General features: G+C 46.6%; 2 protein-coding genes and 1 long non-coding RNA gene across 7 annotated transcripts; 1 reads left to right on the forward strand and 2 right to left on the reverse strand.

Moving 5' to 3' along the window:
• Positions 1 to 19,777: 19,777 nt before the first annotated feature.
• Positions 19,778 to 20,309, reverse strand: LOC129653668 (6-pyruvoyl tetrahydrobiopterin synthase-like). Its single transcript, XM_055583403.1, has one exon. The coding sequence runs from the start codon at positions 20,305 to 20,307 to the stop codon at positions 19,870 to 19,872; it is 438 nt and encodes a 145-aa protein (XP_055439378.1). The 5' UTR covers positions 20,308 to 20,309; the 3' UTR covers positions 19,778 to 19,869.
• Positions 20,310 to 27,720: 7,411 nt separating this feature from the next.
• LOC129653669 (uncharacterized) lies at positions 27,721 to 34,699 on the reverse strand. Of its 2 annotated transcripts, XR_008715188.1 has the most exons (4): positions 34,558 to 34,699; positions 33,859 to 33,972; positions 29,070 to 29,177; positions 27,721 to 28,275 (listed from the first exon to the last, which is right to left on the reverse strand). It is a non-coding gene; the product is annotated as an uncharacterized LOC129653669 (long non-coding RNA). The 2 variants fall into 2 exon arrangements; XR_008715187.1 differs by lacking the exons at positions 27,721 to 28,275; positions 29,070 to 29,177 and adding an exon at positions 30,963 to 33,167.
• Positions 34,700 to 40,399: 5,700 nt separating this feature from the next.
• Positions 40,400 to 76,676, forward strand: SNX19 (sorting nexin 19). Of its 4 annotated transcripts, XM_055581156.1 has the most exons (11): positions 40,400 to 42,559; positions 44,594 to 44,732; positions 46,007 to 46,107; positions 46,210 to 46,329; positions 48,233 to 48,363; positions 49,524 to 49,620; positions 50,106 to 50,286; positions 53,036 to 53,165; positions 70,311 to 70,495; positions 71,222 to 71,309; positions 72,020 to 76,676. In XM_055581156.1, exons 1-11 carry the CDS (start codon positions 40,886 to 40,888, stop codon positions 72,174 to 72,176), a joined length of 3,003 nt encoding a protein of 1,000 aa, XP_055437131.1. In that variant the 5' UTR covers positions 40,400 to 40,885; the 3' UTR covers positions 72,177 to 76,676. The 4 variants fall into 4 exon arrangements, with proteins under 4 accessions (XP_055437131.1, XP_055437134.1, XP_055437132.1 ...); XM_055581159.1 differs by lacking the exon at positions 70,311 to 70,495; XM_055581157.1 differs by lacking the exons at positions 70,311 to 70,495; positions 71,222 to 71,309; positions 72,020 to 76,676 and adding an exon at positions 56,228 to 57,740.
• Positions 76,677 to 143,502: the final 66,826 nt, after the last annotated feature.

The following is a 143,502-nucleotide window of genomic DNA, read 5'->3' on the forward strand; positions in this document are numbered from 1 at the left end:
TTTAATCCTCTATTTGGTATATATATAAATGTGTATATGTTACTTCCAATCTCTTAGTTTATTCTGCTGTATCTGGAGGTGGGGTCTCTCCAGAGGGAAACAGGAACTCCAGGTTCATTTTGGGGACACACCACCTGCTACGTGCTCCCAGCTCGCTCTGCCCCAGGACCCTCCAGCCTTGGCACCCGAACCAGTCGGGCTCCAGGGATGTGACACCGCAAGTCACTATGCCCTGAGGGGAATAGAGTCGGAATATCCTTTCTGTTTTATCTGTTTTCATCCCATCATTTGAACTGGAGCATACAGGTGAATTACAATCTCGTGAGTGTTTTGTTTTTTTCTTTTCCTTCTATGACACATTGTTTCACTTCTGCATAGTTGTATATATGATTTGTCGGGGTTTTTTCTTTATAGGTTAATACAGAGTGTGGAGTATGTTTCCTTCTGTTACCTGGTGGGTCCTGGTCACTTGTTTTATCAATAGTAGTGTGCATATATTAGTCTGAAGCAGCTCATTTCTCCATGCCCCACATCTTTATATCTTAGTGACCAGAAGTTTATTTTCTAAATCTGTGAGCCTGTGTCTCCAAGCAGTAAGTTCACTTGCATCCATCCTTAGATTACACCTAGAAGTGATATAATATGGTATTAGTTTCTCCCTGTCTCTCTTACTTCATTTGGAATGATCATCTCTACTTTCTTTCCTGACGCTGGACTTGGCACTTTTTCCTACTTCTTTATGGTTGAGATGTATTGCATTGTATACACGTACCCTACCCCATTGTGTATCCCTTCACCTGTGCTTCTACAGTTAACTTGCTTTTTTGTCTTGGCTGTTGTACATAGTGGAGCCAAAATTGCAGGGTTGTCCATCTCAATTTTGGTTGTCTCAACCTGGCTGCCTTGGCCCCATATGAGTCCAGACATGAGACCCAAGCCTGCTCAGGCTCCTGGAATGGGAGAGCAGCCTCAGTCAGGGAGGTGGGAGGGGATAAGCTAGGCATTGCTTTTTATTCCTTTTCTCTAGTCTCATGCCTGTGCTACGTTGGAGTATAGTCGATTTGCAGGTTTTTGCTTATATTCAGGGTACAACCGTGTGATTCACTAATGATATATAAATAAAGCTTATCTGGTTTTTTTGGGAGGTTTTTTTTCCCATAGAGGTTATTGCAGAAGGTTGAGCAAAGTACCCTGTGCTGAATATCAGGTTCTTCCTGAGAATCTATTAGAGATACAGATTTCTGTGTATATGTGGTGGGAAGGAAGGAAATAATGATTTTGGATTATCTATTACAGATAGAGATTTTTCTGTATATGTTAGAGGTACAAATTTCTGTGTCTATTTGGAGGAAGAAAGGACAGATAGAATCCTTCTCAATTTGCTATTACAGATATGGATTTCTTGGTGTGTGTTAACCCTGACCTACTAATTCATCCTTGTTCTTTCACATTTTCTTGGAACCTTCTGTTTCTGTTTGAATTCTGAGAGTCACTTTTGTGGTGTAAATTTGTTCCTTTGTTACTCTTTTCTTATTTTGCCTAGAAGGGCTATCATATGCTTTTTTCTTTCTCTGTCTGGCTGAGTTTACCTAGGCTGTATTCCTTCAAGGTCCATCCTTGTGATCGTTACTGGCATAACTTCATAATTTCAGTGGCTGTTTTTCATGGCTGAGTAATACTCCATTGTATATATGCACCACATCTTCTTTAACTTTTAATCTGTCCAGAGATACCTTGCTGGTCCTGTGTCTCGGCTATAATAAGTGGTGCTGCAGTGGATGTGGGGCGCACATGTCTTTCTGAATGGTGGTTTTCTTGGGATATAGGCCCAGGTGTGGGTATGTCAGATCACGGGCTGCCCTCTCTTGAAATCTTATTTTTCTGGCATGCGGACAAACAAGCTTTCTAGCGCTGTTGCTAATGTCCACGCCAATGACCATGTTGGGGGGTTCGCTCTTCTAGCTGTTTCCCGCATTTATTGTTTGTAGAATTGTGAGTTGGCCATTCTGAGGTGAGATTGATCTCTTGCCGTCACTTTGATTAGCACTTACCCTGTCATATTTAGGGATATGGAACATCTTGTTCTCTGGCCATTTGGGGATTTTTATTCTTTTTCTTTACCTTAAAGGATATATGGAAAATTTACCTTGTAATTGGCCTCTTCAAAGCCAGTTGTGACTGCAGTCGATTTCCGCAGTACTCACCCAGGTCCTTTCCTGAGGGCAGCTGTCATTAACAGCCCCCCAGGCCGTGTGACTTGGAGGTGTCAGTAAGTGCCGGTGCTAAAGTTGTAGTTACAGGTAATGTCCACAAGGCGGCGGCACTTCTTCATACCCATCTCTGCTTCCACCTGGAACCAGAGCCTTAGGGAAAGTCAGCTTCCTGGGCTGTGAATTAGTGTGGAATGTGCTGAACAAACACCCAAGGGCTTGTGTCTCACTCTTTCTTCCCCTGAAGCTTCACCTCTCCCCTCCAGAATCTTGCGCACCTGGGACACCCCTCCCTGCTGAGGTGCCTAGGAGGCTGCACTCTCAGGAAGGAAGCTTCAGCTGGGGACCCCAGCCCCGTGGATCTGGGTACTCGGTGACTTTACCCTGGTCCTCGTGGCCAGACGGTCGTGTCACGTCATTAGGGTGCACAGGGCAAACCAGAAGGTCAGGTGTGAGAGGGTCTCGGTGCCGGGCAGAGCGTCGGGCTTTGCAGACACTGCGAGTCCAGCCGTGGGACTCGGATCTACTCTGGATCCAGGGATCGGATAGCATCTCAAGTCAGGGAGGCTGGAGGGAGTAAACTGGGCATTACTTCCTTTTACTTTCCTCTTATCTCATGCCGATGCTTTGCTGACGCATAGACCAGTGTGTTTTGTGCTTGTCCTCAGCATACAACGGACTGATTCAGTTATGAAATATACGTCCACGGATCTGTATTCTTTTGCCACAGAGGTTATGGAACAGATGGAGTAAGTTCTCTGTGGTGAACATCAAGTCCCTGGGAAGCAACGTTTAGAGAAGCAAATCTTTTGTACAGGTGCAAAGAAGGAAGGAAGGAGATAGTCCTGTGGGTCATCTGTAACAGCGATAGATTTCCTTGTATAAGTTAGAGATAAATAATCCTGTGTAAATGTGCATGAACGAAAGGAAGGAAGGAGAAAATCCTTGTGGATGATCTAACAGAGATATAGACTTAAGTGCATATGTCGAGGAAAGAAGGAAATAACTGCTGTGGCTTCTCTGTTACTCACAGACTTCTGTGCACAGATTCGTTCTGACTTAAATTCATGCCTGGTTGTTCCTTTTTATCTTAAGTTTGATCTGTGTTTGAATCTAGAGTCTCTAGAGATTCCCAGGTGGCTCAGTGGTAATGGTTCCGCCTACCAATGCAGGAGACGTGGGTTTGATTCCTGGGTCAGGACAATCCCCTGAAGGAGGAAATGGCAACCCACTCCAGTATCCGTGCCTGGAGAACCCATGGACAGAGGAGCCTGGCAGGCTATGTAGTCCATGAGGTCACAAAGAGTCGGACATGACCGAGCGGTTAAAAAAAAAAGAAGAAAAAAAAACCCTCAGAGTCTCTCTTTGTGTTTTAAATTACTGCCACTGTGTCTCTTTGTTTCTTAATGTTGCCTAAAAGGGACATCGATGAAGGGAAGGTTTCAGTGAAGGGCACCTTGCCAGGCTGTGTTGAACCCATCCCTGCCCAGCCCTGGGAATCGAGCCTACTCCCGTTCCAGTGATCGGGTGGCATCGCAAGTCAGGGAGGGTGGAGAGACTACACAGGCATTACTTTTCGTCCCACTCTGTTCTTTTATCTCACGCTGATGCCCCACTGAAGTATAGTACATTTGCAGATTTTTCATGTCCTCAGTACAACAGACTGATTCGGTTATTATATATAAAGCATATTTGTACCTTTGGGTTTTTTGCCATAGAAGTGACTGAACAAGGTGGAGTAAAGTTCTCTGTGCCGAGCATCAGGTTCCTGTGGAGTAACTGTTAGAGATCCAGTGTTTTTGAATCGTGGAAGGAACAAAGGATGGTCTTTGTGGATTACGGATTACAGAGACAGAGTTCTATGTGTTTGTTAGTGATAAATATCTGTGTCTATGTGCATGGAAGGAGGAAAGAAGGAAGGAGATAATTCTTGTGGATTCAGTTCAGTCGCTCAGTCGTGTCCGATTCTTTGCGACCCCATGGACTGCAGCACACAAGGCCTCCCTGTCCTTAACCAACAGCTGGAGCTTGTTCAAACTCATGTCCATCGAGCTGGACACAGATACAGAGTTCTTTGTATACATTAGGGCCAACTCCTAATCCATCTGTGGCTATTCCCCACCCTATTTTTTTTTTAATTCTTGTTTTGTGTGACAGGGAGTTGGTGATGGACAGGGAAGCCCGGCGTGCTGCAGTCCATGGGGTTGCAAAGAGTCAGACACGGCCCGAGTGACTGAACTGAACTGAACTTTGTGTTTTAACCTAAGAGCCTCATTTTGTGGTTTTAATTACTTCCCATGCATCTCTTTAAAATAATGCCTAAAAGAGACATCATCCGCTTTTTCTTCCTCTGTTGCTGAGTTCACATTTTGAATAATCCTCCAAGGTCCAGTCTTTTGGGAACCAGTGTCATAATTTCATAAATTCAGTGGTGGTTTTCCACGTCTGAGTAATAGCCCATTGTATATATGTACCACATTTCTTGAACACTTAGACCTCTTGGTGAACCTTTTCTTGGGTCTGTGTTCTGGTTTTTGGAAGTAGCGGTGCAGTGAGCGTTGGGGTGCATGTGTCCTTTACAATGATGGTTTTTTTTTTTGTAGCAGTAGCCCAGGTGTCAGTATTAAAAACCTAGGCTTGGATCTCTTGAAATTTTTCCTGTCCAGTGGAGGCTGTTCTTTCAGGGGCTTTTGCTAATGTACGTTCCCCCAGCATTTTCAGGGGTGTTGGATCATCTCCCAGTTCTCTCTCACTCATTACAGTTTGCAGAAGTCTGGATGGCCTTTCTGTCAGACGGCATGTGATTTCTTGTCGATTTGATGGGTATTCCTCCTGTAACAATTAGTGATGCTGAGCATCTTGTCCTGTGACTATTTGGGGTTGTTTGTTTACTTTTTTTTCCCTTAAAGGGTGTGGGGAAAATTTATCTTTACAATTGGCTTCCTGAAAGTCTGTTGTGTTTGGAATCAATTTCTGCAGCACTCACCCAGGTCCTTTTCTGAGGGCAGCTGTCATTAACAGCCCCCCAGGCCTTGTGACTTGGAGGCGCAAGTAAGTTCAGGTGCTAAAGTTGTAGTTACAGGAAATGTCCACAAGGCGGCGGCATGTCTTCATGCCCGTCTCTGCTTCCACCTGGAACCAGAGCCTTAGGGAAAGTCAGCTTCCTGGGCTGTGAATTAGTGTGGAATGTGCTGAGCAAACTCCCAAGGCCTTGTGTCTCACTACTTCTTCCCTCCGCAGCTTCACCTCTCCCCTCCAGAATCATGCGCACCTGGGACACCCCTCCTTACTGAGGTGCCTATGAGGCTGCACCCTCAGGAAGGAAGCTTCAGCTGGGGACCCCAGCCCTATGGATCTGGATACTTGGTGACTTTACCCTGGTCCTCATGGCCAGATAGTCGTGTCATCATTGATCGGGCTCCCAGGGAAAATTGGTGCAAGTTTAAAAGGGGTCTCAATACAGGGCACCTTGCCAGGCTGTTTCTACCCCTCCCCAGTCCAGCCTTGGGACTCAAACCTACTCTGGTTCCAGGGATCAGACAGCATCCCAGGTCAGAGAGGTCAGAGGTAATAAACTAGGCATAAGGTTTCTTTCCTTTTGTTTTTCTTTAATCTCATGCCGATGCTATGTTGATGTATGGTCTGGTGTGTTTTGTGCTTGTCCTCAATATACAACGGTCTGATTCAGTTATGAAGTATGTACCCGCAGATTTCTATTCCTTTTTATTCTTTTAACACAGAGGTTATTGAACAAGGCAGAGTGATGTTCTCTATGGTGAACATCAAGTCCACAGGAAGGAGAAAATCCTTGTGAATGATCTAATACAGATACAGATTTCAGTGCATATTTAGAAGGAAGGAAATAATCTATGTGGTTTATTTATTATACATACACATTTCTATGTATAGATTAGTACCAACTTTTAATTTATAGCCTGTTTTTTGTGCTTTTATTTGAGTTGTGTTTGAATCTCAGAGTCTCTAGTGATTCCTGGGTGGCTCAGTAGTAAAGAAACTGCCTAACAATGCAGGAGACATGGGTTCAATCCCTGGGTCAGAAAGACGCTCTGGAGGAGCAAATGGCAACCCTCTCCAGTACATGCCTGGAAAATCCCATGGACAGAGGGCCCTGGCCGACTAAGTCCATGGGGTCACAAAGGGTCGGACATGACTGAGCACACGTGCAGTAAAAAAACACCTCCGAGTCTTTGTTTTTTAAATTACTGCCCATGTATCTCTTAGTTTTTTAAATTTTTCCTAAAGGGACAATGATGAAGGTCTCAATGAAGGGCACCTTGCCAGGCTGTGTCGAACCCACCCCAGTTCAGCCCTGGGAATCAAGCCTTTTCAGAGTTCAGTGATCAGATGGCATCGCAGGTTAAGGTGGTTGGAGAGCATAAACTAGGCATTATTTTTTCCCCTTTCTTCTCTTTAAGCTCATGCCAATGCTATGCTGAAGTATAGTCAATTTTCAGATTTTGCTCATCCTCAGAATACAGTGGACTGATTCAGTTAATATTTATACATGAAGCATATTTGTACCCTTTAATTCTTTTGCTTTATAAGTGACTGCACAGGTGGAGTAAAGTTCTTGGTGCTGAACTTCAGGTTCCTGTGGAGTAACTATTAGAGATACTGAATTTTTGTGTACATCGAAGGGATAAAGGCAGGAGATAGTCCCTGTGGATTACAGATTACAGCAACAGATTTCAATGTATTTGTTAGATACAAATATTTATGTGTCTGTTTACATGGAAGGAAGGAAGGAGATAATCCTTGTGGATTACATAACACAGATACAGGGTTCTGTGTATGTATTAGGATAGATTTCTAATCCACCCCTGGCCCTTTGCCGCCTCTTTGTAGTTAGAGGAAATGTCCACAAGGGGGCAGCACTTCTTCATGCCATCTCTCATTCCAACAGAACCAGAGTCTTAGAGAAAGGCATCTTCCTGGGCTGTGAATTAGTGTGGAATGTGCCTGATCAAACGACCAAGTGCTTGTTTCTCATTCTTTCTTTCCCCTGAAACTCAATGAAATATGTTTGCACGGACAGAAGAAAGAAAGGAAGGAAGGAAGGCAGGCGGGCGGAAGATAAACCTTTCGGGTTACGTAAAACAGAGTTCTGTCTATACATTACAACTATTCCTAAAGATCCTTGGTCATTTCTCCTTTTTAATAAAAAAATTCTTTGTGTTTGACTCTCAGAGTCCCTGTTTTTACTTTGATTACTTCCAGTGCATCTCTTCTTTACATATTGACTAGAAAGGACAGCATCTGCTTTTTCCTCCTCTGTTGCTGATTTCACTAAGGGTGTAATCCTCCAAGGTCCAATCTTGTGGGGTTGAGTCTTATGATTGTTTAATTTCCGTGTCAATGTTTCATGTCTCAGTATGCATTTGTGTATTTTTTAATGAATTAATCTGTTAATGAATGCTCTCTTGAGTCTGTCTCTTGGCAACTGGAAGTAGCACTGAAGTGAGCGTTGGGTACATGTGTCAATTTCAGAAATAGTTTTTCACAGAATTGGCCCAGGTGTGGATCTGAAAATCCCAGGTTTACCCCTCTTGAAATTTTCTTTCAGGCATATGAAGACTGCCCTTTCTAGGGGTTATGGCCAGTGTCCATTCCTGCAGAACACGTAGGGGGCTTGCATAGTCTCCCGGCTGTCTCCCCCAATTACTGATTGCAGGCAGTCAGGATGGCCGTTCTGTCAGATTGGATTTGATTTTTTCTGTTTGTTTTCATTGCCATTCCTCTTATAATAATTAGGGATGCTGAGCATCTTGTCCTATGGCCGTTTGGGTGTTTCCAATGTTGTATTTCCTTTTTTTCCCCTTAAAGTGTGTGAATAAGTTGACCTGTTGCAGTTGGCTTCTTGAAAGACAGTTGAGTTTGAAATTTATTTTGACAAACCCTGCCATTTGACCTTTCCTGATGACAGCATTCATTAACAACACCTAGGGCCTTGTGAATTGGAGGTGCTAGTAAGCGCCAGTGGGCTTCCCTGAAGCTGAGTCGGTAAAGAATCCACCTGCAATGCAGGAGACCAAGGTTCAATTTCTGTGTCCAGAAGATCCTCTAGAGAAGGGATAGGCTACACACACCAGGATTCTTGGGCTTCCCTTGTGGCTCAGCTGGTAAATAATCTGCTTGCAATGTGGGAGACCTAGGTTTGATCCCTGGGTTGGGAAGATCTCGTGGAGAAGGAAAAGGCTATACCCACTCCAGTATTCTGGAGAATTCCATAGACTACACTGCATGGGGCCACAAAGAGTTGCATAGGACTGAGTGACTTACACTTTTTCTTTCCACTTTCAGTAAGCACCAATAGTCAGGTTGTAGTTACAGGAAATGTCCACAGGGCGGCAGCACTTCATGCCCGACTCCGGTGCGAATTGCAATCAGAGCCTTAGAGAAAGTCAGCTTCCTGGGCTGTGAACTCCAGTGGAATGTGCCTGAACCAACACTCAAGGGTTGGATTCTCACCACTTCCTCCCCCTAAAGCATCAGCCCTCCCCTCCAGACTCGGGGTAACCTGGGGCCTGCTCTGTGCTGAGGTTCCTTGGAGGCTGCCTTCTGAGGAAGGAGGCTTCAGCTGGGGACCCCGGTAGCATGGGACCTGGATTCTTGGTGTCTTGCCCCAGGCATTTGATGCCAGAGGGTCAGACCACCATGGTTTGTGGACACTAGGGATTCCAAGGATGGCCAGGGCACAGCAGTCAGCCCAGGTTTCAGAGGGGTCTCAGTGAAGGGTACCCTGCTGGCCTGTGTCGACCCCAGCCCATTCCAGCCATGGGCCACAAGCCTACTTTGATCCCAGGGGTGGGATAGCATCCCCAGGGTCAAAGGGAGTAAACTAGGCATTACTTTCGTTCCTTTTCATGTCTTTGATCTCTTGCTGATGCTATGTTGAAGGGTATTTGATTTGCACTTCCAGGCTTGTCCTCAGTGTGCAACAGACCGATTCAGTTATGACTATACACAGAGCGTATCTGTACTCTTCTTTTCACGTAGAAGTTATTGAACAAGGTGGAGTCAGTTCTCTGTGGTGAACCTCACATTCCTGTGGATTAACTATTAAAAACGCAGAATGTATACATGCAAGGAGCAAAGGAGAGGAGATATTCCTCGTGGATTACCTATTACAGGGACAGACTTCTGTGTATCTGTTAGAGATCAATAGTTCTGTGTATATTTGCTTGTGAGGAAAGAAGAAGGGAAGGCAGGCAGGAGATGAGCCTTGTGGATTCCATAGCAAACACACAGCTCTTGTATATGTTAGGACCGACCCTAATCCATCCCTGGCTGCTTCGCCCCGTCTCGCCCCAGTTTGTTTGTTTTTCCTAATTCTTGATTTCTGTCTGAATCTCAGTCTCTGTTTCGTGGTTTTAATTACTTCCCGTGTATCTGTTTTTTAAATATGGCCTAGGAGGAACATCATCTGGGCTTTCTTCCTCTGTGTCTCACCTCACTTTGTGCACAGTCCTTCAAGGTCCATTCTCGGGGGGACAGTGTCATAATTTCATCATTTCAGTGGTGGTTGTTCATGTCTGAGGAACAGCCCGTTGTATGTATGTACCACATTTCTTTAAGATTCAGTCTGTTGAGGGATATTTTTTTGGTTCTGTGTCATGACTGGCAGAAGTGGCACTGCCCTGAATGTTGGCATGCATGTGTCATTTTGAATGGTAGTTTTTCATGATATAACCCAGGTACAAGTGTGAAAGTCCTAGGCTTAGCTCTCTCGAAATTTTCTTTCTGGCCGGGGAAGGCGCCCCTTTCTAGGGGTTATGGCCAGTGTCCATTCCTGCGGAACACGTAGGGGGCTTACATAGTGTCCCGGCTCTCTCCCCCATTTACTGATTGCAGGCAGTCAGGATGGCCATTCTGCCAGATTGGATTTGATTTTCTCTGTTTGTTTTCATTGCCATTCCTCTTGTCATAATTAGGGATGCTGAGCATCTCATCCTATGGCCATTTGGGTGTTTCTTAAATAGTTTTTCCTCCCCCCGCCCCCCCCCCCCAAAGTGTGTGAATAAAGTTGACCTGCTGCATTTGGCTTCTTGAAAGTCTGTTGTGTTTGAAATTTATTTTGGCAAACCCTGCCGCTTGACCTTTCCTGATGTCATTTGTCCTTAACAGCACCTCAGGCTTTGTGAATTGGAGGTGCTGGCTTCCCTAGTGGCTCATATGGTAAAGCGTCTGTCTGCAATGCAGGAGACCCAGGTTTGATCCCTGGGTTGGGACAATACCCTGGAGAAGGAAATGGCAGCCCACTCCAGTATTCTTGTCTGGAAAATCCCATATACCGCGGAGCCTGGTAGGCTACCCTCCATGGGGTTGCAAAGAGTCGGACAGGACTGAGCAACTTCACTTTCACTAAGCACCAGTGGTCAAGTTGTAGTTACAGATAATGCCCACAAGGAGGAAGCACTTCTTCACGCCCAGCTCGGAGGAAGCACTTCTTCACGCCCAGCTCTGTTCCCAACTGCAACCAGAGCCTTAGGGAAAGTCATCTTCCTGGGCTGTGAATTCCAGTGGAATGAGCAAACCCCCAAGGGCTTCTGTTGCACTACCTCTTCCTTCTAAGGCTTCACCCTTTCCTCTGGACTTCAGGGACCTGCGGCCTTGCTCCATGCTGTGGTTCCTAAGAGGCTGCACTCTCAGGAAGGAGGCTTTAGCTGGGTACCCCAGCAACGGGGACCTAGATACTTGGTGACTTTAACTTGGTCCCGGAAGCCAGAAGGTCGGGCCACCATCATTGGGCTGCTCTAGGGATTCTGGCCCCAGCTAGAGCCAACCAGACGGTACAGACTGAAGAGACAGCTCAGTGAAGAGCACCCTCCAGGCTGTGTCCACCCCAGCCCAGCCCTGTCTCTCAAGCCCACTTAGTTTCCAGGGATGGGACATCAGCCCAAGTTAAGGCAGTGGTGGAGCATAAACTAGTAATTCCTTTCTTTCCTTTTCTTCAATCTCCTGGGATGCTGTGCTGGCATATTGACGAATTTCAGTTTTGTGCTTGGTGTCAGCGTACAGCCACTTGATTGGTAAAATCAGATCCTAGGGTTATCTGTCTCAAGGCACCCTCTCCACCCCACCCTAGTCCTTCTTGACTTATTTACTGTTTATCTTTCTTTCCCCGGTATGCATATCAATCCTTACCAAATTTCAGTGGAGCTGTTTGGTATAATTTGAGTGCAGATCAGTTATCTGATGTGTGTTTTGAAAATAGTCTCTTTCAGTTTCTGGTTCATTTTTTAATTTTTCTTAAAAGATGTTTCATAGAGTAGAAGATTTTAATATTAAAAGTAATTTTATAATTTTAATTTTCTGAGAAAGGTTTTCATTTTCTGAGGAAGGTTTTAGTTGTATGAAAGTAAGTGAATGTTATTGATTGTATAAAAGTTATTAATTTTATGAGTTATTCAATTTATGGAAGTTATTAACTTTATGGAAGTTTTAATTTTAGAGAAATTTTCCATTTTATGGAAGTTACTAATTTTATGGAATTTATGAATTTTATTGACAAAATATCTATGTAGAAATAATTATGTAGGATGTTTTTAATTCTTTGTTGTTGTTGTTCAGAGGCTAACTCATGTCCGATTCTTTGTGACCCCATGGAATGCAGCATGCCAGGCCTCCCAGTCCTTCACTATCTCCTGGAATTTGCTCAAACTCATGTGCACTGAATCACTGATGCCATCCAACCATCTCATCCTCTGTTGCCCCTTCTAGTCCTGCTCTCAATCTTTCCCAGCATCAGAGTCTTTTCCAGTGAGTTGGCTCTGTGCATCTGGTGGCCAAAGTGTTGGAGCTTCACCTTAGCATCAGTCCTTCCAGTGAATATTCAGGGTTGATTTCCTTTAGAATTGACTGGTTTGATCTCCTTGCTGTCCAAGGGACTCTCAACAGTCTTCTCCAGCACCACAACTCAAAAGCATCAATTCTTTGGTTCTCAGTTTTCTTTAATCCAACTCTCACATCCGTACATGACTATTAGAAAAACCATAGCTTTGACTCTATGGACCTTTGCTGGCAAAGTGATGTCTCTGCTTTTTAATACACTGTGTAGCTTCGTCATAGCTTTTCTCCCAAGGAGGAAGCATTGCATGTCCAGCTCTAACTGTTGCTTCTTCACCTGTATACAGGTTTCTCAGGAGTCAGGTAAGGTGGTCTGGTAGTCACATCTCTTTAAGAATTTCCCACCTTGTTGTGATCTACACAATCAAAGGCTTTAATTCTTTGAAAGTTTTAAATTTTATGTAAGTTTTAAATTACATGATATAAAAATATGTACCTGTATTTTCATTTGTAAGGTATGTACCACTACTTTCATATATGTGATATGTACATTTATTGTCATATAAGAGATAAATACTGATATTTTCATATGACATATATAACTATATTGCCATATATGAAACATATCTCTATTTTCATATATGAAATATAAATGGAATACTACTCAAAATAGCAAACTAAAAATGGGAAATTTTTTAAAGTTCCACCAAGAAGCTAATTTTAATGAAGTTTTTAAAAGTCACATTAAAGTATTTTGCTCTTTTAATTTGCTTTACAAAGAATGTATCAGTCGAGTCAAGCCAATCAATCTAGCTACAGGATAAATACGTTTTCTTTTTTAACTTAAGTTGCTTCTGTCAGTGTTCTCTGACAGAACATTTTATTTTTCATTATCTTTGGTGTCTACATATTGATTTCAGTTCACAATGCCTTATAAATAGTAGGCACTTAGCAATATTCTAGTTTCAAATTAAGATTTTTGTATAAAGATGCAAGACAGTGTTCCTAAATTAGAAGAGTCATCTTAAGTCTCTAAAAGCATTACTCAAAAGGCACAGGGATCTTCATCATGGTCCATGGACTGATATTTGTAAATCTACTAATTCAGGAGCTCTGGAACTACAGCTTGACAATTGGAGTTAATAAGCCCTTCAGGTGATTCTGAAACACTAAAATTTGAGAACTATTGCCCTTTAAGTCCTGGCGAAACACACATTTTACCAAGCCCAAGTTGTAAGAATTAGTATCATTAAAGTTATAATAGAATTTTTATTCTTTTGGTTGAAGGACAATAGCAAAGGAGTCCACTCTGCAAATACATAGACCTATATTTTCATATGTGAAATATATACCTATATGTAATATATGGGATCTATACCTATGTATTCATATGTGAACTGTATGCCTAGGCTTTCATATGTGAAATATATACCTAGGCTTTCATATATGAACTATATGCTGAATACTACTCAGCTATAAAATAGATTAAAATAATGGCACTTTCAGCAATATAATCCTAGAGATTATCTGAATAAGTGATGTGAGTCAGAAAGACGAGAAACACCATATGTAATCACCTATATATAGAATATAAACCATGACACCAATGCACTTACCAATGAAACAGAGACTCACAGATATAGAGAACTAGTGGTTACCACTGGGGACAGGGAGGTGGGAGCGGCAAGATAGGTGTAGGGCATTCAGTCAGTTCAGTTCATTTGCTCAGTCGTGTCCAGCTCTTTGAGATCCCATGGACTGCTGCACTCCAGGCTTCCCTGTCCATCACCAACTCCCGGAGTTTACTCAAACTCATATCCATTGAGTCGGTGATGTCATCCAACCATCTCATCTTCTGTCATCCCCCTCTCCTCCCGCCTTCAATCTTTCCCAGCATCAGGGTCTTTTCCAATGAGTCAGTTCTTCGCATCAGGTGGCCAAAGTATTGGAGTTTCAGCTTCAGCATCAGTCCTTCCAATGAATATTCAGGACTGATTTCCTTAAGGATGGACTGGTTGGATCTCTTTGGTGTCCAGGGGACTTTCAAGAGTCTTCTCCAACACCACAGTTCAGAAGCATCAATTCTTTGGTGCTCAGCTTTCTTCACAGTCCAACTCTCACATCCATACATGACTACTGGAAAAACCATAGCTTTGACTACGCAGACCTTTGTTGGCAAAGTAATGTCTCTGCTTTTTAATATGCTGTCTATGTTAGTCATAACTTTCCTTCTAAGGAGTAAGTGTCTTTTAATTTCATGGCTACAGTCACCATCTGCAGAGATTTTGGAGCCCCCAAAATAAAATCTGTCACTGTTTCCATTGTTTCCCCATCTATTTGCCATGAAGTGATAGGACTGGATGCCGTGATCTTCATTTATTGAATGTTGAGTTTTAAGCCAACTTTTTAACTCTCCTCTTTCACTTTCATGAAGAGGCTCTTTAGTTCCTCTTCACTTTCTGCCATAAGGGTGGTGTCATCTGTATATCTGAGGTTATTGATATTTCTCCCAGCAATCTTGATTCCAGCTTATGCTTCATCCAGCCCAGCATTTTGCATGATATACACTGCATATAAGTTAAATAAGAAGGATGACAATATACTGCCTTGACATATTCCTTTCCCAATTTGGAACCAGTCTGTTGTTCCATGTCCAGTTCTAATGGTTGCTTCTTGACCTTCTCAGGAGGCAGTAAAATGGTCTGGTACTCCCATCTCTTGAAGAATTTTCTACAGTTTGTTTTGATCCACACAGTCAAAGGCTGTGTAGTTCTAAGTGCCCAAAATGTGCTCTTCAGTTTTAAAGACACATATATCTATTCACATTTGGACTTTCCCCATATTATTTGCGATATTGTCAGTAGAAATCTTTTGGTATACCTAAGTCCTTAATGATTTTTGTCCTTATATGGAATGAATATATTTGTTGCATCTAAGGCTCTGAATTTATTCTTGCACTACTCTATCTCCTTTACTAAGAGGAAGTTTGCTTTTTAAGTCTCTGAATCGATTCTCTGTTAGTTCATTGGTGTGTATATTTAGATTCTAACTATAAGTGATATGAGATTTTTCTTTCTCTGACTGACTTCTTCACTTAGTTAGATTACCCCTAGTTTTGTCTGTGTTCTTCAAATTTCATTATTTCATTCTTTCTTGGCTGAGTCATATTGCATTGTGTACCTGTGTCACATATTCATCATCTATTCGCTTCTCCCAAAATCCAACTGCATACTCCATTTGTTGGATACTGTAAATCTAGTCCAGTGCAACTTGGCGGCATGGATTTTTTGAACATTTTGCTTTCCCCTCAAGCACTCTGTTGTGGTTCTGCGGGATTTTCTGGTGGGCCTGTTTTATCTCCTGCAGCCAGTCCTATGCTTCTCTCTCTAGTGACCTTTATCATTTATATGCGACGAGGACTTTTGTGTTAGTTGCTCTGTTGTGTCTGATTCTTTGCAACTTCATGGACAGTAGCCTGCCAGGCTCCTCTGTCCATGGGATTCTCCAGGCAAGAACACTGGGGTGGGTAGCTATTACTGATCCGATTGAGCCTGGTCTCCAGCATTGCTTTATAGGATACCATTTCTCCATGCCTTTTCCACCACTGATTCTTTGTAGATTTTTCATGACGGCCTTTCAGGTTGACAGGGAGTGATCCCTCCTTGTAGTTAGGATTTGCGTGTCTGTCATAAGTCACCAGGTTCATCAGCTTTTCATGGACTATTTTTTTAAACAGCGTATGAGTTGAAGTTACTTTAGAAATTTTCTTCTTGATTGCTTGCCCAGTTTTTATTATTTTCGATTGGTTTCCCTTAAAAATGTTTCAAGTGAAAGTATGAGTTAATGCCCGTAGTCCTTGTGAATATGAAGTAACAATGAACATTAGTTAATGTTGATTTTGCGGAAAGGACCGCTGGTGGCAGAATTTCTTCTTGCCCTACGCTTGTCACTATGGTAACCGGAGACTTAGGCTTAGTCCTGGTTCCTGGTTGAAAATCCATTTGGAATGTGACAGCTTGTGTGTCATTACTTCATCTTTTTTTTTTAGTAGAGGTAATGTGTATTTTTATTACAGTAAATTTGACTTACATTGTTGTTTTCCCTCTAAAGTTTTGAAATTTTGTTCTTTTATCCGCATGCATGTGTCTATTCATGTACGTTTGTTGTTGCACATACAGGTTATTTCACCGTGCTTAACACACGTCCCTGGGTAAGGTAGGTCCATGTAGGTTATGTATTTTACATGTTTCTTTGGTGTAAGTTGATCCCAGCCTCCTAATTTAACCCTTCCACCACCATTTTTTTTGGAGGATGTTAATTATGATTTCCTAAGATGTGTGGTTATTTGAAATATAAATGAGCTTATTGTGAACGATTTCTCAATCCTACCTGCGAGTGATATCATATGATATTTTTATTTTCCTAGTGAATGACTTCTCTTAACTAAGATTATCTCTCAGCTAGCCTATGTTTCTGCAAATGACATTATTTCTGTTTTTTCACGCTTGAGTCATGCTCCGTGGTGGAGATGTAGCTTCTCCTGTGTCCGTTCGTCTGTGCCCGTGCGGTTCTTTCATTTCCGGTCTCTCTGATTGTGTGTCCTGTTGCGCTCCTTGGTGCACGTGTTTTTCAGATTCAGGCTCTCTCGGTGTCTGTTCGCAGGAGTGGGGCTGTGGTGTGTTAATGCACTTTCATTTTTACCTTAAAGTGCCCTTCCATGTTGGTTTTCCTAAGGCTGTTACCAATGACATCCCACCAGCATGAAAAAGGGGCCCCTCTTATCTTAACCCCACTGCAGCATTTCTTGAATGCAGACTTTTTCATAGTGGCCTTTTTGCCTTCAATAAGGTGGTACGTCATTGTCATTTAGATTTTCAGTGTCTCATGATTTGCCTTATTGTGTAACTTTTCACGTGCTATATTTTAAACATTGTAAACTTATTTACCTTTTTATATTTTCTTGTGATAGTTTTCCCTGTTACATTTTTTATATTATATTCCTTTTCTTTTTCTGAGTGTAGGTAGAATTTAAGTTCCCTAAAGGAGAGGAAAGCCTGGCGTGCTGCAGTCCGTGGGATCACAAGAGTCAGACACGACTTAGTGACTGAACAACAAAGCAATTATTTATAGGTTGCTCTGTGGCGGCAGGATTCCCACATGTCCAACTGATATTACTGATGCTATGAGAGCCTGAGTGAAATTTTTGGTTTGGGATTGTAAATCAGAATGGAGTATACCAGAACAGACACCCAAAGGCTTGTGTCTCCTTCCCATATTTTTTCATTAAATACAATTTTATTTATCATTGTAAGTAAGTTAAGTGTTAGCTGCTCAGTCATGTCCGATCCTTTGTGATCCCATGGACTGTAGCCTGCCAGGCTCCTCTATTCATGGAATTTTCCAGGCAAGAATACTGGAGTGGTTTGCCATTTCCTTTTCCCAGGATCTTCCCGACTCAGGGATTGAACCTGGATTTCCTGCATTGCAGGCAGATTCTTTACCATCTGAGCCACCAACATATATATATATATATATATATATATATATATATATATATGTTCATGTAGGTTGCAGGTATACAAAATCTGCTTTTTAATTTTAAATATATATGTATATATTCACATTGGATTTCTTTCCTGTCTAATTCATTACACAATGTTGATAGAACGCCCTTAGTATACCTAGGCCTTTGTGTATTATCTGTCTCATATGGAATGGTTATATTAGTTACATCTAACCTTTTGAATATCTATCTCTTGCCCCTTCATTTTCCTTCTGTAAGCATAAGTGTGTCTTAGTTAATTCATTGCTGTGTCATTTTACATTCCACCTATAAGTGATACCATTTATCCTATGATTATTGTATTTTTTTCATTCTGATCTCTACATAGTTTGATTATCCCGTTTGTATATAGCCCTGAAGATTGCATTGTTTCCTTTTCCTTTCCTGGCTGAATCACATAGCATGGTGTCCATGTGTCCTTTCTTCTTTACGCATTCATCTCCATAAATGTTTCGAATGCTTCCATTTGTTACATACTGCAAGTTGTAGGCCAGGGCACACTGGCTGAATGAGCCTTTTCAAAATCTTGATTTTCCTTAAATACTCTATGACATGGTTCTGCAGGATTTAGGTCTATTTTCTTCTCATAAAGCAGTTCCGTACGCTTCCCTGCCGTGACTCTTACCATTCACATGCCACTAGGCCATAACACAGTTCCCTTTTCTCCGTCTTTTCTGCCATTACCCTTTCTGAATTTTCCTGATGCCTCTTCACACAGGTCCAGAGTGACCTCCTGTTGTTGTTTTGATTTTGTTCTGTCATAATTCACCACATTCAGCAGGTTTACCTAGGCTCTTTATTAAATGCTGTGACTACAATTTGCTGTAGATATTTTCTTCTTGATAGTCTGTCCTGTTTTTTACTAGTTTTGATTCGTTTCCCATGAAAATGTTTTAAGTGCAGGTATCTTTTAGAGTCCAGCTATTTGTGGGCTCTGTATGACTATGAGGTGCCCATGAACAATAGATTTAAGATTGTTGTTTAGGAAATAGCACAGGGCAGTGGAATTACTTTACGACCTTGTCTGGGTGCTACGGTAACCAGAGTTTTAGGGGTAGTCCTGCTTCCTGATCACAAATTAGAATGGAATGTGAGATTATTAGCCACCAAAGCTCGGGTCTGATTATTTCTTCTTTTCCTAAATCATGTGTTTTTGATTGGAGTAAAGTTGACTTGCAATGCTGTATTTGCTCTAGTGGTACAGAATCTTGTTTCCTTGTAGCCAGGCGTGTATCTTCTCATGTTTTTTTTTTACAACTAGGTTATTACAGAGTGTTTAGTACAACTCTCGTAGTAATGTCAGCCTATGTTGATAATATGTTTTACATTAATCATGGGTATAATTTTATTACAGTCTTCTAATTTTATCCTTCAACCTGCCTTTTCTTTTTGGTAATTATAACTTTGTTTACTCAGACAATATGGTCATTTCATATGTAAGTGAGTTCATTGAGAACAGTCGCTCATTTCCACACACAATGGATATGATAGGATATCACTTTTCTTGTTCCGATTTACTTAGTTACTGTGATTATCTCTAGATGGATCCATATCACTGCAAATGACACTAGTTCATTTCTGTCCTGGCAGAGTCATATTCTGTAGTGCACGTTATGACTTGATCTTTATCCATTCATGATTTTGTCTCCTTCCTTGTCTTGGCTAACAGACATCCTGTTCCAGTGTACTTTTGGGTGCTTTAGTTATTTAAATTCTGATGCCTCTGCATTTATTCTTAGGAATGGACTGCCAGATCATGTGGCAGCTCTATTTTTGACTTTAAAAAAGTCACTTCCCTATTAGTTTGTGTAATGACAGTGACCACTTACATCCCATGAGTAAAAAAAAAAAAAAAAAGTTCCCCTTTTTAAACCTGACACCAGCATTTCTTGAATGTAGATTTCTTGATAGTGATCTTTTTGACTTCTCTGAAGTGATACTTTGTTGTCATTTTAATTTTCATATCTCTCTGATTTACCACATTAAGTAATTTTAGTGTACTCTTTCTTTAAGCATTGTAAATTTATTTACTTTTTTTTTATTTTGCTTCCAAATGATTCTACACCAGAACGTTTTGCTGAAGTGATTGTAATCTACAGATGAAAGACTCTTTAAAGGACACTTAGAATACATTACAAACTTGGTTTTAAATTAGATTTGAGTCTAGAACAGGACTCACTCACAATAATTCAACACAATGTGGAAGTGCAGCAGTAAGGTGATGTCTTCTTAATTGCTCAAGGGGATAAAGATCTTCTTCAAATATGGATGGAAAGTAATCTCTAAGAGTTATTCTCCTTTATAGACTACAATATTATTGTCGGTTTCATATACTTTTACTTTATAAAGAACTCCCACAGGAAGAAATTTCTGGAGGTTTTCCCAGATATAAACGGCTACATTTTCTGTTGTGCTTACAATGTCTGCAAAATACGGCACATCTAGATCCAGATTCTTATGATCAAGGGGCTTCATAATCGCCTCCTCCATATACTCTTTGAGGTCAGTCAAATTCATGACCATCCCTGTAACAGGATCAACCTCTCCAGGTACTGTCACCGCAACTTTGTAATTGTGCCCATGGCCATTCGGGTTGTTGCACTTCCCAAATAATTTCAAGTTCTCTTCATTACTAAGAGATTTGCTGTGGAGGCGGTGGCTCGCGCTGAAGGAGACGAGGCGGGACACTCGCGCCCACCGGCGAGGGCCCAACCCTGCCCCGTTCATGGCTCTACCTGTTTACCTTTTGATATTTTGTTCTTTGCCCTGTTTTATGTTTTTTATTAGTTTCCCCTGATTTTTTTTTTTTGATGGCCGTTAACATTTAGAGCCCATCAAATTTTGCAAATCTTAACTGCCCATAAGGAAGAGTTTTTAGGTGGCTGTTGGAGAGAATGGTCAAAGGCAATAGGGGTTCCTCTTGTCCAACTGTGGTTCCTGAGGCAATGAGAGCCTTATCAAGGTACTGAATTGGGGTTTTACATTAGAGGGGAGTCCATCATAATAAACACAAAGTTGTGTGTTTCTGTCTTTTAATAAATATACCTGAAGTCCTTATTGTAATTATCATGAAATATACTTTCTCATTCTCCAATACAAGGTTCTTTGAATTATAGTTGTTCAAAATGTGGCCTTTAATTTTGAATATACATATATCTATTCACATTCATACTTTCCCCCATATTGGGTATTAGAGATTGTTGATGGAACTCCCTGGATAACCTCAAAAGTCAAAGTCAAAGTGGAGTCGCTCAGTCGTGTCTGACTCTCTGCAAACCCATGGACTGTAGCCCACCAGGCTCCTCCATCCATGGGATTCTCCAGGCAAGAGTACTGGAGTGGGTTGCCACTTGCTTCTTCCAGGGGATCCTCCTGACCCAGTGATCGAACCGGGTCTCCTGCATTGCAGGCAAATGCTTTACCATCTGAGCCACCAAGGAAGCCCTTGGTATACCTGCTGCTGCTGCTGCTAAGTCGCTTCAGTCGTGTCCGACTCTGTGCGACCCCATAGACGGCAGCCCATGAGGCTCCCCTGTCCCTGGGATTCTCCAGGCAAGAACACTGGAGTGGGTTGCCATTTCCTTCTCTAGGAGATCTTCCCGACCCAGGGATTGAACCTGCATCTCCTGTGTCTCCTGCGTTGCAGGAGGATTCTTTACCAGCTGAGCCATCAAGGAAGCCCTTGGTTGTCCTTTTTTATTATTTTCCATTTATTTCCCTTAATTTTTTTTTAAGTGCAGGCATCATTAAGAGCCCAGCAGTTCTTATGACTATGAGCTGACCATGAGCAATAGATTAAATGGTGCTTTTTTTGAAATGTCCACAGGGTGGCAGAATTTCTTCTTTCCCTTCTCTTGTTAACTGTGTTAATGGGAGTCTTAGACTTAGTCCTGGTTCCTGCAACAGATGAGTTTGGAATGTGAGAGTAGAAGCACAGAAAGCTTGTGTCCCCTTCTCCTCCTGCCTTCTGTGTTTCCCAGCATTGGGGTCTTTTCTAATGAGTCAGTTCTTCACATAAGGTGGCCAAAGCATTGGAGTTTCAGCTTCAGCATCAGTCCTTCCAATGAATATTCAGGACTGATTTCCTTTAGGATGGACTGGTTGGATCTCCTTCCAGTCAAGGGACTCTCAAGAGTCTTCTCCAACACCACAGTTCAAAAGCATCAGTTCTTTGGCACTCAGCTTTCATTATACTCCAGCTCTCACATCCATACATGACCACTGGAAAAACCGTAGCCTTGACTGGATGGACCTCTGTTGGCAAAGTAACGTCTCTGCTTTTTAATATGCATTGCTTTAATAAGCAATGTAGAAAAAAAGTTTGTCCTTTGCTCCTCCTTGAGAGCCCCAGACCCCTTTCTCCTCAAGGGCCCCGGATTCCTTATCAGCCTTTCAATATGAGTCTCATTACTTCATCTTTTTTTTTTAAAGAGTTAATCTCTGTCTTTTTTATTAGAGTAAATTTGATTACAATGTTGTTTTTTCCTCTAAATATCCCAAACTTTGTTCACATCTTACCATGTGTGTATGTATTCATTGTTGGTATTTTTTTCACAAATAGATTATTTCAGAGTGTTTAATATTCCTCCCTTGGTAATGAAGGTCCGTGTTATATATTTTATATCCTTTGTTGTATACATGAATCCCAATCTAATATAAATTTAAATGCACCATTTCTTTTTGTAATTACAAATTCATTTCCTACGATGTCTGGTTATTTCAAAAGTAAATGTGCTTCCTGGGAGTGATTTCTCAGTCCCACCTGCGAGTGACAGAGTCGGCATTCCTATCTTCTCTCTGCCTGACTCTCTCACTGTGTCATCTCTGGGTCTGTGCTCCTTACTTTTCGCAGAGTCCTAGTCCATCGTGTAGGTGCCTGCCTTGCTCCTCGTCTCTCCACCTCTGCATGTGTGTTTTCTTTCATGTCTGATGTACGTGTACATCCTCGTCTCTTCACCTCTGCACGTGTATTTTCATGTCTGATGTACGTGCACAACCTGCAGCAGCACCCTTTTGGGTGCATTTATTTATCAAAACCTGTTTCCCTCTGCACCTGTCTGAGTGAGACCGTCAGATCACAGTGCCCCGTGTTTTCAGTTACTACACGCTTCCACACTGGCCTGTATAATGGATTTGCCAGTTATAGCCCACAAGCATCCTAAAGGGACCACTTTAACTATCCCCACTGTATCATTTCCTCGGTGTAGATTTATAGATACTGGCCTTCTGATTTCTCTGTCTTGATCTTGTTGTTTTTTTGATTTTAGTGTCTCTGATGAATCGCATTATGGTGAACTTTTCTATGTGTTATTTTTTTAAACACTGCAGTTGTATTTACTTTTTGATATTTTCTCTGATAGTTTCCCTATTTTACATTTTTTATTCATTATCTCTTGTATATATTTTTAAGGGTGGGGTCATTAGGGCATGAAAAATCTTGTGAATATTAATTGCTCATTACCCATAATTGTCAGGTTGCGACAACGGGAAGTGCCACTAGATGGCAGAAGTTCCTTGTGTTAACTGTGGCCACACAGTATGAGAGCCTAAGGGAAAGTCCTGATTTGGGCTTATAATTCAGAGTGGAGCATACCAGAGCAATTGCTGAAAACTTGGGTCTTACTTTTTTTTTTTTTTTTTTATTAAATATGCCTTTAGTTACAATTGAGGGCTCCCTTCATAGCTCAGTTGGTAAAGAATCCACCTGCAATGCAGGAGACCCCAGTTCAACTCCTGGGTTGGGAAGATCCGCTAGAGAAGGGATAGGGTACCCACTCCAGTATTCTTGGACTTCCCTGGTAGCTCAGCTGGTGAAGAATCCACCTGCAGTGCGGGAGACCTGGGTTCAATCCCTGGGTTGGGAAGATCCCCTGGAGAAGGGAAAGGCTATCCACTCCAGTGTTCTGGCCTGGAGAATTCCATGGACTGTATAGTCCATGGGGTCTAAGGGAAAGTCCTGATTTGGGGTTATAATTTAGCATGGAGCATACCAGAACAATTGCTGAAAACATGTATCTCCGTTTTTTTTTAATTAAATATGCCTTTAGTTATAATTGAAGTAACATTGACAGACAAGGTGATATGGAGTATATTGTATAAGTGTTTATTTAATTTTAAATATACATATATAGATTCACATTCAGGTATTTTGAATAATTTGTTACTACAGAATATAGATAGATCAGACATAGTACACCTAGGTGTTAACTGATAATCAATTTAATAGGACACTGGATGCAAAGGAGCTGAGAGAGACTTCATAACATACGCAACTGGAGAGTCACCAAGAGGCTCACAGACCACAGGAGCTGAGTGTCTGCACAGGGCCTCATGGCTACGCACAAGGTCTGCCTAGGGGCTTCCTTGGAACATACCAGCCTAGTGAAAGCCTAGAGGCCCCACAGGCACACAAAAGATGTCTTACTAGAAGCTGTATAGCTATAAACGAGCTCAGCTTCTGCCTAAAGCCCTCCTAGTAAGACACGAGCTGAGCATCTGCCTAGAGCCCTCATGGTCCCACAGGAGCTGAGCATCTGCCTTGAGGCCTCTAGACAGACATGAGGTGCACACCTGTCTAGAGGCCTCATAGGAACACAGAAGATGAGCATCTCCTGAGAGGCCTCAAAGTTATACACCAGCTGAGAGTCTGCCCTAGGGCCTCATAGTTATACAGGAGCTGAGCATCTTCCTTGAAGCTCCAGACAGGCACATGAGAGCGTCTGCCTAGAGGCCTCTTTTTATTTACAAGTGAGAGTCTGTCTGAGGCCTTTAGACAGACATGAGCTGAGCATCAGCCTAGAGCCCTCATAGAAACACAGGAGCTGAGTGTCTGACCTGAGTCCTCATAGTTACACACAAGCTGAGCATCTACTAGAGGCCTGCTGGTTATACACATGCTGAACGTCTGCCTAGAAGCCTCATTGGCTCACAGGATCTGAGAGTCTGCCTAGAGGCCTCACAGGAACACAGGAGAGGAGCTTCTGTGTAGAGGCCTCATAATTACACAGGAGATGAGCGACTCCCTTGAGGCCTCTAGACAGAAACAAGCTGAGCGTCTACCTAGAGGCTTCTTAGACCCATCAGTGGCTGAGTGTTGGCTCTAGGCTTCATGGATCCTCAATAGCTGAGCGTCTGCCTAGAGGCCTCATAATTGTACACGAGCAGAGTGTCTGCATTGAGGCCTCATATTTATACATGATTATGTGTCTTGAAGCCTCTAGACAGATACGAGTGAGTATCTGCACAGAGGCCTCATAGACCTAGGCTTCATGGATCCTCAATAGCTGAGTGTCTGCCTAGAGGCCTCATAATTGTACACGAGCAGAGTGTCTGCATTGAGGCCTCATATTTATACATGATTATGTGTCTTGAAGCCTCTAGACAGATACGAGTGAGTATCTGCACAGAGGCCTCATAGACCCAAAAGAGCCAAGTGTCTGCCTAGAGGCCTCATAGTTACACACCAGCTGAGGCTCTTCCTTAGGGCTCATAGTTATACACCAGCCAAGCGTTTCATAGAGGCCTCATAGTTATACAGGAGCTGAGCACCAGCCTGAGTCCTCATAGTTGCACACAAGCTGAGCATCTGCCGAGAGGTCTCCTAGTTATACACCATCTTAGCATCTTCTCTGTGGCCTCGTATTTATACACGAGCTGAGGATATGCTTAGTGGCCTCATGGTAATACATGAGCTGAAATTCTGCTAGAAGCCTCATTGGACAGATGATCTGAGGGTGTGCCTAGAAGCCTCAAACTTATACATGAGCTTACAGTCTGAATAAAGCATCATTGTTATCCATGAGCTGCGAGTCTACCTACAGACCTCATAGTTATAAACAAGCTGAACCTCTAACTAGAGGCCTCATATTTGTTCACAAAGTGAGCATATGCCTGGAAGCTTCAAGGTACAACATGAGCAAAGTTCTAAATCCCAAGAAAACCACCATTCACAGAGAGACATGCACCCCACTGTTCACTGTAGCACAGCTTCCAATAGGCAAGGCAGGAACCACAAAATTTCCACCCACAGCTAAAGCTTAAACAAGATGTGGTACATATATACAGTGGACTATTAGCCATAAAAAGCATTACTGAAAGTATGGTACTTTCCACTCTTCTCTACAAGGTTGGACCTTGAAGGATCATATGTCAAGTGAAATGTGCTAGACAAAAAAAGAAACTAGCAAATAAAGAACATTCCTGGAAAAATTTAAACGAGATAAAAGGAGCTGAGAAATCAAAGAATCATATATAAAAAAAAAAAAGTAAAGGGCCAGTATGATATGCAGGAGGTTGGGACTAACATATACAAATCCATTACTCCAACATAAACACCAAGATCTATATATGTATGGATAATCCACAAGAATAATCTCATTTCCTCCTTCCTTCCACATTCACATAAAATCTGTATCTCTGATAGATACTGCAGAAGATTCTGATGTTCAGCACACAGAACTTTTCTTGACCTTCTGCAATAAGCTCTATGGAAAAAGATTCCAAAAAGGAAAGATATCCTGAGATATCCTGTGTGTATATGTCATAACTGATTCAAGCAGCTGTATACTGACGAAAAGTACAAAACTGCAAATCAACTACATCTAGCATAGCATCTAAATGAGAGAAAATAAAAAGAAATACAAGAAATATCTATTTCATTCCCTGTGACCTCCCTGACTTGGGCTGCTAACCCGCCCCTGGAGTCTAAGGAGGCTTTGTTCCCATGGCTGGACTGTGTTTGGTCATGATGCTAGAAATCTGAAAGTAAAAGTGTTTGTTAGACTCTTTGCAACTCTGAGGACTGCAGTCCGCCAGGCTCCTCTCTCCATGTTCTCTAGGCATGAATGATGGATTAAGTAGCCGTCCCCTTCTCCAGGGGTTCTTCCCAACGAACATATTGAACCCTGGTATCCTACATTACAGACAGGTTCATTAACATCTGAGCTACCAGGGAAGCCCCCACCAGGGGTGTGGTCGTGATACTGGGAAGGGGGCCCTTAGGTTAGAGCCCTAGCACACCTGCACTGTCCGGCTGGCTCGGTCTGTGACCACACTCCCTCGTGCGACCAAAGGATGGGGGCACGATGGGGGCACACCCTTTGACTTCGAGGACTTCAGAAAACCCCTAGTTGCCAGGGGTCCTGCTGATGGGGTCCCCAATTCAAGTCTCCACCCTGAGAGGGCGGCCTCCTAGGCAACTCAGTGGGGTTGCATCCCAGGACATGAGTTTCAGATGTTCATGGTGAACATGGTTCAGCCTTCTGCAATAACCTCTATGGCAAAGGATCCCCCCAAAGAAGAGAGATGCTGTACGGACATGTCATAATGGAATTAGGTGACTGGATGCTGACAAGCACAAAATTAGAGATTCAAGAAAAGTAAAAGAAAAGGAATGCCTATTTTGTTCCTGCCAGTCTCCCTGACTTGGACTGCTAACCCGTCCCTGGAGCCCGAGCAGGCTCGGGTCCCATGGCTGCATGGGATGGGGCAGACAAAGTGGAACAGGCGCCCGTAAGCGAGCCTCCTCTTCAACCTGTCCTGTCTGGCTTGCTTGGCTGGGAACAGTGTACCCACTGTACCCAGCCCTCTGACCTCCAGCCCTTGGTGAAATTCACCTAGCCTCTAGGTCACCTGCTGCTAGGGTTCCCATGTCAAGCCTCCTTCCTGAGAGTGCAGCCTCCTAGGCCCGCTCAGCACGGCTTGTGGTTCAGGTTGGGAGCAGCCCGGAGCGGGTGGTGGTGAAGCTTCAGGGGGAAGAAGCAGTGAGACACAAACCCTTGAGTGTTTCCTCAGGCACATTCCCCTCAAATTCACAGCTTTGGCAATCCAATCTCCCCCAAGGATCTCACGGCCCCAGGAATGAGAGTTGGGCCTGAAGAAGGATTGTCACCCTGTGCACATTTCCTGGAACTATAACTTGACTACCAGTGCTGACTCACACCTCCAACTCACAAGTCCTGGGGGGCTCTTAATGATAACTGCCCTCAGGAAACACCCCGGGGCTGGTATTTCAAACACAAATGCCAAACACAGCCAACTTTCAAGAAGCCATCTGCAACAGGTAAATTGTCCTCGTACCCTTTAATGAAAAAGAAAAAAACAATAAAATAACACCGAATGGCCATGGGACAAGATGCTCAGCATCCTTAAATAGTACAGGAAAATAGAAAAATGACAACCAAGGTCAAACCATACCACTCAGAATGGCCATTACCAAACGTCTACTAGCAATAAATGTAGGAGAGAGCTGGGAGGGGTGGGAACCCCCCTATGCAGTCAGTGGAAATGGACATTGGCAAGAGTCACTCGAAAGGAGACTCTGAATGCTAGGGGAAAAAAAAAAAACACAACTCTCAAGAGACCAGAGCTAGGATCTGACATTCCCACACCTGGGCCTTTAGCCCAAGGAAACCAGTCTTCAAAAAGACAAAGGCACCCCGGCATTCACAGTAGCTACTACAGTAGCCAAGACACAGAACCATAGAATTGCCCCCGACAGCTGAGAGCTTACACAAGATGTGCTGTATGTGTACGTGTGTGTGTGTGTGCGCGCACACACAACAGGGACTATTACTCAGCCACAAAAAAGCACCACTGAAATGATGAAATTATGCCACTGGTCTCCAGAAGGGTGGACCTTGGAGATTCATACTCTAAGTGAAATCAGCCAGATGCACAAAACTGCAGATGATGAACCTTTGAGGCAGAATAAAAAAAAAGAGAGAGAAAAAGAGAACTAATTTACAACACAAAAGGATCCTCTGAGGAGAATTAACCCAGTTCAGTTTAGTTGCTCAATTGTGTCCAACTCTTTGCGACCCCATGGACTGCAGCAAGCCAGGCCTCCCGTTCATCACCAATTCAATTAACCCAAGCAGGCAATTAAAGAAAACAAAAAACAGTACTGGGTCAAGATGAATTAGGAGATTGGAACCAACAAATACATGGAAAGCCCTTACACAGAAGTCTGTCTATAAGAATCCACAAGGATTTCCTCTTTCCTTCCTTTGACATTCTCACAAAATTGACATCTCTGATAGATACTGCACAAGGATCTGATGTGCAGCACAGGGAATTTTTCTCTACCTCTACAATCACCTCTGTGGAATAAGAACCCAAAAAAGAATAGCTGTGCTGCATGTATATGTCACAACTGAATCAAGCATCTGTGCACTGAAGACAAGCTCAAACTCCAAATCAACTCTACTCAAACATAGCACGGGCATGAGATTTAAGAAAACGAAAAGAAATAACAGCAATATCTATTTCATTCCTTCCAGCCTCCCTGGCTTGGGCTGCTACCCCTTCCCTGGAACCTGAGCAGGCTTGGTTCCCATGACTGGGATGGGGCATGGCATCAGAGAGGGGGCCCTTAATTTAGAGCCCAAGTACACTTGCACTGTCTGGTTGGCTCAGTCTGGACCACATGCCCTCGTGCACCCAAAGGATGGGGGCACACCCTCTGCCTTCAAGGACCTTGGAAAGCTCACCTAGTCACCAGGGGTCCTGGTGATGGGGTCCCCAATTCCAAGTCTCCATCCTGAGAGTGCAGCCTCCTAGGCACCTCAACAGGAGTTGTGGCCCAGGCTGGAATGAGTCTGAAGAGGAGGGAAGAAACTTTAGGGAGAAGTAGTGACACAGAAGCCCTGGAGTGTTGCTCAGGCCCATTCCATTAGAATTGCCAGCCCAGGAAGCTGACTCTCCTTAAGGCTCTATTTGGCAGGAGGCCCAGAGTTGAGAATGAAGAAGTGCTGCTGCCGTGTGGACATTTCCTGTAACTACAGCTTGATCACCTGGGCTGAGGGACACTTTTCAATTCACAAAGGCCCGTGGGCCTGCTCCTTTCCAGTAGTCATGTATGGATGTGAGAGTTGGACTATAAAGCAAGCTGAGCTCTGAAGAATTGATGCTCTTGAACTGTGGTGTTGGAGAAGACTCTTGAGAGTCCCTTGGACAGCAAGTAGATCCAACCAGTCCATCCTAAAGGAAATCAGCCCTGACTATTCATTGGAAGGACTGATGTTGAAGTTGAAACTCCAATACTTTGCCCACCTGATGCAAAGAACTGACTCATTTGAAAAGACCCTAATGCTGGGAAAGATTGAAGGCGGGAGGAGAAGGGGACAACAGAGGATGAGATGGTTGGATGGCATCATCGACTCAATGGACATGAGTTTGAGCAAGCTCTGGGAGATGGTGAAGGACGGGAGCCTGGCATGCTGCAGTCCATGGGTTCACAAAGAGTCGGACATGACTGAGCGACTGAACGACTACAAACAGTAAGTGCTGGAGAGGGTGTGCAGACAAGGGAACCATCCTCCATGGATGTTTGGGATGAACGTTGGTAACAGCCACTATGGAGGACACTGGGAGGGTTCCTTCAACCATGAAAATGAAACTAGAAAGCTTCCTAATACCATGCACAAAATAAACTTCAAATTATAAATATCGAAATGTAATGATGGGTATTATGAAAATCTTGAGAAAAATATAAACAGGATACAATTTGACATAAAATGTAGCAAGTTTGTTGAGGATCTACCTCCTAGGATAATGAAAAATAAACCACAAATCAGAAAATGGGACCTCTTTAACCACCAAACCATTTCCATTCCAAAGGAAACCCTAAACGAGAGAGACAATCTTCAGAATAGGAAGAAAGATTTGCAAAGGAAGATACCCACAAGGGATTCATCTCTAAAACATACAGACAGCTCGTGCAACTCAATAGAAAAAATAAATACAACCCAAGAACAAAATGGACCAAAGATTGAAGTGGATATTTCTCTGAGGAAGGCCTGCAGATTGCACTTAGGCACATGAAAAGATGCTCAGCATCACTAAGTGTTAGAAATATGCAAATCAAATGAGTCCAATGAGGCAATCACTCACATTGGTCGGAATGGCCATCTCAAAACATCTTGAAGAATAAATGCTAGGACTTCCCTGGTGGTCAGTGGTTAAGAAGCTGTCTGCAAATGCAAGAGTCACAATTTCAGTCCCTGGTCTGGGAAGATTCCACATCTATGGGACAACCAAGCCTTTGAACCACAACCACTGAGTCCTTGTGCCAGAACTACTGAAGCCTGGCACTCAAGAGCCTGTGTTCTGCAACCGGAAGCCACCACAGTGAGAAACCTGCACGGTGAAACTAGAGAGCAGCCTCTGCTCGCCGCAGATAGAGAAAGTCTGCACTCAGCAACCAAGCCCCAGTGCAACCAAAGACAAAGGAATAAATAAAATTGTTTAAGAAAGAATAAATGCTGGAGAGGGTATGGAGACAAGGGAACCCTCCTAAACTGTTGGTCACAATCCACATATGAACATCCAGCAGGGAGAACAGTATGGAGGTTCATTTAAAAAATACCATAGAAATACTTTAGGACTCAGCAATCCCACACCTGGGCACAAACCTGGAGAAAATAAAAAATTTAAAAGACACAGGAACCCCAGAAATCTTGGCCCCACAAGGTTCAATAGACAAGGCTGGGAAGCAAGCTAACTAGAAATCACAGTTGAATGGATATATGATAGGATACACGTACATAATGCAATATTTCTCAACCACAAAGAAGCAGGAAATACTGCTAAGTCCAGCTTCAGGAAAGAAGCTTGAGATGATCATTCCAAGTGAAGTAAGGAAGACAAGGACAGACATGTGTCATATGATATCACTTCTAGGTGTAATAGAAAAATGCATACAAATGAACTTCATTACAAAGGAGAAACAGCTTCACAGACTTAGAAAAAGAAACTTGCAGTTACCAAAAAAGAAATGTGGAGGGTGTGCAGGGAGTAAAGAGCTGGTTCAGAACAATAATACACCTTATAAACACCTTATACACCTTATAAACACCTTATACACCTTAGAACAGTAGCTGTTGCTTAGTCACTCAGTCCTGTCTGACTCTCTGCAATCCCATGAACTATAGCCGGTCAGGCTCCTCTGTCCATGGGATTTCCCAGGCAAGCCTATTGGAGTGGGTTACCATTTCCTACTCCAGGGGATCCTCCTGACCCAGGGGTTGAACCCGTATCTCCTGCTAGTCTCCTGCATTGCAGGCAGATTCTTTACCATTGAGCCAGCAGGGAATCCATTAAACAGATGCTGAAGGGCTCCTAATGGTCACAAGTCCAACGGGGTTTTAAATGACACCTGCCCTCAAGAAATGTCCTGGGATAAATCATCAGAAAAGAATTCCAAACAGGGCCAAGTTTCAGGAAGCCAGTTTCAAGAGGCAAATTGAACTCACAAGGCATAAAACATTAAAAGCACATGGAAAGATACCCCACATCAATAATTATTAAATCAATGCCAATCAAAACTACCATTGGTATCACCTCACACTGGTCACAATGGCCATCATCAAAAAGATCTACAAAGAATAAATACCGCAGAGGATGTACAGAAGAGGGAATCCTCCTACAATCTTGGTGGGAATGCAAATGGTGAAGCCACTATGGAAAACAGCACGGAGGTTCCTCAAAACGCTAAACACAGAGGTATCATATGATCCTGCAATCCCATTCCTCTTCTTAGGTCCAGAGGAAAATCACCTTTCAAAGTGACACATGCATCTTGATTTTCAGGACAGCACTATTTACAATAGTCAAGACACAGAGTCCACTGACAGAAAATGAAGACTAGGTGGTACATCTATACCCTGGAATACTACTCAGCCATAGAACAGATAATCATACTGGCAGCAGCGTGGATGAACCAAGAAATTATTCTATGCGAGTTAAGTCAGAGAGAAACAGACAATACCCTAAGATATCATGTAGAGGTGGAATCTATAAATTCATACTAATGAACTAATGTACAAAACAGAAACAGACTCACAGCCTGAGAAAACCAGATTATGATTATATCATCAAAAGAGAGTTTGAAGGGAGGGATGAATTAAGAGTATGGGATGAAAATATACATACTCAGTTCAGTTCAGTTCAGTTCAGTCCAGTTGCTCAGTCGTGTCCGACTCTGCGACCCCATGAATCGCAGCACGCCAGGCCTCCCTGTCCATCACCAACTCCCAGAGTTCACTCAGACTCATGTCCATCAAGTTCGTGATGCCATCCAGCCATCTCATCCTCTGTTGTCCCCTTCTCCTCCTGCCCCCAATCCCTCCCAGCATCAGAGTCTTTTCCAATGAGTCAGCTCTTCGCATGAGGTGGCCAAAGTACTGGAGTTTCAGCTTTAGCATCATTTCTTCCAAAGAAATCCCAGGGCTGATCTCCTTCAGAATGGACTGGTTGGATCTCCTTGCAGTCCAAGGGACTCTCAAGAGTCTTCTCCAACACCACAATTCAAAAGCATCAAATCTTCGGCGCTCAGCCTTATTCACAGTCCAACTCTCACATCCATACATGACCACAGGAAAAACCATAGCCTTGACTAGATGGACCTTTGTTGGCAAAGTAATGTCTCTGCTTTTGAATATGCTATCTAGATTGGTCATAACTTTCCTTCCAAGGAGTAAGCGTCTTTTAATTTCATGGCTGTAGTCACCATCTGCATGTATCAAGTCGATAATGAAAAAGGACCTACTGGATAGAACAGGGAACTCTCCTGAACAAACTGTAATAACCTACATGAAAAAACAGAAGAACAGATATATGTCTATGTATAACTGAATCAAATTCATGTACACCTAAAACTAAACATCAGAAATCAAACTTTACTCCAATATAAAATAACAATTCCATTACAAATTAAATTAACTGGGCTCGGTCTAGGGGAAGCCAGACTGTGATTACCCCTGTGAATTGGATCTGTGATGTGCTGTGATATTAATATGACTCATGCGAAGCTGCCTGACCTCATGTGCATGCAACAAGATGAAGAGAAAAAAAAGTATCACAGGTAAATCAGGGCAACACCCTTAATTCAGAGGATGGGAATCTCAGAGGGGACGAGACACACTGCAGGTAAAGAGCAGACGGGGGTCTCCAGGTACAGGATCCTGACCGTGTAGGTGGGGTGAACTCACACAATCTCCAGGACTGAACCGGGGACACATGTCCTCAGTCTCCAAGGCGACACCTCCTCCCCAGTCCCCGCACCTGGGGCCCCTCGACCCTTTGTTAAAACACCAGGTCTCTGCTGGTTGGACCCCTAAGGCAGAAACGAGGGGGTTCCCGTAACCTCCTGGGACGGTAGGAAGAAGGGTAGGGTCGGTCTCCTCTCCCCACATTGTCCCACAGAAGTCCTCCCCTTTCCCTTTGGTTCTGTGATATTAACTGTTTCTACAGCTGTCATGATCATGTTGAAGGCACTACCTTGGTTCTGGCAGGCTCGGTCCTTTCTTGTCCTGCTGAGGAGCTGAGAAAACACCAGACGCAGGGCTGGAAGACGAGGGGCAGGTCTGGTCTCTGCTGAGTAGGACGGTCGACCTGAAGGAGGTCACGGCAGCAACCTCACCTGATCCCACTGGCTTTTTGCCTGATCCGCGTGCCCTGCAGTCAATCCACCAGATGCCTGCCCCCCTTCTCCCCATGCTCATGCTGGAATAATTACCAGGTAGCCCACCTGAGGAGTCCCCAGGAGCCCCAGGGAGGGTGAACCTCGCAGGGGTAAAGAAGCAAACAGGTACAAGCCTGTGTAAAGTGAATACACTAAAGTATTCATTCCTAAACACAAGTGAAGCTCTCACGTGTTCTTCCCTCTTTCTTAGCTTTGTGTGTGGGGTCTCCCAGCACACGATCCTGACCATGCAGAGGGGGTGAGACTCACACAGTCCCCAGACCCCCCACCTGGGGTCACACGTCCCCTCGGTCAGGACACCATGGCTGTGGTCAGCGGGCCCCCAGTGTGTAAACCAGCCAGGTCCCTGGGGCCTCCTGGGACCCTAGAAAGAAGGGAAGGGTCCTCTCCTCTCCCCACAGTGGTCCCTGAGAAGTCAGGCCCCTCCTGTCTTCACTTGGTTCTGTGTGATCTTTTGCTGGTTTGAAAGCTCGTGCTAGAGTTGAACACACTACCTTGGTTCTGGCGGGCTCTGTCTTTCCTGTCCTGCTGAGATGATGAGGAAACAGGAGAGCTGGGCTGAAGGATAGGGGGCAGCCCTGTTCTCTTCTGAGGAGAGTCGACCGGAAGGAGATCACAGCGGCAACCTCACCTGCTGCCCATTGACTTCTTGCCTGATCCCTGGAATCAGTTCAGCACGTGAACCTGCCTCCCTACTCAACCTGAATGTGCTGGAAAATTGGAATGATTACAAGGTAGCCCACCTGAGGCGCCTCCATGACCCAGGGAGGGGGAACCTGGCAGGGGGAGAGACTAAGAGCCCACCGCAGCCCTGACCCCGGGAGGGCCACGGAGCCCCCCCAGAGAAGAGCACATTGCCCAGAGCAGCCACCTCAGCTCCAGACCCCAGACATCTGAGCGCTGACATTCAGACACAGGTGCGCAGTTTTCCAGGACAGAGGCAAGCCAGGTCCTACCCAGGTCCCCAGTCCTAGTGTAGACAGAATAGGGTCAGGTCTGAATGTTCTCACTGTAGAAGCACACGGTCACGTGTAAACATCGTCAGTGTAGACAGGACTTGGAGAGGTCTAAGTCTCTCATGTAGACAGACCTTGGTCAGGCTTAGACTATCTTAAAGCTGCTCTCCCCAGAGGCACAGGGTGTCTCACTGTTGGAGGAGGCTCACCCTCGTGTGGACTAGGATGTGGGTTTCTTGAATAAGAAATCATCGCTGGGCTCCACACTTCACCCACATCAGGAAACTGAAGGAATCTGTGTCATTAAGCATTTCAACTGGCAAAACAAAAATGTTACCATTTCTGTAGCCACGTGATGGTCAGGATCCAGGGGAGAGCCAGGAATTTCTTAGAGTATAGCCCAGTGTCCTGTAAAGACAGACAGGAAGTGGCCCGATTCCAGCATCCAAGGCTTAACAGCAGGAGACTGCCACACTGGAAGACTTCTGGAAAAATATATTCTTTATCAGAGAAAAATGTATTGTTGAGATTACAAGCATATTATTATTTGTGAACCTAAACTATTCTTAAAACCTTTGCACCCTGATCTTTGTGGTTCCCGTTGGTTCCTTTGTATTCAGATTTTCTAGGTAGAAACAAGCCATCATTTCTAATCAGTTTCTTCTAATTCTGTATTTCTTATTATATGTATGAAAGGTCAGACTTGAGAAAAAATTCCTGCAAACAATTAGTGACTCATGGAGCCCATTAACTGCACACACTTTGTCTTCTAAGTTTCATTTTTCTCCCTGAAGAAACCTGAAAAAATAGTCCCCCTGATGTTTTTGCCTCTCTGTTTAAACTGAGCTAAAATAAAAATGATATTCATAGCAACAGATAAGAGTTTTTGAGGTTTGATATGTTATACCAGGGTAACAGGGGCTGGAGAAGATGGAACCTGTCTATGCTGTTGGTAGGCAGACAGCACCCTTAAAGTTTTGGGGTGTTGGTTCAAGTATGTGCCAGAATATTGTACAGACCCAAATTAAAACTGTTATAAAGTTTTCATTGGCAGGGTCGCCACCTTTGGGCATGACAGTGTCCTGCAGTCCTGTGGCAGTTTCCCACAACAGCAACTTTTAAGGTTTTCCTTCTAGTACTTAATATTCACAAAAATTGCTGGGCTCCTCATGACACTCGCTCTCATGAAATCTCCAGAGATAAAGAATGAAAATGCAAAGTAGGTCAAACTATCAGAAGAAAATCAGATCAGATCACATCAGATCAGTCGCTCAGTCATGTCCGACTCTTTGTGACCCCATGAATCGCAGCACGCCAGGCCTCCCTGTCCATCACCAACTCCCGGAGTTCACTCAGACTCACGTCCATCGAGTCTGTGATGCCATCCAGCCATCTCATCCTCTGTCGTCCCCTTCTCCTCCTGCCCCCAATCCCTCCCAGCATCAGAGTCTTTTCCAATGAGTCAACTCTTCACATGAGGTGGCCAAAGTACTGGAGTTTCAGCTTTAGCATCATTCCTTCCAAAGAAATCCCAGGGCTGATCTCCTTCAGAATGGACTGGTTGGATCTCCTTGCAGTCCAAGGGACTCTCAAGAGTCTTCTCCAACACCACAGTTCAAAAGCATCAATTCTTCAGCGCTCAGCCTTCTTCACAGTCCAACTCTCACATCCATACATGACCACAGGAAAAACCATAGCCTTGACTAGACGAACCTTTGTTGGCAAAGTAATGTCTCTGCTTTTGAATATGCTATCTAGGTTGGTCATGACTTTTCTTCCAAGGAGTAAGCGTCTTTTAATTTCATGGCTGCAGTCACCATCTGTAGTGATTCTGGAGCCCAGAAAAATAAAGTCTGACACTGTTTCCACTGTTTCCCCATCTATTTCCCATGAAGTGGTGGGACCAGATGCCATGATCTTCATTTTCTGAATGTTGAACTTTAAGCCAACTTTTTCACCCTCCACTTTCACTTTCATCAAGAGGCTTTTGAGTTCCTCTTCACTGTCTGCCATAAGGGTGGTGTCATCTGCATATCTGAGGTTATTGATATTTCTCCCGGCTATCTTGATTCCAGCTTGTGTTTCTTCCAGTCCAGCATTTCTCATGATGTACTCTGCATATAAGTTAAATAAGCAGGGTGACAACATACAGCCTTGACGAACTCCTTTTCCTATTTGGAACCAGTCTGTTGTTCCATGTCCAGTTCTAACTGTTGCTTCCTGACCTGCATACAAATTTCTCAAGAGGCAGATCAGGTGGTCTGGTATTCCCATCTCTTGAAGAATGAGGTAAATACAATCTATAATTTTTTTTTAAGAAAGTGTAAGAAAAGGTTCTTTTAAGAACCTCTTCTCTTTCAATTGAGAAAAGGTTCTCAATTAGGTGAATAATTAGACACAAGACAATCAGAATGACAATCTATCACCATAGAGAAGTCCAAAAGACCACTCTCAAAAAAGTCTAGAGACAAAAAATGCTACAGTGGGGTGAAGAAAAAAGACTCTTATATAGTGCTGGTGAAATTTTATTGGTAATTGTTGCTAGTGAGGACATATCTAGCTGTGCATTTTAATGGTTGAAACAGATGAACCATATGATCTGGCAGTCCAACTTCTGGGAGCGCATGTGGAGAAAATCAGATTTTGGAAAACTCATGCACACAATTATGCACCACAGCAATTCACAAAATAGCCCAGATATGGAAATAAGCAAATGTACATGGACAGGTGAATGGATAAAGAAAAAGTAATACATTGATACAACGAAATATGACTCTGACTTTAAACAAATAATGCCAACTGCAGGGACACAGATAAATCAAGAGGTAAAGTTAGACGGAGAGAGAAAATTATTACATGATTTTTTTTCATATGTATTTTCAGGTATATGTATTTTTCAGGTACAGGTGGGAAAGAGTACTCATTATGTGTGTGCGTCCTAAGAGGCTTCAGTACTATGGACTGGAGCATGCCAGGCTTCTCTGTTCACGGGATTCTCCAGGCAAGGGTTGCCACGCCCTTCTCCAGGGGATCTTCCTGACCCAGGGGATTGAGCCTGCGTCTCCTGCATCTCTTCCATTGGCAGGCGGGTTCTTTACCACCAGCACCACCTGGGAAGCCCTACGCAGAGTACATCATGTGAAATGCCAGGCTAGATGAATCACAAACTGGAATCAAGATTGCCAGGAGAAATATCAATAACCTCAGATATGCAGATGACACCACCCTTATGGAAGAAAGTGAAGAGGAACTAAGCCTCTTGATGAAGGTGAAAGAGGAGAGAGGAAAAGCTGGCTTAAAACTCAACATTCAAAAAACTAAGATCATGGCATCTGGTCCCATCAATTCACAGCAAACAGATGGGGAAACAATGACAGATTTTATTTTCTTGGGTTCCAAAATCACTGCAGATGGTGACTGCTGCCATTAAATCAAAAGACGCTTGCTCTTTAGAAGAAAAGCCATGACAAACCTAGACATATTAAAACACAGAGACATTACTTTGCTGACAAAGGTCCATCTAGTCAAAGATGGTTTCTCCAGTACTCATGTATGAATGTGAGAGCTGGACCATAAAGAAGGCTGAGTGCTGAAGAATTGATGCTTTTGAACTGTGGTATTGAAGAAGACTCTTGAGAGTCCCTTGGACTGAAAGGAGATCAAACTGCTGCTGCTACTGATGCTAAGTCACTTCAGTCGTGTCCGACTCTGTGTGACCCCATGGACAGCAGCCTACCAGGCTCCCTGGTCCCTGGGATTCTCCAGGCAAGAACACTGGAGTGGGTTGCCATTTCCTTCTCCAATGAAGGAAAGTGAAAAGTGAAAGTGAAGTCGCTCAGTCATGTCCGACCCTCAGCGACCCCATGGACTGGCTCCTCCATGACCCCATGGACAGCAGCCTACCAGGCTCCTCCATCCATGGGATTTTCCAGGCAAGAGTACTGGAGTGGGGTGCCATTGCCTTCTCCGGGAGATCAAACTAGTCAATCCTAAAGGAAATCAGTCCTGAATATTCATTGGAAGAACTAATGCTGAAACTGAATCTTCAATACTTTGGTCACCTGATACGAAGAGCTGACTCATTAGAAAAGACCTTGATGCTGGACAAGATTGAAGGCAGGAGGAGAAGGGGATGACAGAGGACGAGATGGTTGGATAGCATCACCGACTCAATGGACAGGAGTTTGAGCAAGCTCTGGGAGATGGTGAAGGACAGGGAAGCCTGGGGTGCTGCAGTCTATGGGGTCGCAGAGAATTGGACAGGACTGTTGTTCAGTTGCTGAACAACAATTCAGGACTGAACAACACCCTTGAAGAGGCAGCAGAAAGATCCCTTCTCTGTGAGGTTCCCCTTCACTGCTACAAACCACTGTATAATAATTTGCAACCCTCATGCATATAATAATTTGCATTTCACCATATCCCATACTGAATTGTGTTATTAAATATTCACTTGGGACCCAAGAACTCATCTCCCCAGTTATCTGCAAGGTTTTTGAGGACCCTTCACCACTTCTATTCCTCCACACCACCTATCACAGGGACTGAACAAAGATAATCAGACGATTTGATTGCTCGGGGTAAAGCTACTGACGAATAACCCAAAGCACAAAAATGATTTTGTTATATAGTATTATGGCACCCCACTCCAGTACTCTTTCCTGGAAAATCCCATGGACAGAGGAGCCTGGTAGGCTGCAGTCCATGGGGTCGCTGAGTCGGACACGACTGAGTGACTTCACTTTCACTTTTCACTTTCATGCACTGGAAGAGGAAAGGGCAACCCACTCCAGTTTTCTTACCTGGAGAATCCCAGGGACAGGGAAGCCTGGTGGGCTGCCGTCTACGGGGTCGCGCAGAGTCGGACACGACTGAAGCGACTTAGAAGAAGAAGAAATTATGAAATTTTAGGAATACATCTATCTCTGTATTAATGTTTTATGCCTTGTATTCTGCAATTCCTGAGCTCAAGTTTGGTTAGCTGAGCACCGGGAATGAGAGAGGGGCGTTTTGGAATGTGGGGTGAATGTTAAAGTGTATCAGGCCATCGAAAAAATGCCCATTTGAAATTAAAACAAACTGGATTACTGAGTTTGCCTAAACGGTAGAAGGTGTTTGCAGAGTTCATTTAAACACTGCAGCTCGCACCGAGTCTCGGAGGGGCATTACCTGCAGGACTGCTCCCAAATCCGCACCGCTAGGCACCTGTTTGGCGAGCTAGTGCTCTGCAAGATCTCAGGGACCATACCTGTTCGCGCTGTGCAGTCACCGCTCCTCCTCACCACCAGGCGGCGCCATGCAGCGCCGAGCAGAGCCGGGGAACGGATCGCACGACGCTCTCCCCGCACGCCCCGCTCCGACTGACGTCGACCCGGAAGTAGTCGCCGGCGCCCGGCCGGCCAGCAGCCTTAACAGCAGCAGGGCTCGGGAGGTTAGGTGCCCAGCTTCCCCAGCAAGGCGAGGGCCCTTCCGAGGCGGCGAAGGAGACGCCACCGCTTTCACTGGCGCCGAGGCTCAGGCGGGCGGTGCGCGAGCCGGTTGCGGGCACCTCGATGGTGGACTCACTAAATATTCGGTGGGCCCACGGCCCTGCCCGGTCTCTGAAGCCGCAGGTCACCGACCCCGCACCATGAAGGACGCAGAGTCTTCCTCGAGGGCAGCGTCCCGGCTGGACGGGGCTGCGGCGAGGCCGAGCCTCCGAGCTGGCCCTGTCGCCCGGCCTTGCCTGTAGGACGTTAGGGCCCGCGACCCGGCCCAGGCCTGACCGGCACCCGGCTCTTGTGTCCGCGCCACATTCGGCGCCCCCATCCCTGGCTTTGACGTGAGGGAGGGAGGCTCTGGTCCGGGGAGCCCCCGCCCGCCCGCCATGAAGACAGAGACGGAGATCCTGGCGCCGGAGCGCCCGGCCGGGCCCGGCGTCAGTCACCTGCTGAGTAGCCGGAAGCTGGTGGCCCTGGGGGCCGTACTCGGCTGGCTCCTGGTCATCCACCTCCTGGTCAACGTGTGGCTTCTGTGCCTTCTGTCTGCGTTGCTGCTGGTGCTGGGAGGATGGCTGGGCTCTGACGCCATCGTGGGGGCTTCAGGGCGGCTGCACCTGGAGCGCTTCATCCCAATGGCCGTCTGCCCCCCAAACCCCGAGGCTGAGAGGCAGCTGGAGCAGGAGATCGACCGCACCATCCGGATGATCATGCGGGACTTCGTGTCGTCCTGGTACCGCACGGTGAGCCAGGAGCCAGCCTTCGAGGAGGAGATGGAGGCAGCCATGCGAGGGCTGGTCCAGGAGCTCCGGAGGAGGATGGCCAGGGTGGACAGCCATGCTCTTGCCCAGAGGGTTCTGACTCTCTGCGGTTGTCACCTGCAGAGCTATATTCAGGCGAAGGAGGCCGCAGGGAAACAGAGTGGCCCAGGGGAGCCCTCCCAGCTCTGGGAGGCTTACTGCCGGGCCAGCGCTCCACACCCTGCAGTGCAGAGCCCCAGCGCTGAGGTCACCTACACACGTGGCATCGTGAATGTGTTGCTTCAAGGACTAGTACCGAAGCCGCACTTGGAGACCCGGACTGGCAGGCACATAGTGGTGGAACTCATTACTTGCAACGTCATCTTACCACTGATCAGCAAGCTCTCGGATCCGGACTGGATCCACCTTGTACTCGTGGGCATCTTCTCCAAGGCCAGAACTAACCCAGCAGGAGTGGCTAATCCACTCTGCCCAGCCAGTGCCCTGGAACAGCCCTCAGTGCCCACATCTCTGCCGCTGATTGTTGAGGTCCAGGGTCTCGCAGAAGCCCCTTCTCCAGCAGCAGCCCCAGTGCTCCTAAGCTGTAGTGAGCCAGACGGGCCTTCACACCCCTCCCCAGACGTTGAAGAAGGCCATGAAGCGCTGGAGGGAGATCTAGGGGGAGTGTTGGAGGAGAGAAAAGTCGAAAACAGCTCTTCTCATTTCCTGCAGCCTCTGTTCTTGTCAGAAGATGCAGAGCTGGAGTCCCCGGTGTCTGAACTGAGCAAAGAAACCATCATGCTCATGACCTCAAGCCCCTTCCTCTCTGCCAGTATTCAGGATGCCCTGTGTGCCCTCGGGGGCTCCCAGCCTCTGGAGCCTAAGGATGGCAAGGGACCCGAAGGAATAGAAGGAACAGAAGCTGAGGAGGGTCCAGGAACAGAAACAGAGCCGGGCCTGCTTGCCTCCATGCTGAATTCCTGCCCAGAGATCCAGATTGACACAGCGGACAAGGAGGGAGAGCAGGGAAATGATGCCTGTCTCTCAACTTTGCTGCCCAGTCCAGAGAGGATATGCCCCCCACGCCCCTCGTGTTTAGAGAAGGATCTCACCAATGGTGGGAGCTCCCTGGACTCCAGTCTGCCACAGGTCCTGCTCTCCTCCTCTCCACCTGGACCCCTCAGCTCAGCCACCTTCAACTTCGAGTCCCTGGGCAGTCCAGACGGCCCCGTGGTCATCCAGAACCTTCGCATCACCGGCACCATTACTGCTCGAGAGCACAGTGGCACCGGTTTCCACCCATACACGCTCTACACGGTGAAGGTAACACTTAGTGCATGGTCACCACTCTGGTCTGGGAATGGGTTTGGAAAGCAGTCGGTGAGGCCAGTGTTTGGAAGGAGGAAGTCTGCTCTTACTTAGTTTGCTCTGGTTAATTCAACCAGTATCGATATGGAGGGTCTGAAGCTCATGAGTGAAGCAGAGTAGGCTTCCACGACACTCTCACAGACCGTCCTAGAATCTCAGGGCTGTCACTGTGCTGGGAATCATATTTTTCCAGTGGATACAGCCCAGAAATCCTTTCCAGACTACTTCTTGCTAATTTCTTTTTTAAGTACTAATATCCTTTATACTTTGTTTTAGAAAGGAAGGTTGTTTACCTGTATATACCTCAAAAGGTGGCAAGTCCCTCTCCCTGGAGGTGTTTAAGTGTGGTAGTAGGAACTGCTTGGCAGAAGCGATAAGAAGGGGGTTCTTGAAGCAGCAGCTCCCTAAAGCTGATTTTGATAGAGTGAAAGTCGCTCAGTTGTATCTGACTCTTTGTGACCCCATGCACTATACAGTCCATGGAATTCTCCAGGCCGGAATACCAGAGTGGGTAGCCTTTCCCTTCTCCAGGGGATCTTCCCAACCCAGGGATCGAACCCAGGTCTCCCACATTGCAGGCAGATTCTTTACCAGCTGAGCCACAAAGGAAGCCCAAGAATACTGGAATGGGTAGCCTGTCCCTTTCCAGCGGATCTTTCTGACCCAGGATCGAACTGGGGTTTCTTGCATTGCAGGCGGATATTTTACCAGCTGAGCTATCAGGTTTTGATATAGGCTACCTCCAAGTTTCCCAGAAAGTTGTATTCTTAAAAAATAAGTAATCCTGGGACCCATTCTTGGGAAATTCTCATTCAGAATCCATTAGCACCTGTCAGAATCCATATTCTGACAGCAGGTTCTGCAGCCCAAGAGATTCTGAGGCCTAGCCAAGTTTGGAGACGTATCATATAGTGTCCCTCATGGAGCAGAATAGCCACAGAGAGCATCCTAGCTCCCAGGGGCTACGGATGTGAGAGCCCTCACCTGAATTCCACATGCATCTCTTATCTAGGCCTTTCCTTCTCAGTACTGGCCTGAGGGACTGCTTTGCTCATTCCAACTCACAAGGAACACCTCTGTCTGGCTCTAGACAAGCTTTCGACACCAGCCTCAGTCTCACCACTCTTCCATTGCTTGCCCACAGAATACCTTAACCAGACAGAAACACTAACTTACTCCTGATGAGAACAAGCACGTGTATCGTTCTCCCACAGCATTCGTTGTATCTTACACAGTCTCCCCCTGTAGGTATGAAGTTGCAGCTTTCATGCCATTCGGGGCGTTCTCTCTGGGGGGACATTCAGCACTGCTGTCTTTTCCCACATGCCAGCCCTCCTCACATATGAAGACAGCCGACTGTGACCCCATAAAATATCTCCAGTCTTCACATGTCTTCTCGTCATACAGACAGATGATCTGTCCTTGGAAAGAAAGATTCAGTGTTGCTCCAAGAATAATAATTAATCAGCCCCAAGCAAAACAAAAACACATGTTCCTTTAGTGTAGTCCAGGCAAACAAATGATTGTTGTTCCTCAGCTGTTTTCGATTATTTGTTCTTCCCTCAAGTAATATAGATAATCACTGGTTTGAGAATAATGACAAGATGGTTGTCTCCCTATAACATCCAGCCTCATAATTTAGGGGTAAGAGAGCCGGTATCACTATCAGTGTCATACCTTCTGTTTTATCCTCTGTCTTTGGGATTTGAAAGTGGTTATGAGTAAACAGGGTTTGCAGGGAGAACTTTGAAATGGAAGGAGTGAAAGGCAGTGGAACTTCGTTTCCCACCGCCTCGGCCACCTCTGTTGGGAAAGGCATCGCATTGCATACAGCACCCCCCCTGGGATTTGAGCTGTTTGTTAGAGCTTAGAGCGGCAGTGGGGCCTGAGAGGCTAGGGACAGAACAGGAGCAGCGTGCTCGCTTGACCCTGCTCTGCGCTTACTGTGTGCCAGTGAGCTGGTGCAGCCAACAGACGTTCTCTCGACAGTATGAGACGGCCCTCGATGGCGAGAGCAGCGGCGGCCTGCAGCAGGTGGCCTACCACACCGTGAACCGCCGCTACCGCGAGTTCCTGAACCTGCAGACCCGTCTGGAGGAGAAATCGGATCTCCGAAAGTTCATCAAAAGTCAGGAGTTCCCCAGCCCCGGAATGCCTGCTTGCCTTTCGCACCGAGCCACCCTGATCTGAAAGGCTGGAGGCCTGTTGTCTGTGAAGAGGGTGGAAAGGGAGAATGCGGCCTTGAGGGTCCCGTGCTCCCTCTGTTTGCTTTTAGGTGTTCGGGGTTTTGGTGCGGGGCAGCACTCATGACATGCTTTCCGGGGTACTGCTTTGCCTCTGAATGCTTTGTTCTGGGGCCCCATCTAGTTTAAGCTTAAAAAAGAAACTTCCGTATTTCCACCTGTGCCTGTGAGAAGTTAAACAGGTTCATAGACTGGTTGCTGTTAAATATTAAACTGTTATCCAGAAATCCTTGCTGCCTTTCCTTTAACAAAAGGCTTCTTGGTGTGCCGTTTGGTTCTCATAAGGTACAGGAACAATAAGAAGACATAAAATTTAATTCATACCATAAAAGCTGTTGAGCAGCTACTCTGTTTTTTAAGAAAATGCCAAGTGAAAGTGAAAGTTGCTCAGTCATGTCTGACCCTGACTATACAGTCCATGGAATTCTCCAGGCCAGAATACTCGAGTGGGTAACCATGTCCTCCTCCAGGGGCTCTTCCCAACCCAGGGATCAAACCCAGGTCTCCCACATTGCAGGCGGATTATTTACCGGCTGAGCAACAGGGAAGCCCATGATCACTCAGATAAACATTTTTAATAAGTTGTGGCATAAATCATGGATTTCAGTTATAGGTTTTCTTTCTTAATAGCAATAGTTAATACTGAAAATATATGCTCAGTTCTCTACTAAGCTCATTTAGTTCTCATAAAAGTCTACAAGATAGATACTATCATTATCCTCATTCTACAGAAAAAAGCTAGGATTAAGCAGGTTGCCTAAGGCCATTATTACAGCAGAGATTGGAGCCAAATTTAAACTTGGGTAGTTAGACTTCAGGGCTGTTATGCATCCTACTCTAGTGACCTCTTATACCTTAATATTATCATGAATAATGGAAGTAGGCTCTCTGTATTATGTCCTTGGGTTATATCTCTAACTCCTGAAATAAAAAAACTCGCATGGAGGGAAGGCCCCAGGGGAGGGACTCTGAAGGGATGAGGCCCAGGCCTTGGTACCCAGCTCCCACCCCAACCTCAGGTCACTTCTCAGCTCAGTTCGCAGGTGAGGAGAAAAATCCCCAGGAAATACATTTGGCATTTCTGTGTCTTATATATGTGATGGATAATAAATGGAATAGTTCTTAGTAAATGTTAATCAATTAACTTTTTTTTTTAAAGATGTGAAGGGCCCTAAAAAGCTCTTTCCAGATCTTCCGTTTGGAAACATGGACAGTGACAGGGTGGAAGCCCGCAAGAGCCTCTTGGAATCGTTTCTAAAGGTCAGCATCCTCTGCTGTCATTGTAGCCACCAGACACCCAGGCCAAGGTGGGAGACCTGGGGACTGGAGTTTCTCTCTGAAGTCCTTCTTGTGTCTTTTCAGCAACTCTGTGCCATTCCTGAGATCGCGAACAGTGAGGAGATGCAGGAGTTCCTTGCTCTCAACACAGATGCTCGTATTGCCTTTGTCAAGAAGCCGTTTGTGGTCTCCAGAATAGACAAGGTATGAGCAGGACTGGGTGTTCAGCCTTAGTTTCTTGCAGGGAAGGGGGAGGCATGTTTGAAAGGCAAGGGAGCCGGGGGAAGGGAGAGCAGCACAGAGGAGTAAGTGGAACATGGACTGGGGTTTTCAAGACCTGTTACCAGTACTGCTGAGGGCATCATTGCTGAATGACCGTGAGCGTCAGTACTCCTGACGCTGTAAGCGTGCACAGGTCTCCTGGTGGTATCATGACGCTGTGATTTTAGGGGAAGGGTACAAGGGTCGGTTCACATCTCCACGGACAGGCGGGAGCAGGAAGGCCTCTTCTGGCGATGAAGGTCATTCCCAGCGTTAGTCACTCAGTATGGAGCCCTTAGGCAGGACACCGAGCTGGATTTAGATCTGTGTAGTGATTCTCTGCTGGAGAACAAGGTTCCAAATGGTATCTTGGAACCTTTGGAGACAGTAGCAGAGCATTTGAGCACCACACTGGAGCCTGTGAGCAGTGGTTTCTCACTGATTCTCACGTCTCCAGGACAGAAGTCTGAGGTTTGTGCTGATCAAAAATGCATGTGTTGTAAGAGGTTAGAAAGCGCTGACTCTTTGGCCGAAGAGGGGGTCTCCCTCTTCCAATCTAGACTTTAGGGGATAAAATGATAAAGTGGGACTTCAAGTGAGGGGTGTTCGGAGACATTCACTGCTATGAGGAGAAGACTGCAAACTAGGAAGGGATAAACACGGTGAAACCGCGGAGTTCCTTGCACGTTTGCTCACCCATGCTGATGTGTTCTTTCACTGATTTTTTTTTTTTTTTTAACCTTCACTGATTTTTTTCAACACCTGCCCCCTGGGTGCCCACTCAAAGCCACACGCTGTACTCATTGCTCATGACACAAGAGTGAGCAGGTACGGGCTCTCCCGGCAGACTACCATTCTGTGAATCTGGAGAGCGAACTGTATTTTCTCAGCTACATTCTCCACATCCATGCAGTTCACTATGTTCTTTCCCTGAGTTGCTGTCCCCTGGTCTCTACTGTGGTCCTCCTTGACCATGTCAATCTTGCCTTGGCTGTGCCAGCTGTGCTCCCCAAGGAGGACTAACACAGGATGAGACAAAGCCAGCGGCAGTGTTGATTAATAGCGAGAGTCACTAAAGGAAAAGTCAATGTTTCCTTCCATCTCGCTGATATTTTAGGGTTTCATTTGTTCGTTCTCTTTAGCAAAAATCTGTATGTTATTTTCTCATTCTGAGAAATAGAGATAGCTCTTACTCTTCAGCAAAGATTGTTTTATTTCATCCGTATGAATAGAGAACTTTGTATGAATTCCAGATCCTTAACTTTAACCTGAGTGTTTTTTGCCATTCTTTCTGTAGTTAGAGAAGAGGAATTGTTTGAACTAACTGGAAAACCAGTTTTTGTTGTTGTTGTTTTTTACAGTGAATTGCGCTGCACATTTTTATATCATAAATGTTTTTAGACTATTCCTTATTTTGATCATCTTTTTCACTCTTCCTTTTCTTTGTATATTCTTATGTGTATCACTTCCCCTTTGTCACATCTTGGTGAAAGTACTATCAATTTGAAAACTAAAAATCATTCTGTATGAAAAAAAAAGAAATTGAAAGTGAAAAGCATTTCACCAGCCTGCAGAACTCCCATATTTTTATTTGTCATGTTGTTTTGCCTTCTTTTCCCATGGAATCCATCGTCTGTCTTAACTCTGTGAGGAAGAAGATTTTCATGGCTGTGGAGGAAAGGGGAGAGAGTTGCCATTGAGTCATTAGCTGGTATCTGACCATGTGGATGGATAGGGCCCTGCTAGACAGGTCAGCTGGCTGCTCGTCCAGGATGCAGAAAGCACCTTGAGACAGCTGCTGCTGCTCGGTGGTGCCTGTCTAACCCCCCATCTGTGACCCCTGCAGATGGTGGTGAGTGCTATCGTGGACACGTTGAAGACCGCGTTCCCTCGCTCTGAGCCCCAGAGCCCTACAGAGGAGCTGAGTGAGGCTGAGACAGAAAATAAGCCCCAGACAGAAGGCAAGAAGGTTTCCAAGTAAGACACCCTTCCCAATTCTCAGGGGATCTCCGGTTTTCAGTCAAGGCCCATCCCTGCTCTGAGGTCCTAGAATAGAGGGGAGGGGTCATCTGTGCCTGTTTTTATGCAAAGTCAGACTGCGTAGCAAGCCCAAGGTCCTGCAGAGGTAGCCTGGCTTCATGTTGGTCTTGCCCTGGGAATCCAGGGCCCAAACTGACCAGGGAATTTTGACTAGAAGGAAAACTCTAGAATATGTATGTTCTCCCCCACCCCGCTTGGGAAATTGAAACATTTCTTTTAAGAATTAAGGCTTATCATTGATCTCTGTTTGTCATGGTTTCTGGCTCAGGAGTCGGGTACACTAGCGTAAACAGGAATGGGCTAGAAGGGACCCCTTCAGGGGGTCAGTGGTTATTGCTGCTGCTCCAGCCTGCACTGGCAGCTCTCACAGCCAGCAGGTGGGGAGGAAGGGCACCGCACTTACCTTCTCGGGCACTTGCTGTATGTATCTGGGCCATTACAGAGAGAGAGAGAGTGCTGGTGGGAGGGAGGGGGTTGGAGAATGTTTATGTGTGCGTCTCACTGTCTTTTTCTCTGTGTTCATGTCTTAATGGGCTGGCAAGAACCCTCGCAATTCTTAGCCTTTTGTTTTCCCCCCTCACTGGGCCCATATTTTGAAGGGTAACCATGTTGCCTGTGCTTATAAGAACCCTATTTCTTAAAACATTGAGGTTAGGCCTTGTGATTCCCTCTCTGGTTTTATCTGGAACACAAGGGGAATAGTGGATGTGCAAAAAGGTGTGAAGAGCAAGGGCAACCTTGGTCTGTGGCACTTGTCTATTTAACTTTCAACAAATTTTTAACGAGCGCACAGTATGTGCTAACCACTCTTCTAGCCTGTGGGATACAACTGTGACGGACAAGTCCTTATTTTACGTTGACAAAAGCCCTTCCACAGGCGCGTTGTAAGCATAGCTCAGTGCAAGAGCTGCAGTGTGTGTAAGAATATTGTTTGGGGGATTTCAGAGTGAGGCATCTCTTGGCAACTCTGACCACTGTAAGCTTCCAAGAATAAGTGTGGACATGCCTGTTTTGAGGTATTAATACTTGGTCAGCCCTTCGTATGGGGATCAAGACCATGAATTACACACTATTTCTGCTCTTCGTTTCTGTACCAGATCCAGATTGAGGTTCTCATCCAGTAAAATTGCTCCAGCACTGAATATAACTGAGGCACACGAGAAGGTTCTCTACTGTCTCCAGGACAGCGGTGTGGTGAGAATCCCTACAGAATTCTTGGGATCATCAGTTAGGAGGTCGATCCTGCCATTATAGGCAGTTGGGATGTTCTCCAGAATCAGAAAGGTCTTTGGTGCCTTCCTAAAGGACTCAACCGACATCTGGGTCTCTGGTTTTTATTCTAGGAGCATTTTCTCAGACTGGTTTGGAATTCCTATGAGTTCTGGGCTGGCCAGTTGGCTTCTCAAGGGTGGTGGGCTTCTCAAGGGTAGTAGCCTTGGGATAATAGGTGATAGAATGAGAAAGCCAGCTCCTGGAAGGAAACATGATTTTTGTAGCAAACGAGACTACAGAGGCATTGTTCTCCTTGCAGTTTAGGTTAAAACAAGCACCTTTTCCTTAAGTGGTCACAGGGTCAGTGGGGTCCTCTACTCGAGACACGTGCAGGGAAGCAACGGGAGCCATAGGTGCCCCCCACTCCCTGCACCCTGCCTGTGACACAGCCCCTTCTCTCTTCTCAGGAGTCAGAGACCCTCTCCGTGTCTGGGATGGAATCCTTTATTGAAAAACAGGCAAAGTTACTAGAAGCTCAGCCAGCAGATGCTCCTGGAAGAGATTCTGAACAGACTGCTGAGGGGTGTGTGGACGGTCGCGTGTCAGATGCTGCTGCTCCAGCCCAAGGCCTCAGCAGCAGTGATCCAGGTGAGTGACAGCGGAGAGCCCGGTGTGTCCACTGGATTGTGACCGTTGGGTGGCTCTGTCAGGTGCCAGGGTACAGAATGGCACAATCCCAGGGCTGAGTGGATCAGAAGTACTCGGGACATAAGCAGGGCGTCCAGTCCAGCAAGATAAGATCCATGTTTCTATTAATAGTAGTGTGATTATTTCAGTTGTTCCTAATGTACATTGGCATTATCTTTGGATTGCTCCCTTCGTTTAGAAACTGTCTTCTCTGGTGTCTGTGGTGCCACTTTCTGGTCTTCCTGTCTCTCTTGTGTTCCCTCCTCTGTCCCTTCTGTTGGCTCCTCAGCCGTCCAGAGCTTCATTCTGTCCCTACTCTGTGCACTTGTCCTGTGAGCTTCTCTGTTGATTGGTGTCAACCCTAACGTGTGCTGGCGATGCCTCAGTCCTGGAGGTGGGTTTCCACTTGCCTACCGAAAATCTCCACCTTGGTGTACCGTATGCTCAGTCTCTCAGTCGTGTCCGACTCTTTGCAACGCCATAGACTGTAGCCTGCCAGGCTCCTCTGTCCATGGGATTTCCCAGGCAGGAATACTGGAATTGGCTTGCCATTTCCTACTCCAGGGGAATCTTCCTGACCCAGGGATTGAACCCACATCTCGTGTGTCTCCTGCATTGGCAGTTGGATTCTTTACCACTAGTGCCTCCTGGGAAGCCCAGATGTACTGCAGGGCAGCTGAAATACAGCATGCACAAAATGGAATTTCTCTTTTCCTCTGGATCTGTTCCTTCTGTTGTGTTTACTGCCGTGGCCAACAATGCCGCCTGGTTACCAGGGTGGAGCAGAGGAAGATGAGGTAAGGCCACCACTCTGTCTTCAGGAGCTTGAGGCAGGGCGGTCATGCTTCCTGGAGGTGCAGTGTTCTCTGCAGAGGGAGAATTAGGAGGCCTGGATACTGGTAGATTTGCTGTGCCAGAACTTACAAGAACAAAGTCTTTCAAATCCTACAAAACAAAGGCATCCCTTGCAAATAAAAGATCACAAAATCCTGGGCCCAAAAGAGGAAAAAAGGCTGACTTCACTATTGTTTCTCAGACACCCACAGTCAGTCCGCACTGTGGACCTCAGTTCAACTCTATGAAAAATGGAGTTTACAACCCCAGCTGTTCACACACTTCTCTCTGGTTAAGTAAATGTGTTATGAGAGCAAAAGCATCAAGAGAACTATGAGAAATTATAGATGAGATGGGATGGGTAAGATAATATAATTCTAGCTAAAATCAAATCTTTAAATGTTGTGCATTATCACCCTAAAGACATCATTTATTCCTGTGCCATTCTTTGAGCCCTGAGAGACTCCACGTGCTCGCATGATAGATAATTTACCACTTTCACCAAGAGGACCTGGGCCCTTGTTGCTTTCACTCATTGTTACTGCTGTGCTCCTTGTCGCCACATGGTGGCAGGTCTGCGTGTGTGCATGCTCAGTCTCTTCAGTGGTGTCCGACTGCAGCCGCATGGACTGCAGCCCGCCAGGCTCCTCTGGCCATGGGATTCTCCAAGCAAGAATACTGGAGTGGGTCGCTCTAGCATGGACTGCAACTCTAGGTAAATGCTAAACCTGCGAAGAAAAGAGAATTGAAGAGGGAGATTGAGGAATGCTATTTTTCCAAGAAACTGAATATCACATTTTGAACAAATAACCAGAAAGCAGACACATCAGCTCCTATGCCCCCTTGAATGACAGAAAAAAAAGGAGAATATATACAAGAATTAAGATTAAGAAGGATTAAGAAGAAAGTAAGCTTCAGTTCCAGCACATTTATCCAAGTTTGACATCGTTCACATTCTATAAGAACCCTTAAGTGAGCTGTGCTTGGGCACGCTTGCACAGAGAAAACCCACTGATCCTAGACTAATACAGTTACTGTTGATGATTAATTATAACTTTAATCACAGCTGTAGTACCAGATAGAAGAGGATTTTTTCAGGAATATTCTATAGTTCTGGGGCAGTCTCCTGGAAGGCAAGTCAGAGGCGATGGGGGACTCCATGAACAGAGTTAGAGAACAGACGCTTCCATCCATAAAATACATCTGTTTTAAAAAGTTCTGCTTAGCGTGAGTATGAGCGTGTCTGTGACCCTTTCCGTCTTTGAAACAGGAAAGAAGTGAGTAATCATCATGGCCTTTTACCAAAAGTGCAGTGTTCTTCCCAGAACCACATGTTATCTCAAAATCAAACTGGGACCTCCTGGATCCTAACCCTCAGCTCTGTGTAATGGAGTTGCTTTCAGAGCCACTTGCTTACGAAAAACAAGTCCCACATCTGCTGCCCCGCACATTTCCCTGCTGCCCCGCAGAGGCGAGTGGATGGAAGGGAAAGGGACCGGGCCTTGCCAGTTCCAGTTAGTCACCAGTTGTGAGCACTTACTTGGAACAAAATGTGTTCAGCTGCCTAGGGGAAATACAGAAGAACCAGAAAGGAAACCAGAAGAACCAGAAGGAAAGTAGGCAAAATAGTTACCTATAAAATCAAAGATTTTATAGATAAAAAATTACTCAGTGACTTAGGAACATAAATTGTAAAGAAAGACAGAACCTGCCACTGAACTTTGTAGAGATGCAGTAAATGTCTCTTGACTTGAATACAGATAGATGACACAAATGTGAGATGCTTGACATAAAGGTGGAGCAGACCCAGGGCCCTGAAACATGTCCTCGAGTGCAGGTCTCTTCCGGGTTACTCCAGATGCCCTTTCATCCCCAGGAACAGAGACCGAGTTGGCTGACACAGCCCTGGACCTGCTTGTCTTGCTGCTCATGGAACAGTGGCGATGGCTGTGTACAGAGAGTGTGCAGAAGGTTCTTCATCTTGTCTTCGGGACCCTAATCCAGAGGTAGGCCTGCTGGGTGCCCCTTCAGGTTAGAGTCTCAGGTTAGACGGAGGTTGGAGGTAGTTCCTGATTTCTGCCCTAGAGAGGGAAAGCGTAGAGTCCAGGAGACCTGCAGCCAAAAGAGAAGAGAGAACCTGTGTCCAGGGCTGTGGGGTGATGAGCTGCAGAGCATCATGTGGTTGTCTGAGGTGTGGACAGGCCTACTCTTGCAGGACCCCCGGCATCATCCCCTGAATTCAGGCCCTGAGCTGAGCTCCTCCTCCGCTAGGGTCCGTTCTCCCCCAGTTTACCCTCAGGCCCTGTACCTCTCACTTTAGTGGACGTACGTGTCTCTTCACCAACAGTGTACAGTCACCGTGACTACCAACAACAAGGAAGAAAAGAGAAAACCATCGTGTGCTCTCCTAGTAAAGACTAGTTTCTCCAGAAGGGGTGGACATGGTCACAGCTGAAGAAGCACTGACGCATGGTGGTGGGGAAAAGGATACTGAGATTTGAAACTTGGGTTGTATAATTCCAGCACCAGTTGAATTTCCTGAAAAACTGGTACGCAGATGGAGTTTCTAGTGCTGGCTTTCTAACCATGAAACTGATGCAAGCTTTGCTCAGCTGCAGGAGTCCAGGAACCCTGTCTCTGAACCAGGCAGACACACACAGCGCTTGAGCTGTGGCCGCTCATGCTTTGACCTCTCCCGTGTGAGACATCCTGGCAGATCCCAAAGTCGGGAGCCAAATCCTGAACCCTTCTGTTAGCGTGTGACTCATGCTAATAGGTCACTCTGAAATTAACAGTTTTATTAAAAAGAATTATGTATCTATTCTACAATAAGTAGGAGATCTATTATTAACTTTCCTACTGGGCAACTGTCTTGGTCATTTTCCTTTATTCATTGAGAAAATATTAAGGTCTGGTCAGTAGTGAACAAAACAGACACGGTCCCTCCTTTCACATATTTTATGGTTTAATGAGGGTGAGAACGGAGGGCTTTATCCATGTTCACCAAGAGAGTGCTTGGTGGAGGCGCAGGCCCCCCGGGTGTTCCACAGCCGCATGCTTATCCACCGCAGCATACCGCTGCTCCGCTGTGTGTTGTCGCTCTGAGCTCTGGAATCATTGTGGTGTCTGTCTGCAGGTGTCTGGGTGCATAGAAAGTGTTCCAGTAAATGTTGGGTCTTCGTACTTGCGGTTCAGAAAAAGGGAAGGATAAGAAGTGGATTCTGTGTTTGATTCCTCCAGCTTGTGGCCCCAAGTTCCCTCCCAGTTCAGGGTGCCCCACCCAGGTCAGTCTTCAGCTGCAGCTTCCACTACTCCTATTACTCTCTGCTCTCTGAACTACACAGAATCCGTTCTGCTCAGCAGTACAACCTTGTGAGGCCTTCCCGGGCGACTTTGTGCCCGTGACCAGAGCGTCCGTGTGTCTGACAGCAGGAGGCAGCGCCCAGGCCCCCCTGCAGCACAGGTGCTGTCCCGGGGCGGCAGTGTTCTCCAGGCACTCCTGCTTCCCCGCATGCAGAGCTTCTGGAGTCAGGGCTGCCTCCTCACGAGAAGAGCCTGGAGTCAGGCTCAGTTCCTCCTCTCTCCACCCCCGTGCCCTGACAGTTGCATGGGAACCACACCTCGGGTTAGCTGGGTGGATGGCTGGCTGGTGAATGTAGCTTATGCCCTAAACAACATCAGAGGGAGAACTTATGGCTGAATCCCCTTGAGCTGCTTCTCTTTCCACTTAAAAAAAAAAATGGATGACACCTTTTTTTGTTGTTAAAGGGAAAAAATTTTGAATGTGTTAGTGAATTTGAATGAAGGCAAAGTGAGGATTGCAGAAGAACAGAGTTTTGTGTCTAGGTACTTCCAGACAGCTCTCCATGACTGTGGTCTGTTAACCTCTGTTCGCCCTAGATGTTTTCAGGTGGTGGCATTTTGTACTTGTTGACTTGCCTCATATCTCTTCCTGTCAGAACTTTATTCTTAAGACCATTTAGTTTTGTATGAGCTGCAGCAGAAATAGGAACCCAGCTATTGACACCGTCCTCGCCCTGGGCCTCTACAAACTAGACTTAAATGAAGAGCCTCATCTTCCTCTGTTCACGGTCTTGCATCTTCTCGATAAAGCATTATTCCCAGCTTTTTAATGGTACACTTGACCTTCTTCTCAAGTATCTTGTGCTGGGTCACATTGTTCTTGAAGCTTCCTTAAGACAGCAGTCAGGAGGTCATGGAGAAGGAATCTCTCCCAGAGCCCCCTCCAGAGGCTCAGAGGACCTGAGCCTGTGGCCCGTGGTCTCTACCAGCAAGCTCTGAGTGCCGGCTCCCCAAGGAAGAGACAGGGCTTATTTCAGGTTCAGAGTGTAGGCGTTGATGGTCTTACTAGCTTCAGGATCCACCATCCAGCCAGCATCTGTGGAGAGCTGACTTTGTGCAGACACTGTGCCAACATCATTTAATCCCCTCAGAAGCCCTGTGAAAGAAGCCTTATAATCCCTACTTTAAAGGTGAGGCAGCTAAGGCTTGCAAAGAATCATGATTGTTCGGTCAAGATCACAGAGCTAGTAAGGATGTACAGGCCGTTCAAACCCAGGTTTGTCTGATGTTCAGCTGCAGGATCAGACGTTTGCCCTATGACTTGAAAAGATAAAAGCCAGCCCCCAAGTCTTTGACTCAGAGCAGTCCATATTCCCCAGGAGGAGACTGCCAGTCAGCTTGTAAAATGAAAATTGCATTTGAATGTGCATCCACTCACACACGACACAGAGTCCTCTGCAGCACACTAAAGCCAGTCTGTGTCACTTGTCCCCTGGACAGCTTGCATTTTTATTTTTAAAGAGGCCGGCGCAGTGCTGCATTCCTGGGCTCTCTTTGCTTTGGTAAGCACATACTCTGGAATGTGATACCTCCCCAAAGCTGCAGCACCCCTTCCACCTGTCCTCACTACCCTCAGAGAGGTGTGGTTGGTCCCCGCTGGGTCAGGGTGGACCTCTCCCAGTCTGTCCCCAGGACTGAGGCCCAGGAGGCAGCATAGTTGCTCACTCTCTGAAACAGCACGCCGATAAGCTGCATCCATTTGCAGAGCACCTGGATTCTCCAAGTTCTAAAGCGAAGGAGAGTCGATGTTGATGCCACGAGTACCTGCCACAACTTTTCTGGTTGAGCTGGACGCACTGCCATCGTGGACGGCGTCTAAAGTTAGACGCTTCTCCTTTTAAAAATGTCATCATTGTCCAACCTCCAGCATTATCATCTCCAAGAAGACAAGTTCATTTCTTCTGCTTCCAGCTTTCTGTATTCTCCTTGATCCCTCTAAAGGCCCATATACATAACTGCCTAGGACTCCAGGGACTGCTCCCAGGTCCAAAGCATGCATACTGTCACTTTTTCCCTCTCTTGCACATATTTAGTCTTCACGCCACCCTCCCCCACACCCCCGCCCAATCTCTCTGTCCCTGGCCTGCGAGGGAAAAGAGTAAATTCAACCTCATGACCCCTCCTTCCAAGCCAAGGTTGGAAGAGTTTGAGCCAACTGCGTAAATCTCCCTTGATTGTTGATACTGTGGAGAGTGTGGGGGAAGGGAGCTGGGGAGAAGTTAGATGCCCAAAAAAGGCATTGTTAAGTCAAAGGCAAGTCTGCACGCATGCGCGCCTGACCTCATGTGTCAGCTTCTGTGCTGGGAACATCCAATTATGTAAGAGGGAGTGCTCCTTATTTGGAGTTAGAGTCAAAAGGAGGGGAGAGGGGTGGGGGAGCAGTCTAAGCCAAGGTGTGAATGCAGCTTATGCAGACCACTCATTCAGAAAGCAGGAGAAGCTGACAGTGTCTCTGAGTGCGTCAGACTCAGGTTTAGGGACTGGAACACTCAGACGCTGGGTGGGAGGAAGGGAGAGAGAGGAGAAACAACTGTGCTCCATTGACGGGAGAAGGTGTGGGGCAGGAGCATCCAGCCACGGTCAAGGGTGAGATTATTCTGGAGTCCTGATGTAGAGCAAAGGAATGAGAAGAAGCTGGCCCAGATCCCTGCCTGGGTGCCCAGAGCAAAGCCATGATAAAAATACGAGCCAGGCTAGCAGGAGAGTACACGAGTGCCACCTCCCGTGGCCCTGCCCTCCCCATGGCCCCAGAGATGGCAGCAGACACATTCCTGGTGTCTGTGTCTGCGTCAGGGTTTCTTAAAGAGTGTGATTGAATGAGTGAGTGAGTGAGCGAATGAGCATGTGTGTGTATTGAGGGCACGTGGGAACAGAGCAGTGTGGCAGAAGGGTGGGAAAAAAAGAAAGTTGTGTGACCTGTGGATGTAGGCAAGTAGAAAAGTAGATGAAGTCAGGAAGTAGATAGAGAAGAAGAAGAAAAAGAATATGTCAGGTTATGTTGTGGAGCATGCTGTGGGTCCAGGAGAAAATTCAGTGGCAAGCTCCGAACCCTGCACCAGGGCATGGAATTGTCTTCCGAGGGGAGAGGTCTCTACGAGTCATCTCCCAGGGAGGGTCAGGAGAAGGCGTATGGGTGGCGTATGCGCCTGTTGGAGAGGGCGGTGCTGGCAGCGGGCAGTTACAAGTTGGATGACCAAGAATTCTCTTGTCATCCATTCTCTCTGGTCACTCCACAACTTCAGGTGTTCTCTGAGTGGAATCTGTTCAGGGGCCTGTTTCCCGGTGGGCCTCTCTAAATAGCAGATAGATAAACCGTCTTCCTGACGTTGATTATGTCTAACGGGCAGCTCCAGGCCCACCACTGAAAGGGCATGAGCAGCTGCAACCAAAAAGGAACTGACATTGACTAAATACTACATCAGGTAAGCGGGTGTGGATTTTATATACTAAGGAGCAATTCAGTTCTCTGAGGTAGACGTGTATTTTTTAAGTGAGCAAAGTGTTATTTAGATTAAGTAACCTTCTCAGAATTATAATAAGGGCCACACCCAGGATTCCACCCAAGTCACCCTGGCCTTCAAGCCCATCCCCTTCCTGCCACCGCCTGCGGCCTCCTCACTGAGCAAGCTTCCCCATGAGGCAGTAGCCACAGGACTGACCTCACCTGAAAGTGCCATGTCCTACTTCTGTCCAAGAGACACACATATTTGATGGTAGCATATAAATTCATTTCCATCCGTGTTTTATTCTTAAACACTCCTGGATCAGAAATTATGTAGTCTCCCTTTAGTATCTCTATTCTACGTCCTATTCGCAATCAGAAAAGGGTTATCATAGTTCTGATTCACAGTTTCTCAAGACACAGATGCTGGGTTTTTTCCTTTGCTCCATAAATTTCTCTTTCAGTTCAGCTCTGGTGCCTTGTGTTGCCTTACACCTGAGCTCTTTCTGTGCACAGCTTCTATTGAAAAATGCGTTTGTTTGCAAGAGCTACAAAAGGATCTCAAACCAAGTCTAGTTTTCCTGTCTGATTACATCCTTGCCCCTTCTAGTTCCAGTGCTGGCCTGGATTTGAGGGGCTGACGTCTATGTTCTGCAGCAGTGGCTTTGCTCAGGTTGTATCGTGCTTCCTTAGGGAGAGGAACACTACTTGCCCCCCACCTTTTCCACTAGACCTTGGAAAAGGGGAGCTCTGACTTCGTAGACTGGGTCAGGATAGGCTTCAGTGGTCTCCAGTTCTATGAGTGCCCTCCCTGCCGTATTTCTTAGGCGTCTCTTATTCTACCCATGATAGGACCAAAGCACCCAGCCTTTCCTGTTGTCTGCCGAGAGTTTCTACCTGAATCCGTCCTTACAGCTGTAACAGCTCAGTGTGCGTTTGCACCTCCGTGTGTGGGATACGCTCCTACCGTCTCGTACACTCACAGGTGCAGAATTGGCAGCAGTTAAAACCAGAGCATCATGACATATGTAAGCATCAAAACCTTTTTTCCAAGTCAAATTATTGCCATCTCTTGCCTATCTATAACTACAAAGACGAGCCTGAAGCAGGTTTTAGGACAGGTTCAGACTGCAAGCATCTGGTGGGCAGGCACTCGTCTCACTCACCATCCTGCTGTAGGCATTTAGCTGTGTACATGGAGGGTGCTTCGTAAGTTTTTGTCAAATGAATGAACATCACTTGCCCTTCTGGTTGAATCGGTCTCTCTTCTCATCACTAGTGAGAATCTCGGGAGTTCCCCAGCGCTGCTGGGATGAGAAACACAGATGTAAGAGAAACCCCCTTGCCTGTCTCCCCCACAGCTCTTTAGTTGGGCAGCTGCTCCCCATCCCCCAGCGTCATGGCTGGGCCTCGGGCTATCTCCCACCCCAGCGGCCTTCTCTTTCTTCTCCAGAGGAACAAAGTGCCCTCTGCCATTGTGGGCCTCCTGCCTAAGCTTGGACCTTCTGGAAGCTTCTCCTGCTGCTTTGCTTTCTCACCCTCTGTCCTTCCATGTGTGAAACTAAGGATATGGGCTTTGAAGTCACACAGATCTGAATTCACATCTTCCCTTGAGGCTTGCTGTCTCTGACTCACCTTTGCTTCAGTTACTCTGAGTGGGAGTAACAGCGCCTTGCTCATGAACTGATGAAGACTTTCGTTGCATGCCTGCCATCCGGTGGCATCAGTAAATGTGAGTTCTTGTCCGTCTCTACAAGCCCCACGTCCCATTTCCTTGGGGACTCTTGTTCCCTAGGGCGGTCACACATTTGCTGTAGGATAGAGAATCTGTTTACATTGCGATGGTTTTTTGCTGAGGTGTTTGTAGTGAGCTCGCTTTGTGATCTCTTAGGAGCAAACACCCTGTGAGACACATGGCCTTTTCTGCATCCTTCAAATTAGGGTGTCTTCCTCCGTTTTAGCTGTCTATGAACTCTGTCCTGTCCTCACATTCTTACTTAACATCTCCCCAAGTCGTATCCAGTGTTTCAGAACCAGGGAACTACCTTTTAACCCAGGTACTCCCAACACTTTACTTTCTAGGAAACTAATTTTATTTAGTTCTTGTTGTGGTGACCTCTTTATAAATAATTTTTGAAAAGTCTTTGTGAGATTTGATACTATGTCGACTTGCTGACTGCTAGCTCTTCAGGCCTTTTATCCATCAAGGTCCTTTCAGCCTAAGAAAATAAATAACCCATAAGAATCCATTAGAAATACTGAACAGTGTAAGGTCAAAGAACACAGTATAGACCATAAACACAGTTTTAAAAAGTCATAAGGATTCTTGAGGGTAATTGTTAGGTAGGGTTTAGAGAGGAAAGTGTTTAATAAAGTTAGACCTTGCAAGACGAATCCCTTAGAATGGTTTAGGGTAAAGAATGTTCCAGACACTGGAACATTTTTAAAGAGGGAAACGGACATTATTTCTACTTTTAATAGTTGCCTTTAAACATGTTTTGCGTATTTTCAGCCAGCCCCTTTCTGAATGTGTGTGTGTGTGAGTGTGAGTGTAGAGAGTATGGACAGCCTGCTGGACTCCTCCTGCTTGGGGCAGTTAGGTGTGAGTCCTCCATCTGGACTCCAGGTGGCAGCACAGGATAAACAATCCGTGTTCGCAAGGCTTGGAGGGAGCTGCGGTTGTAGTCGTCACCCCGGTGGGGTAGTGATGCGGCGGGGTAGTGATGCAGCATTTGCTGTCTCGCCCCATGGCCCGGAGGCGGCTTGTGCGCCCTCTCCTTTGTGCCCCTGACTCTGTCAGCCAGCTTCTTTCTTCCTTCACCCCCGCCCCTTCAGGTGGTTCACTGTTCTGACACATCCCTGAGCCCGCCAGGAGAGTCAGTCTTACAGAGGGGAAACTAAAGCATGAAATGCAGAGCTCACGCCTTAGCCCCTTCGTTTAGTTCCCTAGACCTGGTAGAGCTTTGTAAGAGGATCCAGAGAAGCCTTTCTCTGACACACGCACAAACACACAGGCACTTTCACAAACACTTTGACGTTTTCTCCTTTGATCTCAGCAGCTTTGTACAGAAGGCAGGGCCAGAGTCAGTCCGTTAAGAAGGAACTCAGAGCTCGGTTGTTCGCACTTCCCTGTGGCCCGGCCAGCCTCCAGCCCGCGCGGCTCTGCAGTGCTGCTCTCACTCGCTGCTGCAGCGCTGCGGGAAGCCTCGCAGCTCTTCTGGCCGCTGGGCTTTGCTTCCCCGGAAGGGTATGGATCAGTTTTATGTGTGGTATTGGGGTGGAAACTCTGATGGCCTCTTCCAGATGGGAGACTCTGGACTAGGAGAGATTCCAAGAAACAAGGAGGGAGTAACTTACTGTGCGGAACATGTCCTGCTGTTGCTCTTACTGGGGCCACACGAAAAACAGGCAGGTATCAAAAATGTGTGGCTGATTTTTCTGTTAGCCCTGATCTCAGAGCTGGTTTATGGTGCATTGATGACAGCCTAGTGTGAGGCTGAGAATAGTTGTCCTGAAGGCCTTCAGAGGGACATAGGTTTGTGTGATCACCTTTGAAACTGGAATCCTGAGTGTCATGATGCTCGGTCTAGAACAGATTTCTAAAGATCTCCATATGCGATCAGACTCTCTTTATCCCATGAGCACAGAGCCCCCAAGCGACTCCTTGTTCCATATTTTTTAGAAAGGGAGCCAGACCTTTGCCACTGGCCATTTTTTACCCAAATATCCTGCTACGTTATTCTCACCAGCTTCAAGTGATGGGTTGGATTCAGATGAATGCTGTTCATCCATCGGGGGCACTTCCCAAAATACACACATGACTCACAGTCCTCAAAACCCTTTTGCTTCCGTTTGACTTTCAGCCTCTTCTTGCCTCTGGGCCTATTTGCCAGGAAAACTGACAAAAACCTAGACTGCTGGCAGCTGTCTGTCCTTTCTAGGATTTATGGAGCGTGGCTGACCCCCTCCTTTGCCCTCCACCTCTCTTTTCTTGCAGTGAGTGCAGAACCAGGTGTGATTGTGTGGGTTCTTCATGGTGAGTTCTGAGTTGTAGCACAGCTGACTTATTACCCAGTTCATTTACTGTCCACCCCACAGCTGCTGTGTTGGCACACAGCTTAATTTTAATATTAGCCTGAATAGAAAGTTCTTAGGAAGAGAAATCTGCCAAACGTTTATGTAGATGCATATAAAATGCCAAATACAAAGGATTTCTAAATTGTCTACCTTTATTATTGTCCTCCATCAGCACAAATAACTAAGAGCTCAATATTGTTTTGCTGCTTTGAGTACTGAGACGTTTGCCTTCTGCACAGCTTAGTGTGAGCTGTGTGCCTTGCATTAAGGCCAGTGTTTGTCCCACTTACAGCAGTGATTCACTTAGTAACTAATACTTATTGATTACCTACTATGTGCCAGACGCTGAGTGAAATGATCAAAATTTAAAAGACCCCTGGTTCCTACCCTAGGAAGTTTAATATCCAGTCAGAGATGCAATCTTATAAATAAGGAGTTACAGTTTAAAGTTCTGACTTTAAAAACAGCTCTTCATGATTAAGAGAAGGGACTAAGTAAATTATGAGAAATCCAGGGAGGGTTTATAGAGGAGATGACCTCTGAGATAGGATTTAAATGATGAAGGGAAATTGAGAGCTGGCGTTGGAGAACAGCATTGAAGGCAGAGCAGTGAAGCAAGACAGCGTATGTGTGGAACTCAGAGAAGCCTGGGGCGGTTGGGATGTACGATGTGTAGCCAGTGTGGCCAGAGATTCCACTGCAGAGCTCAGTAGGCACTGACCCATACAGAGCCCTGTCACTATTCAGAGAGCAAAGGATTCACCGCTATTCATTAGCAAAACATGTACAGAATTAAACAGAAGATGACATGATCAACTTAGTAACTTAGAAAAATCATTTACATGTGCTATCGAGGATTAATTGAAGAAAGCAATGTTCAAACTGGGGAGACAAATTGGGAAAGGGGTGATGAGGACCTAAGCAAAGATCGGTGCTGCAGAGATCATAAAAGCTGATGAATTCATGGGGTCCTGAGTACTGAGGAGGTCGGCTGGACCGGTTTTAGTAACTGTTTCAGTAATTAGGTGATGTTGCAGGGGGCAGGTGGGCTAGGGTTGGAGAAGAGGCAAAATCAAGAATGACTCTGGTTCTCCCTTGTGGATTGAGAAGCAATGCTAGCAGATGGCATAGTAGCCTTCCAAATAATATATCTGACTTGTGATTCTGAAAGTTCCTTGTTGCTCATTAAGTCAGTGGATTATTACCTACTTTTGTGTGACGCTAGATGATGATACATGAGGAAGCATGGACTGTATCTCTAATAAGTTTCAGATTTCTAATAGAAAACTTTAGGACCTCAAGGCCTAGATTTCTATCCTTTCTTCTACCTGTAAGCTCTGTCTTTGGAAGAAAGAGGAAGGTGTGGCTTGAACAGTTAACTGTGTAGCTGGAACAGAGGAAAGGTTTGTAAATTTCCTTACTCTGGCACATGATGCCCACGTGGTGGACTCCTGACTGCAACTGCAGTGAGAACATAACTTGAGGACCACAGGAAGGGCTTACTTGGCAGGACATCCATCGACTCAGTGAAGAAGAAAAAGCTGCAAAGAAAACTGAGGTAAAACTAAAACTGAATAGAATGGGAAATAACTCACAGAAAGGAAAGTAGACGGGAGTGAACTAGAATTCACAGAAGAACATAATAGAGAATCTGTCTTATATACCACAATAACAAAGGGACTTAAAGTTTATCATGGAGCATTTTGGAATAAGGTTGATTCATTCAGTATATGTTTGATTATGTGAACTGTCCTAGTCCAGTAAATGCTGAGGAAGACACCAAAATGAACTGAGATCCCTGCCATCAAAACTTCACAATCTTGTCTTTTAAAAGTTTTAAGAAGCTCAACCGATATGTATTGAGTAAATGGAATAAACAGATTAAACACATGACTCCAACGAGGAAGGAGAAGAATCAGCATCAGATGAAATCAGAGTCGTTAACTGGGATCAGATTATAGATGAAAAAACAGAGAAAAGGGACATGCAGTGAGAAATGCAAACAGTAGAAATTAGAACTGGTGAGAACGGTGTCCACTAAACTTGAACTCAGAAGGAGCTGACATTGTGGATAAACGTTAGGGGGAAAGCTTTTTTTTAAAAAAAGTTTAAAACAGGAACAACTAAGATAAATTGTTTGGAACAGATCTTGTACTATTAACTGGCTACCTTGAGAAATCATTTATTTATTCAACAGCAAATTGGTGTACTCTTTGCCTGGGGTATTTCTGTTTTTTTGTTGTTGTTGTTGTTTTTACGTAAAGGAAAGTGTCTAATAAAAAGAAGTGAGCAAGCATGATTAAACTAGAATTGAAGACCAAAATAGGAATGGAAATAACAAGAGAGCATTCATCTGCTTTAAAATTCAGGTACCTGACCAGGTGAATTCTGTTCCATGGAACTGAAAGAATTTGCATTTATCATTGAAGATCTAAGATCATGAAGAAAATTTCTATATAGGGATGCGTTGCTCGGAGATGGACAAGTGACTAGCCTTTTAAAAAATGGATACAGGCTTCTGACCCTGACTTTTACCTCTGGAAACTTCTTAAGTGGATTATTAAATAGATGTCTTGTGAACTCTCAGGAAGAGGAACACGGGCCTCAGAACCCAGTGTGCATTCAGTGGGAATGCTAACCTTGTTAGCAAGGTTTTTTTTTTTTCTGTCTTAGCAGGATTGGTTGGAGAAGGTAATGGCACCCCACTCCAGTACTCCTGCCTGGAAAATCCCATGGACGGAGGAGCCTGGAAGGCTGCAGTCCATGGGGTCGCTGAGGGTCGGACACGACTGAGCGACTTCACTTTCACTTTTCACTTTCATGCATTGGAGAAGGAAATGGCAACCCACTCCAGTGTTCTTGCCTGGAGAATCCCAGGGACGGGGGAGCCTGGTGGGCTTCCGTCTATGGGGTCACACAGAGTCGGACACGACTGAAGTGACTTAGCTGCAGCAGCAGCAGCAGGATTGGTAGGCCATTAAATGATAGGAATGCATAGGTTGTTGTATTGTCTGTGGATTTCAACAGGATTGTGCCATATTTCTCTAATATCCATATGGACATACATGGTCTGGACTGCAGGACTTTTAAGTGGTCCATGGCTATCTGAGGATCTTTAGCCCAGGTAGCTAATAACTTGATAGCCTAGAGGGCACTTTCTAGTGAAAGCATAGAACTTATCCTTTTTGTCAGTGAATTTGCAAGTAACTCTCATCTTAGAGATATAATTAATACTCTGGGTGACAGAAGTCAAGATTCAGAAGACTTTAGAAGAGTTAGTTCAGTTCAGTCACTCAGTCATGTCCATCTCTTTGCAACCCCGTGGAGTGCAGCACGCCAGACTTCCCTGTCCATCACCAACTCCTAGAGCTTGCTCAAACTCATGTCCATCAAGTCAGTGATGCCATCCAACCATCTCATCCTCTGTCATCACCTTCTCCTCCTGCCTTCAGTCTTACCCAGCATCAGGGTCTTTTCCAATGAGTCAGTTCTCCGCATCAGAGTGTTGGAGTTTCAGCTTCACCATCAGTCCTTCCAGTGAATATTCAGGACTGATTTCCTTTAGAATTGACTGGTTTGATCTCCTTGCAGAAGAGTTAGAATGGTCATCTAAAGCAAACAAGATGGGATTTAACAAATAAATATTATAAAGCAGAATTTAGATTCTTTTTTTTTTTTTTAATTACACAAGTGTAGTACAAAAGGACAAGCCTAGATTTAACAGGAGTCTGTGATTTCTGGTTAAAGCGCATACGTGGACTCAGGGTGCTAGCTGGCTGCATACCCAGTGATGAGTCAGTGCTTTAGTGTGTGTGCCCCAAAAACCAGTACCGTCTTTGACTGTATTAATACAAGTATGGTATCTGGCTTGAGGAAGGCACCGTTCTCTGCCTTCTTTGCCGGTCAGGGCACATTGTGAGGTTGTGTCTGGTTCTGGGCACTGTCCGTTGTAAGAGAGGACAGCAGTGAAAACCCTAACCCTACCCTCCCTTCCCCCCACCACCATCAGCACTGCTCAGTCGTGTCTGACTCTTTGCAGCCCCATAGACTGTAGCCCACCAGGCTCCTCTCTCCGTGGAATTTTCCAGGCGAGGATACTGGAGTGGGTTGCCATGCCCTTCTCCAGGGGATCTTTGTGACCCAGTGAACAAACCTGCATCTCTGGTGTCTCCTGCACTGGCAGGTGGATTCTTCACCACTGCGCCACCTGGGAAGCTGAGCCCAACCCCCCACCGCCCCATGAAGCCATACTTATCCAGGGCCTTCCTCTCTCAGCCATGGATGCAGTCTTAGAAAAGACATGAGGGGAATTTGGTTAATTGGCTTAGATGTGGTCCCTTAAAGCTTTCTCCCCTTATTCTTGAGATTTGATTCTGCTCTTTTGATGGAAAATGACCTTCTGCTAACCTTGAAGTCCCATCTTAAGCCCTAGTATTAAACTGTCTCATTTTTAGCCACCGCTTCATTTCTCTGTGTGTAGCTATTTCAGACCAGATTCCTTTGAACGTGGACTGGACACGGACTCGCAGTGTAATGGGTGCCCTGGTCTCTGCATCCTCTGTCCTTCCATGTCTGGCACTGGAGGCTCTTCATGTCTCAGTGTCCATCTGCTATTGTTTTTTTCTCCTTTTATTGCCTGTTCTGGGCCCCCTAGAACATCTCTGTGCTCTGAGTCCTTCAGAGATGGCCTGACAGAACACTTGTGGTCTGGCTTTTTTTCTTCTTTGGGGAGAAGCTAGAAGATAGAAGAAGATATCTAAATCAAATATCAGAACTGGAATAGTAGTAGAAAATAAAACCAGTGCTATTTGAGGCTCTTCTCCATATTTATTTTAGCGTATTTACCTCATGCATCTTGTGTTACATCAACAATAACATTTGTATTTAGTAAATGATTTCTTATAAATAATTTGTAGATAGTAAATAGTCCAAGGGATGTGTGTGTGTATCTCCACCTTGAAACTGGAGCTCTTAGCTTAACAGTGGTAGCAGCAGATTCCAGAACCTGATGCTGGAGGAGCTATTATGGCACACTGGACTGCAGACACAGAACACAGATTCCATTCCTTGTGCTTCAAGACACAGATTTCTCTTTAACCTCCCCACCCCTAGGTTAAGAACAGAAGGATGACATGTGGAATGGAGAAATGCAGGGAGCTAACGAGGCTTTCCAGGTGGCTCAGTAAGGAATCCACCTGCCAGCGTAGGAGACGTGGGTTCAATCCCTGGGTTGGGAAGATCCGCTGGAGAAGGAATGGCAACCCACTTCAATATTCTTTCCTGGGGGATTCCATGGACAGAGGAACCTGGCAGGCTATACAGTCCATGGGGTTGCAAAGAGCTGAACACGACTTAGTGACTAAACAGCAACAACAAGGGAGCTAAGGATGGGAGTCAGGGTGTCGGTCGCTTAACACTCACCCCAGAGCCTCATCTGCTGGCTTCCTGTGCCTCAGCCCAGGTTCAGGACTGAGGGAGTTCACAGTGTTAGATAAAGAAGGGTGGTGTGCATGGAGCCTCACTCTGGAATAGAAGGAAGGGGAAATGGGTTGAAGGAGAGGAGCAATGGTTGGATGAAGAAATCCCTGTGCTCTTCCTTGTTTATCAAATACTGTTTCTGTGCAGCGTGTCGGGCAGACTATACAGATCCCTGGAGGGGCATCGTGTGTAGCAATAAAGCATGCTTTCGAGAGGGGTCTCTGGCGTACAGGTGGCTTGTACTGTCTGTGGGTGGGGCAGCAGGGGTGCTGGTGATTATCTGGATTTGGACTTGATCGCTTTCCCCTCCAGACAGGGATGCTCGTCACTTGTGTCGAGAGGCCAAATCTCCAACGTTCTGTGAACAAAAGGTTGCCGCCTGCGTCTTCTCCACAGGTTGCCTTCTCCCCTAGCTGGAAAACGAAAGTAGGCTCATCCCAGTGCCCGGGAGGCAGCCTCTTGTTTCCTTCGAGAGGAGGAGGAGGAACGGTGGTGGGAAGAGGACCCTGAAAAGGGAGGGAAGCATCTGTGTGGTGGGCGCGGCTTGTCTGCTGCCCGTGGGGCATGAGGCGGAGCAAGAGCACTGAACCTCGCAGCACCCCACTTCTACAGTGGACCCCTCTCTTTAGACACGAAGTTGGTTTCATTTCAGCTGGTTTACACAAGTCCTGCCTCTCCCATTCCCAGGACTGACTCTTCTAGGCCCTTCTGTTTATTAGTCCTGTGCCTCAGGGCTTAGGGCGCTTACCGGCGCCTTTGTTTTGTTCAGCAGCTGATGTTTTGCTTGGTGACCTCAAACGTCTTTGTCAATTAGTTCTGCTAAGCTCTGACCATTTTATTTGACTCACTGACTCATCCTCCTCATCAGGGGCTTATTCTTGCCTTTTTATACTGTGATTCTTCTTCCCAACATCCGCATTGAGAGTTTGATGGGTTATAGACCAGTAGGTTTGTATAATTTGTCTCTTGCCACATGTTAATGTTTGTTCTGCATCCAGCATGTGTTGATGAGATGCTTGGTCACCACGGGAGGGAGCAGAGGGGACCTCCTTGCCCAAATCCTATTCGAGGTCCTGTTCCCATTGAATGAATGACCATTAAAGTAAAGCAGGCCCACAAGGGGGCCGGGCACCCAGGGCTGCTGTTGTCATGCTCAGTCAAGGAAGGGCTGAGTGGATGCTGAGGTCTCTCCAAAGAGCCGCAGGTGCTGCTGGCTCCAGAGGACAAACTGAAGGTCAAACGGAAGGGCAAGCCAGCCTATTGTTTGCATCTGTGAACGAGAGGCTGAGCTAGAGCTAATGCTGGCTGAAAGGGAAAGTGTTAGTCGCTCAGTCGTGTCCAACTCTTTGTGACCCCATGGACTGTAGCCTGCCAGGCTCCTCTGTCTGTGGGATTCTCCAGGCAAGAATACTGGAGTGGGTGGCCATTCCCTTCTCCAGGGGATCTTCCTGACCCAGGGATTGAACCCTGTGTTTCCTGCACTGGCAGACAGATTCTTTACCACTAAACCACCTGGGAAGCCCAAATGGTGATGGCTATTTTGGGCAAGCTTTGTGCCGCTCTTGATCTCCATCGATGTCTGCCGTTGTTGCCCTGCCGTTACCTTTCAGACTTCCTATTCTTAGAATCATCTGTGAGCCCTGGGCCTGGGGGAGTGCAGCCCCCAAAGCTGGAATGCCTAGCGTGAGCGGAATGCAGACTGTCTGGCAGAGTGGAGGTTAAATAAAGTTTGCCTTGGCAGCCCCCTCCACTCTTGGATGGACGACAGGCAGCTCAGGTCTGGAGTGATGGCATGGGCTGTGTGGTGCAGCACCAAATAAAGTCTTCTTTGCGTGAGTGACGTTGCCAGCAGTCCATTCATCCCCGTCACGGCCATGCCATTCTCAGCACGGGCCTCTGCAGTGTCGAACCTCAGCAAGTGACCACACCACTCTGGAGACCTGCAGAGACAGGGAAAGCGCTTCGGTGGAAATGCCTCGCAGGCCCTGCATATTGCAGTACCTGCCCTCTCAGTCACTGACTCATTTGTGGAAGCAAGACAGAGGGGTACATTTTCACTGTAATAAGAGCAGTTGCCAGTCAGTCATTTCACTGACATTTCACAGACATTTCACTGTGGGAAGATGTTGTGGTGGGGACCTCTTGCAGTGCTTATAATGTAGTTGGGAAAGGCAAGCTGTAAATATATGAGGCAGTAAGTAATATTCCAAACTGGAATACCAGTGCTTAGTCTGTGTTGTAGAAGGAGCACTGCAGGAGGCCTAAGGAGCGAGCATTTCTGGGTGGAATGCTCAGGAAGGAATTTGTGGAGGATGTGGGGTTTGAACAGGTTTTGCTAGAAGGACAGAGTTCTACTGCTGGCCAGGAGAAGGCCTGGTCTGTCGGGAGCAATGGGTGATGTCAGGAGTCCTCAAGACAGGTTGTGGGGGCGTGGATGGTTGGCCACGGAGAGGGGTTTGTATAAAGTCCCCAGACCCTGCGCTGTGTACACGGCACTGAGAAGTCCCAGTGCTTCTCGCTGGAGGACGGTTGGAAAGGTGCAACCTCTCCAAAGCCAGGGCCCTCAAATGCTCTGTTCTCAGCCCCTGACACATGGGTGCTCACACTCAGTGAATGACTGTAATCCTATCGTCACTCATCTTCAAGTTCTGGGAGCCCGTGCTGTCGACTGGCTTGGTCTCGCCTGTGGGAGCTGGCGCTGCCTTGGCGTTGTTCTGTCCTCATTGCCTGGAGGACTTGCCCTGGCTCTGGGTCCTCCACGTTGCCCTGACCCTTATCTCTTCCCCTGCAGGTGGCTGGAGGTACAGGTGGCTCATCTGACGTGTCCACAGCGCTGGGTGCAATACCTCCGGCTCCTCCAGGAGTCCATCTGGCCAGGCGGGGCTTTGCCCAAGTGTCCTCGGCCTGTGAGGACCCTGGAGCAGAAGGCAGCAGCTGAGAAACAGGCTCTGCAGAGCCTGATGGGTGTCCTGCCAGGTGACTGCAGAGAGACTGATGGTGCCATAGCCTTCCTCCCCACACCGCTTTCCTGCCATTACCCCACGCCCTTCTCCTGTTTTCAAAGGGCCTTATCTGCAGCAGGACTCAGCAAATGTGTTGACCTGCTATTTCTGAGGCCAACAGGAAAGTGATTGGGACTTCTGGGGAGGCTGAGGGAACAGGAAGTGTCTTCGGGGCAGGTGATGACTTCCAGCCCTGTGGACCAGGGAGGAGCATGACATGCCTGCAGAAGCCCAGCTTGGGGACCAGTGGCCAATGAGTAAAGTGCACGGTCCTCAGCTACATAGACACAAACTCCGAAGAGGGCTTTTTCCTTCCCTTTATATGGTTTTTTTCGGAGGACGGGGAAGGCAGTTTGCTGCCTGTGGTTGTGCTGGGGGGAGGAGGGTACAGTGGTGGACTCTTACCCCAGACTGTGCCATTTACTCTTGTTAACCTCTGTTCTCCAGCCTACACCATTGTATCAGAAGCAGCGACAGGTTACAGAATTGTCTCCTGGGGCCCATCTTATTTAGATATCTAACTTAAGAACCATTTTTGTTGGCTTTTCCCTGTCTCCTGAGGATATAGTTTGTCTGTGTGGTTCAGAGATGTGCCAGAAGTACCCAGTGTGACTAAAGACAGCAGACGTCCTGAGGAGGCAGTCCTCGCAGAGGCTAAGGCTTCGTGGTGAACTAAAACCATGTCCACCTTTCTTTTCAGATGTCATCGTAGAAATCCTTGGGGAGAACAAATGTCGGCTGAGCTGGAGTCTGGTCTTGGAGTCGCTGCAGCAGCCCCTGATCAACAGGTGGGCACGGCGGAAGCCGTCTCTGGTCTCAGAGGGTCCCGGGCTTCTGGTTAAACGGCTGCACCGAGAAGACTGGAACCGCAGTGTCTCCCTGCCCTGGGCCCCGGCTGCAGGTGCAACGACCGTTTCCCTGGCTTCCGAGCAGGGGTCAGTTGGCCGGGAGCTGGTGGGACCAGCCACTGTTTGCATTGGGAAGAACTCTATGCAGGCCCCCGTGGGAGCTCCTGAGAAGGCCCTGGCAGTCCTCAGCACAAAGAGGTCATGGTCCCCTGGCCGGTGCCGGGGGGGGCAGAATTCCGCCGGTGTTGAGAGCACGTTTCCTCCCCTCTTGGCCCTGCCCTGAGCATGTTGTGTCCATGAACTCCCACTCCTCATGTCCTGTCTGCCTCATCACAGGGGACCTGAAGGTTCCTAGTAAGTTGTTACTACAGGGATTCCCCTCGCTCAGGGCTCTTCAGAGCAGTGCCAACGTGCTAGATGTAAAGAAATAGGGAATTTCCTTAAATCCAGTCTCAAGTACCATTTCCACCTTTGTTGCAATCCTAGCCTTCTTTAGTTCAGCAGACTTTTATTTTACAGCCGAGACACTGCAGTCCACTGAGGATATCAATAGCGGGCAATGGGGAGGTGAGATAAATGTCATCAACAGGATCTGGTGTCCTGAGACCTAGCCAGACCTTCCCCCAAGTTGTTCTTTTTGTTTGTTTCAGGCATTTGATTTACTGCCTCTGGGACATCATCCTGGAATTGTTGGAGCTCAGTGCCTCTGCCGAGGAGTCTGCCGCAACCAGCTCCACCGCAGACACCCCAGGAAGACGGGCATCTCCCCTTAGCCAGAGGCCATTGTCCCGTTTCTTCGAGGGTTAGGAAGGGCGGATCACTCTGCCACCCAGAGACAAGCAGAAGACCATACCCTCTGGAACAGGGCCACACTCAGAAGGCCTGGGGTCTCAGCAACAACGTCCCCCCTCCCCCCCGCCACACACACACACACACACACACACACACACACTTGGTCTGTAGCAGGCAGTGGGCGTATGTGCGCCATTGCACGCACATCCATTTCCATGCCTCCTTGTGTGTGGACTGTTGCTGGTGGGGGGATCCTGGTTCCTCAGGAAATGGGAGCCATGGGGGAGAGGAATGAGCCCCCCCGCTTGCCCTCCTCCCTGACACTGTTTGCCGGTAGCCTGGCCTGTGCACACGTGCACCTGAACCCCCCCGCCCCCCCCATGCAGGCTCCAGGGAGACCGGGAAAAGCACCACAGCTGGGTTTTCTTGGAGGAGAAGACAGTCTTCTGAGTTCTCTCTTCCACCAGGAAACAATCCATCCAGGAGTACTCTTGAAAGCCAAAGCGCTGGTCTCTTGAGCGTCCCCACAGCCCACAGAGGGAGCCGCTTCTCAGGGCTCTCCACGCTCACCGGTGTTGCCCAGCACCCTGGCCTGCAGAGGACGTGACTTCGGCTGCTGCCCGAGGAAGCTGCTTCCCTGAATGGCAGACTGCCAAAGCTCCGGGGGGCCCACCCCACCCCTCCACCCTTTCCTGAGAGAGGGCTGCACTGCAGACTGTACCAGCCCCTCCCCAAGAGCAAGTGCATGCTGGCGTCTGCGGCCTTCCCTGTCTGCCTTCACCCGCCCAGCACAGCAGGTCACTCCGCCGTGACGAGTGAAGAACAGGACCTGCACTAGCCTGGAACATTCCTGCTTCTCCTGTCACCCTCCCGCCTCTGACCGTTCATTCCCAGCTTCCACTCTCCTTTGCTTATGGAGCCCGACAGCAGATGTTAGGTCCTGGGCAGAGTAAAAACGTGTGTCAACGTGGTCTCTGGCTCTATGGGTTAGGATGCTTTAGGCTGAAATTACTAAGAACGTTTATTTTTTTCCATCAAACCAGTCCCTGAGTAGGTGAGGCCCCGGGTTGGCGGATGCAGCATCTTGGACCTCATCGAGGGCCCAGATTCTTCCCATATTTATTTTGCCTTGTAAACACATTAGCTCATCTTCAGGCCACCGGCCTTCACAGTTGCTGCAGTTCAGGGCATCACATCCACGTATGACAATATCCTTGAAAGAATGGGGGCGTCTCCCCCATGTTTTCTTTTAAAAAATGAGGAAACAGTTTTCCAGAAGCCTTCAAGAGTCCTCAGGACTCAATGGCCAAAACTACCTGCCCTGAGCCAGTCCATGATGTTGAGGATGCTTGACCACGATTGGCTTCTAGTAGTGTTTCCTCCTGGGGAGGTCACTCGCCAGGAAGGTTAGATACCTGAGAAAATAGACGTTAGCAAGGAAGAAGCAGAGGTCAGGTGTTGATGAAGAGTGTCTGTTGCAGGGCTCATTCTGCAAACACCACCAAACCCCCCTCTGTGCTCAACTTAAGAGTGAGGTTTGCCAAACATGCCACCTGAAGCTCTTCACATGCTTCACCTTCCCTCACCCACACGTCAGCCCCAGGAGGTGGTTCTGCTCTGTTCCCACTTCATGGGCACACGAGGCATAGAGGTTGGGATGGCCACAGGTGCTTGAGGAAATTGCAGAGCCCACACGCAGAACCACTGTTCCAGTCTACCAGAGGGTGGGTTCTCACCTGTGAGGAGCCTGTGGTCTGGAAGACTCCTGGTCAGGGCCATGTGGCCATGCGGTGGTCTCTGTTGCAGCCACTCAGCTCTCCCATGGGGGCCTGGGCAGCCACAGCACGTGCTCCTGTGGGCTCGGAGCTCCGAGTACCCCGAAGCTCTGTTCACATGCCACGGCAGGTGCTGGGTTTAGTCTGGAAGTAGGCCACAGACCCAATTCTAGTGAGTTAGCAGTGCTCGCCGAAGTCAAGTGTGCGTGAGAATTACCTAGAGCCAGGGTAGAGGCCTGGGGAGCTGCATGTTAAGCTCCCAGGGGTAGCCAGCAAGAATGCAGGCCTTTAGCCACACCTGGAGTGTTGAGGGGTTAGAACCCAGACAGCTCTACTTGGGTGCTGTTAATGCACCACTGAATATTAAAGTCACTTAATTGAGGTGGTAATTCTATCTGAACTGACTCTTAAAGGATTAATAAGAGCCTGTGAAAGCATGGGGAGTTCAGATGCAACAGTGAACCATGGGTGAAGACATGGAGAGTAGCCCCCCCGAAAGACACCTCCTGTGTGACCCACTTCCCTGAGGTGCCTGGAGTGGTCGGGCTTACAGGACAGAAGGCGGTCATGGGGCAGAGGGGTGGGGATGCAGTGGGGACAGAGTTTCAGCTGCTTGGGAGGAAGAGCTCTTGGGACCTGTTTTCACGTATATGTAGTATATGTAGCACTGCTGAACTGTACACTGAACAATGCTGAATTTTATGTGTATTTACTGCAGTTTAGAAATTTTAAAAATAAGCTGTATGGCACCAGGCAAGCCCAGCGTGCGGGGAGGGTGAGGCTGGAGCCTCCGGGGCTGTGTGCCTGGAACCTGGGGTCCATTCCAGCCGCGTGGTGGGGGTCATGAAAGAATCCTGGGAGCATTCAGCAGCAGTCCTGAGCCTTGATCACACACACAATCAGCCCTGCTTGGTCCTGCCCCTGGAGACTTGACTCCTGCCTGCGTCATTCTGACCCCTTGAGTGCTCCCAGCCCATCCCCACTGCTGACATATACAGTGGCTTCAGGCTCTGTGGAGTGTAGTGAACTTCAGGTGGTAAAACCCCAATCAGAATCCTCGCTCTGCCTCTTGGCAGAGGATGCAGATATGTTGGGAAGCTCACCTTCACGGAGACTCTGATTTCTCTTAGAAAAGGGGACAGAAAAGTTACCGCCCTTTTGAGCACAGAAAGAGCCCGGGTGTAACAGCAGGCCCTGCTGTGCCATGTCGGCAGCATGGCGTCCCCGCTCCCCTGTGTCGGGGGAGCAGCGGAGATGCCAGTCTTGGGGAGCCCCCTCAGAACCTGCTGCTGCTCGTCTTCCTGTGCTCCGGAGCAGGAGGGTGTGTTTCCTTAGGATGAGGGAGGAAGGTGAGCCAGCCCTGCTAGATACAGATGACAATGGGAACCTGGGAGGAAGGGAAAGGACAATGCTGTGGGCGTGGGAGCCCAGCTGGGCAGGCTCTGCCATAACTTAGCAGCTCTGTTTCCTCTGGGAGAGCCAAAAATCACAGGGAAGTGCCCGCTGACACTGCCTTTGTGGACCAGAGAACAAAACGACTGCAGGGTGAATTCCAGACAGCAAACCTGCCTCACTCTGGTGTAAAGGGTGAGGGTGTGCTTCACACGAAACAGTATCTCAGGAGACAGCCAGTGAGGGGAGGCACCCCGAACGTTACGTCTAGACCCTCAGACTTGCCTGATGCTTGGCAAAGGTGGCAGGGTCTGGTTTAAAGGTGGGGGCAGAAAAATAAACCCAGAAGAACATCCAGTCAGAAGCAAATGTGGATCGTCACACCTTTTTCCTGCTGTGACCAGCAACAGGGTTGGAGGCAGGGCAAGCTCAATGCAGTGGAGGAGGTGTGGGGACCGACAGTCACCTGGACAGACGCTCTGCACTTGTCTCAGTCTCGCTGAGCCCTCCTGCCACGTCCCTCTCGCTTCTCACCTGTCTCTGGTGTGAAAGTACTTTTGAACTCAGCTTTTTTGGAAACGAAAACAAACGTGACAGGATACAGAAAACTACTCCGGGCTCTGATGTTTTCACCAACACGACAAAATCTGATTTCTCCGCACATCTTGATCCTTCAAACCTTACCTACAGGCGCTTCTGTATGAGTCATTAGCACACCATTTCCAGGATGTAGAGGGTTAGGAGGGGGAAAATGAAAGAAAATAATAGAATCAAGACTCAAACTTAGAAAACCATAAGTGACCTTATCTACTTATTCTAATCCCAAACAGGGCTCTCTGTCACTGGTCAGTGTTTAGGAGATGCAGACTAATTTTAACACTGAAGTGTTATAAGGATCAAGAAGGTAAATCTGCAGCTTTTACATAAGCAGTCCACACTTTGACATTTTTTAAATTGAAGTATAGCTGGTTAACAATATTACTACTTTCAGCTGTACAGCAAAATGATCTGGTTATATGAATACATCCATTTTTAAGGTTTTGATTCTTTTCATTATAGTTTATTACAAGATAATACAGTTCCCTGTGCTATACAGTAAGGGCTTCTCTGGTGGCTCAGATGGTAAAGCATCTGCCTACAATTCAGGAGACCAGGTTCGATCCCTGAGTTGGGAAGATAACCTGGAGGAGGAAATGGCAACCCAGTCCAGTATTTTTACCTGAACAATTCCATGGACAGAAGAGCCTGGTGGGCTACAATCCTCCTTGTTTATTTTTTATATGGCCATGTGCATACTTTTGACTTTTCCTTTCTTCCCTGTGTGTTCCATGTTACTGTTGCACTCTATTATTATGAGCAAGTTCAGTTCAGTCACTCAGTCGTGTCCGACTCTTTGCGACCTCATGAATCGCAGCACGCCAGGCCTCCCTGTCCATCACCAACTCCCGGAGTTCACCCAGACTCCATCGAGTCAGTGATGCCATCCAGCCATCTCATCCTCTGTCGTCCCCTTCTCCTCCTGCCCCCAATCCCTCCCAGTATCAGAGTCTTTTCTAATGAGTCAACTCTTCACATGACATGGCCAAAGTACTGGAGTTTCAGCTTTAGCATCATTCCTTCCAAAGAAATCCCAGGGCTGATCTCCTTCAGAATGGACTGGTTGGATCTCCTTGCAGTCCAAGGGACTCTCAAGAGTCTTCTCCAACACCACAGTTCAAAAGCATCAATTCTTCGGTGCTCAGCCTTCTTCACAGTCCAACTCTCACATCCATACATGACCACTGGAAAAACCATAGCCTTGACTAGACGGACCTTTGTTGGCAAAGTGATGTCTCTGCTTTTGAATATGCTATCTAGGTTGGACATAACTTTCCTTCCAAGGAGTAAGCGTCTTTTAATTTCATGGCTGCAGCAAGAGAGAGTGGCAATCAAGCAGGCCAGATACTTGGATTAATCCATGAGGGTGAAGACCAAGATAGACAAACAAAAGTCTGAGATTGCAGATAAAGGCACTCACATGAACACAGAAGCTGTGATTTCTCTGTGCCTGGTAGCATTGCATGGTGATCCATCAGCCCGAGGCATCAGACCTTTTGCCTATGCTCCTTGATAAAGAACCATTCTGCCACTCATTGCTATCAAAAAGATTAGCCTTGATTTAGCAAAATGTCTGCATTTCATCTCAAATCTTGCCGTTAGGGAGGACAGACCTTATTAAGAAAAAAAAGCAACCCTTTCTTTGGAGTTTTTGTCCTTTACAAAGACATGGAGTCCCAAGTCAACCCAGGGGTGGCAAGCCAGGTTCTTTCGAGAAAAGTGAGGGTCCCTTTCATCAGGGCTCAGTGTGTCTCTGGGAGAACTGTGTGGACGGGGTGGGTGGTAGGGCTTTTACTCGGGGACAGAATGTGTTGTGGAGATGGTCTCTCAGAAGTCTAGGGGCCTGTACTCTGCTCTTGCCTACTTCCATCCTCTGTCACATGCTCTTTGCTCAGGTGTGTTCCCTTCCTTACTCCAGCTCTGCACAGGTGGGCACTTTCCATCGTGTGAGCTGATTCACATGCCACCTTCTCCTCGAAGCTTTATCTGATTGGATAACTCAGAGTTACCTACACTGCCTCTCAGATCAATGTGCATAGATGTGGGGTCTTCAGCGACAGGTTACAATTCTTTGAGGTCAAGGAGCATCATTCCTTTTCTGCTCCTGTTACACGCCGGTGCCTCCTCAACCCTCCTGTCTGCCTGGTGCACAATAGTCACAGATGCTCACTCAATTAAGGACATTGCACTCATCAGCTTTTAAGAGGCAGAATATGTGAATAAGTTGAATGAAAGAAGAATTTGCTGGGGACAAAATAGGAATGAGGGGGAAGCAAATTTTCACTTTTAGGACCTTACATCTTCATTCTAAAGCAAGTATCACACGAAAGAAGTTCATTTTCCTATTTCCTGTGCCAAAACCCACACAGCTTTATAACAGTACTGTTTGCGGTCTAAGTGTGTAGGCCATGATAAGGTTCTAAAGCAATATGCTTCTTCAAGAAAATTGGTCCTGATTTGAAAATGGTTTTTAAAATTAGCCAGCCACAGAAACACCCAGCATACCCTGTCTCCTTTCCAAGTCCTCCACCTTGACCTGCTCTTTACCTTACTGGGATTGGAAGACAAAAATCTGCCTGCAAGAAATAGCCTCAACTGCTTCCTGTCCCAGATGCAAATTCGTCAGGAGTGCAATTATGGTGAGGACAAACAGCTTTCTCTTCCATTTGCTTTCTGGAAATCCTTTGGTCCCAGACCTAAAATTTTTTATTTCATACCTTCTCTGATAGTTTAAGTCACGTCTAAGATGCTGCAAGGAAGACCCTTCAGAGATGCAATAATAGCCACAAGAAAAGGAGTACGGAAATGCCGCGTCACTCTCACAGGTGTTTGCTGTCTTCCCCGCCACATTCACTGCTGTGACTGTGAGCCCAAGCACAAATCAAAACGGGGCAGCTGCCATCAGAATGAAAACTCAGGAATCTAAGACGTCCGGAGTAGCTGCAGGTCAGCGTGTCGGCCCTGGGGGATAAAGTCGCCTGCTGTTTCTGGGCCCCAGTAGGATCCTCTAGGCCATGACTTGAAAGAGGGCAACAGCAGGTGAAGGAGAAAGTTCAGTCTGAGGATTAAACAATGACGCATTTCAGGGAAAGGAGGAAACCCTAGACAACCTAGAGCTTGGGTCACATGCTATCTCAGAGCAGGCCCATGGAAGGGGGCCCCGTCTGCTGTGGAACCAAGTCTGCCCCTGGGCCAGTGCACACGTGCATGACACATGGTGTGGGGCAGTCTCAGGAGCCAGTCTGGTGTGTATCCACCCCGGGGCGGGTTGGGCAGCCTGTAGTGTAAACCTCCTCGGGATTAACCAAGTACTCAGGGTAGAACCCTGGGTAATTAATACCAGATCTGTTCCCTGCACTTCCTACACCCTGCATAAGGGTGAGGACCCAAGTGTTTCCTTTCCAGCATTCTGTTTGGGTGAGATAGAAGAAGCTGTTGTCCTAATGTTGGAGACATAAGTCATCCCCTCGTACAGTGCCTTGTGCAGATGGCTTGTGAGTGGCACGTGGCATTTACTGGCCAGGCGAGAGCTGTCTGGAGAGATAAGCGGGCAGTAAGTATGTGTGTATGGAGACAGCAGTAGTGTCCGTGGCCTGAAGTGCGGGGCTGTGCTCTTCCCTGCAGCAGTCTGGAGAGGAGCGAGGCCAGAGCTTGTGTCTCAGCGGGCCTGCGCTCTGGAGGAATGCCCACTGCTGGGGTGGGCAGACCTGAGAGCGTTATAAGATTAGGTTTTCTGTAGCGGTTTCCCAAGTGACAGGAATTTTCCTCATCTAGTCTTGCTCATAGCAGGCAGCCCGAACCAGTTGTTTGCCTTACCCAATTCCTTCCCTGTGTTTATTTCTGAAGCCCTTTCCTTAAAAACAAAACCAAGTAAATAATAACAGGGGAAAAAAGGTTTAAAAAGACTTCATATCTCTGGCATTTTTCCTTTCTTATGCAACTCAAAAATTGCTTTCTCTTTAGTCCCTAAATTTTTCTCCTGTATCAGCTTACCAGTCTTTGTGGACCGATCGGCTGTCCCTGGTCTAATTGTCTCTTTGATCCATCAATGCGGACATCAACTTAAGATTACATGTAAACCTTAAACAGGTGATATTTCTTATCCTTGACTCCACATTTGATATTCTATGAGGAAGACTGGGGTGGGCTCCCAGAGTAGGGGACCACCATCCCTTCCCCTTAGCTGCAAGTTCAAGCGGTCCGAGAACTTGCCCAGATGGTGTTCAGCACCACAGGGCCTGAGACGGGGAGACCTTTAGGGGAGTTGTCCTGGGGGAGGGAAGAGCGTTGTCCGCCTGCTCACACCAGGCCGGCAGCCACAAAGCCTCAGAGCCCAGTGTGTGCCTCCGTCCGAGCGGACGGCGTGTGCTCGAAAACCGCAGACAGAACCACAGCTCCGGAGCCAGACATGACCTTGTTCTTCAGTGAAAAACAAGTGAACGTCACCTGCGCCAGGGTCACTTGGCAGCAGAGCCCCGCGACAGAAGGGGCTCCACTGAAAGGGCAGCACAAATCCGGGGCATTAAAATAACCCGAATGGTGTTGTTTTCTGATCAAGTGTCTTTCCCTCCCGGGTTTGTGAGTTTCGAGCCTGAGAATGTCTCCCCACAGCTCAGGTTTCTCTGCTGCCACCCTGATCTCAGCCTGGAATCCAGGTCTGATGGAACTATGTCACAGTCCCGAAATGGAGAGACTTCATCTCACGGACGGTGGTGCTGGCAGGCTCGGCTCAGGCGGCCGGTCCCGGGCCCCGGGCAGCGTGGCACATCCCAGCTCTCAGTGGACATATGGCCTGAGCTCCAATCTGTGCCCAGTAAACTGGGGTCTGTGAACCCTCCCACCGGGAGCAGACGGGGAGCACAGGCCGAGGTGCCACAGGCTCACTTGGGGACAATCACTTCGGTTTGCAGACAGGTGGACCCTGGTGGGAGGCCCTTGAGTTTCTGGAAGGTTGGATTGGAGGGCAGCAAGCAGCCAGTCACACGATGGAAGACATGGCTCATGACCGAGCTGAGCTGCTGTCTTTCATTAGCGGGGCCCCGGGGCGATGGCCTCACCCGCAGGGCAGGTGAGGCCTGGGGGTCAACGAGGAACCACCCTTTTCTTGGTGAGGACTAGGCCTCAAGGGGGACCACCCACTGCTCATGTGCAAGAGAAGGCAGCAGAGTGTGGCCACTTGGGCCTGGTGATCTCCTGGGTTGAGGAGCAGCCCTTCCAGAGCAGCCGGGGGCGGAGGGTGCCTGGGCCCAGCCTCGCTCCCCACCTCCGCTGTGAGAACTGCAGCGGCAGCCAAGCCATTGCCCCTAATCCTGCTTCAGCCCCTGCAGACTCCCTCGAGACGTCCCCTCGAGCCTCTTCATGGTCCAGGAGCCGCACCTTCTGCGGGGCAAGGTGTAGGAAGCCTGGCCTCCAGGTCCCAGAGGTGCTCCTGTCTTGAGTGGCTGCTTCCATCCCACGCATCTCCTGCCACTGTCCTTGACCACCACCTGCGGGCATGAGGCCAGCTTTGAGGCCCTTCCCTGCGCAGGCTGTATTTTACCTCTCAGTGCCCCCAGTGCCACGCAAGGTGCTCACAACATTGACTCTGAAGAACGCACCAATGGCAGCCCATCACACCTGGCATGGAATCCTGAGGTGGGATCCAGGGATCAGCCTCATCTCCCCCCACAGCCTCCCCACCTCCGCCAGGGACCCCATGCTCACATCAGGCCTCTGGCCCGTGTGTCTGCTGGCATGTCCAGGGCTCATTCCCTTGTCCATTGTTTCTCTCGCCAAATGCCGCCTTCTCTTCTCAGACAGGACTTTCCTGAGCAGGCGGGCTGGAAAATAGCTGTCTTTACCACATAATCCCATCCTGCTGTGTTGTTCTTCTTAGCACTTACTACCAACTGACAGTCATTGCATTAGCTCACACAATAGATTACTATGTGACACTGCAAATGTTTCAATTTTTTGTTGTGTGTGACTGACTCCCATAAGACTGCGAGCTCTAGGAGGGCCAAGACCTGGCTTTCTCCCCAGCTAGTCCTGCGTGCTGGCCCATAGCAGTGCTGGAATGCTGTAGGTACTCACTCCTCACTGAACAAATGGGTGAGAAAATGCATGAGCAGATGAATGTTTCTTTGTAAAGTAAGAACCGATATAAATTATCTCTTAATGTGATGGGTAATCAACTCCCAAATGATCTAAGGCTTCCTTTTAAAGAACCAAAGAGCATAAGAACTATAAAGGTCTTTGAAAGCTGGTCAATCCCCAAATGTATAGAGTAGGAAACTGAGTCCCAGGGCGGGAGAAGGGCTGCAGTGAACACTCACAAAATCAGTGTCTTTGACTTCCAGCCATCAGCTCTTTCTAAAACAGGGTCTGACATGATAACTCTTCTGAACAGATTCTGACCTGTCAATTTTCTACTGGTTTTGCATGCAAATAATTTTTACTAAGATGAAAAACAAAACAGACAAAAGAACGAGGCCAGTAGCATCAAACTTCACCTCCTAATGCCTCCAGGTATGTTGACTGAAAAGCAAGCCTCTGTACTGCCCAGAGTCCCTTCAGTAAGCTTGATGTTGTTGAGTCACTTGGTTGTGTCTGACTCTCTGCGACCCTACAGACTGCAGCACACCAGACTTCTCTGTCCTTCATCATCTCCCAGAGCTTGCTCAAACTCATGTCCATTGAGTTGGTGATGCCATCCAACCATTCACCCCCTGTCACCCCTTCTCCTCCTGCCCTCAGTCTTGTTTCTGCATCCTTCCCCACTTTTATGTGTCCGGCAGGACCCTGCAAGATTGTCTGCAATTGGAATAGAAGAAATGCAAGCGTAAGCCAAAAGCTAAGTTGTGCCTGGGACTCCGCCCTCCGTCTGCCCTTCTCCCCAGACACCTGTGGAATCTCACCGTGGGTACTGTAGATGGACACAACCCGTTCAGTTCTGCAGTAAGGGGTGCACCTGCTCTGCTCATCAGACATCAGCCATTCTTGATGTTCCTTTTATAGAAATTCTCTAGAGGCTTCTAAGAAAGTCCCAGCCTATCAAAGCCTTCTCTCCCAGCTGGCCCTGGAGGGTGACTCCCCCCTCTTGCTCTGCATGTAAAATTATGTTTGACAGCAATGAAAACCAACAGTTCAACAGCAATCATTTCTTGGCAGGACAGATTGGCATGAGACCTGCCCCAAAACAAAATAAGCCTTTCAGGGAAATATTTTTCAAGCTGGGTTGGCCTTCTCAAGCCTCTTGGAGATTCTAATATGGCTGACTTGGGAGTCGAGGCTGAGCCCCAGCCAGAGCCATCAGTGACGGTCAATGACATGATGGCCAGGAGGGGAGACCCAGGGCTGAGTGTCTCTTGAACAGCTCAGACAAGGGTGACTGCTGCGGACCTTCCCCTGGGGAGAGGCTGTCTACACTGCGCCTGCTCTTCTCCAATATCCCGTCAGTGATTTCAGTCCTGGAGGAGGAGTCAGACAAGCACCCCTTTCTTTCCCTCCTCCTCTTTTCACTTCCCAGCTCCTATCCATCATTTTTTACAGTTCTTAGCATCACCACCTTTCCCAAGGCTGTGTGTGCCACTCTAAGGGGACCTTCTGTCACCAGGGAGCATGCTCTGTTCCCTGTACCTGAAATCTTGTTCCATCCTGTGTCTCTGGTCTCCTGCCTCCTAAGTTGCTATGAAGCCTTGCTTTCTAGGCTTGGTTCCAGCGTGGGCCCACAGCATAACGCAAACATCAAAGATGGCAAAGAGCCCAGGGACATCATGGTTCATCGTGCCCTGGGAATAGCCAAGCCACGTTTGCGCTACTTCTGAACGCCCACCAGAGGTAGCCCGAGACCTCCGGAGTCAGGCCATAGCCGGGGCCTCGAGGCCAGCAGGTGGCACTGTTAGCTCAGCCACCAGCAGGGAGCGATCCCCACTGGGCAGGTGGGCAGCACCCTGTCTGGGCAAGTGGCGTCCCTGCGTAGGGAGGGCAGTCCCTGAGGAGACGCTGCCACGACCCGCCACATGCAGCTTCCCCACCCCACAAGCACAGCCAGGCCCCATGAGCCTGAGTTGGTGGAAAGCTCCAGATGAGGAACTGGGTTCTCGGGTTCGGGTTCTCACTGCACAGATGCTTTGCTGGGAGGCCTGGAAGGAAGTCATTCATTCTCTCTGCCCACAGCTTCCTCGACCTTCCATGTGTTTACCTAACATAAATTAAAGCCATACTGTAGGACCAGATGGGCTCAGGACTCAGGAACAAAAAGGACAAGCCCTGGGTTGGACAACGTCGCAGTGGGCAGGGTGGGGAGGGGCATGGACCCTATAGAGGAGAAGCAACTTGCTCTCATAGAAATTGCTACTGTCAGCTTGGGCTCCTCAGAGGTGGTCCCGCCCTGTTTTCAGTGCTCTACGTAAATTAACTCATTTAATCCTCCCAAAGAGGGCATGAAGGATGAGTTCCTCCCCGTATTTAAAGGTGGCATGATGGAAGCTTGGAGGGGCTAACTGACTCTTGCTGGCTCATCTATCTGTAAGGGGCAGAGCTGGTTCAAAGCCAGGCAGTCCAGCCCCTAGCCCATCCCCACAATCACATTGTTTAGTCATCTGGTCCCCAAACCAGCGCAAATCCGTAGCAGAACCAACGAAGCTCCTATACCTCACCCCCAGTTCCTGTTCTCTCCACCACGGTGCTCCCCCCGGTCCTGAAGGCCCTCCGTCAGGGGTGCTCTTCACCCAGGTCTCCAAGGACCTCCTCCCTCGATTTCTTCTCTGTCCTCTGCACCCCAGACAGAGCGTGGCTGCGCACACTCCCACCCTGTGAACCCCTGCATGTCTGATACCCCTTTCTCTGCTTCTTCACAGATAACAGTTACCACCACTTACTTGCCATTCATGTGTCTTCTTCTCTAAAGTGCAGTGTCTGAAGGCAGGCTCTATGGTCCTCAATGCCAGAGCCCTGGTGCCCGGCACATCAGAGCATTCAGTAAACAGTCGATGAATAACAGACGAGCAAATAGCAGATCAATCCACAGGGTGGAAGCAAAGACCTGGGGTGCTCTGTGCCCCGTGCTTAGATACCACTTGCACACCCAGACCTGGCCAGACCCTGCCTCCTCTGGACGCTCTCTGAATCTTTCCACTTCTTGGAGAGATTTGTTCCTTGAGGTTTAATATCACATCCCCAACAAATCTTCGCTTAAACTGTGGGTACTTCTGAAAGGGAGATTACAATACCTCAATGAATTTTCAGCCATGAACACTCCTGAATATACTAAACAATACATATACAACATTTTATATATGAGAGCCAAACTGAAATAGAGCTGGCATGGATGCAGTCCTTATAACATGCCCATCAAAGCACCTGTCGCTTTGCACGCTGCACTGATTGCCTTCTATTTCTGGCTCTCTGCTTTCCTGGCACCCATGAGTAGGGTTCTTCCCAGATGCTTGGTGGTGGGTGGGTGGGTGATACCATGTGACTGGTCCTAGCCCATCACACCTAAGTGGATCTGTTACCCACTTAAAGTTCCAATGAGAGACATGGGCACTCTCTTTCCCTTTTGACTCAGCCACCTGCCAGCCTTAGCCCGAGTCCCCGAGTGACTGTGATGAGCAGGGGACCCCATCTCCCCAGTCTCCACACAGCACTCTTGTGAGGTATTCTGTGCTGTCCTTGTTTTGCAGAGAAAGAGCAGGCTCTGAGTCATTAAACGATTTTCCTGAGATGACACAGGTAATAAGTGACAGCCAGGAATGGAAATCAGGGGTGTTTGACACTAAAACACATAACTTTCACTTACTCTTACTCTCTGGCAAATCTGTATTAAATAAAAAATGAATAGGAAAATGGGAATACCAGCCATTTCCTGGAAAACAGAAGCTTTGTCAGGGTACCACGGCTTTGGGGAGTAAAGAGGGCACTGGGGTCCTAAGAAACCCATGACCAGAGGGGATGTGAAGGGGATAATCTATGAACCACATTGTCCCGGTTCATATTTTTGCATGTTGAAGAGTTAGAATCCTTGGTCTGTATCCTGATTCCTTCCACCTACAGACTCATTAATGCAGTAAAGGAATATGTGGGCTTCCCAGGTGAAGAACCCGCCTACCAATGAAGGAGCCCTAAGAGACACAGGTTTGATCCCTAAGTCAGGAAGATTCCTTGGAGGAGGGCACGGAAACCCACTGCAGTATTGTTGCCTGGAGAATCCCATGGACAGAGGAGCCTGGTGGGCTACAGCCCACGGGGTTGAAAGAGTCAGATACAACTGAAGCCACTTAGCTTGTGTGTACAACATGCACGTAAACGATTACGCAATGAGGTCTATCCGTGTGCCAGGTCTTGTGCTGAGGGTGCCCTGATGGGCGCTCTCCAGCTCCCCGCTGTCAGGGACCTACAGGCTGTCCATAGAGCCCACTCCTTCCATGTTTCAGACAGAAGCAGCCACCCCTGTAGAGGCTAAGTGGCCAGTCGTTTGCTCTGAGAGTTCTCGAGAGTCGAATCTCAGCTCCCCCACGTGCTCTTGGGCACAACTTCTGAGACTCTCTGCTGTTCCATTTCTCATCTGCCCTAAGCTCCACTTGACCTTGTGGAGTGATCACCAAAGTGATGGGATAAGCATCTGCAAGGACAGCCCAGATGTCTTTTAAATGGGAAGTGGTACATGGACGAGAAACCCTCTTCTCCCAACCCTCACGTTTAGTTTTTAAAGAGAGAGGAGACAGATGTATTTCCACCAATTCTGAGGCTTTTTAAGAGGAAGGGGTGGGAACTCGACACTGAAAAGGAGCCACTGTAAATGCTGTGACGGGTGGAATTTTTGTGGCCTGATGGCTTTGAAAATAAACGCCAGGCTGGGTGTAATCGCACCTCCTGCCACAGGAGATTAGCTAATGTGGGTGAAGCACTTGGAGTTCTGAAAGCAAAATACTGTCATGATTAGCAGGATTCTGATAGCTCCCTCTTGAGATTCTTAACTGACTTGCTCCGTGCCCTTTTGGCAAATCCTTGTATTGCTGCTTCCAGAACCGGGAACAAAATTTTTCGGATCAGATGGGCTCCTCCACTGCTCTTCAGAAGACCTGTTAGGTGGAAGGTCCTGGGGTCTCAAGGAGGAGGTGGAGACTGGGAGAAGGAGGAATCAAGAGAAGGAAAGAGAGAAGGAACACCAACGCAGCTCAATTCTCTCTTCCCATTAAGGCCTTCTCCAAAGCACTGCGTTTGTGTACAAGAGCAAATGAGGTGTAATTTGTTACCAAAAGCAAATCTTGACGCTCTCACTATAAAAAGTCTAAAATAAACAAAGCCCAGGGGAAAAGGGACCTAAAAGGAAAGAACACTGATGCACAGAACAGATGGTTATCATGAAAATGGGAGGGACCAACGTATCCCCTGCTTGTGTCCCTCCCCGGATGGTCCCTGCTTGCCACCTGGGTCCATCCTAGCTGCAGAAGATCCCCTCAGCCCCCTTTCCCAGGCTGGCTGGTCACCCACCCCTGCGTGCCACACCTCTCCCACACCTCACCTCTCACCTTGCCTCTGGCAACGGTGTCAGCATACTTTTAAAATTCCTTCTGGAAGTTGCTCATGGCCCTGGAGCAGGCATGCTGTTTCCTCTGTGTTATCATGGCAGGCTTACATGATGCAGCCGCCTTGGTTAGAGCTGTACAGTGGTCCTTCGTTTGCCACTAAAATGTGTTTCTCTCTGATAGAGTTTAAACACTTCAAAGGCAGGACTCTTATCTTACTTACATCTGAGTACATAAATGTGTGCCTTGATAAAACCACACTTTATTCACCAGTACACGTTGAACATTCCCCAAACGTGCCCACCGGTGCCAAACTACATGGAAGTGGCAGAAAATCCTGAAGGTCTGCCTCCCAAGCAGGAGCCTCCTGCAGAGTTTTCCACTTTCTGCTAACCTGGTACCTGAACTCTTCATTGTGGACAATCTCTTCCTGCAGGGACTTCCCTGGGGGTCTGGTGGTTTAGACTCTGCAGAGGCTTGATACCTGATTGGGGAACTATGATCCCTGTGAGGCACAGACAAAAAGACAAACAAACAACAACAACAAAAACCCTAAAAATCTCTTCCTTTGGATGAAGACAGGGTTCTCCTCCTCCCTGGGATATTCTCAGACTCTCAGATAAAGTCTGGTTTTGTCCTGCTTCCAAACGACTGGCCTGAGAACTCCTACCCTCACCTCAGCACTGAGGTCTGGCTGAAATACTCCAAAGAGCCTGGCAATGATACATATCTCAGTTACAAGAATTAACATGCTCTCCAAGTCTTTCTCTTCTTAAGTGGCATGGACCCAAAGGAACTCATTGTTACTGTCTGTGTTTGGGGTTGGGGAAGGCCAGGGCCCCGTATTCTCAGGAAGACTAAGTGGGTAAGAATAGATGCTACCCTGGGCAGAACACAGATCCCTTTCAGAACACAGATCCCCTTCAGCAGGGTCTGTCATGGGCAGGCTCTGGGAGATGAATGCACCCCTAAGCGTCGATGCAGGTGGTTCTGTGAGAAGTGTATTCCTTTCTGAGGCTGAGCGGATCGTGGAGAGCTGGGGGCCATGAGGGCACCCTTATCGAGAGACAGCTAAGGGCCTACAGAAGGATGAGTGATGGAAAGATCTGGAAAGTGATGTAGCCTGGAAGGGGAGGATTAAATGGCCAGAGGGAAAGAGGGGTTTCTTTGTGGATGAGGATGGAAGTGAGTCGTCAAAGCTCAGAGAGATGACTTGAAGACAGATACCCAGAACCTCATTTAGAAAATCAGGGAGGTGTTAGGATGACTCCGAGCAACCCTGGAATGTATTTGTAGGCTTGACCCTGACTTGCATATGTGAAATTGCATAATTTGAGGCTAATTTGTTTTGAATTTCTGCCTTATGGGTCTCTTTAGTTTGGATAATCCAAGAACATCTTGTGAAAAACTTTGAACTGGGGTTTAAGTTGAACATGCAACACAGCTGAGTGTGGAAAAGAACTGTGTACACATCTGAAAGAGAAATCATTTAAAACCATTCCTTAAATCCCTAAGCAGAACAGTGTGTGACTGGGAAGAGCAGACTCTTTGCCCCCATGTTCCCTGAGGCATCCCCCCCTTGCTCTGTGTGTTGTTTGTGAGGCTGACCTGTGCTCAGCATCTGTAGAGATGTCAGGTTACCTGTGACATTTTCCCATAAAGGAAGGATGAGCTCTGGGGTCACACATACCTAGGCGCTTACTCCCCTGGGACTGGGAGGTCAACTTCAGAGCCCCTCCCCCACCCACCTCAGAGGCTTCCCCCAGAGCCTCTGTCCCCTGTGGGTGACACAGGGAGGCCTGTGCTCACATGCCCTTCCTGTAGGCCTAGAGTACAGGTTGGGTGTCGGGTGTCCAGCAGGACCTTGACCCGCGGGAGGCACCCCATCTATCCCTCCGCTTCTCTGGGGACAGCAGTGGGTGGACAGACACAGTGGTCACCTGCTGACTCCAACAGGTCCTCTCACCTCCGTGACCTCTCAGCCTCTCTGTCTCCTCTGACTCTGCCCTCTTCCCTCCCCTTCCTTGGCAGCCTCAGAGCTTTTACCAAATCTCAAATCTCACTTTAAAGCCCCATTGGGAACACTCCAAGCGCTTCCTGTGCCCACACTCTCCGCAGGGATTTCTGAGGACTTTGATGAATGGGTCCTGCTCCCCTGATGTTCTCTCTCATAAACACATCTTGCCTTCACATTCTCCCTCCACTCCGCCCCGCCCCACCACACATGCCCATCTTCCTGCCCCTCAGCGCCTGCAGGACGCCCTTTCCCGAAGGACACGCCTGTGAATATTTTGTCCCTCTGCCTTGACGGCCCCAGATTGAACTCCCAAGGGCCTATCTTTTATCTGATCAACTCCAGTCTTCCGAGTTCAGCTTTGAAGTCACTTCCAGGGTGCTGTCACCTGTTCAGTGCTGCTCTTCATGGAATGATGTCTTGTGTGTGTGTGTTAGTCGCTCAGTTGCTAAGTCACGTCTGACTCTTTGCTACCCCTCAGGCTGTATGTAGCCTGCCAGGCTCCTCTGTCCATGGGATTCCCCAGGCAAGAATACTGGAGTGGGTTGCCATGCCCTTCTCCAGGGAATCTTCCCGACCCAGGGATTGAACCCACGTCTCCTGCATTGTGAAAGTGAAAGTGAAGTCGCTCAGTAGTGTCCAACTCTTTGCAACCCCATGGACTGTAACCCACCAGGCTCCTCCGTCCATGGGATTTTTCCAGGCAAGAATACTGGAGTGGGTTGCCATTTCCTTCTTCACTCCTGCACTGTATGCAGATTATTTACTGTTGCACCACCAGGAAAGCCCGAGGTGTCTGTAGTCCTGTCTTACTGTCTCTACTAAAAAGACCTGCTTACTTGTCCTTCTGCAGACCAAGCTCCCAACCTCCAGGGGAAGCATCTGGTCTTGTTCACCAGGGTCTCCTTGGCCCAGAGAACAGTCCAGAACAGGTGCTTAGTGAATGTATGTTTTAAGCTTCTGTGTGGAATAATGATGGGCTTAAAGAGAAGTTGCAGAATGCCAAGTTCCCATACATCTTTCACCCAGCATCCCCTCATGGAAAATCTTATAAAATCATGGTAAAATGATTGAAAGGATATTATCATTTGATCCAATACTCTTAACTAATCTACAGACCTTATTTGAATTTCACCTGTTTTGGGGCTGTAATATTGTGATTTATAATATGAAATACGTACTTGGTTCTTGTTCCCATTGCTAGCTCAGAGCTCCTAAAGCTCTCGGAATTTTCTATTAAGAAAGCAAGCAAGGTGTCTTTTGTTATGTTAATGAGGTGACATTTGGAAAGCCCCAGGTCACCTCTGACCTCTGGATGGGGGTTGGTTGGGGGGGTGGGGGTAGAGAACGACAAACCCAGTGATTAGAGGTTTGTTTTTCAGCCCTTCCCCCAACCCTAACTCCAGGGATCGGGGGTAGAGCTAGAGATTGAATTTAATCACCAGATGTCAGTGGGCTGACTGAGCACGCAGGCTGGGCCAGTGGGCTGATCCATCAAACCTACGTAATGAAGCCTCCAGAAAACCCAGAAGGACAGGGTTATGAGAAATTTGGGGAGAGTGGACACTCAGAGGGACTGCTCTGCCTCCCCACATCCTGCAAGGTCTCTCTTTTCTGTGCTGCTCCTGAGTCATTTCCTTCTTTAGTAACCTGGTAAACATAAATGCGTGTGTGCTCAGTTGTGTCCAAGTCTTTGCAACCCCACGGACTGTAGCCTGCCAGGCTCTATTAGTCCATGGAATTCCTTTCCTTATGTTTGGCTTCCCAGGTTGCCCAATGCAGGAGACACAGGTTCGATCCCTGGGTGGGGAAGATCCTCTGGAGAAGGAAGTAGCTACCCACTCCAGTATTCTTGCCTGGGGAATCCCATGGACAGAGAAGCCTGGTGGGCTACAGTCCACGGGATCACAAAGAGTTGGACATGACTGAACAACTGAGCGTACACACACACACACACACAAACAAGCACAAGGGGGTTCAGTTCAGTTCAGGCTCTCAGTCGTGTCCGACTCTGTGACCCCATGGACTGCAGCATGCTAGGCTTTCCTGTCCATCACCAACTCCCAGAGCTTGCTTAAACTCATGTCCATTGAGTTGGTCAGGCCATCCAACCATCTCATCCTCTGTCGTCCCCTTCTCCTCCTGCCTGCAATCTTTCCCAGCATCAGGGTCTTTTCCAAGGAGTCAGTTCGTCACATCAGATGCCAAAGTATTGGAGCTTCGGGTTCAGCTTCAGTCCTTCCAATGAATATTCAGGACTGATTTCATTTAGGATGGACTGGTTGGATCTCCTTGCAGTCCAAGGGACTCTCAAGTGTCTCTCCAACACCACAATTCAAAAACATCAATTCTTCGGTGCTCAGCTTTCTTTATAGTCCAGCTCTCACATCCATACATGACTACTGGAAAAACCATGGCTTTGACTAGACGGACTTTTGTTGGCAAAGTAATGTCTCTGCTTTTTAATATGCTATCTAGGTTGGTCATAGTGTTTCTTCCAAGGAGCAAGCATTTTCTAATTTCATGGTTGCAAGGGGGTTAGGGTTTGAGAATTTGGGAGGACACCTCAGACCATAACAGCCCAGGCCTTCACAGGGCATTACTTGTGCAACAGGCTGTCAAAGTGGGGCATTTCTTATGGTCTCAGTTTCTGGTGGTGATGGGAAAGATTAAGAATTAAGGAGGGAGCAAGAAAGGTGGAGGTTTCTCTAAAAAAAAAAAAATGCTTTGCATGCATGCATCTTCCTAACTGCTGCTCAGGCCAACTGAGATAAGCTTAAAGGAAGCTCCCAGCGGCTTTGACACATGCCCCTTGGATTAGGAAAGAATGTGGAAGAAGGTCTGAAGGGAAGAGGTCATCCCTGGCTTGGGGATGGGGAGGGCCGTGTTGCGAGGATGAAGAGAAAGCTGCAGTTACCTGAGTGGTACAAGAGGCTGGACAAGAAGAAGAGTTTTCAAGATCCAAATACAGATCCCAGGGCAGAGCCCAGCCATGAAGCGGCTTGAAAGCCTCTCTACCCAAGGGGACCACCCACATGGGGATGCTGGGAGGGTGACCTCAGCAGAAGAGGATCGAGCTGAACCACCAGCTGCGGGCTGGGAGGGTGTTGTGAGCAGCAGCCAAGGCAGGTGACACCCACATCAGAAAGTGGCGGTGACCGTGCCCAGTGGGAGGGGCTCAGAGGAACCTAGAAAAGCCCCATGAGAAAAAAAGACAGCCTTGGGTCCTCAGCACAAAAGGCCCCATCACAGCTGCATCTGTTACATAGGGAATGTGCACCCCACCACTGCCTTGCACCCCCAAAAAGCCGATGCAACAAGAAGCCTGAGAAGGACAGGAAGATCTGAGTGGGCAGCATGGTAGGGCTTAGGTCTCTGCAGGCTTCCCAGCCCCCAGTCTGGCAGGGGAGGCAGAGGGAGCCATCAGAAAAGAGTTTGATAAAAGAATGGAAATGACCTGAATATTCTATGGGACCTGCAGGAAGGAAGAGGGAACTGAGAAAGAATTCAACACAAAGTGCAGAAAAGTCCCCTCCTATTTGCACACTGCTACGTTCAGTCCTTCAGAAATAAGGTAAGACAGTTACGAACAGTTGTGCTCACCAATCCAGCCACGTGGGGCTCAATGCTCTGTGGGCACCACCTTCAAATTCTTAATAATTTTTAACTGGAGGCCCCAAATTTTCGGATTTCCCTGGTGGCTCAGATAGTAAAGAATCTGCCTGCAGTGCAAGAGACCTAGTTTCCATTCCTGGGTGGGGAAGATCCCCTGGAGCAGGAAATGGCAACACACTTCAATATTCTTGCCTGGAGAACTCCATGGACAGATGAGCCTGGTGGGCTACAGTCCATGGCGTTGAAAAGAGTTGGACACGACTGAGTGACTAACACTTTTACCCAGATTTTTACTTTGCACTACGCCCTGCAAATCAAATGGGTAGTTTTGGTTATGTAGAGAGCAGGGACTTAGATGTGTTCTATGTAACCCCACGGGATACATTAGATCTGATCCAGGGGAGGTAAAAAGAGACAGCTTTTAGCCCAATATTAGGAAAAGTTCTCAAAACTTGTGGTTGCCCAAAATGGAACAGGCTATATAAATAGGAAGAGCTTCTGACACCAGCCTCCTTACAGCAGAGGAGGGTCAGCTACTTGGCAGGAATATTGGAGGCACAATTTAAGCATTGGACTCTGTACCCTCCAAAATCCCTTCTAACCCTGGAATTATCTAATTCTTTGATTAATGAATCTCCTTCGAGGTGTCTGCTTTACCCACTTCACCAGGAAATGAACTCACTAGTGCTGAGACAGGTGAGGGTCTTGCCAAGTCCAGCCTCTAACCCTCCATGGTTGGGAGTTTTGCTGACTCCCTGGGTTTCTGTCCAAGTCGTGAGCTGTTGTTTTCCTTGATGAGGACATTACTGCCATTACTCACTGTATTTTTGATCATCGTTAAGTTGGACGTTGTTATGGCTGGCACACTGTGACTTCCAGCTTCTAAGAAAAGGCCTAAAAAGACTCAGAAAGTGTCTTGGGCTTAAAGCCATGTTCATTAATCATCGTTTTGACAACAAAGCATAAACAGACCTAACATATACTGATTAAATGCAACTTTAGACATCTATGCTTGTGTTTTGGTTCTTGTCATCGGCATGATTATTAGTCTTGGGGAAGAGGTTTCTCAGAGAAGGAAAGAAAGTCCAAGGCTTGCTGAGACCTTCCACAGGTAACCGCTCAGCCTCTACCTTCATGGGGCTGGTCTCTGGGGCTTCAACCTGAAGGACCAAAGCTCCAGTACAGACACCATCGGGGATGGTCCTGGGTCAGGAACCCACAGGAAATGGGTGTACTTGGTCATGCCCAGTAAACTCATATTGGAAAACTCTGGGCTTCTTTCATAACCACATTTTGGCCTTGACCTTTCTAGCATTTAGCCTCCCGACAATGGAGTCTGTGTGTCTCCACACCCTCCGTGCAGGCCCCCTAATTACCACCATCCGTTAAGCTGTCAGGAAGAAACCCCTAGCTCAATCCCGTCTTTATCAGACTCCGGCTGCCAATGGGGTCAAGACAGGCGTCAAGTCTGACCCGCCTGGAGCCCCTGTCCTGTGCTGGTCCCCACGCTCACTGGGGCCTTTGTGATGGGGCTGGGGACAGCCACCTGGGGCCCCAGCTCAGTCCCCTCAGATGCACTGCAGACAGGGCGGAGCCAAGAGAAACAATGGGGCTGACTCAGCGAGGGCCTCCTTGTTGGCTTCATCTTCGGGGAATTTTGCACACAGGAGTTATGCAGGGTTGTCAAAGCCCTAAACTGGAAACGGAGACTCTACTGAATAGGCAGGAATCTGGTGTCAGGGAAAAACAATTCCTCAGCTTGGACCTGCTGTCAGAGACCATGGAGTCATAGATGTTATCACTGCCAAGGAACTTAGTGGTCATCCGACTCACCCTTTATTGCACAGGTCAGTGTAAGTGTGGCCAAGGGAGTAGGGTTTGACCTTCATTGGTGAGCCTGGTTTTCTTGAGTTCTAGGTGAGTAATATTTTAAAGTGAGCTCTATATAATAAATCCAGGCGTGTTACTATGTGGCCCCATGTTACTCACTGTCTGTTTCATGCAAGTGTGTTTTCTTTCAAACAGAAGATCATAGATTCTCTCCAGGACAATTATTTCTTCTCTATTCCCCACAGAAAAGTGCTAGCAAAGAAAGTGCTGAGGGTTCGTTCATGATCTTTTCTGGTTTTTTCTTGTTTTTCTGTCCGAGTGTGTTTCTGTGTGTCAATGTCTCCCTAGATAGATGATAAAGGCCATGTGCAAATTAAAATAGAACCCTCACATCTCATTGCTCATCTTGCTACTCCATTTAAAAAATGAGAACACTGAGGTCCAGAGAAAGGAAGTTATTTGCACAGGACCACTCACCAATAGATGATCTAAACGCAGGTCCACAGTTTATGCAGGGCTCTTCCCATAACTCCAAGGTAGCTGCTTGTGATCACATATTAATAGATACAGGTTGAAGGGGACAAAGGAAATGAGGCATCAGAATAGACCCTTAGTACTTTCCTGACCAGTGGTTAAGACTCTGTGCTTTCATTGCAGGGGGCCCATGTTCAATTCCTGGTTGGGGAACTAAGATCCCATATGCCACACAATGGTGGCAAAAAAGAAAAACAAAACCAACCAAACAACAACAACAAAAATTGGCCCTTAACTGATAACATGATCATTGTTATTAGTAATACTACTTGAAGCATGCAGAGCTATTAGTTTACAAAGATAAACACTGTTAACAGTTTCTTATATGTCCCTCAATAAACCAAGTTCATTCTTATTTACACAAGGGGAAATTCTGCCATACCTCTTGCTCTGCACATTGCTTTTTTCACTTGAAAACATTTCTGAGGGATCCTCCCACACCAGCACATGCAGGTCCACTTTATGCTTCTTCAAAGGCACTTAGGTTGGATCGACCACAGCTTATTTCACCAGCCCTATAGTGACAGACAGTTGTTTCCAGATTTGTGCTTAGAGGTGTCTATTCGTCACACTCTACCCTGAAGAGTTTTAAGGAACTAGCTTGACATCAGATTAGCCAATCTTTAATAGTTTTATGTCTTTATTTTAGTAGATGACAAAATTGAAGTCCAGAGAAGTGTGGTAATTTCAACTACTAGGGGCAAAACCCTAAGAAGCAGGACTTTGTATTCCTGCGTCCTCTTCCACTGGTCACTGCAACATGCTTGGGCCACTTAAGGGCGCTGGACCTGCTGGCCTTGGCTACTTATAGAGGCAGTCAAGAGCCACCACCAACATCATCTCCAAGGAATATCCACAATCTGACCCAACAATCTTTGTTGAAAGAACTGATTCATCAAAAGACTCTCATCATGGTTTTAATTTTACTAGCCCAAAGATCACTGGATTAAACTTCCCATTTCAGTGGATGAACCCAACTGCTTTGAATAAAGACGTAATTCAATAAAAACTTAATACTCTCATAAAATTGAGTATTCTCCGGTTCCCCAATGAACTCCAAAACATATTAGATTTCTTCTGCAGATGACATGAGATGAGTGGCTTTCACTGACTAACCCTATTATGCCTTTTAAAAATACATTATTATTTAGATGTTCAAATTTCTTTTATCCTACAAATCTACAGAAGAGCAATCACAGTGTTCCTGGACAAGAAAGAGCTGATGGAGGGGTTTTATCATGTGGGGAATTTTAGGATATTCATTCAAGAATTAGAAACAAAAATCATGTTAGGGTTGTACATGTGTATCTCATGAATGGTCTCAGGCAGTGGCTCCTTCTGCAAATTGCCATGTAAGGAGTTTATCACAGATTGAGAAAAAGAGAGAGCTTAAGGAGAAGGAAATGGGAACCCACTCCAGTACTCTTGCCTGGAAAATCCCATGTATGGAGCAGCCTGGTAGGCTACAATCGATGGGGTCGCAAAGAGCCGAACACGACTGAGCAGCTTCACTTCACTTGAGATTAGGACTTTCTAAGGGTGAGAATCTGAAAGTTACACTGACTTTTTAGACAACTGCTTTTTGCTTGCTTGCTATAAAGAAACAAACAGAATGTCTTTATTAAACAGCAAAAACCAAAGTTTCCGGTTGGGTTTCAACAATGAAAATAACAATAGCTGCCATGCATGAAGCCCCTGCTCTGCAGGCACTGTGATCACGGCCATACACTTTAGAAAAATCTAAGAGAGAAAGAGAAATATCTGGGAACTTCTGGACACCAATTTCTAAATAACTTCCCAACAATCACCAAGTGCCCACAGGGTATGTCCCAGTGTAGTCCTAGGTTTATGTAGGGTAGTTGGAAAACAGACGAGCAAAAGTGCAGGGTGCTGATGATCGTCCATCATTCCTTCTGGATGATCAACGGGAAACAAGGTCACCTAACACAGCATCTTGGACCAGAAGAAGGACGCTCCCATAAAAAGGGATCCTGGCTCAACTCTTGTGTGGTTTCTGGGTCAGGAAGATTCCCTGGAGGAGGAAATGGCAGCCCACTCCAGTATTCTTGTCTAGAGAATCCCATGGACAGAGGGGCCTGGCAGGCTACAGTCCATGGGATTGCAAAGAGTCAGACGTGACTAAAGCAACTTAGCACTTAGCACAGCACCAGAGTGGGTATTGCAGGCAAGCTGAGGCTGGCCAATTTCTTGGTCTTAACCCTAATCCTGCTCTTGTACTCCCTCCTGACCTGGATCCCTTCTTTAGAGAGTCCTCAATCCCTGGGAAAGCTCCTTCTGTTCCTCCCTCTCTTTCAGCTGATTTTCCTAAAGCAGTTTTTCTGTAATCTTTCAGGTATTATTTCTGATCCTTTTTCATTCTCTTTCCAATCTGTTGCTAAGTTTCCAATTTTAGTCACTACTTTCCCCCAAGTGAGTTTTAAGAGGATTTTCTCACCTATGAGTCTAAAAAGAGAATTTTAGAAGACCAGGAATTCCATTGTACTTGGTATTTGACTCAGATGTAAAGGGGGGAGAAAAGATTACTGGGAACAAATACTCTATCTGTTATTATGTGCCAATACTTCCATGCTATACCTGGTCTATGACTTTCTCCATATTATATCTGTGGACTCAGAAACAGGAACTTCTATCTTAATAAAATAACTTAACACATGTTCAATGCCCATTGAAACAATTATCCTCTAAGTCAGTAGAAATTCTCTGCTTGCTTCTGTGTTTTTTCTTTTAAGCTGAAAGATTCTACCTCCGTCTTTCTTCTTGGGGTAAAGTGTTCAAATGAAAAGGTCCCACCTTTCTCTCTTAGCGTTTCTTCATCTCTACCCTTTAGTATATTTTGGAAATCTATGAGGAAAACATAATATTCTGTTTCTTTATAGGCTCATTCATCTAGTTCCTCCCAACCAAAGTTACCCTGGTAAATTAAGATCAAGAAAAGCATGAACGCTTCCCCAGATATTTTTGCTTCTAGAGCAGGGGTCAGCAACGTTTTTCTGCAGAGGGTCAGACGGTAAATATTGTAGACTTTGCCAGCCAAACAGTCTCTGCCACGATTACTCAGCTCTGCGCCGTAATATGTATGCCCTGGGAAATGTGTAAACATATGGACATGGCTGGGTTCTAATAAAACCATTTATAAAAACTGGCTGTAGGTCATAGTTTACCCATCCTTGTTCCAGGTGAGGAAGAGGAAAAGGAAGAGGAGGATATTGATGGCCAACTGCATCGAACATTGAGTGCCTTTTCTGTGCAAAATACTGTGCTAAGCATTCTATGAGAATTATCTCGTTTAATCTCCGTAATTCCACAGGGCAGGTGCAATTACTGTATTCATTTTATAATTGATGAAACTAAGCTTTAAAGAAGCTAAACAAGTTTCCCCACAGTTAGACAACTAATAAACAGTGAAGCCAGAAGCTCAGCTCTGACACCAGTGACCATGCTTTCCATCCCTAAGTTGTGCCGTAAAATATACACATTCACTGTTGTAAGCTTTTTTATCAACTTCTCTTAAAAATGACCCAGAGGGATGGAATGGGGAGGGAGGAGGGAGGAGGGTTCGGGATGGGGAACACATGTATACCTGTGGCGGATTCATTTTGATATTTGGCAAAACTAATACAATTATGTAAAGTTTAAAAATAAAATAAAATTAAAAAAAAAAAAAAAACTACCTCCAAACACAGTGGGTGGGAAAGCTTACTGCTGCTGCTACTGCTGCTACTAAGTCGCTTCAGTCGTGTCCATCTCTGTGCGACCCCATAGATGGCAGCCCACCAGGCTCCCCCGTCCCTGGGATTCTCCAGGCAAGAACACTGGAGTGGGTTGCCATTTCCTTCTCCAATGCATGAAAGTGAAAAGTGAAAGTGAAGTCGCTCAGTCGTGTCCGACCCTCAGTGACTCCATGGACTGCAGCCTTCCAGGCTCCTCCGTCCATGGGATTTTCCAGGCAAGAGTACTGGAGTGGGGTGCCATTGCCTTCTCCGGTGGAAAGCTTACTAAACTCACAGAATTCAATTTCAGTCATTTTAATTTGCTTAATCCAAGTAGACTTTGAGCTATGGAGGTGTTTATTTGAACGAACATTTATGATGTCACTACTATCAGCCTCCAATTATAATAGTGACTTGAGGAGGAAAATAATAGAATATGGTTGTCTTATGCCAGGCACACATGGGGTCTTTGGTGCAAAAGCCCTCCTCCCCTTTCTTCTCTTAGAGTCCGTCTCGCTTGGAGAAAGCAAGCCCACAGCTGGCATTGCTTAAGGAAGGCGACCAAAATTTATTTTCTGTTGTCTTCAACCACAATGTGTTTGCCTTTCCAACCTCTGAAGACTAATGTTTTCACGTGGATTATTTTTGTTCATTTTATTATAGTGAAATAAGCAGTTTCTAGGGAATTTCAAGTGATCTTACAAGAAAAATCTCCCAAGATTTAAAGCCCCAAGTCTTGACAACCTTTCCCAGAACATCTTAGCCTTGATGTTTATGACTGAATATCCAACCCCAGTGAGCATCCCAAGTTCTCTGACCCAGTGTCCCCAGTTGTCTCGAGAACCCCCTCCCTCCTGACCCTTGTCCTTTCATAAAGCTGCACTTGTGCAGCCACAGGGTGTTTTGTGTTCTGCTGCTGCTAAGTCGCTTCAGTCGTGTCCGACTCTGTGCGACCCCATGGACTACAGCCCATCAGGCTCCCCCGTCCTTGGGATTCTCCAGGCAAGAACACTGGAGAGGGTTGCCATTTCCTTCTCTGATGCATGAAAGGGAAAAGTGAAAGTGAAGTTGCTCAGTCATGTCTGACTTAGCGACCCCATGGACTGCAGCCTACCAGGCTCCTCGGTCCATGGGGTTTTCCAGGCAAGAGTACTGGAGTGGGGTGCCATTGCCTTCTCTGGTTTTGTGTTCTAGCAGTGGGTTACTTAGTGCAGAATCGCATAAGTAATAGTGAATGTCTTGACTCTCATAAAGCTAATGACTCCTAATAGTCCATACCTCCAGCAGTTCTAGTAACTGTTCTCTCTACTGCCATTCATAGAATTTCTTCTCTGTACCCCCTCTCTTTACTGCAGATGAAATGCCTTTTCAATTTCCTTCCCCTCCAAAACCATGTGTTTAATTGTTATTATGCCTCATGTGCACTAAACCCAAATGGAAAGCAGCCTATGGTGGTGGGGCTTGGTGTTGCTTCTCCCCAAAGGTCAAACCTCACACAGCTGTTCATCATGAACCACCTCCAGCTCCCAGCAGCTGCCCAGCGTTTATGTTATGTTAGTGATGTTCTCTAGCCGCAGAGCCAGAGAGCTTGCTGTTCTGCCAAAAAAAACCCTCAGGGAAAAGGGAATGAATGCCTGCAGATTGCACACAGGGTTGCTGGGCACCTCCTTTGTGCTGTGTTTCCCATAGAGAAGCCAGTGCAGACCAGTGCAGGGTCACTAGTCAGATCTGTAGCTGTTGGGATATGACCTGGTTCCCCTGCATCTTCAATACACAGAAAGGTGCCGTGGGTGGAGTTCCTCACACTGGCTCCCGGCAAAGGCACCGTCAAAAAATCCAAGAATATGTTAAGGACTTTCCTCTGGGATTGAGATGTATCTCTCTGATTACCAGCCACTAGGAAACTCTGAGAACAAGGGGAAAACTTGTATACCACCAGTGCCTTGGAGAAGCATAGGATTCAATTCTGTATTATTATAGTACTGACACCTTTTTTAATGGGTGGAATTTGACAAGAATAGAAGAGAGAAAAGAGAGAGGCGGAAGAGGAGAAATGAGATGCTGCGTCTACGCTGGTGAGTTCTGCTTGGTAGAATAACACATCTACCTACAAGGCTGTAGCACAACTGCCAGGCTTCAAAGATATTTGACCCTGCCCACTCCCCATCAGCATCCCCAGTCTTCACAAGTACCACCTTAGCCAGCTCACACACACCCTTGACCAATGGCAGAGTCCACTGTTGCCTTACATATGCTGGGTAACACCTCAGAGATAGATTGGAACCCAGTAAACTCAGGATACGAAGCTCAGAGGAGAGATGGAGGAAAGATTGAGTGCCCCCAAGGACAACTGCTCAGCTCCCCAGTCTTCTTTGGGGAAATTCCTGGGAATGGATGGTTCTGTCTGCTTCTTCGGGGAGTTCAACACAATGGGCAGAATGGGGCCCCTCTTGGCCACAGAAGCAGCCACTCATGCAATGTTCTCACATTGGCTTTTTCTTCTTGTCTATCACTCTCGCCCATCCTCATCTCTGCAACTTGGAATCACCTCCCAAATAAACTACCTGCCTAGATGCTCTTGTGTCTGGCTTTGCTTGCAGGGAAACTGAGTCTTTTCAGAGCTACCTGTCCAACATGAGACACCCATTGGATCAACCATGGTAAAACCCCCACCTGGTCCAGTTACACTGGGATAGGATTGTATGATGCTTGGGGGTAGTGGTTGGGGTGGGAAAAGCTGGCCTTCTTAAGGCCTCTGCTTCTCATAGCTTGTTGCTCCTAAGCAGTGAGATACTGCCTGTGGGAGAAACTCATCCGTCATCCTGTGTGTGCCCTGACTGTCTTCCTTTCCATCTGTCAAGGATATCCATCAGCAGGGTGTGAGAAGGAGCCATAAAAATGATAATGGAGAGAAACACTAGTAAAAGAAATGGCAGACTAGGAAACTGCCTTATTTCTTCATGGAGACATAAAAAAAAAAAAAAAGCCAACCAAAAACTGGATAAAATTACCTTGTATGAGTTATAGAAAAACAACCAAAGGTCTACAGCAGCCTAGCAAACACCCAATTAAGGAAATGCCACTCTCAGAACAGTAGGAAAGTCTGTGGTATGGATATTTTTGCCTGCCCTTTCCCCACCCTCTCCCTGGTGGTCTTGGTCTGGAGGACATAGCAGCTCCCAGTCCCCTCCCTTGAATGGGAAGGAAGAGAGCAGATTTGCAAGGTTGTAACCTCTCTGGGGGCTGCTTGAAGGACTGGCTTCTGTGTCACCTAATTCAGATCCAAGGCAGAGAGAAGCAGCTGGCACTGCTCAGAAAACTATGGGTGTGCTGGTGTCAGGGACAAAGGATTCCAGGTGGAGACACACCATCAACAATCTAAGGCCCTACGGAGAAACTGAGGTGAGACTCCGTACCGTCAAGACATTTATAAGCAACTGTGTATGTGAGGTGATTGAAAAGCCACACACAGGCCCAGGCAAGACGCATGCTCCAAGAAGACCCTAAGCTTTTTCCATGGGATGGTCCAGAGACTCAGAGTGTGCCTGGCTAATTACTTAAGGATTTCCCCAGCACAAAGCCATTCTGCACTGGGAGAGGAGGTCATTGTTACAAATGTTCAGTTTTCAACCAAAGAAAATCATCAGCATACTAAGAAATAGTAAAACACTCGAAGGAAAAAATAATGGCAGAAACCATCGCCAGAGAAATACAGGCATTGGATACGAGACGAAGACTTCAGACAATTATTTTTTTTTAGTACTAGGTTGACCAATGTGAAAATTACTGGCTCTAGGAGTTACTGATTAACTTCCAGAGAAACATGTAAATAAGGTATGTGTTTCTATGAGGATCTTCTTTGATCCTTTATGTATTGCAGGTAGAATTATTTTTAAACAATGCTCCACAGAGAAAATTAGTTATTAGCTTATTCATTTCTTCACTCATTTACTCCCTCCTGCCAAGCCCACAGCCTGGTTAAATGGTTAAAATAGAGAACAGAACAGAAAGAGTTTGTGCTCTTAAGTTCCTGAGAATACCTGTTCATTCTATTCTGTTTGGCAGAAAAGTCTGTCACCTGTCATGCATTGTCATCTGACATGTGAATTCCTTCTAAAACAAGCCTGCAGACTTCTGGTTCTTCCTTAAAAGAAATAAATGGCTGGGGGAGAAAAATTCAGAGGCAGTATCCCATCTTTAATTATTTGGAATAATTGAAGTGGAAGAAAGTTTCTGTTGGTGAAAAGCCTAATGATTCTATAATTTCTGGAGGACTGTATTTTATTTCTTTTAAGTTTAAAGAAACTAACTGGATTGACTGTTAAAAGAATATGGATTGCAGATGCCCTGTAACATCTGCAATGAATATATAATTTGTTAAGATATTTTTATAATTTTAAAAATAATTTATGTATTGTATAGATGAAGTACAAGCTGGAATCAAGATTTCCAGGAGAAATATCAATAACCTCAGATATGCAGATGACACCACCCTTATGGCAGAAAGGGAAGAGGAACTAAAAAGCCTCTTGATGAAAGTGAAAGAGGAGAGTGAAAAAGTTGGCTTAAAGCTCAACATTCAGAAAACTAAGATCATAGCATCTGGTGCCATCACTTCATGGGAAATAGATGGGGAAAAAATGGAAACAGTGACAGACTTTATTTTGGGGGGCTCCAAAATCATTGCAGATGGTGACTGCAGCCATGAAATTAAAAGATGCTTGCTCCTTGGAAGGAAAGTTATGACCAATCTAGACAGCATATTAAAAAGCAGAGACATTACTTTGCCAACAAAGGTCCGTCTAGTCAAGGCTATGGTTTTTCCAGTGGTCATGTATGGATGTGAGAGTTGGAATGTGAAGAAAACTGAGAGCTGAAGAATTGATGCTTTTGAACTGTGGTGTTGGAGAGTCTTGAGAGTCTCTTGGACTGCAAGGAGATCAAAAAAGTCCATCCTAAAAGAAATCACTCCTGAATATTCATTGGAAGGATTGATGCTGAAGCTGAAACTCCAATACTTTGGCCACCTGATGTGCAGAACTTACTCATTTGAAAAGACCCCAATGCTGGGAAAGATTGAAGGCAGGGGGAGAAGGGGAAGACAGAGGATGAAATGATTGGATGGATTACCAACTCAACGGACATGAGTTTGAGTAAACTCCAGGAGTTGGTGATGGACAAGAAGGCCTGGCGTGCTGCAGTCCGTGGGGTTGCAAAGAGTCGGACATGACTGAGTGACAGAACTGAACTGATAAATTTAAAAATAATTTATGTATTGTATAGAAAGTACTGAAAATACAAAACCAGTACAAAGAAAGAAAGCATATGATCCCAGTACTCTGCTTCTTTTAAAAATTAATTTTTATTGGAGCATAGTTGCATTACAGTGTTGTGTTAGTTTCTGTTGTACAGCAAAGTGAATCAGCCATACATATACATATATTCCCTTTTTTGGATCTCCTTCCCATTTATGTCACCATAGACCACTGAGTAGAGTTCCCTGTGCTATACAGCAGGTTCTCATTAGTTATCTGATTTATATGTAGTATCAATAGTGTATCTGTGTCAATCCCTGTCTCCCAATTTCTCTCAGACCCCTCTTCCCTCTTGGTGTTCACATGTCTACATCTGTGCAGAGACAACTGCTTTCAACACCAGTCCACATCCTTTATTTGATTCTTGGACCTGTGTCTGAGAAGTCAGAATTTCTCAAATTTTATTCATTACAGTTTTTTTAATTTAAATCATGACAGTATGATAACATATTTACAGGAGACTTGGAAAATATAGAACAAACTTACATATAATTTCACTTATATTACAATTATTTTTAAGTAGATAAATTAAGATTTTTAGTTGGAGTTTCAATATCAAATTCTCAAAAATTAATAGAATGAATAGACAGGAAAGTAGAAGGATATAGTAGACCTGAAAAGCATTCTGAACAAATTTAACATAATTAAGATTTATACAATTTTCACACAATAGCAGGATACAAATTCTGTTCATGTTCCCATAGACTATAAACCAAGAGACATTGGAATATATCCGGGGACATAAAACAAGGTGCAAAACCTTCATGGTCTAAAAGTATTGAAATCATACAGAGTCTGTTCTCTTATTGTATAATAATGTTAGAAATCAGTATCAAAAGATATTTGAAAATAACCCACTTATTTTCAAGTGCAATGTGACATTTACCAAAAGAGAGCTTTGACTTAGCCACTGAAAACCTCAGTGAAGTTAGAAGACTGGAAAAGCACAGAGGGTGATTGCAGAAAAGAAAGCATTTAAATGAGATGAATTTCTCAAATTTTAGTAAGGAAATTCAATGTTTATACCAAAATTTGGTTTGATTTGGTATTAAGACATAATTGAAATATAACAGTACATTAGTTTTAGGTGTATAACATAATGATTTGATATATGTATATATTGCAAAATCATCACCACAATAGCTCTAGCTAATATCCATCATCAGAGTTGTATTTTTTCTTGTGATGAGAACTTTTAAGACCTTAATTTTGAAATATACTACACAGTATTGTTAGCTGTAGTTACCATGGTGCCCGTTACATCACCAGTGTACATTACATCATCAGGACATATTTATTTTACAACTGGAAGGACATTTGACCACCTTCACTCATTTCTCCATTGCCCCTGGCAACCAGCAATCTGTTCTCTGTATCCATGAGAAAGCAGTCATCTAAAATATTCTTAGAGAGCTAAAGGAAAGCATGGGAAAAGAGCTAAGGAGAATCAGGAATCAACATATGAGCACAATGAGAATAGAGACAGAAATTATGTAAAGGAACCAAACAGGAATTCTGAAGCTGCAAAGTACAATAAGGTTTCCCCCACTCCCTGAAAGCAGAGCATTTCTGTGAAACTTTTTCATAAGCCAAAGTGGCATAAAGTGAAGAAGCAATTACCTTAGGTTACATATTGCTAATGGATGCACAAAATAAATCAGGATAAAGCACAGATGCTTACATAGACAGTTCAAAAGTATGGTGGCTTGATGCTGAGATGCTGAGTGTAGTTCCTGGAGAAGTACTGTCTCTATAATAGCTCACTGCAAAACAAATGCTGAAGGCTATTTTCACTTTTTTTTCTGTAAAAGTGAATATTCTCTTCTGACTTCTTTTGGTTAGTAAAAAACAGTTACTAATATTGGTCTTTTGTAAAAGTGAAATGACATAAAGCTAACTTTCAAAAAGTGTGAGATACCTGTAACTAAATTGAAAAATTAGCTAGAGGGGTTCAACAGCAAATTTGAACAGGAAAAACAATCAATGAACCCAAAGATAGGACACTGGCAATTATTAAGCCTGATGAGCAGAAAGAAAAAAAGAATAAAGAAAAGTGAACAGAGTTTAAGAAACTTACAGAACCTCATTGAGTAGACCAAAATATGCATTATGGAAGTCCTGAAAGAAGAAGAGAAAAAGGATCAGAGAGCTTATTTGAATAATAGCTGAAAACTCTTCATATTTAAGGAAAGACATGAATCTGAATTTAAAAAACTCAATGAGTTCCAAGTAGGATAGAACGAAAAAGACCCACACTGAGACACATTATAATTAATCTGTTGAAAGACAAAGAGAAAAATCTTGAATCAGCAAGAGGAAAGTTACTCATTGTATATAAAGAATACCCAGTAAGATTATCAGCCAATTTCTTATAGGAAAATTTGGAGGCCAGAAGTCAATGGGATGATATATTTAAAGTCCTGAAAGGAAAAAAAAAAATTATCAGGTGAGAATTCTATATTCAGCAACACTCTCCTTCAAAAATAAGGGAGATAGTAAGACATTCCCATATAAGCAAAAACAAGGAATTCATTACCACTGGTTGTGCCTTACATGTGATGTTGCAGGGATTTCTTCAGGTTGGAGTGCAAGGATGTTATAAAGCTACTCACAGCCCTGGGAAGATGTTGGTCTCTGGTAAAGGTAAATACATGGAGAAAGTCTTTGTTAACTAGTATATAAGATATAAAGATGTAATTTGTGGCATCGATAGCATAAAGTTGGGGGCAAATAGAATTGTAAAGGAGTAGAGTTTTTGTATGTCACTGAAGTTAAGTTGGTATCAATTCAAAATAGATTGTTATAACTTTAGAATGGTAATATAAATCCCCATGGTAACCACAAAGAAAACACATGTAGAATATACACAAAAGGGAATGCGGAGGAAATCAAAACATGTCACTACAAAAAAAAAAAATCAACTAAATACAAAGGAAGGCAGTAATAGAGGATATGAGGGACAAAAAAAAAGGCTATAATACAAACAGAAAACAAATAGCAAAATGGCATAAGTAAGTTACTTTAAATGTAACTAGCTTAAATTTCCCAATCAAAAGGCATACACTGGCAGAATGGATAAAAAGTAAAAAGCTACTTTTATGCTGCCTATAAGAAATTTAGATCTAAGGACACATAAATTGAAAGTGAAAGATGGAAAAAGATATTCTATACAAATAGTAACAAAAACATAACTGAGGTGGCTATACAAATGCCAGATAAAATATACTTTAAGTCAAAAACTACTGTAAGAGATAAAGAGAGACATTATATATTGATAAAAGGGTCAATTCACCAGGAAAATGTAACAAATGTAAACATATATGCAACAGGAATCAGAGTCCAAATATATGAAGCAAATATTGAAAGAATTGAAGGAAGAAAAAGACAGCTGTGTAATAATAGTAGGAGACTCAATACCCTACTTTAAGTAACCAGACAGAAGACCAATAACGAAATGGAAGACTTGAACCAACCTAGAAACCAGTTGGACCCAACAGACACATACAGAGCACTCCACCCAACAACAGCACAATACACATTTCTCTCAATTGCACAAGGAACAATGTCCAGGACAGGCCCCCAAACAAGTCTTAATAGATTTTTTAAAAAGATTGAAATCATACAAAGTGTCTTTTCCAACCACAATGGAATGAAATTAGAAATCAATAGCAGAAGGAAAACTGAAAAATCCAGAAATATGTGGACATTAAACAACATACTTTTCAACAACCAGTGAGTCAAAGAAGAAATCACAAGGGAAATTGGGAAACTACCTTGAGACAAATGAGAATGAAAACATAACATTCCAGAACTTATGGGATGCAGTGAAAGCAGAGTTAAGAGGGAAATTTATAGTTGTAAATGCTATAGAAAGGTCTCTAATGAACAACCTAACTTTATACTCTAAGTGTCTAGAAAAAATGATACTGGCTGACAGTTTATGTTCCAAGGCCTCAGAGACCATGCTTCCTGGATGGTATGACCCACCCTGACTTCAAATGTTCCCTCGGTGTTTCAACATCTGTAGCTCCAAACTTTCTCCAGCCCACACATCCATATTTTGCAAGATAGTTTAACATGAGTGTTATGTCAGCACATCCCAAAATGAACTCTCCACTTTCTCCAGGAAACTTGGCTTGGTCTCTATGGTTCAAATCCCAAGTCTTCTCTGGTTCCTTTCTCTCTCTGGCCACCCCCCACCCCACTCACCTTGGAGACAATGTCTCCAGTGCTTTACTCCATCTGTCTCCTTTCTTGTATAGCCAGAGTTCTCACAAAATAGAGCTAACTGGATTCATCCTGAGTACAAAAAAAAGAGCGAACACCATTGCGTCCTGTTTTCTGTTTCTATCTCCTTAATTTCAAACTATTGTTGAGCACCTCCTAGGGGTCAAACCAAGATAAAAATCACTTTACTGCCCTCAAGGAGATGTCAGTTTCCTTGGGGGGAAGTCAAGTTACAGAAACAAAATGCCAAGTGATGAGACTGACAGTGGGGGCATGTGTAAGATGCTGCAGGGACACAGAGGAGAAAATGTCAGTCAAGACTGGTGAGCAGAGAAGGTGTTAAGATCGGTGATATTTGAGCTGAGTCCTGGACGATTCATTGGAGCAAAGTGGATCAGAGGGGTGGCATATTGGTGGAAAGGATAGAGAATGCATGGGCTTGGCACTGTTTAAAGAAACTCTGGCTAATTCTGTATGACTCACACTTTTATAACAGCCACATCACATTATTACTACAACAGCCCTGTGAGGCAGGGACCACTATTATCCCCATTTTACAGATGAAGGATTTGAGGAGAAAAGAGATTAAGTGATTGGCCTACGGCTACACAGCTGCTCAGAGAAGCTGAGTTTTCAATCTAGGAGGAGGGGATGGATATTCACTTTGAAGCCCAATACTCTGAGCAGAAAAGACAAATCTCTTGACACTTAAACCAAACAGCTCTGCTGAAACATTGCATTTCCTCTTGTGACCCAAAACAACCTCAGACCTGAAGCTACATTTTTACCACCTCCGCCCCTACCCCCATGCTTAACAAGACACAGTATCTTGTTTCTAAGGGGGTAAGACATGCTTATAAACAAGACTGCAAAGGCATCTTAAGACAACAAATCACTCATAAAAAAGGGAACATTCTGAAGAGTAAAGTGTAAATGAATCAGAAACATATGGATTCAATCTACTTTAAAAGGCCCAGTGGAGTTCTGAGCGAAGGGTAAAACCCTTGGAGGAGGTTATACTGGGGGATATTGCCAAACCCAGGGCTATTAGTTCTGGCCAGGCCCAGAGATAGGCTGGTATGTGGGTCTCTGAGGAAAGTGGCAGAAAGAGAGCTTCAGAAAGGTAGGAGGGTCACTTTATCTCAAATCTTCAAGTCCAGACTTGGAAATTTTCAAAGCCGCATGCCTCCTTGAAACACCTTTCCTGAACATCTCATTCTGGCCCTGGGCTGGGACACTGAATCCAGCCAGCCAACGATTTCTCTTTAGAAACTCTAGCTTGTCCAACTCCAGAAGAGTGTAGAGGCTGGACCAAAACCCTTCATCTTTCGCAAAGGTTCTCTCCCTTTGACTGTGAACCTTATCCAGGCCATGACCTTGGAAGAGGAAATAAGGGCCATGGTTCCTTTTGGCAGCATCAGATAAGAAATGAATATGCACAGAAATACTGAACCCGTTCCACTAAACAGGAAACAATATAAGAAAAAGAAACATGCAGATTCATCAGTCTGCATGGGTTACATTAGCCACGAAAATAAACACAGGACTAGAGTCCAGGCTGGCTTTATGGAAACCAGGCAATGAACAGGTGTGTGTCCCTCGGCATAATCATCTTGGGGGCGCCCTGTTCCTTTCCTGGGGTCCCACGTGGGATGAAAGTTCAACCACAGGGAGCATGGTGGGCTCAGGGTCACCTGGGATTTGCTCTCTTTACCCTCCTGGTGCCCGCTTCTAGATGAGAGCCCAGCCTGCTCTGTTGCTGATTTTTCTCATTCTCACAGTGGTGTTGCTATGGTAACAGGCCTTTCTCATCCACGGCTGATTGAATCAAGTTTTGGGGGGAGTTCTAAGAAGAATGAGCAAGTAGAACAGTATTCTCCCCAAATGCTGCCTGAAATTGACATCGTCTGTTTTCACAGCCCAGCCTCCTCCTTCCAAGACCACACCCAGGCAGCCAGGAAGGTAGGCCGGGTAGCCACACTCCCTGACTGCTGACCGCTCACCACTGGACTGGCTGCAGTCAGGGGCTGTGCTGAGAAGAAAGGCACCCTAGGGCCGCATTTGCTCAGCCCCTGCATCCATGTCATCAGCTTTCATACTCAGATGGGCCTCGTCGAGGCTCTGGGTGACTCCCTGCTAGTGCCATCGAGCTAACACAGGATGCTCTGGGTGAGGCTGGTGGGGGAGCTGGGTCTCGAGGGAATTTTCCGTGCCTCTGGAAGTCCCCATTGTCACCCCCTCCGCAAGACAGGCTTTCCTCTCTCTTGTTGATGCCTGAAGTCTGTCATCTTAGAGATTTATTTCTTTAGCTGAAGACTTTGATTCTTAAGACCACTGATGAGACCTTGTATGTGCATTTAACATCAAAAGATGGAGGAGGGGAGGGAAGCTGTGGTAACGGGCTGGAGCCGGGGGAGGCAGGTGTGGCACTGAGTGGTAAAGGTAGGCAGGATGGCAGGAGCGAGGCTGAGAACCTTGGATACACCCCGTACTCGCTTCTCCGCCCCCACCCCTGGTTGTTGTAGTAGGAAAACAGAGGGTGCTCCAGAGCGCTGAGAGCCCCCCTGCCCCTCTCCACAATGTCCATCCCCAGTCAAGGTGTATTTGAGGCCGCTGAGTGCCAGGCACGGCTCTAGACCCTGGGAAAGCAGGAGCTGCAGGGACCCTGATGCTGGTCAGAGGATCCGGAGCAGCTGGAGCCTGGGAACCGAAAGGGACCAACGCTGTCCCTGTCACCCCTCCCTAGGCCCCTCCAGCTCCAGATCCTTCTTCAGATGGTCCTGCCTTGGCAGGAAGAACCTGAGCTCTCTAAGGAGTTTCTTTAGACACAGTGATGAGCTTGACGGAGTGCAGAGCCCGAAGGGGTGGCCTGGGGTGACCACAGCCAAGAGGGGAATGCATAGACGAATGTATGCCCTCCGGTGACTTTACTCCCTGCACAGGTGCAGGGCCTAGGCTAGATCTGACCCCGCCTCCCAGAGGACAGAGGCTTCTGGAATCCAGTTACTCATCCCCGGTACCGCAGAGTCTCTGAATCCACAGGACTGAGCGCCCTGGTACCCTGAAGTCCAGCCTCTGGACCTGGAGGCCTGTTGGCCGACGTTCTCAGTCTCCTGTGGATGGACAGAAAGGTGAAGAGAGGGAGAGAGCTGGGATGGGGGTGCCACAGAAGGGATGGAATTGGTGGTGGGCTTCTTGCCCAGCTTACCCATCTGTTTCTCCATTGCTGCCCTGTAAATAAAGTCTTCAGTACCATTTTTCTAGATTCCATATATATGCATTAGAATACAATATTTATCTTTCTCTTTCTGACTTACTTCACTCTGTAGAATAGTTTCTAGGTTCATCCACCTCATTAGAACTGACTCAAATGCATTCCTTTTTATGGCTGAGTAATATTCCATTCTGTATATATACCACAACTTCTTTATCCATTTATCTGTTGATGGACATCTAGGTTGCTTCCATGTTCTAGCTATTGTAAATAGTGCTGCAGTTAAGAATGGGGTACATGTATCTATTTCAATTTTGGTTTCCTCAGGGTATATGCCTGGGAGTGCAGGGTCATATGGTTGTTTTATTCCTAGTTTTTTAAGGAGTCTCCATACTGTCTTCCATAGTGTCTGCATCAATTTACATTCCCACCAACAGTGCAAGAGTGTTCCCTTTTCTCCACACCCTCTCCAGCATTTATTGTTTGTAGACTTTTTGATGAGGGCCATTCTAACTGATGTGAGGTCATATTTCATTGCAGTTTTGATTTGCATTTCTCTAATCATGAGTTATGTTGAGCATCTTTTCATGTTAGCCATCTGTATGTCTTCTTTGGAGAAATGTCTGTTTAGGTGGCAGGTGGGTTTTTTTTAACCACTGAGCCATCTGGGCGTCCTCTAAAGTCAAGGAGCCCAAAGCTAAGACCATGGGCATCTGTCTGACAGTGTGATGCCACCTGGATTCCAGCTTTCCATTCCACCAACACTTGCCATGTGCCTCAGAGCAGTAGCAAATCAGCCAAACACTGTTCTAAAGGCAGCAGCCTCATAATGCAGGCACTCTCACCACGTCCATTTAACAGATGAGCACACTGAGGCCCAGAGAGGGCAGTTAACTCTCCTGAGTCCCAGGGCTGAACAACAGAGCAGGGATCTGAGCCCAGACTGCTGCGTTGACGGCTGTACCCCCTGGACCATTGAGCTAGTCTGGCTACTTGGACAAAGCTCCATGCTGGGTTACACGAGGGAATACAAATAAATAAGTGGTGTGGTCATGGCCCTTGAGGGCTTGACCATTGCCAAGACTGAAGCAGTCTTCCTAGACTGGCCTGACGGGCCTGCTGCCCAGGCTGGATTCCCCACACTCTGCATACGGCTTCGGGCCTCTGCTCCTCAGGGGCACCATCAGTCACCTCCCGCTTTCCCAGCACATCAAACCCTCACAGCAACTGAAATCCCACCTCAGCAGCCTCCACCTATCCTTCCAGACAGGCTGGCCAGAGCGCCTCCCCTCCCCAGAGCATGATTCTGGAGTAACAGAAAGGACTCAGTGGTCCTTGCCAAGCTTCATGACAAAGATGCTGTGTGAGGCCAGAGGACACGGCTGAGTCGGGCCTGCTGCCTGGGCTCCAGCCTCAGCCAGCAGTGAACCAGGTCAGGGCGCCGGGTGACAGGACGCGCTGCACCGGCCGAGCCCACCAGGCCCTGCTCGGGCAGCAAGGTCATCCTCATCCATCCACTCACAAATGGGCCACTTGGCACTTCAGACGCCCTGACTATGCTCGCCTGCGGGACCAGAGGATGGAGTCTGGCGTTTGGTCCAGACTCTGTGCCCCTGGGACCCCAGAGGCCGTGAAGATGTGTTGTAAGTTAGCAAAAGCCAAAGACAGGGTTTCATCAAGGGCTTGATGAAATAGTGTCAAACAGGGCTCAAAGGAGCCTGATGCCATGGTGACAGAGACATACAAAGAAGGTCCCTGGGCACAGGATTCCTTCTGGAGCTCTGAGCCTGCTCGTGGGGCTGTTAGAAGCTGATACAGGATGCTGAAGCCAGAGCCCCGTCTCCTTCCTGGGGGACCATTAAAAACCAACTGCATTTGGAGACGAGGTGGGTGAGGGGTGGATATGTACAGAGGTTCGTTTGCCTTGCTGTTCATCTGTGGCTCTGGGGTCACTGAGTCTCTTTCCAAAGGGCCAGTGTCTCTCCTTTCCCATAGGGGGCAGGCAGCCACATCACTGGGGTGCCAGGGGCCCTAGGGGCAGCATGTCACAGAACCTGGACCAAGGAAATGCTGCCTGGAAAAAATATAGTGGTTGAACCAATGCAGGCACAATGTCCATGAGCAGGAAGAACGTGATAAACCAAAGGAGACAGGAAGGGTGCCCCCTTCCCTTCCTGTAGCCTGACTTGGTTTTGAAAACCTCCAAGGGGGCTCAAGTCTCTTCCAGGAAGGAAAGCAGGCTTCACCAAGGCAAGGCTGCCCTGGCAAGATGCCCCCACTCCTGGCACCCAGAGCTGAAACAGCCTCCAGCATCAGGCTCCAGGGTCAAGATCACTAATGCCATTACCCACCCCTGCCCTTCCCTTCAGTGCCCACCTGTGCCTCACAGGAAAGGCCTAGAACTTGGGCAGGTGGCTGCTTGGGTTCTGGCAGGTTCCAGGTGGTAGCAGACACATGTGGGATCCAGCCCCGCATGCAGCCCTGGGGACAGGCACTTACTACAAGCCATGAAGAAAATTGAAGGCCATATTTTGCCCACAGTGATACACACCCCCCGCTTCCCTCCTCCATCACCCCATCAAACTACCATCACTTTCTCCTCACACTACTCCAACCTCTCCCTATTCCCTCCTCCTCCCCTCCCTGTCACTCCCCTAGCTCAAAATCCATAAACCTCATCTACAAACTGCCCTGGACATTCCTCTTAGACACAAATTCCAAAGACAGCCAAACAAGAAGAAAAATGGTGGAAGAACAGTGTATTGATTTGGGGTCACCAGCTGATATCCTTAGGCCCCTGCCTGATTTGGGAAGGATCCCAAATAAATGCTCATGGGCCGGGCCTCATGGGGACAGAAAGGCTGCTGGGGCTGTGCCCATCATACAGCTATCCCTGGCAATGAGGACAGCTCCAAGGCATCCCAGTGCCATCTGTTGTTGAACTGAACGAGCTGCCTTGACCAGCAAAGTGGACAGACTTGGTTTTTATTTTTCCTCTCTGGAGGAAAAAGGAAAAGGAATTCTGGCCATGGTGACATCTAGACTCTGCAAACGTCAGGCCCAGGTCCATCTATGCATGGAAGTAACTCCTCGGGCCTCCCTTTACCACACCCACCTCTGGAGATACATCATAATAAAGTATTAACAACTGGGCCTGCTCTTCTGACTGATATGGGGCAACTTTCTTTTTAAGATTTTTGTGCTCTGTTGGTGCCAAACCATTAGTGACTCTGCCTGTAAGGCGGGCGGACTAAGGAGGCTTTCTCTGGAGAGGCTCCATCAATCTGTGCCCCTGGTGGGCAGCAGCTGTCCGAGGCTGGGTTGCAGGGGCAGGGGGGCAATGCTTCACTCACCCGGGCCCAGCAGGGAACTTGGCCTGGCTCTCGGACACAGGTGTGCCCTGCTGGGAGGTGCCTGACAGCACCATGGGGAGGGAGAGGCGATGGGGGGTGTGCCGCGCCTTCCCTGGAAGCCCAAGGGGCATCTGCTCCTGGCTCTTAGGAGGGATGAGGGATGGCAGAGGCACAGCTTCAGAGAGAGAGAACAGCATTGGGCCTGAAATATTCTGAAGTCCTTGGGGAAAAGGGCTGGAAAGGAATGTTCAGGACAGTCGTGTCCTGTTCTGTTCCCTTTCAAGTCTTCCATGTTGCTGGAAGCACTTCAGATGGTGAAAATAGAAGGAACAGGAAGTTCATGGATGGGTGTGGGGAAGGAAAGGGAGGCAAAGTTAGGGGCAGGGGAGAGGACAAGGCTGAGCAGCAGGAGGAAGGAGAGGACACGGGAGAGAGAAAGCCAAGGCAAAGGGGAGTTAGGAGGCAGAAAATAAAGAACGGGGTGTTCTGAGGGGTGAGAGGTTGAAAACACAGATAAATTAAGAAGGTCAACTACACCACAACATAAAACAAAGATTACAAACTTCCCTAGTGGTCTAGTGGCTAAGACTGCCTGCTCCCAGTGCAGGATGCCCAGGTTCAATCCCTGGTTGGGGAACTGGATCCCACATGCTACAACTAAAGATCAAAAGCACAACTAAGACCCGGTACAGCCAAATAAATAAATACTTTTTTAGAAATAAAAAATTAAATTTTAAAAAAGGATGAATGAAGAAGAGAGGGACTGCGTTCCTTCTTTTTGAAGACTGAGTAATGTTCCCCTGTGTGTACATTTCACATTTTCTTTATCCACCTGTCTGTCAATGGACACTAAGTGCCATTTGCAACAACTTGGGTGAACCTAGAGGACAATGAAATGAGCCAGACTGCTGCTGCTGCTGTTGTTGAGTCGCTCAGTTGAGTCCACCTCTTTTCAACCCTGTGGACTGTAGTCCACTAGGCTCCTCTGTCCATGGAATTTTCCAGGCAAGAATACTGGAGAGCTGCCTTGCCCTACTCCAGGAGGATTCTTCCAACCCAGGGATTGAACCCGAGTCTCCTGTTTGGCAGGCAGATTTCTTACATTGAGCTGCCTGGGAAGTCCATAGTCAGACAGCAAAGGGGAAATACTGCACAATGCCCCTTTATATGAGAAATCTCAAATAGTCACAGAAGCAGAAAGTAGAACAGTGGTTACTGGAGAAGGAGGAGGGGGAAGTGGGGAGCTGCTGTTCAGTGGGTATAAAGTTTCAGTTGTGCTGTCGCTCAGTCGTGTCTGACTCTTTGCCACCCCCTGGACTGTAGCACACCAGGCTCCTCTGTCCATGGGATTTCCCAGGCAAGAATATTGGAATGGGTTGCCATGCCCTCCTCCAGGGAAAGTTTCAGTTATGCAAGATGAATTAGTTCTAGAGATTTGCTGTACCATGTACGGCTTATGGTCAACAAAACTGTATTGTACACTTAAAACTTTGTTAAGACAGTAGGTGTCACATTAACTTGTCACTGTGCACACAACCATCAAACAGAGGGACACAACGATGGTGTGTCCTGGACAGCGTTTGGAGGTGATGGTGTGTCAATTACTCTGAAAACAGGGTGATGGTATCACGGGTGCACATTTGTGCCCCAACTCCTGAAACTGCATTCATTAAACACATACAGTTTACCGTATATCAACTATACTTCAATCAAGCCGTTAAAGAGAAGAAGGAAGGGACTATGATTAGGGAAGGCAGGCTGGGTCTTTGGAGAGAAAGGTTAAAAGCTGTCAGCTCTTCCTAAAACTCAGACACATTCCCGGATGAAAATTTTCCGTATCCAAGAACTTTGCCCCCTTTTTCGGTCTCAGTTGCCAGAGAGTTTAAAAGTCAAACTTCTTGTTGTTGTTCAGTCGCTCAGTCGTGTCCAACTCTTTGCAATCCCATGGACTGTAGCCCACAAGGCTTTCCTGTTCTTGACTGTCTCCTAGAGTTTGCTCAAATTCATGTCAATTGAATCAGTGATGCTATCTAACCATTTTATCCTCTTTCGTCCCCTTCTCCTCCTGCCCTCAATATTTCCCAGCATCAGGGTCTTTTCCAATGAGTAAGCTCTTTGCATCAGGTGGTCAAAGTACTGGAGCTTTAGCTTCAGCACTTCCAATGAATATTCAGGGTTGATTTCCTTCAGGATGAACTGGTTTGAGCTCCTTGCTGTCCAAGGGACTCTCAAGAGTTTAAAAGCCAAACTTACTGCCTAAGTTTTGTGATCTCTTCAGATTAGGTGAGTGGAAATACCTCGATCTGTTTCTCTGAGAAAGTCCTGGTAGTGTGATGCTCAGATTGTCGCTAACCACAAGGCTCCCAAGCTTCTGCCAGCGTTAGCCCTTCAGGAAGTGGGGAACCTCAAAACTTGAATAAAGACCCAGGAGGAAACATTCTGACCCTTTTCGTCTCTGGAAGCGAAAAAGGTGTGTTCCACAGCAGTCAGATACATCTTGGTAGGAAGCAGGCTCCAGAGATGAGGATGCCCCAGAGATGAGGCAGGTCCCAAAGGGGAAGCCATCCAGACACAGTGACCAGAGCAACCAGTTGGCCAGTTAGGGGTTTTGCGGTTGTCTTATTGCTTTGATTTATTTTTATTTACCTGATAGTTTAGTTGGTACCATGAGAACAGGTAGGGATTTCCTAACGTCCCAAAGGCTATGCAGTGAGAAGTCGGTTGCTGTCTTCCACCTACGGCCCCCTACCCTTCCCCCAGCAGGAAAACACTGACAGCAGATCCCCTGAAAGGAGACTGTGGGGTTCTCTAACAGGCTTGACAAGGAACCCTGGCCCATCCCAGAGATAGAGTTTGAAAGGCTCCTCTGTGGGAGTGACACTTGAGCTGAGAGGCAAAAGACAAGCAGGGGTTTGTGGTGAAAGAAGGAACTGCATGTGCAAAGGCCCTGTGGTCAGTGTGGTCACAGCACAGGGCAAGCAGGAGGGTGGCCTGTTCTGAGAGAGTGAGGTGGGGGCACATCCCAGGAGAGTGAGGTGGGGGCGGGCAGGAGCAGTGGGCAGAGGTGGCAGGGCTCCCCAAGCCGTCTTAGGGTTGTGACCTTTATCCATACATGCATCCGTGCTAAGTTGCTTCAGTTGTGTCTGACTCTTTGGGACCCCAGGGACTGTAGCATGCCAGGCTCCTCAGTCCATGGGGTTCTCCAGGCAAGAATACTGGAGTGGGTAGCCATTTCCTTCCCTAGGAGATCTTCTCAACCCAGGGATCAAACCCGCGTCTCCTGCCGCTCCTGCAATGCAGGCGGGTTCTTTACTGCCAAGCCTCCAGAGAAGCCTGACCTTTTTCCACAGATTTAAGCCCTGAGAGTTTGGAGCATATATGTGACAGATCCAGTTAATGTTTTGAAAACATAATCACTGTTGCTCCTGTGCTGAGAAGAGCAAGGAGCCAGCACAGAGGAGGGCAGAGATGGTACAGGAAGAGACTGTACAGTTAGGAGGTTGCACGGGAAGCCTCGGCAGCCCTTCCCCTCGCCTGTTCAGCATCCCCTTTGCGTTCAGCCTCAGCCGTGGTGGACACTCCCAGGCGGTCTCCACCTCACACTCACAGCCCTAGCCTGAGGTGCACCTTTTCCCTGCAGTGACCTCAATGCTGGGGAAGCTGTTGGGGCACCTGTAGGAATGACCCAAACTTCAGGAGATCTCGTGCTTCCAGGAGCAGTCCTCAGCCAGTGGAGAACAGGAGATGATAGATAAACCCTCCTCCTGAGCTGTCAGGCTCTACTCTCCAGGTCCCACAGTGGTGACCCCACTTAAACACTTGTATATGGACATTCCTTCTCCCCCCGTCTGCCTGTTCCTCCCTTCTGATTCCTGGGACTACTCCAAAATAAGTGATCCTCACAGAAGACCATGTAGGCTCTGCTTTATCTGTGTATTCCAGGTAAGAAGGAGGCACCTGCAGGTGTGTATTTAAGGCAGGATGGGAGCTTGGACTAAAGTGGCAGCTGTGGGAATGGACAGATTGAAGAGCTATTCGGATGGTGAAATTAAGTGTCTGATGCAGCCACGTTCTCCAGCACCACTGTCTCTTCCATTCCCTTGACATTTGGTGCGGCCTATCCAGGCTCACAGCTTGTGGTGAGTCTAGGATGGAGAACGTGTTTTATAGCTGTGCAAATGGCCACGATATATGGAGGCAGAACTCAATAGCCATTGCAAGATGAACGTTACAGGAGATGAAGATGGCATTTCCAGCAGTCCTTAATTCAGTTCAGTTCAGTTGCTCAATTGTTTTCGACTCTTTGCGACCCCATGGACTGCAGCACGCCAGGCTTCCCTGTCCATGACCAACTCCCCGAGCTTACTCAAACTCATGTCCATTGAGTTGGTGATGCCATCCAACCATCTCATCCTCTGTTGTCCCTTTCTCCTCCTGCCATTTATCTTTCCCAGTATCAGGATCTTTTCCATTGAGTCAGTTCTTCACATCAGGTGGCCAAAGTAGTGGAGCATCAGCTTCAGCATCAGTCCTTCCAATGAATACTCAGGACTGATTTCCTTTAGGACTGACTGGTTTGATTGTCCTTAATTGGTTGAGTTTAAAATGGGGTCTTTGGGGCTTCCCTGGTGGCTCAGTGGTAAAGAATCCGCCTGCCAATGCAAGAGATACTGGTTTGATCCCTGGTCTGGGAAGATCCCACATGCCTCACACAACCAAGCCTGTGCACCACAAGTACTGAGCCTGTGCTCTAGAGCTCGGGAACTGCAACTACTGAGGCCCTGTGCTATGACTACTGAAGCCCGTGCACCCTAGAGCTTGTGCTCTGCAAGAGAATCCTGCACACCACAACAAGAGAATAGTCCCCATTGGCCACAACTAGAGAAAAGCCCAAGCAGCAAGGAAGACTCAGCGGAGCCCAAAATAAATAAACAAATAAACAAAACTATAAAATGGGGCCTTTGGCAGGCATTGCTGGCATGAGCATCTTCTTCAGACAAGATGCACGGCCTCTGTAGCAGAGAGAGAAGCAACAGGAGGACATGGAGGAGGGGTGATGGCTGCTCACCCAATGACAAAGAAATGGAGACTCTCAGAGAAAGAGGTCGTCCTCCCAGGGCCCCGAGCAGTGCCTGATAGAACCAGTACGCACATTGCGGTCCAGATGGCTCCAAAGGCTGGCTTTTAACGGCGACCTCTTTTTCAACTTCCCTCTGCTCCAAAGCAGAGGAGGAGCCCCGCCAGAGCCCAGCCACAGCTATCTCTATTTTTGCTGGCTCATTGGACCAGCTGATTGTCAGATTCTGTTACTCGGTAGAAGAGGCTCAAGATTTTTTTCCCATAAAGGGCTTATTTTAAATATTTTAAGGATAGAATAGACTTACATCATAATTATAAAAATTACTTACAGAATTAACAGGTTTATATTGTTTATACTTCCAAATGTAGAGAATAGGGAATTGTCTACACATTGAATTGTGTGCGTGTGAAGGTATTTCAGTTGTCTGACTCTTTGCAGCCCTGTGGACTGGAACCTGCCAGGCTCATCTGTCCATGGGATTCTCCAGGCAAGAACACTGGAGTGCGTTGTCATGCCCTCCTCCAGCGGATCTTCCCAACCCAGGGATTGAAGCCAGGTCTCCCGCATTGCAGGTGGATTCTTTCCTGTCTGAGCCACCAGAGAAGCCCAAGAATACTGGAGTGGGTAGTCTATCCATTCCTTAGGGGATCTTCCTGACCCAGGAATTGAACCAGGGTCTCCTGCATTGCAGGCAGTTTCTTTACCAGCTGAGCTGCTATGGGGCTTCAAAAAAGGAGAAGGATTCCAAGGTGGGAGATGCAAAGGGATAGTTTGCAGCCTAACAAACTGCTTTAACACTCAGTGGTTCAGAAGACACCTACCTGTTGTCTTGCGCAACCTGTGAGGGGGGCGGGCAGTTCTGTCTGGGGTTGGCTCAGCAGTGCCGGGGGGTCTAGGGGAGCCTGGCTCACCCGTCTGGGATGGCTGAGAAGGAGAGAATGTCTTGTCCTCCAGTTGTGGTCCAGCCTCACTCTCCTGGTGGAAAAAAGTTTCGGATCAGCTAGATAGAGGAAAAGCCCTGATGCACACATGCTTTCCTAGCCCCTCCATGTGTCTTGTTTGCTCATATTCCATCAGCCAAAACAAGCCCATGATTCAAAGGGTGGAGAGACCCGCTCCCCTCTGCTGGGCACCAGCACGTTGCAACGAGACATGCTTAGCAGGACTGGATGAGTGTGTAGTTTGTTTTGTTTTCCATCAGTCAGGATCAGAGGAAGCTTCATAGAAAGGATGGGCTTCAAGAAGTGTCTGGGGTTGGGCATTGTAGCCAATCACCCACAGAGGTGAGAGAGAGGAAGGTCTGCGAGGACCTGCCAGTGCTCCATCTGGGCTAGGGAGAGGGTCGGGAAAGAAAGCTGGAGCTGAATCAGGAGGGAAGGAGTGATGTCTTTCAGAGCTGGGATGGCAGCCAATGGCTGAACTAAGAGGTTAATCTCCACTTGCAGGGCAATGCCCCTCTCAGAAATCATGCTCCATCAACGCCGGGCAGCCATGGTGGCACAGTTCTCTTGCTCCTGGAACCTGAGGGTCAAGCAAAGGACCTGGGGTAACCAGTCTACAGGCTGCCAAAGCTAAGGTGACTGGAAAAGGTGAGCTGAGGAGTGAGGCATGAGTAGCAGAGAAGAGATGAAGGGTCCATTGAAGTTAAGTCAAAGCTGGGGAATCCAGAGCGGGGTCCCAATTGGCTATGTGGGAGCTGAGAGCAACGAAACCAGCTGGAGAGACAGGAAACAGCATTTCATGAAGGTAAAAATTAACCCAGTGAGGGAAGACCAGTCCCTGCAGCAGCCTCAGGTCTCAGTAACGTTCCCCGGTGAACTTCCCACCCATGTTTTTGTGTGTTTACAAGTAACTCTCTTTCTCTGCAGGGGTTGAATGTGTCTGTCCCACATCACGTGGTGGGCTGTCCTCTCCTTAAGTCCCCGGTTAGAACATTAGTTGGCATGAAATTTTGAAAAGAGGCACGGCGACTGGGAATAGGAGAATCTGTTGGTCAGACTGCAAAGCAGGATGAATGTTCATGACCACAGTTGTTTTATTTTTAAAATATAATTTTTGTTTATTTATTTCTTTATTTTTGGCAGTGCTGGGTCTTCATTGCTGCGTGGGCTTTTCTCTAGTTGTGGAGCAGGAGCTACTCTCTAGTCGTGGTGTGAGGGTTTCTCATTGCAGTGGCTTCTCCTGTTGCAGAGTACAGGCTCTAGAGCACGTGGGCTTCAGGAGTTGCAGCTCCCCAACTCTAGACCACAGGCTCAGCAGTTATGGCTCACGGGCTTAGCTGCTCTGTGGCATGTGGGATCAACCTGGTCCAGGGATCGAACCTGTCTCCTGCATTGGCCGGCAGATTCTTTACCTCTGAGGCACCAGGGGAACCCAGGAGTCAGATTGTTTTTTAAAAGGAGCTGCTCTTTTACTATCTCCCCTAGCAACTGCTGCTGCTGCTGCTAAGTCACTTCAGTTGTGTCCGACTCTGTGCGACCCCATAGATGGCAGCCCACCAGGCTCTGCTGTCCCTGGGATTCTCCAGGCAAGAACACTGGAGTGGGTTGCCATTTCCTTCTCCAATGCATGAAAGTGAAAAGTGAAAGTGAAGTCGTTCAGTCCTGTCCGACCCTCAGCGACGCCATGGACTGCAGCCTTCCAGGCTCCTCCGTCCATGGGATTTTCCAGGCAAGAGTACTGGAGTGGGTTGCCATTGCCTTCTCCCCTAGCAACTAGGCATCTCATAAAGTGAAAACGGAAGCCATCATATTTTCAGAAAATTTCTGGGATTAGGTAAAGTCTTAAAAGCTTCAAGAATGTTAGTTTGTAGTCTATTATTTCTTTCAGAAAACGCGTCAGTTCTCACTCTAGTGCCAAAGAAGCCAGAAGCCATAGCTCACTCTGCCTTATTCCTTCTGGAATTTACCCAGTACATCTCAGCAGTGGCACAGGAAACGTATTTCCCTGGAAACCAGAAGTCACACAATAGGCCTCCTCCTCACAGCCCCATGGGGTACAAAAATCCCCATTCTATTTGAAATCCAATTATTCTGCTTTTATGTCACCTCCTCTGCTGTAAATGAGGGCTAGCCCATATGCCAGAGCACAGAATGACACAGACACAACGTGGTGTGTCAGCCACTCATGCTCCTCTTTTGTGAGATCAACCTTTATAACACTGTAGTCAGTCCACTGCCAGACTGTTAACCTTGGCTTGTTGGAAACAGACACATCAACCATGAGACATCATTTGTCAGATACCGACCCAACCTCTTCTGGACACAAGTTGGTCCTTACAGAGAAAGCTACTAGGAACGGGAGCCTGAGTTGCATCTCAGGTTGTATAGGCACCTGCCCAGGCCATCATAAATACTGCTCCTTGTGAAAAAACACCACGCTGAGTCCCACCATAAAGTGTGTGACGGTTGTGGGTTAGCATCGCGGCCCATGAATCTTCTTCCAGGAGAATTCAGAGTGCTCGAGTCCAGCCAAATGTTACCGTCAAAGCCTTTTCTAGTCTATTTGTGGCTACAGAACTGTCTTCTCTTTTGAGAACCCAGAATGCTGACAGCAAGGGCCAGCTCCCACTTCAAAGGCAGAGTTCAAAGCAGATGCTTCTTTGGATTCGAATGCCAGTGGGAGGAGGAGTCAGTGTCAAGGCTGGCCTTCATGCACATTCCACCCCGTCCCTCTCTTACCTTCACTGGAAGCTCAGAAACCACCGCTGTCCCCCGACTGGTCTCCTTACACACCAAGGGGACGCTGAGGTCCTCAGACCAGACAAATCTGGAGAGTGCCCCTGGTGCCACGGCTCTGCTGCCTCTCGAGCTATGTCTTGGTTTGGGCCATGCCTTTCTTCCCCGGTATATCAGGCGCTCAGCTACAGATGAGAGGCGACTCAGTGAGGCTTCCTGATCCAGCACTGCTAGAAAAGCACGTCTCCATGGCAACCACAGCGTTACCTCACCCAACAGCATTCAGATGTGACCGACCACAGAGCAATTATTTTTTTCGATGTAGAGAAAGCATTAGCTCTGTCTACAGAGTGAACTCCGGGAGTTGGTGATGGACAGGGAGGCCTGGCGCGCTGCGATTCTTGAGGTCGCAAAGAGTCGGACACGACTGAGCGACTGAACTGAACTGAACAGAGCCAAGAGGGTTTTGCCTTTTTTTTTTTTTGGTTTGTTGTTGATGTTATATCCTTCTCTTCAGAGTTTTTGGCGTAACATCATATGTTTGGGGAGCATTTTGTATATAGACAGTATTCTCCCTCGTGCCTCAGCACACAGAGCTTTGCTATGAAAATAAGACGGCTTCTTCTAGGGAGACATGCCATTATTCATCTCTGCTCTAGTCACTGCCAATTGCCAAAGGGTTGTTTTTATGTTCTGAATCCAGAATTCTTTCCTCACAGCCGCAGCAGGGTCTGGCCCACTTGGCACTTGATGTGGTTTGTTCATGGGAAACCCAGGTGTTTGAGGTGGGCGTGGGAATAACTGCAGTCAGAGTGACCTTTCGTCTACCCCCCAGACTGGACTGGTTAACTCAGGGCACCCACCTGCTCTGCCCTTCTCCACTCCATCGACCTGCTGGGGATCAGCAGCATTGGGAATGACATCTTCTGTCTCTCCAGGCTCCCCTAAGAGCTAACTTAATTGTCAGAAAACAATGGAGAAAAAAGATGTCCCTACATCCCCTTACATCACTGGTTCTCAACATGGGGGAGAGAAGGGATTTCATCCCCTGGGAGCGTTTTTGGCTGCAGGACTGGGAGAGAGGTGCCAGAGGTATCTTGTGGGTAGAGGTGGGGAGGCGCAGCTAAACATCCTGCCATGCACAGGACCGCCCTCCCGCCAACAGTAAATGATCCAACCCAAAATGTCACTGGTGCTGCAGCTGAGAAACCCTGGAAATCCAGGGTGGCCTCAGAAAGGTGTGGCCTCAGAGCAGTTCGGATCTCTAATATTATTAATGGGAGGACCAGCAATTTACTCATACTTAGTAAACACAGTTATTTACTAACTGTATGAACACCTGCCTCCAAATGTATTCACCAGGGAACCCCAGTGCACAGAAGGACTTCTTGTGACTGCAGAGTTTGCAGGGTGTGGGTTCTTCCTAGAAAGCGATTTCTTCTCTGAATTCTGATCTCAGTCTGTGCTGCCTAGCACTGCTTCTCTATTTGTTAAAATTCCTTTCTGCACAATTCATGTGAGCATAAGTCCTTTCTTTAAGTTCTAACCAATTAGACTTAGAAAAAAGTAGCTCGTTTACTTAAGAGCCATAATCTTACCTCCAATCTCTCTCTCTCTGGAAGTTTTACGACAGGTAGTAACAGGGCAATGCATGAAGTGATCTTCAGAAGCCATCTCATGGCCATGTCTAAAATCTACTGTTTTTGTTTAATTGGCACTTCTTTGCTATCACTAGCTTTCTAGTTATATGTCTTAGATTATTACCTAAGGTGTGATGTGTTTGCCGAATTATATGGCTTGCATTTTTATGTGTTCCTTAAAAATAAGAGGGCTTCCCTGGTGACTCAGTGGTAAAGAATCTGCATGCCAATGTAGGAGACCTGGGTTCTATCCCTAAGTAGGGAAGATCCTGTGAAGAAGGAAGTGGCAGCCCACTCCAGTATTCTTGCCTTGAAGAAGCCCATGGACAGAGGAGCCTGACGTGCTACATGGTCTATGGGGTCACAAAAGAGTCCGACATGACTTACCAACTAAAAAACAACAACAAAAATGGGAATAGTAGGAAGGATGAGAGGAGTTTAGTCCCTGGAGTCCACCAGCATGTAAGCCAGCAACAGAGGTGGAACTGGACAAGTTCTCATAGTCAGTCGCTCTGGTTTCCACCACTGGCTTTCTCACCAGGACCACTTTTGTTCCATAGCATGAGTGGCTAAGTCATATCAAGGCAAACTCAGGTCAAGATTACAAACGTCCAGGTCCTCTGAATGTCTTACCCGTTTGTTCACTGCCATGGGGAGGATGGTGTCAGGCCAAGGGAAAACGCTTGCTCTGTGGGCTCTCAAGGCAGAGTGGACTGGGTTGAAATGGTGGTCCCCTGGGAAGCACCACGGATTGGAGAGAATGTTGTAGAATGTTCCACAGTGCTTCCGCTCCAGCTACTCAGACCTGTCGCATTTAAGAAAATATTCAAGGTATTCAAGTCGAGAAGGCATTTTAGAAGCCGATGTAGATATATTCACAAGGTAGGCAGACACATAGCAGACAGTCATCTCAAGAAGCTACAGCAGCAAGCCCCACCTCACCATGGAAATGTTTTTAAACGATCCTTTTAGTGGACTTTGAATTCATGCTCAGCTGATTTCTAGGGCTGAGAGCTTACTGCGTGGTTGCAGCCCAGCAAGGCCTGCAATCTGCACCAGAGCTGGGACACAGCACGGCTGCCCGCAAGAGGGGAGCTGGCTTCGCAGGGAGTATCGCCCACTGATGTCTAGGGCAGAGTCTGGGCCTGACTGGCCCACCTTCGCTGGGGGCACCATGTGCTCTTACTTCCCAAGAGAGAAACTGATCAGCTTAATTCATAACTTGAGCAGAATTTGTTTCTTGCTTCCAACTGCGAGCCAGCCAGCAGGGTTGGTCTCACTCTACACCCCTCACCCCCATGGCCACTTCCTGTAGCAGGAACTTCCTGGCTTCTGTCGTTTGGGGATGGGGGAGAGGGATAGAGGGGACAGCCCCTTGGGGTTTAACCCAGCGTCGGGTTTAAGGTCTTCACCACTCACGCGCCTCACTCCTCACCTGGACTGCCGTCCCTCCCTAGAGGATGCTCCACTGCCTGGTCTGGAGGAACAGAGCCCTTTGTAACCGAGGAAGAACTTCTTGCCTTTGCCTTGCAGGGCTGTCAGCAGCTTTGCTACACACGGCCCTGGAGGAGCTGAGCTGGTCCTAGCTTAAGGAAAACCGGCAAATCCATGCAGATGTTTCTGTGCGAGCTGTTCCAGGCAGGGCTCAGGGATTCCGCCCTGCCTGGTATCACATAGCACGGGGGTGGGAGGGCGGGGGTGGGTTGGTGGGGGGTTGGTGGGGGGACACCCACTCTTTGAGGGGCAGGAAGTATATTACATGAAATCAAAATGTAAGTGTGTTCTTTTTGGATTAGGCCATGTTTTCCTCTTCTATTTTTCTTTACATAACCTTGTTACTCAGCTTCTTTATTTTTCCCTCCACCCTCCTTGGCTCCCACGCCCACTCCTGTCTGCAGGATAAACTGGACCCACGGGGCAGGCGCTCTGAGTGGCATGGTTTCCAGCTCTTCTCCAGTCTCATCCAGTTCTCACTAAGGCTTTACTGACCTCGTTTTCTTATCCGATGCAGAAATCTTACTCCACCTAGTTTTTCAGTTCACAGGAGACCTCTGATTTACAACCAAGAGGCCAGGGAGTGGGGTGGTGGTCCACAACTCAGCTCGACCCACTCCCCAGTGGTCTGCAGTGCCTCTCGCTGCCCACTCTTCTCAGCTGCCCTCTTCTACCAGAACATGCTCTGCAGACAAGCATCTGATATGCTTTAAGGGGGTGAAACAGACTTCCCACACCTCATATTTCTTTAACTGCGTACAAGGCGTTTCATTTCATAATTTGAGATGAAATGGTTCATGTGAGTCCCCCTGGGAGAGCAATGGGAACTGAATTCACGGGGAGGCACAATTGGTCTCGTCTCAGCTCAAAACACAGGTTTCTTTGTGTGTGTGTGTTTGCAGGCGTTTAGCTTTGGGCTTCTGGTTAAGGGGCGTCCCCGGTGGCTCACATGGTAAAGAATCTGCCTGCAGTGCAGGGAGATCCAGGTTCGATCCCTGGGCCAGGAAGATCTCCTGGAGAATACTATCCAGTCCGGTATTCTTGCCTGGAGAATCGCATGGACAGAGGAGCCTGGAGGGCTACAGTCCATGGGGTCCCAAAGAGTGGGACATGACTGAGTCACTGACACTTTCACTTTTTTCTAGTTAAGAGGGTTGAGGGCAGAGGGACAACAGAAGAGCAGAGAAGCACTGGGCTCCTGAAAAGGAAAGGCGACGGGAAACAGGCTTGTTCTCTTCCCAGCTTTCATTAAGCCTCCCGTGCTAACTCTCCCCGTCCGCAGTCTTCCGCCGGCCCACCTCCTGCATCAGCCAGACCTAAGCTGATGGCCAGCGTGGGCTCTTCCACTCTGCCTCACATCCATCCTCTAGCCAGTCTTCACGTTCCCACAAAGTGCTTTCCCCAGAATTTGAGAAAAGAGCCTGTGTCCCAGAAGACGGCAGTTCTGCTTCCTCATGACCCCCAAATTTTGAAAGGAACCGAGAAGTCTATAAGGAAAATACGGCAAAGGGGGGAAGAGCCCTGGGGTGTAGGAAGTGAAGAACCCGCTGAAAACTCAAATTAGCTAAATTGTGCTAAATGAGCTTACATAATGATGTGACGCATCTTTGAGGCAGTCCTGGCCTGTCAGCACACAGATTCCTCCTCATGCCCCATCTGCTCGTCTCCCAGGGGAGGATCCTCTGGGCTGTTTCTCAAACTCCTGGAGAAGTGGGGTTCTGCTGGGTTCATCCATGAGGGCACTAGCCGGAGACAGGAGGGCAGGGAGAGTGGAAAGTGGAGAATCTCTCCCCCTTCTCCGTCTTATATAATTTGTATGTCAGTACGTCTTATTTTTTTTAATTTTACTTATTTATGTATTTTTGGCTATGCTGGGTCTTCACTGCTGCTCAGGCTTTTCTCTAGTTGCAGCGAGTGGGGGCTACTCTCTAGTTGCGGTGTGCGGACTTCTCATTGCTGTGGCTTCTCTTGTTGTGGAGCACAGGCTCTGGGAGCATGGGCTTTGGTAGTTGCAGCTCCTGGGTCCTAGAGCACAGGCTCAGCAGTTGTGGTGTATTGGCTTACTTGCTCCGGGGCTTGTGGGATCTTCTTGGACCGGGGATTGAAACCTGTGTCTTCTGCACGGGCAGGCAGATTCTTTACCACTGAGCCACTGGGGGAGCCCAGATTTCTTATTGTTGGCACAAAATCAAAAGAAAACAAACAAATCTATCCAACAGGGAACTCGGGCTTTTATGACCCAAATCTAGGAGGGGCAGAGCATCATTCAGAAAGCCCCGTCTCTGTCTGCACACCTTTTCCAAACGCTGATGGCAGAAGAGGCCATGCCCAGCTGTTTCCCACTTGTCTCCCTTCTTTGGGCAGGCAGATGACTGAAAGTCCCAGAACTAGACAGAGCAAAATCAACCTTCAAGCCTGCCTTCTACCAAGGCCACTCTGTAGGCTGCTTTGGTTCCAGTTTAGACACCGTGCTTGAGCTGCTGCCTCCTGCTTCAGCAAATCTGACACGTGGGTCCTCTGCTTCTTCCTGTGATGCTGCTAGAACATTGTAGAACAGTCACACTATTTTAAAATGTGTCCTGCCTGTATGATTCCTTCAGCTAGTTTGTACTTATCAATCTGCCTCATAACAAAGGGGTCATTGTATCACTCCATAAAGAAAAAAGCGGTGCTTTCCAAATTTGCTGCCCTGTTAAATACCATTCAGAAACAAAACAACCCATTTCACCTGGGAATTGTTCAAGGAGCAGATTGTAACTAGGAAGTCAGATTGGGGAGAATGTACAATGTCACTTCAGCTCCCCAATTGCCTCTTCCAGCCCTTGATTTTTTTCTGAAAACAATGGTGTGCACCGGAGAAGGCAATGGCACCCCACTCCAGTATTGTTGCTCGGAAAATCCCATGGATGGAGGAGCCTGGTAGGCTGCAGTCCATGGGGTCGCTAAGAGTCAGACACGACTGAGCGACTTCACTTTCACTTTCCACTTTCCACTTTCATGCTTTGGGGAAGGAAATGGCAACCCACTCCAGTATTCTTGCCTGGAGAATCCCATGGACGGAGAAGCCTGGTAGGCTGCAGTCCATGGGGTCGCACAGAGTCGGACATGACTGAAGCGACTTAGCAGCAGCAGCAGCAGCAGCATGGAGTGCACAGTGAGAGAAGAAAGCTAGGAGAACGGGTTGACTCAGAGGCCAAGGGTCTTTTAGAAAGGGATGCCCTTCTTAATAAATAAGATTATTCCTAAAATAGCTTTTCCCTCTGGTGGCCTCTCTCTCCTGCCTGTTACTACCAAGGTCTTAAACAGCGCTGCCACCCTGAGAAGCTCTCACAGCACCCATCCCTCTGCTCGCTCTGCACCCTGACCCCCTCCACCTCCTGGAATTGCTCTGTCAAAAGTCACCTACTTTTCGGGAATTAAATTCAGGGACATCTCCACCTTCATCCCCCAGATGCAGCTGCAGGAACGGATCATATTGTATGTCTCCACTGTCCTCTCTCCATCCTGGCACTCTTTTCCTCCAACCCGGGCTGAGTGCTCTCAGAAACTTTCGCACATGTGTCTCCTCCTTCCCTATCCGTGTTGGCCCTGTGGGGATCGAGCCTTCAGGTTATTTGAGCAAATGTCCACATTAGCCCTTTACCAGCTCCTGGTTAGAGTTTTGGTGCGTTTGCACCACCTGGGACATCTGTGCCAGACCAGAAGCCATACATTGAAACTAGGATGGCATTGCTGCCCGGCTCAGAAATCTTCCACTTTCTTTGTTCACAGAACACAATAAAAATGACCAAATCTGGACCCCAAGTCCTCCTCAGCCTACACTGCAGACCTGTCCCCTCACACACCTCATTCCTGGCTGGCTCACCACAGTCCAGCAGGGCTCACTTCCCCACCTCCACCCGCTCGCTCACACTCTCCTGGTCTCTTCTCTGCTCTCAAGTCCTAGCAGGAATCCAGCTTCCGGCGTGAAGCTTATCCTGAATCCCTGCAACTGAATGCAATTGCTTCTTTAAAAAAAGAGAGAGAGAGAAAATATCCTCCTTAAAATGAGTATTATATGTTTAAATTTTAAATGTAAAATATTTTTTAAAAAGAAGGTACAGCTAAAGTTCCACTTGACTACCTGCCCAATCTCGGTCCCCTCCTGATGCATTTATTATTATATACATACCTGAGGATGTGTATATAATACACATTATATACAGTACAGTTCTGGTGCAGTCACCAGATGGGGGCTCAGGACCTGCTTCTCCTAGTGCTGGTCGCCGCTTCTACCCCTGGCACCATTTGGTTAGAGACCACTCCTCAGAATGTCGGGAGCTCTGGTTTCTCACTTTACTTTGCTCCTATCAAATGTCTTTTAGAAATTCCTAATAATTTCCAGTTGATGGAAGCCATTTCTCTAATCTGCAGTCCTGTTAGGAATTTTTGTAGTTGCTGATATGTCACTTTTTGTGTCAGTTTTAGGACAGGAGGGAAAGGGAGCCTCAGGGGCTCCCATCTTGATGGTCTGCCCACCTGCTGTTTTAGTTCAGGTTTTTCCTCAAAATATTTGCTTCTCACAGTCCCCTTCACCTGGGGAATCTCTGGGTCTTCTGTGATACCTAGCTGGAGTGCCCGGCAGGAGCTCAGTAAGTACACAAGGTTTCAATAAATGGTAGGAATGTTTTTGTTTTTTTCCTCACCCGCATGACTCAATACTATCAGTGTGCTGCTAGGAAGCTCTGATGGCTGTCAGGGACTCATGTTAACATGATGCAATCTTAGAAGGTATTCCCTGGGAAGCCCCTTTTAAAAAGCAGTTTATAAACTAAAGTACAAAGGATCTAAAACTGTGAAAATGGTCAAATCCAATTAACAGGGAGAAGATAAACCACTTTTAAGGGAATGAATTTGAGAGAATATATCAGTAATAAAATATTTTAATTATGGGCTTCCCTGGTGGCTGGGGTGGTAAAGAACCTGCCTGCAATGTGGGAGACCCAGGTTTGATCCCTGTGTTGGGGTGATCCCCTAGAGAAGGGAATAGCTCCCCTTTCCAGTATTCTTGCCTGGGGGATTCCAAGACAAAGGAGGCTGGTGGGCTACAGTCCATGGGGTCACAAAGAGTTGGAGGTGACTAACATTTCACATTCTAATTATATTTGGGAAAAAAATACATTTATGCAATCAGTGTGTTTAATGGCTTAAGGTAAAAGTAAAGAGAAGGTATAGAAAAGTTATAGGGTTTAAGTGTTATTATGCAAAGTTGTAATAGCATGTGAATTGAGAAATCAGGAACTGCTTGTCACTCACGGACCCCCTGGTGCAAGTTGCAGCAGGATGGACGCGGCTTGTCTTTCTCATGCTTTCACAGCTGATGCTCTCCCCTTAGCCAGCTCCTCTTAATTCTGATATAAAGTTGGTTTCAATATTTATGAGAAAGGCCAAAATAAATATCCCTTATAGGCAAGATTTCTGGAAATTAAGGGGAAAAAAGAGAAGGCTCCATAGCTTCCTTTCCTTAAAGGAATGCCCATCTTACAAGCCTTTACCACCTTCTTCCCAGTTCTCCTTCCAGAAGGATCTTGATGTGTGTTTTAAGCGTATTTCACATCCCTAAGCCAGCACCTCACTGACCAGGCCTCAGTCTGACTTGCAAGCAGCCTCCAACCATCACAAAGGCAGCAGGCTCTGGAGGAAACCAAAGCTCCCGTGTGAGTCACTGAGCAGCCTCAAGCAACTTTTGTGACAGATGTACCAGAAGCCGTCAAGAAATCTCATCTCCCTTGGCACTTTCTGGAGTTTAAGGTGTTGAGTCAAAATGTGCTGATTTACACACTGGGCATTGGAAGCATGTAAAGTAGAAAGGTTGCTATATAGGGTGTCAGCTCAGGACCCAGTTGGCTCGCAGCAGCTTTCTGACCGTAGACAAGGCAGCTACCCCCAGCCTCAGATCCTCCATCTACAGAATGACAGGCTGAATTCATGAAATCAGAGCAGTATAAACAAGGCTCTGGCCAAATGTCTCGCAGTCATTGTAACCATTCATTGGCAGCACAATCCTACATGGTGTGTATATTATCTCCATTTTACAGAGCATTTCTTTTGGGTTTTTAAAAATATTTTTTAAAATGTTATCAAGGGACTTCCCTGGTGGTCCAGTGATTAAGATTCCGCACTTTCAATGCAGATGGCATGGGTTTGATCCCTGGTCAGGGAACTAGATCCCACATGCTGCACAACATGGCCAAAAAAAAAATTATTAAAATCTAGTTGACTACAGAGCATTTCTAACATCCCCACTCATTCTAATATTTTTAGACTCTATGTAATTAAGTTTCATATCCATTTGGTTCTTATTTTTCTGCAAAGTGACTTGCATTTATTTTTTAAAGGGTTTATTATAGGCACTTCTAAAATGAAGAAAAGTAATTACCCAATGGACTCAGGAAATGAGATTGCTAATTTGGACGCTAAAAATGGTTTCTGATTACACTGATGAGCTGTCTATTCTTCCTGAATTAACCAGTAATTCATTTCATTTTTCTTTCTCCAGCTCAAGAGACTTGATTCATCTGCACCCTCAACAGACTATGCGTTTCAGACGTATCATTATGCTGACTTCAGCAAATACATCCAGTAGACATGTACAGACATGAGAGCTGGACCATAAAGAAGGTTGTGCACTGAAGAATTGATGCCTTTGAATTGTGGTGCTGGAGAAGACTCTTGAGAGTCCCTTGGACAGCAAGGAGATCAAACCAGTCAATCCTAGAGGAAATCACCTGAATATTCATTAAAAAGACTGATGCTGAAGCTGAAGCTCTAATACTTTGGCCATCTGATGCAAAGAGCTGACTCATTTGATAAGACCCTGATGCTGGGAAAGATTGAGGGCAAAAAGAGAATGGGACAGCAGAGAATGAGATAGTTAGATAGCATCACCAACTCAATGGACATGAATCTGAGCAAACTTTGAGAGACAGTGAAGGATAGGAGAGCCTGGTGTGTTGCAGTCCATGGGTCACAAAGAGTTGGATACAACTGAGCGACTGGATAACAACAATTGCAAATACACCTTGGGATTATTTCAGACAGTGGAGTGGGGCAGCAAAGAGGTCCAAGCAAGAGGTTACAGGACTGGGCTTCTCCCAACCGGTGGCTTCCCACTCGGCACAGGCCTTTATGTTGGCCTCCCCCACAATTGTGAAAGGCTGTCTCATGTCTGAGTCAAGTGACTGGCTGGGGTCTTTAATTGGTGGTTGGGCCAATTAAACGGCTGGACCACTTATCTTCTGGCATTTTCAGCAGGTGCAAAGTGGGAAAGAAGCTGTCAAGTCTGAATTAAATGAGAAAAGCCCTGGAGATGAGGCCAATATTGCTCAACTTTTAAAAGACACTTATTTTGAAGCACCTGCAATTTGGAATAATTTGAAGGACTTCAGTTTCAGGCTCTTCTCCAGTGCAAGTCCAGCAGGAATCCTGTGGACTATGCGGCCACTTGGGAGGTGACAGAGATGCTAAAAATTTATTCTTGGGAAATTCATAGCCAGAAAAACCTTCCAGGCATCTCTGGCTGGGATTCTTCCTAAATTCCAGGGAGGTCCATGACCATCTGGCTTCTGAGATGAAGAACTCACAACTGTGTCTAAAGCATACCAGGACAATAAAGAAAACTTGAGAGGTCTGGTCAGCAAATCCATTTGTTTAACCTTTTTGACGCCAACCAGTACTTCATTTTCCCAGAGTAGCCCTGGTCTGGGGCGGGGTATCAACTTCCAGCCCAGTTCTGCCACTTACTAACAGTGAGATTTGGGGACGGCTAACCCCCCATCTCTCTGGCTTCAATTTCTAGACCCATAAAACCAGTGCTGGACAGGTTGAAATTCTTTCAGCCGTAGCAAAACTGACTCTATAAAATATACCATTTGTTTTGTTGTCATGGAGACAGACTGGAGCTCAGTTAACCCCATCAGCTCCCCCCGCAGGACTTACTTGAGGTGGGTCCTATCTTAGGAAGCTCGGGGCAGGAAATCTGTGTGGGACAGGAGCCCACAGCCTGCAGAAGTCAGGGCAGCTTCGCCTCGGGGTGGTTTGTCCTCCAAGCATACACTCTTCTAAAAGAAGAGAAGTGGATTCAGTAAATGTGGGTGAGAGATGAGTGCCCATGTTCTAAACACTGAATGGACTGAGGGCTCAGGGGTCAAGCTGGCCGACAAGAGCTGGTTTGAAATCAGGGTTCTGATAAAGGGGTGCATGAACATTTTTCCAGGGGGCTATTCAGGCATTTGGAGAAGGCAATGGCACCCCACTCCAGTACTCTTGCCTAGAAAATCCTATGGATGGAGGAGCCTGGTAGGCTGCAGTCCATGGGGTCGCTAAGAGTCGGGCACGACTGAGCTACTTCACTTTCACTTTCACTTTTCACTTTCATGCATTGGAGAAGGAAATGGCAACCCACTCCAGTGTTCTTGCCTGGAGAATCCCAGGGACGGGGAAGCCTGGTGGACTGCTGTCTATGGGGTCACACAAAGTCGGACACAACTGAAGTGACTTAGCAGCAGCATTCAGGCATTGACAGTCTTGAGGAAATTAAATTTCAGATGCTGGAGTTCATTTGTATTTTTCCTGCCTGAGGATATATAGTTCACATTTCTCAACTTTTCTTTTCTTCTGACTTTGTTGGGTCTCCCTTGCTTTGCAAGGGCTTTTCTCTAGTTGCCGGGAGCCGGGGCCACTCTCTAGGTGCAGTGTGCAGGCTTCTCACTGCTGTGGCTTCTCTTGTTACAGAGCACATGGGCTCTAGAGCTCTTTTTTGACCATAGTCATCAGTGGCTCAGATGGTAAAGAATCTCCCTGCAATGCAGGAGACCAGGGTTAGATTCCTGGGTCAAGAAAATTCCCTGAAGAAGGAAATGGCAACCCACTCCAATATTCTTGCCTGGAGAATCCCAAGGACAGAGGAGCCTGGTGGGCTCCAGTCCATGGGGTCCCAAAGAGTTGGACACAACTAACACACACACACACACACACACACACACACGCATCTTTCTCCCATTTTGAAAAACAAAAACAAAAAAGACTGCATGTCCCTCATCCATCCTGAAGCTCATGAGGTTGAAAACCTTGTGGGCACCACACACAGAGATGGTTATAGATCACACCTCTCCTCTGATAGGGACAGAGGGACATGCCCTTAGAAAACACTGGAGCTGGAGGCCCTGACTTCACCCAGGTGACAAGGCTCAATGAAGGCTATTTATGCCCCTGTAAGAATAGGGATTCAAAAGCAAGATGATCATCATAGGGGCACAGGGAAACTTATTCGAGTTCAACAGTGAAGTCAGGGGACTTCCCCGGCCGTCCAGGGGTTAAGACTCTGAGCTCCCAATGCAGGGGGCCCAGGTTCCATCCCTTGTCAGGCAACTAAGATCCTGTATGCTGCAACTAAGACCTGGGACAGCCAAATAAATAAATATTTTTAAAATTCTTAAAAATAAAGTTTCCTTATCTTAATGTGGAAGACAGTTTAAAAAATAAAAACTAAAAAAAAGAAGTCAGAGTTGTTCTGATAATAGTCAGATGTGTCTAATTGGTCTGAGGAGGCTCTTCCTCTAGGCTGGGTGCTGGATACCGTCCACAAGGAGCTACATCTGGGAACAAAAATTTTCACAAACATATATTAAAGCACTGGATAAAATGATAGCCTCCACTGTAAAATACCATATTTGCAAAGGTGTGTTTAAATGAATAATCATGACAAACACAGAGACGAGCCATGAGAGACCCTTGGGGACTGTCAGATGGCGTCAGCTCCCAGCCTCTCAGCCCCACCGCCACTCCTTCCCTCACCTCCGCCAGTGTCCAGGCCCGTCCCAGCTGTGTCCTCATCTGGTCATACCTGAAGGCACTACCTCCACGTGGAGTCCGTTGGTAAAGCCTGTGGCCCAGGGCTGAGGCTTCCAGAAACGACCCACATATGTCCAAATGGGGGGAGGGAGGGGGTCATTGAGCTTGGCCTGTGCCCCACCCAGGGGGCGACTCCAACACGCTTTCAGGTTAAACTTCCCCAAAAGTTGTAAGCCTGTTTCTTCTAAGATTTTCTGGGCTTCAAGCCAAAAGAGAGTCAGCAGGAATCTAAAAATGGAGGCTGAAAACACCTAACAATTGGGGTAATCGGGAATCCCATATTAAGCAGATCAATATGCTTAATGCTTTTCCTTTTTTTAAAAGAATTATTTGATGTGGAATGTTTATAAAAACCTTCATTGAATGTGTTACAATATTTCTGTGTTTTATGGTTGTTGTTTTTTGTTTTTTTTTTTTTTGGTTTTTTGGCTGTGAGGCGAATCTTAGCTCACACACCAGGGATCGAACTGGCACCTTGCACTAGAAGGTGAAGTCTTGACCAGTGGACCTCTAGGGAAGTCTTTCGTGTTGCTTTTATTTTCATTTAGTTTTTATTTTGTTAATCAGTTTTCTTTCACACAGATGGCTCCTGGTTTAAATATCTTCGTCCAAGCCACCTAGTTAGTGATTTGGTTACTCCTTAGAAGCCAGGTCTTCTCCTGGGAAATTACCGAGTGTCAGAGCCCCTGGGGATGGGTCGTATGAAAGAGACACATACTCTTACGATATTAAAATCTAAGAGGTGAAATGCTGCTCTCAGGCCTGCTGCAGGGCCTTTGCACATGTGACCTCCGTCTGGAATGGCCTCCTCCACCCCAATCTTCTTCTGGTTAATTCCATCTTATCTGGAAGAATCCACAGGACAGGTCAGGCCCCTATTACTTGCTCTGCGAGCAGCCTTGCTTTTTCCTAGCACCAAGCAGTGGGTACATGCAAAGTCTCTCAGTCATGTCCAGCTCTTTGCAACCCTATGGACTTTAGTCCTCCAGGCTCCTCTGTCCATGGGATTCTCCAGGCAAGAATACTAGACTGGGTTGCCCTGCCCTCCTCCCAGGGGATCTTCCTGATGCAGGGATCGAACTGGTGTCTCTTATGTCACCTGCATTAGCAGGTGTTATTTTTTTTTTTACCAATAGCACCAAGTAAAAACATAATTCAATAAGTAACTAGATGTTTATTACCAGGATCTCTCTTTGAAATGTAAATTCCAGGAAGACAGAGAACACTGTATCTCAAGTGTGTGATACCACCGTGCACATAATAGGTACTCAGGAAGTCTTTACAGCATAAATGCAACTTATTTCCTCTCACCTCACCTTTTCCAATAGTTTCAAAACTCTATTCTCCCTTTCAGGCCAAGGTTAAAGCCTGTTGACAACCATCCAATATGTAAATTCATCACTGATTCTTCTCTGTTCCCACAACATGCTATACATAAGACATAATAGTATCTGACTGAACCATAGGAAATTTCATTGTTTTAATAGACCAGAGTAAGTGGTTGAATGTCCACAGTTTTCATGCAATTCACTCTAACAGTTCACGCTTTCATCTCTCTTGCTAATACGTGAGTTCCTTGAAAACAAGACCAGCATTTGTTCATCTCCAGTATCTGACATTTCTAGCAAAGGGCCTAGTACACAACAGATGCTTAATCAATGTTGTTTATAAGAATGCCTGAGTGGCTGACAAATCTCTCCTCGGGCTCCATGTGGATTTCCAAGACCTTTACCCAACAGACTCTTCCAAATTTGGGGCACTCCCTGATGACAAAATGCCTTTATGGACTAATTTTATTTTATTTTTTTACTGTTTCCAATTGGACCCCTTCCTTCAGAGTCAAGGAATTCAGTCCCAGCTTACAGAAACCACAAGCCATGGAAAGCTGAGGTTATTGCTTGTTGAGAGAAATAACATCAAGATGGATGAGGTCAGTCTAATGGCTCAGGTTATGCCTGCCAAGGGGATTGTGAAGTTCTGTGAAACACCCCACCTTCCTCCACACACCCAGACAGCCAGACCCCTCTAGCGTCCATCTGCCCCCTCCCTGGACAGCTTTTCATAGAGAAGCTGGAATAACCACACAATTCATTTCGCACTGCTTGATTGGTCTTGCCCACCTACCTGTGGTGACGAGTGAGGCCTCCACACCTGTCACTGGCATGCCTCACCACAAGCAGCTGTAAACCACAGCAGAGATGGCAGGTGTCCCTCAACTAGCCCCACTGCTTTAGCTCTTCAAGAACTTAGAGCTAGTTCTCTGGCAGCTAAACCTGCCCTAAGGCACTTCACACATTAACCGCTCATGATTGCTCCAAAGCCCCGATAACCTATTTCCATCAGCCTCAACCTTAGGAATTTTTTTTTTTTTTTGCAGTGTGGCATGCACAATCTTCTCCAATATTTGTGCCTGGAAAAATCCCATGGACAGAGGAGCCTGGTGGGCTATAGTCCATAGGGTCACAAAGAGTTGGACACAACTGAAGCAACTGAGCACACACACACAAATGTACAAGCTTAGTTCCCAGACCAAGGATCAAACCCATGCCTCCTACATGGAAGCGTGGAGTCTTAACCACTGGACTGCCAGGGAAGTCCTGGAAAAATCTGTTCTTAAAGCTTAAAAAAAAATCACATAAACTTGCAGATAGATGAGAACTCATCACAAACAGAGAACTGATATCATCGTTTCTCTGTCACTCCTTAAGTCTGAGAGGAAACAGAGTTCATAACAACTCAACCAGAAGTAAGAATGGCAGTCTGACCGATTCCCTAGGAACTAGAGGGGCTTGAGGCATGTAAATCCAACCCCCCACTTTATAGCTGAGTCTATTAAGAGGCATGAAAGTGAAAACTCACCTGAAATCACAGGCATGTTATCCCGAGAGCCATCTCGTCACTTTGCCTCCTGTGCAGTTAGGTTGAGCTGAGATGTTTGAAGAGGTCCCATTTGCTTTATTAATGAACTGAAGCAAACCCGTGTATTCATCTGCTGGGGCTAACATGGCAAAATACCACGAATAGGGGACTTAGACAACAGATTTACTGTTTCACAGTTCTGAGGCTGGAAGTCCTAGATGGAGGAACCGACTGCCTGGGTTCCTGGTGAAAGCTCTCCTCCTGGCCTGCAGATGGCACCCTCTTGCTGTATCCTCACCTGGAGGAGAGACAGGACGCTCTGGTGTCTCTCCTTGTAAGGGCGCTAACCTGGGCACAAGAGTCCCATCCTCACCTAATCACCTCACCCTCAAAGGCCCCACCTCTAACGATCATCACACGGGGAGTCAGAGCCTCAGCACATGGATTTTGGGGGGGACAAACACATCCTGTCTTCAGTCCAAGACTCAGAATATATCTCTTGATGTCTTTAGGGAAAAAGTATATTCATGATTTTAAGTAAAGAATTACCTTTTGGGGAGCCATACTGTCACATTTCTAATTAGTAAGTTAAATACATTTATAGGGACTTATGAGGCAGTCCGATGGTTAAGACTTCACCTTCCACTGCAGGAGGCTGGGTTCAATCCCTGGTCAGGGAACTAAGATCCTACATGCTTTGTGGCCAGAAAATCAAAAATAAAAGGAAAAAGAAAAACCCATAAAACAGAAGCAATGTGGTAGCAAATTCAATAAAGACTGTAAAAATGGCCCACATTGGGGAAAAAAAAAACTTTAAAATAAATAAGTAAATACACTTATAACTGATAAGAGTCATAAAATAGTGTATTTGAGATATTCTCTCTGTGCTGTCCCAATGTGAGTAATTTCTCCCTAGGCCTTTGGAATTACCCATTGTGAGCAAGCATCTGTACTCTGAGTGGTCATCATGCTATGAGCTCAATGTCCACAAAGTTTTCCTTCTAAGGTATCATTCAACATTTCCAAGGAAATTCCAAAAAAACATTGACTGAATTCCCCATTCTGTCCTCTCTCACTTTTTCCATCACCTTCCTGTGTTAGACGTCATTCCTGACTCCTGTATAACCAGAGTGAATTTCCTCAACTGTCCTTCAGACATGGATACTGAAGAAGATGAATTACTTGGTAGGAGCATGAGAGGTGGAGTCTCACAACCAACCACCCAGCCCTCATCAGCTGCATCCATCAAGGCCTTAGGCCTCTAGATGGTTTATCTCTGTCTGCTATCCCCAGTCCTACCAGAAGTGTGCTTTTATATGTTTAAGTTATCATTTAAAGTCCTTGAGGGTAAGGACCTGGCCTGTCCCTCCCTTCCTTCCTCACTCCCTCCTTCCTTCTCACCTTCTTTCCTTCATCCTTCCTTCCCTTTCTCCCCCCTTCCCTCCATCTCTTCCTTTCTTCCTTCCCTCCTTCCTTCTCCCCTCCCTTCCCTCAATCCTTTTCTTATCCCCATTCTTTTATCCTTCCTTTCATCATGATCCATTTTTGCTGATTCTCATCTTATCTGGCGGATAGACAGCAACTCTTGATTTGATGCATGGACCTGATGGATGAAGGCTTGACCCTTGAGCTTGACATGCACACCAGTCTGTGCTTCTGCCTCCAGCTCATGTTTGCCCCTGCCCACTTCTGTGCTTTCCCTTATATTGGGCCCCACATGAGAACAGCTGTGGAGTCAAGAGTCCATGGTCAACAGCTATGGATGAACATTTCTGGTTAAATAGGTGAAGTAAGGCATGTTATTTCACCTCTCTAACCTCACCTTTCTCATGTATAAAAAGGAAATAATACCACCACTGATACCTTAAAAGAAATGACATATGGAGTTTCAGGGCACTGCCGGGCACAAAGTAAGAATTCTGTAAATATTAGTGATTATCATCTCACTAACAGTGAGTACCAGGAAGGTATGGTCTGCAACTGTTTTGTTCTCTTTGTTGTTTGGGGGGGCATCTATGGTTTTATGGGGGTTTAATTGACATGCAATAAATGGCACATATTTAAAGTTCAGTGTGATGATTTTTGATGTGTGTGAATCCACAGCCACAATCACTATAATGAACACATCTTTCACTTCCAAAGTTTGTTCTTGTTCCTTTAGATCCTCCATCCCTACTCCCATCTCTGGGCAACCACTGAACAACTTTCAGACCTATAAATACATCTCCATGTCCCAGAACTTTATGTAAAAGTCATGCAGCATATTATTTGAGGTTTATCATGTTGTGAGTAATGGTATTTCTTCCTTCCTGTTGCTAAGTATGACTCCACGATATGGATGTGAAGTGAAGTGAAGTGAAAGTCACTCAGTCGTGTTCAACTCTTTGTGACCCCATGGACTATACAGTCCATGGAATTCTCCAGGCCAGAATACTGGAGTGGGCAGCCATTCTCTTCTCCAGGGGTTCTTCCCAACCCAGGGATCGAACCCCAGTCTCCCTCATTGTGGGTGGATTCTTCACTAACTGAGCTAGCAGGGAAGCCTATATGGATATACCACAGTTTATCAACTCATCTGTTAAAGAACATTTTGAGATGTTTCTGTTTTGGAGCTATTAGAAATAAAGATGCTCCATAACGGCTGCATCAATTTACATTCCCACCATCAGTTTAAGAGGGTTCCATTTTCAGCATTTATTGTTTGTAAATTTTTTGGTGATGACCATTCTAACTTGTGTGAGGTAATACATGCATGCGTGCTCAGTCACCCAGTCACGTCCGATTCGTAGCAACCCATGGACTGTAGCCTACCAGGCTCCTCTGTCCATAGGATTTCCCTGGCAAGAATACTGGAGTGGGCTGCCATTTGCTCCCCCAGAGGGTCTCTCGACCAGTGATCAAACCCGAATCTCCTGCAGTGCAGTCAGATTTTACTGCTGAGCCACCTGGGAAGCCCCCCTCATTGTAGTTTTGATTTGCATTTCTCTAGTAATTTGTGATGTTGAGCATCTTTTCATGTGTTTGCCGGCCATTTGTATGTCTTCCTTGGAGAAATGTCTATTTAGGTCTTCCACTCTTTTCTGACTGAGTTGCTTGTTTTTTTTTTTTTATATTGAGCTACATGAGCTGTTTGTATATTTTGGAGATGAATCCCTTGTCAGTTGCTTCATTTGCAAATGTTTTCTCCCATAGTGATGTAGATTGTCTTGTTTATGGTTTCCTTTGCTGTACAAAGGCTTTTTTAGTTTAATTAGGTCCCATTTGTTTATTTTTGTTTTTATTTTCATTACTCTAGACAGTGGGTCAAGAAGACCTTGCGGCAATTTAAGTCAAAGATTGTTCTGCCTATGTTTTCCTGATCTAAATGGGAAGGAAATCCAAAAAAAGGGGGGATATATGTATACATATGGCTGATGCACTTTGCTGTACAGCAGAAAGTAATGCAACATTGTAAAGCAACTCTACTCCAATAAAAAATATTTTTAAAAAAGAAATAAAGCTGCGAAAAGCATCCATGTTCATGAACATGTGCCTATTTCTCTTAGGTAAATGAAATGACTAAGTCATGTGAAAGGTGGATGTTCAACTTTTAA

The sequence above is a fragment of the Bubalus kerabau genome, chromosome 5 (genome assembly GCF_029407905.1).
Source record: "Bubalus kerabau isolate K-KA32 ecotype Philippines breed swamp buffalo chromosome 5, PCC_UOA_SB_1v2, whole genome shotgun sequence".
Classification (NCBI taxonomy): Eukaryota; Metazoa; Chordata; class Mammalia; order Artiodactyla; family Bovidae; genus Bubalus; species Bubalus kerabau.

Bases quoted from the DNA above. Each gene is read 5' to 3' on its own strand.
- SNX19 (XM_055581156.1), top strand. From the start codon at position 40,886: ATGAAGACAGAGACGGAGATCCTGGCGCCGGAGCGCCCGGCCGGGCCC. The intron at 44,733-46,006 runs GTCAGGAGTTCC...TTTTTTTTAAAG, and splicing joins TCTCCGAAAGTTCATCAAAA to ATGTGAAGGGCCCTAAAAAG. The intron at 50,287-53,035 runs GTGAGTGACAGC...TTTCATCCCCAG, and splicing joins CCTCAGCAGCAGTGATCCAG to GAACAGAGACCGAGTTGGCT.
- LOC129653668 (XM_055583403.1), bottom strand. From the start codon at position 20,307: ATGAACGGGGCAGGGTTGGGCCCTCGCCGGTGGGCGCGAGTGTCCCGC.